Here is a 142,824-nt window from a genome sequence, read left to right as displayed (position 1 = left end):
CAGAGGGCCTCACAAGTTGTTGAGGCTGGCTGTGAACTGTGATCCTCCTGTCTCAGCTTCTCAAGTTCTGGGATTACAAGCATATGCCACCAGGCCTGGCTGACCTTGGGCTTTTTAGAGACACAAAATAGGAAATCACTTCATGTGGATGGTCTCTTTCATCAGTTATACTTAGAATTCTGTGTCCCTTGTCAAAACACATAAAGAAGTAAACTCTTCTTAAAATGTGCAGTTTCACAAAATTTTACCCAAGAACTTAAATTTCTTTGTTCAATTAGAGACTGAAGCTTCTGTGGTCATTGCTTCCAGTGTTGCACTAGGTACTAGGAAACTTACATCTAAATATGGCAATGATAATAGTTAACTACATGAAGGCTAAAATTTTGACACTCTTATTTGCCCCTCCTACTAGGTCTCAGGAAAAATGAGTTCTATCCTAACTGTCTTTCCTCCTCTCTGAACCTCGGCTTCTATACTTGTACCTTAAATTAAGTTAGAGCTAATTCAAGATAAGTTTCAGGACAGTCTATGAATCCCCCAGAAACTTGGGAGTTTGTTTCATGGCATAGGAATTAGAGTTGTCTCTGGATTCTACAAAGGGGTCACACAAAACCCAGAGTAAGCCAGGCATGGTGACACATACCTGCAATCCCAGTACTTGGGAGACTGAGACAGAAGGGTTTCAGGTTCGAAGCCAGCCTCAGCTACTTAGTGAGGGCCCTCGGCAACTTAGTGAGACCCTGTTTCAGAGTAACAAATAAATCAGGGCTGGGAGTGTAGCTCAGAGGTCAAATGCCTCTGAAGTTCAATCCTCAGTACCCAAAACAAAACAAAGCAAAACAGAGCAGCCATATAGTTTAATGAGAAATATGTCTGAAGTGAATTTAAAGGGGTACATAGGTGTGTGCCTCTGAACCTGCTCACAGCGTTAGAGGAAGCACGGGGCGTCAGGCAGTGGGTGAGGACCTGAGCTCTCTTCCTCCTCCCTGGACCAGGATGCTGCTGAGGAGTCCTGTGCGCTCATCTGCCAGGTCTTCCAAATCATCTACGGAGATCAGAGCATCGAGTGTGTAGACCGGGCCGGCTACCACTACACGTCCACCCCTGAGCGGCCGTGGTTGTACAGCCGCAGTGAGTACGGGAACTCGGGCCTCCCTCCTGTGAAACATCCTGGGATGTTAGACCGAGGGTGCCCTAGAACTTGGGGCTCACGAAGGCCTTTAGGAGCCCTGATCCTGAAATTACAGTGTCTTCTTAATGTGTAGGTAGAATAACATGTTGATCTTCATGATGACCCCAAACCTAGATCCACCCAAGATATTCGGGTTGCCAAATTCAGAACAAGCCCCTCACGCTTGAACTTTGTCTTTGGTCGTGGATGTCTCTGCTTTGCAGAAATCTCAGCACTGTTTTACTGAGCTATTCTAACGCACTAGGCCTCTAAGTCAAAGTTAGTATTTCCAGACTGGTCTTTGGGCGCAGCTAAGGTTGGAATGACAACGAGACTAACAAGCATTTATTGAGCACAAAAAGCACAAAAAGCAGCTGGAATTAAGGTTCTCACAGCAACTCACCTGTCCTGTTGGCCGGGCACAGGGTAAGAACACCACAGATGCACAAGAGGTGTTCTCTGAATGGAGGAAAGAGCTCTCGGGCCTGATCGTTCCAGTTTTGCAGATAAGGACATTGAGGCTCAGAACAGTCCGTCAATTGCCAAAAGTCATGAGTGCTGGAGTCAGGATTCAAACCCAGGCCTGTCGGCTCCAAAGCCTCCATTGGCAGCAGCCTCGCTCCTCATGCTGCCTTCAGGGCTTTGGAGTGAATTCCCTCAGCCCGCGCCCCCTGCAGGGTGGTGCCTGTTTCTGAAGACCTTCCCATCCAAGGAAGCTGGGCTTTTGGAGAAGCTGGGATAATTCACCGACTTTCAAAGGAATGACAGGCAAATGAATAAGATCACTTAACAAGCAGTTCAACAAAATCCATTCATTCCACAAATATTTATTGAGCACCTACTTTGTCAGATCCAGTGCCAATCACCAGGACAGACTGGTGGGCAAAGCCAGACATGACCCTGCCTTCACAGAGCTGAGGCTGGCAGTTGTTAAATAATTACACAGCCAGGCATAGTGGCACAGGCCTTCTGTAATCTCAGTACTTGGAAGACTGAGACAGGAGAATCAGAGGCTTAAGCACAGCCTCAGCAAGTCGTGAGATGTGCATCAACCTAGCGAGATCCTGTTTCAAAATAAAAATAGGACTGGGGGTGTGGCTCAGAGATAGAATTTCTCTGTGTTTGATCCCCAGCACACACACACAAAATATTTCTTTTAGCCAGGAGTGGTGTTGTATGCCTGTAATCACAGTACTGAGAGGCTGAGACAGAGGGATTGAAGGTTTGAGACATGCCTAAGCAAATAGTGAGACTCTCATCAGCCTAGCGAGACCCTGTTTCAAAATAAAAATAAAGCCAGGCGTAGTGGTGCACACTTGTAATCCCAGCATTTGGGAGGCTGAAACAGGAGGATCGCAGTTCACAGACAACCTCAGCTACTACTTAGGCCCTTTACAAATAAAGAATAAAAATAAAGAAAAAATAAACAATAAAAATAAAGAATATATAAAATAAAAATAAAGAATAAAAATAGAGCTGAGAGTGTAGCTCAGAGGTAGAATGCCCCTGGGTTCCATCCCCAGTACTGCAAATGAATGAATGAATGAATGAATGAATGAATAAATAAATAAATAAATAAATAAATAATAGGGCTGAGGGTATAGCTCAGAGTAGAATGCTACTGGGTTCACTTCCCAGTAACAACACACACACACACACACACACACACACACACACACTCCCCCAACCTGTTCCCCGTTATCCCCAAGGCCCCCTTGTGGCAGGCAGAGGTGGCAGTGTCCTGATGGTGGGTAAGTTGAGGATCTAGATAAGGGAGGTGAGTTTCCCAAGAGCCACTGAGTGTTGGCCAGGAGCTGGGGATGATGGCCAGGGCTCTGTCACTTCTGACAGTCTTTCTGTGTCCTGGCCCCAGGTGAGAGCTGCCGCACGGATGGGACCTATGCCTACGACGCTGACTTCAGCTGCTGCAGCTCTTTGTGGGTACCACCCTTGTTCTCCCACCCTGCACAAAGTCACTCCCCGGGAGAGGGCAGAGAGAGTGGCCCAGCCTTGATTCCTGTGGAGACGCAGGCAGTGAGATGGGTGGTAAATTGAGCTCGCAGCTCCATGAGCTCTCAGGACCCAGATCCTGAGCATTCCAGGGGACACCAGAGCCCAGGCTCTGTAACACCAGAGTCAGGTGGCTCTCTCTGTCATCCCGCTAATGCCTAAGTAATTTTAGCTTACTTTAGTTTTGGCTATCTGTAATAGAGAACCCTAAAAAAGAGAGCAGGTTAGCCAGGTGTGGTGTCGCACACCTGTAATCTCAGCACTTGGGAGGCTAAAACAGGAGAATTACAGGTTTGAGACCAGCCTTAGCAGTTTAGAGAGATTAGCAATCTAGTGAGACCTTGTTTCAAAACAAAAATTAAAAGATCCAGGAGTGTAGCTCAAAGATAGAACACCCCTGGGTTCTATCCCCAGTACCAAAATAACTGACCAGAGTCCGGGGCCTCGTGGTCCTCAGGGCGCAGGCTTCCCTTCTCCCAGTGCCTCCTCAGCACTTGCTTCTGCCCTCAGCATCACCTCATGGACCAATGTGATGCTGTAGCCCCATCCATCACGGCAGTATGCCAGAGGCCTCTGTAAAGAGTTTTGCTGGATTTCCACCCAGCAACTTCTGCTTACATCTTATTGTTCAGAACTTGGTTACCTCGTCATAATTATCTGCAAGCAAGGCTGAAAAATAAAGGATTTATTTTTTTTTAAGCTAGAGTTGGGCATGTAGTACATGCCTATAATGCACTTGGGAGACTGAGACAGGAGAACTACAGATTCAAGGCCAGCCTTATCAATTTAGCCAGATCCTTAACAACTTAATGAGACCTTGTTTCAAAATTTAAAAAAAAAAATTAAAAAGAGCTGGAGGAGCCGGGTGTGGTGGCACACACTTGTAATCCTAGCATTTGGGAGGATGAGACAGGAGGATCACAGTTTGCAGACAGCTTCAGCTACTTAGTGAGGCCCTCTGCAACTCAGGGAGACCCTGTTTCAAAATAAAGAAGAAAAAAATAGAGCTGGGGGTGTAGTTTGGAGGTAGAATGTCTGTCCCTGGATTCCATCTCTAGTATCACCAAAAAAAAAAGAGCTGAAGGTGTAGCTTGGAGGTAGAATGCCCCCCTGAATTCAGTCCCCAATACCAAAAAAAAAAAGTTCAGTTGGAAACTGCCCAGAGTTCTGTTTAGGTTACCAGCTACCCCAGTTTGCTCTGGAACGTGAGTTTTCCCAGGATACAGGATTTTCATTGGTAAGACTGAAAGCCCTGGGCAAACCCATATTTGTTGGTCACTCCAGTTATGTTACTACTGCAGGCCTTTGGTTAGCAGATAGTAGCCTCTACCAGTGATATATGGCCTACTTTTCTTTTTTTTTTTTTTCCTCTCTTGTCTTTTGTTAATGGCAATAGATTTGCCATCCTAAGCCTATGTACCCTTAGGCTAATCCATAAACAACCTGATTCTGCAGGAGAAAATCATAGTAATGACTAAAATTTATTGAGTTTGCTTTGTGCCAAGAGCTGTTCTATAAAGGGCTTCATTATTTTTTATTAGAAACTACATAGCAACATTACAGCTGCTACTATGTATTTATTGCACATTACCCATGATTCTAAATGCTTTAATGCATTACAAATATTACTTCCTCCAGTTCTACAGTGACACCAGTCTTCATCATCCCACTTTACAGATGGGGAAAACCAAGGAAAAGGGAAATCAAATTTAGCTTTCCAAGGGTGACACAGCCAGTCAGTGGTGGGCCTAGGACATGTCTATGAGCAGGCTGAGATGTGAACACAAGCGTCCGCACCCCGGACCAACCTACACTGCTTCTCCATTGGTAATGAGGCAAGGTGGCTCTGGAACTATTTATTTATTTATTATTTATTCTGGTACTGGGAATTGAACCCAGGGGCTTTCCACCTCCAAGCTATACCCCCAGCCCTATTTTACTTTTTGTTTTGAAATAAGGTTTTGCTAGGTTGCTGAGGCTGTCCTCAAACCTGTGATCCTCCTGTCTCAGCCTCCCAAGTACTAGGATTACAGGCATGTGCCACCATGCCAAGCTCTTCTCTGGAACAATTTAGAGACCCAGAGGCAGGAGCTGAAGGTCGATGTTTTATTAAACAGTAGGTAATGAGTGCCTTCTATGTGCAAGGCACTGTGCTGTGTGCAGGAGACACAACAGGGAAGAAGGCCGTGCCCGGCACACATAGGAACCCAACAAGAAGAAAGCCGAGGCCTGCCCTTGCCAGGCTTCCCACCGAGCCCAGGAGGCAGCGGACGGCTTGGGAGTCAGAAGCAGTAGTGGTGGTGAACACCAAATAGAAGCCCAGGGCTGCAGGAGGCAGCTTCATGTGGGGAGTCAGGGAAGCCTGTCAGAGCTGACGCCACGCAGACCAGGGCCTGGAGGGCGACGCGCTCCAGGAAGACGGAGCAGAGGCACAAGGGTTCTGAACAGGACAAAGTCCGGCAGAGGGCACGAGGGAGCAGGTGGCCAACACACGGTATCTGGGGGCGCGTCTGGAAGGTTCTGTGCATCAGGAGTAAACATGACTTAGTGAATGTATTTCACAGAGCGTCTAAGCCAATTTGGGGGGAATCACAGAAGACCTTCCTGAAATGACAAGCTCAAAAGATGAATGAGACCGGGCATGGTGTCGCACGCCTGTAATCCTAGTACTTGGGAGGCTGACACAGGAGGATCACGGTTCATGGCCAGCCTCAGCAACTTAGTGAGACCCTATTTCCAAATGAAAAATAAAATAAAATGGCCTGGGGGCATTGCTCAGCCATAGAGTGCTCCTGAGCTCAATTCCCAGTAACACACACACACATGCACGCACGCACACACGGTGAAAGTTAGCTTGAGCTCGCCTCCCACCGGTCCAGGGAGAGGAGCTGGAGGGGGGCGAGCAAAAGCACCTTTCCTTCTGTCCCCACAGCAACGGCTCCCAGGACACATTTGAAGCCTGTTACAGTGGCACGTCCACACCTTCCTTCCATGGCTCCCACTGCAGCGGCAGTGACCACAGTGGCCCAGGCCTGGAGCAGCTACAGGATTACATGATCACGGTGAGCCGGGGCAGGCCGTGGGGACGGCACAACACAGGCTGCAGTAAACACAGGTGCATTGCAGAATTGTGCACAAAGTGGACTATCAGCATTAGTCGAGTGCTTGCTGTATATCACACAGTGTGCTAAGCACCTTTCATGCATTATTTCTTTTCATCCTTCCAACAACTCCAAGAGGGAGGTGCCATCAGCACATCCTCACTTGCAGAGGAGGAAGACAAGGGTCAGGGAGCTTGGGGCCTACCTGAGATCAGCGGTGCTCATCCAAGGGGCTAGGATTCGAACTCAGGAAGCTCAGGTCCACGTCCTATTCCTAGATGCAGATCAAGGCAACTGGTGTTCCCCAGGTCGGCCATGGAAGGGATTTTGGAGAAGCATCCTTCTCTCCCAGGCAGGGGTCCGCTGGGTGGTCCCTGGGGTGATCTCGAAGCGTGTCCCTCCACAGTTGCGGAGTAAGCTGGGGCCCCCTGAGATCCAGCAGTTTGCACTGCTGCTGCGGGAGTACCGGCTGGGGCTGCCCATCCAGGATTACTGTGCGGGCCTGCTGAAGCTGTACGGAGACCGGCGCAAGTTCCTCCTGCTCGGTGAGCCCTGGCCTGGCCCTCGCCTGGTCCTGCCATTCCTGATCAGCATCACCTAGGAGAGTTTTCTCCTAATCCTTTGGCCCTGGTGAAAGCCAAGATCCTGGCCCGGCACAGAGGCCCATGCCTGTAATCCCAGTACTTGGGAAGTTGAGACAGGAAAATGGCAGGTCTGCAGCCAGCCTCAGCAACTTATTGAGGCCCTCTGCAACTTAGACTCTGTCTCAAAAATAAAAAAAAAAATCAAATAGAGGGATGGGGTGTAGCTCAGAAGTAGAATGCCCCTGGGTTCAATCCAAAGTCACATACACACACACACACACACGCATACACACACACACACACACACACAATCTTGAGATTATTTAGTAGATAAGGAGACCAAGATACAGAAAATGGAAGGGACTCAGTGAGGGAGGAGACAGCTGACAAGAACAGACCCTGGTGTAGCCACCCATTTTGCCTCCAGAGCAAAGCTGGGAGAGTGAGTCTTCTCATCTTACCCCACAAGGAAACTGAGGTTCAGAGGGATGAGAAACGTGTCCCAGGTCACACAGGATTAGGAATAGGAATAATAAATCTGAGAAGCCAACATGTGCTTGGCAGTTACCACGTGCCAAGCATCGTCTCACTGATGATCCCGGTTTTGGGAAGCAGATATTATTATTTAGTCCCTGTTTTGCTGGTGAGGAAACTGAGGCTCAGAGTAGCAAAGTGTCAAAGTCAAAAGGCTGGTGAGTAGGGTCAGGGGTGAGGGAGGAATGTTTACGGTGTCCGAGTGTGGGAAGCACCTGCTAGTTAAACCTCACTGCCCAGGAGAAGAGGTGCAGAAAGTGCAGCTCGTGAGCTAATGAACAGGAATATGATGATCGCAGTAATAAAATACTGAGCTGACATGCAGTGAGCCTCTGTGTGCTGAGCATCGGCATCCGTCAGCCCTGGCTCAGGGAGTAAAGGAGCCCAGGCAGAGCTGGGATTGGGGGGGTACTAGGAGTGGAACCCAGGGGCGTCTACCTCTGAGCTACACTCATATATATATATATATATATATATATATATATAATATATATGTGTGTGTGTATATATATGTATATATATGTGTGTGTGTGTGTATATATATATATATATATATATATATGTATTTTTTTAAACGGGTCTGGGGGGTGGGACCTAGGAGCATTCGACCTCCGCACTACACCCTCTGCCTTTTTTTTTTTTTTTTTTTTTTTTTGGTGGTACTAGGGTTCCTGGAAACCCTTCTACCTTTGGGTTACACTCCCAGACTTATTTTATTTTTATTTATTTATTTATTTATTTAGTGCTGGTCTAGAGATGGAACCCAGAGGCATTTGGCCTCCGAGCTATACCCCCTGCCCTGTTTTTTATTCTTTATTGTGAAACAGGGACTCACTAAATTGCGGAGGGCCTCACTAAGTAGCTGAGGCTGTCTGCAACCTCTGGTCTCAGCCTCCCGAATGCTGGGATTACAAGCGTGCACCACCAACCCCGGCCAGATTTATTTTTATATTTTTATTTGGAAACAGGGTCTCTTAAGCCAGCACAGCTGGCTTCAAACCTGTGCAATCCTCCTGTCTCCGCCTCCCATGTGAGGGGATTACAAGCGTGCACCACCACGCCCGGCTTATTCTTTATTTTTGAAACAGGGTCTCACTAAGTAGCTGAGGCTGTCTGCGAACCACGATCCTCCAGTCTCAGCCTCCCGAATGCTGGGATTACAAGCATGCGCCACCACGCCCGGCTCCTGTTTTTTATACTTTATTTGGAAACAGGGTATCACTAAGTTACGGAGCACCTCACTAAGTAGCTGAGGCTGGCTACGAATTTGCAAGGCCCTCCTGTCTCAGCCTCCCAAGCGCGGGGATTACAAGTGTGCGCCACCACGCCCTGCTGGGAGCCGGGGTTTAAACCCAGATCTCTAGCGAGGGCGATTCCCCTGCGGGAGGAAGGGGCTGGGCCGGAGAATCACGGTGCCCGCGCCTGCAGGGATGCGGCCCTTCATCCCGGACCAGGACGTCGGCTACTTCGAGGGCTTCCTGGAGGGCGTGGGCATCCGCGAGGGCGGCATCCTCACCGACAGCTTTGGCCGCATCAAGCGCAGCATGAGCTCGACCTCGGCGTCCGCGGTGCGCAGCTACGACGGCGCGGCCCAGCGGCCCGAGGCGCAGGCCTTCCACCGGCTGCTGGCCGACATCACGCACGACATCGAGGCGCTGGCCCCTGACGACGAGGACGACGACGAGGCCCGGGGCGGGGCCGAGGCGGCCGAGGACAACTACCTGTAGCCTGTGCCCGAGCAGAGTCAGGGGGCGGCCCCGCAGTCCGCCCCGGAGTCGCCCTCACCGCCGCCCGTAACACCCCATCCCCGGGAGCCCCAGGCACACCCCGGCCAGAGGTCTCCACCTTCCGGGTTCTGGGGGTTGGGGGACCCTGGACCCTACAGTACCTAAAATGTCCTGCAGGGGTGGGCGAAGTCGAGCCGAGAGCCCCAGGCAGTGGGGAGAGCCCGGCAGATGCCCTCCGCCCGCCTGAGGGTGGGCAGCAGCGAGCCCACTTTGTCAGATTCGTTCTGAAGTCTTGGCCCAGGATCCCCTTTCCTTCTCGGGACCCCGCAGCTTTCTGGAGCCTGAAAGAGATGGGAAGTGGCTCCACCTGCTGGCAGACCGAGAAAGGAATTTTCAGTTTAATTCCCAGCACCAAAAAAAAAAAAAAAAAAGTAAAGAAAAAGGATTTTCAGAGCCCAAAGACCTCTGATCGTCCTATTCTACAGATTGGAAAACTGAGATTCAAGGAAGTGGGGCAGTGAGGGGGACTTCTGCTTCTCCTTAGGTCTGGCCTCCCTCTCCTCGTCTCTCCAATCATCTAATGCCCACCCATCTCACAGGCTGGTCAGGGGGATGAAGAAAGGTCAAGGTTTGCTGCTGGCCTAGCACAGTGTGGGTGCTGGATAAATGCGGTTCCCTTCCGCTTAGAACACTCTCCGACTCGGTTTACCTTTCTTGCCTGGGAGGATGGGCTGGGAGCTGAGATGGGGTGAGACGTTAAGAAAGCTGTCAGCACCAGGCTTGATGGCACACGCTTATAATCCCAGCATTTGGGAGGCTGAAACAGGAGGATCACAGTTAGCGGACAGACTCAGCTACTTAGTGAGGCCCTTTGCAACTCAGTGAAACCCTGTTTAAAAATAAGGAATGAATAGGACTGGGAGTGTAGCTAGGAGGTAGGATGCCCCTGGGTTCCATCCTCAGTACTGAAAGAAAGAAGGAAAGAAAGAAAGAAGGAAAGAACGAAAGAAAGAAAGAAAGAAAAGAAGGAAAGAAAGAAAAGAAGGAAAGAAAGAAAAGAGAAGCCTGTCGGGACTCAGGCTGGTGGTGTACCCTCGTGATCCCAGTACTCAGGAGGCTGAGACAGGAGGATCCGGGTTCACAGCCAGCCTCACCTACTTAGTGAGGCCCTCTGCAACTTAGTGAGACCCTGGGTGAATGCCCTGGGTTCAGTCCCCAGTACCATCAAAAAGAAAAGAAGAAGCCTGTCAGGGAACTGACAGTCAATTGGACTCGTCCTGCAGTGCTCCTGCAGCCTGACTCTGTGCCCACACTCAAATGAAAAATACCCAAGCCTCTGCAGAGAGCCATCCTGGGAACTGGGGAAGTCAAAGATGTCTGAAGGCAGGGCCAGAGAGCTGGACAAATCACTCCCCCACTCTCCCTCCCCTCCTCACCATAAGCACCCACCCCCACACATTAAAACATGTCCCTGGACATAGAATACACAATGCTCTGAGTGTGTGTTTGCACGACATACGTGGTATTGCATAAGGACCTCATTCTGTTGCTTTCTTTTTTACTCCATAATGTTTTTAAGATCTACCCACGTTGCTGTAGGAAAATCTAGCTTATTGCATCCAACTGCTGCAAAATATTCCAAGCTGAGCATTCACTCTGTGTGTTTGGGGTTGGGGGAGACTAGAGACTGAACCAGGAGTGTTCTACCTCTGAGCTACAGCTACAGCCCTTTTCTTTTCTTTTTTTTTTTTTTTTTTTTTGTGGTACTGGGGTTCCTGGAAGCCCTTCTTCCTCCGGGCTACACTCCCAGACCTATTTTATATTTTTGAAACAGGGTCTCTTACGCCAGCACGGCTGGCTTCAAACCTGCACGATCCTCCTGTCTCTGCCTCCCAAGCACGGGGATTACAAGCGTGCGCCACCACGCCCGGCGCTCCAGCCCTTTTCATTTTTTATTTTGAAATAGGGTTTTACAGGCCGGGTATGGTGGCATATGCTTGTATTTCCAGTACTAGGAAGGCTGAGACAAGAGGATCACAGGTTCAAAGCCAGCTTCAGGAATTTAGTGAGGCTTTCAACAACTACTTAGTGAGACCCTGTTTCCAAATGAGTAATAAAAATCAGGCTGAGGGTGTAGCCTGAAGGTACAATCCTTTGGTTTCAATTCTCAGTACAAAAAAAGAAAAAAAAAAGAAAAAGAAGAAGAAGTAGGGTCTCACTAAGTTGCTGACCTTGAACCTTCAATCCTCCTGCCTCAGCCTCCTGCACACTGAAATGACAGATGTGTGTCACCAAACCCAGCTGCATCTGCTTGTACATCTACTTGTTTCCCAGTGATAGATACACAGGTTACTTCCAACTCCCTCCTACCACACACACACACACACACACACACACACACACACACAAACACCATGATGAACAGCTTTGCACTTGACCCTTATAGCCCTATGTGAAATTTTCTTTGGGCTCTATACCTGAGTGAAATTACTAGGTCACCAGGCATTTGCATTTTAACATGACTAAAAGCTTCCAGATTGGCTGCTGTAGCATGTAAATGATACAGATTCCTTACATCTTCATAAGCTTTTACACTAACTTTAAATTCTCCCCTATCAGTGTGGGTATAATTAGGTGACATCTCCCAGTTGTTTTAACTTGGATTTCCCTACTGATCTTGGGATTTAGAACCTCCTCCTACACTTACTGGGCCTTTTGGCTTCCCCTTCTGTGAACTGCTTATTCATATCTTTTGCTCATTATCTACTGGGTTTCCTGTGTTTTTCTTATTGACAAGAGTAGCTTAAAATTTTTAGGTACCAGTCCCTTATTGGATACTTATGTTCCAAATCTCTTCTCCCAATATGTTGCCCACCTGTTACGTTTATCTTTGACATTGGTTTTCAAACTTTAGTTTGCATCCGAGTCTCCTGGAAGCTTGCTGAAGCAGAGCCCTGGTGTACGCTGCAATCCCAGCACTTGGGAGGCCTGTGGATGGCAGCTCTGAGGACGACCTCATTAACAGCGAGACTCCCAGCAACTTAGTGAGTCCCAAATCCAAACAAAAATTGAAAGAGGCTGGGGGTGTAGCTCAGAGGTAGAATGCTCCTGAGTTCAGTCCCCTGTACCACGCACACACAAAACAAAACAACACACTGAACCTCACCCCAGGGTTTCTACTCATTAGAGGAAGGGTTTGGCCTGGCAATCTGCATTTCTAGTAAGAACCCAAGTGATGCTGATGGTCCAGGGGCCATACTTTGAGAACAACTAGTCTATGGTGGCTTCTGTTGAATGAATTTATTCTACAGCATAAATTCTTTCCTTTCAACATAAAATCTTTTTATTCTTGTTTTGAGAAAGAGTGAACTGGCATTCAAGGAGGAAGTGAACGAGCCAGGTTCACACAGTGAGCTGCAGTTTGGACGAACCCCAGAGCGCGCGCTCCAGCCTGCCCCCTGTCCGGTTCCCCCAGCCTTTGGGATGTAGTGATCGTGGGCTGAGGCACTGGTACCTGTGGCTCTAGGGAACCTTCTTGAGTCAGGCAGCCATAGTGGAGGAAGTTGACTGGACAGAGCAGAACTAGAGAAAGGCCTGGGTCTTTGCAAGAGAATCAGATTTAGAAATTGCCCACGAGGGCTGCTGAGAGGCACTTGGGCGGTTCTTGCACCACAGTTCTGTGGGTGAGGCAATTTCCCTCACACCCCAAGAAAGTCCCCACCCACCCTGGAGCCTTACCAAAGCCCTGTAACCCTTGGTTCCAGAGTTCCTGAGGATGCTGGCTGGGGCGCCCCATACTGGCCATACTTCCTCCTGTACTATCCAGAAACCCTGCCAGGGTCATTTCCTATCATGGTTCAGTTCCTGGCATTGCACGAGGGGAAAACCCTCGAGGGGTAGGACAACTGGTTCCCAAAAACCTCAGGGGTGCAAGTGTGAAACTTCCCCATCGGCTGGATCCCCTGGGGACAGTTCTGATGCAAGGACAAGGGTGAGGTTAGTGAAATCATCTCCAGCTGCCTCTAGATGGAAGCTCCTCCCCTGAGAGGGCTGTGACTACCTGCTCCCTCCAGAGACTGCCAGCCGGGATCCCCGCCTGTGTGTAGGGAGGAGCAGCCTGCAGACCTGTAGAGGGCGCCAGTTCTGTGCCAGGCTTTGTGCTAGACACTAGATGGAATGCAGTAGCAGTCCTGCCCGGGGAGGGGTGGGGGGGCCACAGGGTGGTGGAGAAGACAGGGCCAAATACATAGCACAAAGTTCTCAACTGTAAAGGCAAAGAGTGAGATGCCAGCTCGTTCAGAAGAAAGCTCTGAAGAGGAGGTGATTTATGAGCAAGACCTCCAAGGACCAACGAGATCTGGGAGAAGTGGGCAATGGCAAGGAGAGCCCCTCCAGGTGGGGACGCAGCATGGTGGAGGCAGGTGTGCTCTGAGGCTGGTAACCAGGTAGGACTGGTGCAGGGAACAGACTGAACGGTTTTGAATCCCAGTGCTGACATCTGCTGGGCAGGTGATCTTGGGTAAGTCCCTGGGTCTTGGTTTTATCCTCTAGCATCACCCTCATACATCTCATAGAATGTGGGGTGAGCAAGATAATCCATGTAAAAGCATGCATCATATGTGCTCAGGGCATGCAGCCATGATGATTGCTGGAGGAGCACGGGGCTTGCAGGACGGAGGACAGGTGGGCCCTCGGGGTTTGCAGGAGAGGATAGCAGGGCAGTGGGCAGGCTGGAGAGGCCCTGGAAGGGCAGGCGAGGGAGTGTAGGCGGTGCAGAGCGCCCTGATGGGCTTGCATTTTGTCCAAGTGAGTGCAGCTTCTGGGCAGGAAGGTGGGTGGGAGAGCAGAGCAGTCTGGGAGCCGGGGACCGGGGCAGGGCTGGACCGAGAACAGGTGAGCGAGCGATGCTGAGGGCTGACTCAGATGACTCAGAGGAAGGAAGAGGAGAGGGCAGGCTCACAGGGGCAGGAGGGGAAGAGGACCGCTCGGCATTTCCACCCTGGCCTCTTGGAGTTTACGTTCTAGGAGTTTATGTTCCTGTTAATTAATGCTACTTGGAGCCTGGAGATGCAGCAACCACCCAATCAGACCTGAATGCCCAGGGACTGACAGCCTGGGGGTGGGCTCTCCCGCTCCCAACTGTCTACCGTTGGGCACTTGAGAAGAAGGGCGAAGGGTCAAACAGCCAGGCCAGCCTGTCTTGCCTGCTTCCTGCATGGGGAGTCCATAGTCTTCTGGGGTAACCACTCCCCTCCAGTGTGAAACCTAACAACTGCCCCTTTGTCCTCTCCTTCCTGCCTCCCCACCCCCATCCTCTCTCCGTCCAGGTACTAGCATGATTTTCTGGGGCTCTGAATGACACCAGGCTCCCTCAGACCTCGGGCATCCCTGCAGCCAGTGCAGATAATGAAGCACCATGCAGAACCGTTTCTGTCTAAAAGCCACCTGTTCACCCCAAAAATGTTTCTAAACCTTATCATGTAGACAAGGAGACAGTGCCTTTGATGTATAAAGAGGCTCTACAGTGGGTCATGGTAGTACATGCCTGTAATCCCGGAATTTAGAAGGCTAAGACAGGAGGATTGCAGGTTTGAGGGCAGCCTCAGCAAATAGTGAGACTCTCATCAACCTACTGAGACCCTGTTTCAAAACAAAAAATAAAATTGGGCTGGGGGGCCGGGCGTGGTGGCGCACGCTTGTAATCCCCGCGCTTGGGAGGCAGAGACAGGAGGATCGCGCAGGTTCAAAGCCAGCCGCGCGCGCTGGCTTAGGAGACCCTGTTTCCAAATAAAAAAAAGTATAAAAAACAGGTCTGGGAGTGTAGCCCGGAGGTAGAAGGGCTTCCAGGAACCCCAGTACCACCAAAAAAAAAATGGGGCTGGGGGGATATAGCTTGGAGGCAGAATGCTCCTGGGTTCAATCCCCAATACACACACACACACACACACACACACACACAGCCCTACAAATAAAGATATGCCCAATCAAAAAATAGGCAGATTTTTTCTACAGACAGTTGACAGAAAATACAAGTGACTCTGAAACAATGACAAGATATTCAACCTCAGTCATAAGAAGAAAAATACAAATTAATAGTTGGGCCTGGTGCTGACATTTGCAATCCCAGGATTTGGGAAACTGAGACAGGAGGATTGCAGGTGGAGTAATTTACTGAGGCACTGTTTCAAAATTTAAAAAATAAAATTTTTTTTTGCAGGTCTGGGGATGGGACCTAGGGACATTTGACCTCCAAGCTATACCCCTGCCTTATTTTGTGTTCTTTATTTTGAAACAGGGTCTCACTGAATTGCAAATGGCCTCACTAAGTAGCTGAGGCTGTCCGCGAACCATGATCCTCCAGTCTCCGCCTCCCAAATGCTAGGATTACAAGTGTGTGCCACCACACTCAACTAAAAAACATTTTTTTAAAAAATTCCAAGAGTCAGGCATGGTAGTACACGCTTGTAATCCCAGCATTTTGGGAGGCTGAGACAGGAGGATCGCGGTTCGAGGACATCCTCAGCTACCATGAAGCCCTTTATAACCCAGTTGCCGGAGCCAGCCGGCAAAAGTACGGGTTCTGAAGAGAGGAGTGAGGATGAAAAGAATTTTATTCAATGACTTTTATTCATAGAATACTTCATTCTCTCATGGAAGGATCGGCAGTACACTCCCGGGTCGATATCTCTACTGACCGATCCTGGTTTTATCGCTCTCGTCCTATTTATACCGCTCCCGGTCAACCAACCCTCGTGACATCACCACCTACGCGCGTAACGGTCAAACCAATCAAGCCTGTGCCGTCACCACCTGTGCGCTTAACGGTCAAACCAATCAATTCCACCTGAGCTTCTCTCAGACGTTGAACTTTCCATGACCCCAAACCTTATTGGCTCTGGGCAAAGGACAGTCAGAAGTGTTCTTAAAGGGGAAAACCTTATTGGCTCCCCACACCCAGTGAGACCCTGTTTCAAAATAAAAAATAGGGTTGGGGTGTAGCTCAGAGGTAGAATGCCCCTGGGTTCCATTCCCAGTACCGCAAAAACAAAAACAAAATCATGGGCCCTTTAGAGCATCTCCACTGCCAGGAATTTATCCTATATTTATACCCACACAAGTGGATGTGAATGTGCAAAAGGAAATCAGCAGCTTTGTCTCTAATAATAAGAAATTAGAAATCAAATACTCAGCTGGGTGTGTTGGCGCACGCATTTGGGAGGCTGAGACCAGAGGATCGCGCTTCTCAGACAGCCTCAGCTACTTAGTGAGGCCCTCCGCAACTCAGTGAGACCCTGTTTCAAAATAAAGAAATAAAGCAGGGGTGTAGCTCTGGGGTTGAATGTCCCTGGGTTCCATCCCCAGACCTGGAAGAAAAAAAAAAAGTAATCAAATACTCAGTGACAGGGAAGATAAATCATGGTTTATGCAGACAACATAGTTCAGAGGTAGAATGCCCCTGGATTCAAGCCCTAGTACCACCATATTAAAAAAAAATGTCCCTGGGCTTAATCCTACCTAGTACCACCACCAGTAACAACAACAATAACAAATGCATTATAGTTAAAAAAGAAAAAAAAAAAACACTTAGTCAATTCCCTCCCTGATTCCAACATTCATTTTCTCTTCAGTGACAAGCACTCATTTCTTGTGGGCCGGGTAGCTTCCAGAACATTCTCCATGCATTTACATACCTATATAGGCTATACCAAGCCAGGGGTTGTTTTTTAGACATATATATCCTGGGCTTGCTCTCTGTTAATTCAGGCACATCACTCCAGTCTTAGGTGCTGAGTAGGATGTGCTTTCAAGACTCGGGGCCGGGAGGAGAGTGGGGCCGATCACACAGAGCCAGCCAGGAGATGCCGCCGCCCTGCCCTCCTCCTGTCCAGGCCTGAGCACAGGGCTTGGATGTGTCCACCACCATTGGGGGGCATGGGCACGCCCAGATCCTTTTTCTTGAAGAGCGCTGTAGGCAGGTCTGGCTCTGCCCCTCCCAAGAGGACCAGTTTGGCTCCAGTGCACTGGCCCCAGGAGGAAGTCCTAACAGCACTTCCTCTTTTCTGGGCCTCAGGAGACACTGGGGGGAGGGGAGGGTGTGGTGACCATCCCCCAGCTTAGCTGGAGGTGGTTGCACAGCTGGAGGCAGCAAAACAACATCAGGGTTCCCCCAGCATCCCCATCCCCTCCTAGTCCCACCCTGCCCCTGGGCAGGAGGCCAGCTCTAGGTCAGGGCCCCAGGAGGCCCTCTTCAGTGCACCCCTCAGCCCTTCAGTGCACCTCTTCAGTCCCTCCCTCAGCATCCCTCCCTCCTGCATCCTGCTGAGTGAGAGGCTCCACTCAGCATCCCTCCCTCCTGGCTCTACAGCAATGGGTTTCCCTGGTGCCCAGCCTCTTCCACGCTGGATCTGAGTTATTGGCTTCAGCGTCTGTCTCCCTAATTGGATTGTCCGTTTTTGTGTCCCCAGGCTGTGGCAGAAATGCACATGGTACAAAAATAGCACATAAATCATAATAGAATTAAAATGAAGAGTTTGGGTCCCAGCACTAGTGTCCACTGGCTTTTTATAAAGCTTGAGCTTCAGTTTCTTCATCTGTAAAAAGAACACGCAGACCACCTGCAAGGAACGTACAGAGTAGAGACAGGCAACCAACGGGTTAAACATGTGCCTGGTGGAAACAAGTTCCCCAGACAAAAATGAGGCAGAGTGGGGGCTCGGGAAGGTTGAAAGACGGAGAGACTTTCTGTCAAGCGGGGTCAAGTGGTGGGCTGTTGCAAGTTCCCCAAGGCTGGTCTTTTGGCTTTGGGGTTTCTGCGTGCCCCTCTTGGAGGAGGAGAGCAGCGACGGGCTGCTTGGAAGGAGGTAGCTGTGAAATGAACTGGCTGTTTTGCAAATAAAAGGGGAAATACTCAAACCGGGAAGTAATGAGTGCTGCTCTCTCCCCCACCTCCCAGCTGGTTTTGAATATAGAATCAACAGGAATCCCAAGGAATTTACAACAGGAAATGCAAATGCTAGGAAAATCTCTGGTCCCCTGCAAAGTGAAGCCTGCATTGTTTCCTGGCTCTGCCCTCCCTCTAGGACTGAGCCTCCAGTCCCCCCTCCTGGGCTCTCCTGTGCAACACCCCCTCCACACACACTTGCTGCATTTTAGGGTCACAGGCACGCACCAGGAGCACGCCCACTGGGCTCGAATCCCAGCTGTGTCACGTTCTGGCGGTGTGGCCTGAGCCAAGTGTCTTTGCCTCTGTGAGCCATCTATTGACAACCATCCCTCCAAATGATGGATAAAGGAAATAATGCGAAAGGAGCCAACCATATGGCTTGGTGAGGCTACTGCTGTTATTCTACCTAGCAGGTAGAGGAATCAGGCAGAGGACCTGCCCGAAGTCCAGCCAATGGGAGGCAGTGAGTCCAGCCTCCATCACTCCTCCATCCCTGGCCCCAGGACCAAGTGTACAACAGATGCCTTTCTTAACTTTTCATCGAAAAAATGCTACCCAGACTCAATTCTGTCTTGTTCTTGAAGTATCTGATTTGGGTTTTGTTTCTTTCAAAGGACTTTTCTTTTGCCAGGCATAGTGGTGCACATCTATAATCTAAGTACTTAGGAGTCTGAGACAGGAGGATCACAGGTTCGAGGCCAACCTCAGCAACTTAGCAAGGCCCTAAGCAACTTAAGGAAACCCTGTTTCAAAATAAAATAGGAGTTCCAGCCAAGATGGTGGCGGCAACAGTTGGCAGTGGCCAAATAGGACGTGCATTCCTCTGAGAAAACTTGGACAACAGATTTTGTTTAATATCTGATTAGGACAACATACAGAGACATTTCCAGTCATGACTTCCTATCTAAAATATAAGAGAGTGGAAAATGGTGGGAATTAGAGGCAAGATGGCAGCATGGTGTCACCGCTGCAAGAAAAGTGATTTTTGGAAGAACATCCCAGAAGAGATCAGAAAGTAGACAGCTCCTGCTGCACATGCGCAGGAATTCTTAACAACATACTATGTAAGAAAACAGATGAGTGGACTACAAAACTGTGGGATATGTACACAATGGAATTTTACTCAGCCATAAAGGAGAACAAAATTGTGTCATTTACAGGGATATGTATGGAATTGGAAAACAGTCTGCCAAGTGAGATTAGTTAGTCAAAACAAAAAGAAATTGGACGCTCTTCCTATTATGCAGAAGCAAAGGAGAAAATAGGTCATAGGAGAAACTCTAGATGAAGAAGGAGGAACTCTAGATGAGCAAATAAGGCACCTGACTGAGGGGGTTGGGGAGGAAAACTCCCTAAGGTACATGGTGGACATTAACAAGCATATCAAAGCCAATCACTAAGCCAAACATGGGGAGGAGGGCGGAGGGAGGGCGTGGGGTGGGACCTGGGGAAGGGCTAAATGGGTCATGTGTGCATGGACCTCTACCATTTTGTACTGCATTAAGATGAATGACTACGGCCGGGCGTGGTGGCGCACGCTTGTAAAACCCTGCGCTTGGAAGGCGGAGACAGGAGGATCGCGCTGGCTTAAGAGACCCTATTTCCAAATAAAAATATTTTTAAAAAATAGGTGTCTGGGAGTGTAACCCGAAGGTAGAAGGGTTACCAGGAACCCCAGTACCACCAAAGCCAGCCTCAGTTACTTAGTGAGGCTCTCAGCAACTTAGTGAGACCCTGTTTTCAAATAAAATATAAAATAGGTCTGGGAGTATAGCCCAGAGGTAGAAGGGTTCCATCCCCAGTACCACCAAAATAAAATAAATAAATAAAGTGGTTCACAGAGCAAGAGCACAGAAACTAAATCGAATAGTTTCCCTCCCTGGAAGAAGCCACTGGGACTATTTTTAATGTGTGTTCTTGCTGACTTGTCCCAGGCATTGCCAGTAAATTCCCATGTGTTTGTTCTCTTATTCTACATAAGCAGTAAAATACAATATAAGCCATTGTGCACCTTGCTTTTTTTTTTCACCATTTACCCACATGTCTTGCACCTGTTAATAAATAGGGAACTTCCTTGTTTTGTTTTGTTTTTCTTTTCAGAACTGGGGATTGAACCCAGAGTATTCTATATCCAAGCTACACTCCCAGCCTATTTTTTATTCTTTATTTTGAAACAGGGTCTCACTAAGTTTTGGAGGGCCTCAGTAAGTAGCTGAGGCCGGCTGCGATCCTCCTGTCTCAGCCTCCCAAATGCTGGGATTACAAGCGTGTGCCACCACACCTGGCTTTCCTTATTTTCTTAAAAAGTGTTTTGATTAAAATATAATTTGCAGACCATTCACTTGTTTAAGTTTTACAGTGCAGTAGCTTTTGGTACATTCATAGAGTTATGCAACCATCACCATAATGAATTTAGGATATTTTCACATCTCCCTCAGGAAGAAAGAAAACCACTCTGTGCTCATTTGCAGTCCAGCTCAAGGCAACCATGAATCTCCTTTCTGTTTCTACAGATTTGGCCATTCTGGACATTTTATATAAATGGAATCATACAGCCAGGCATGGTGGCACACACCTGTAATCCTAGTACTGAGAGGTCAAGATAGGAGGATCTTGTTTGAGGACAGCCACCACGCCTAACCTGACAAAGTTTTTAATTTTGATAAAGTTTAATATCTCTTTTCTTTTTGTGTGAGTAGTGTGTATATACTGAGGATTGAACCCAGGGGCATTCTACTTCTTAGATACACCCTCAGCCCTTTAATTTTTTATTTATTTATTTATTTATTTTTTTTTTTTTTTTTTTTTTTTTTTTGTGGTACTGGGGTTTCTGGAAACCCTTCTACCTCTGGGCTACACTCCCAGACCTTTTTTTTTTTAATATATTTTTATTTGGAAACAGGGTCTCTTAAACCAGTGAGGCTAGCTTTGAACCTGTCTCTGCCTCCCAAGCGTGCACCACAACACTCGGCTAATTTTTTTTATAATTTTATTATTTTTATTGGTTGTTTTTAAACAAGGTTTTACAGCTGGGCATGCTGGCACACGCTGTAATCCCAGCATTTGGGAGGCTGAGACAGGAGGATAGGGTTTCGCAGACAGCCTCAGCTATTTAGGTCCTTCGCAACTCAGTGAGACCCAGTTTCAAAATATAGAATAAAAAAATAAGGCTGGGGGTATAGCTCAGAGATAGAATGCCCCTGAGTTCCATCCCCAGTACTGCCAAAAAAAACAAGGTCTCACTAGGTTGCAGAGAGGCCGGTCTGTAACCTGCAATCCTCCTGTCTCAGCCTCCCAGGTACTGAGATTATAGGTGGGGTGATCATATCTCTTTTCTTTTATTATTTATACCACATCTGAGAAGGCTTTGCCTAATCCAAGGTCACAAAGATTTACTGCTACATTTTCTTTTAATAGTTTTGTAGCTCATGCGCTTAGCTCTGTAATTCATTTCCAGTTGTTTTTTGTGTGAGGTAGGGGTCCAACTTCGTTCCTTTGCATGTGAATATTCAGCTATTCCTGCACCACTTATTGAAAAGAACAATTCTTTCCCCTCATTGAGCTGTCTTGACTTTTGTTGTTGAAAATTAACTAACCATAAACCTGAGGGGTTACTTCTCTTCATTCCATCCCATTGACCAAGTTGATCAGAATCTCACTACTCACTGGGGCTGTCTTCGAATCTGCAATCCTCTTGTCTCAGCCTCCCAAGTACTACTGTCCTTTTGCCAAGACCACAATGTTTTGATTACTGTAGCTCTGCAGTAAGTTTTGAAATTGAGAAGTGAGTCATCCAAATAGTCTTTTTTAAGACTATTTAAGATGTTCTAGGTTTCTTGCATTTCCATATGAATTTTAGGATTGATATGTTTATTTCTGCACATACACCATAAAACCAACTGTTTTATTTTTCCTATAAATGAAACCCAGGGGCATTCTACCTCCAAGCTACACCCCAGGCCTATACTTTATTTTGAAACAGGGTCTCACTGAGTTGCACAGGTCCTCACTAAGTAGCTGAGGCTGTCCTCGAACCACGATCCTCCTGTCTCAGCCTCCTAAATGTTGGAATGACAAGCGTGCAACACCACACCCAGCCCACCAACTGAGTGTTGATAGGAATTGTGTTCATCAATTTGGGGAATACTGTCATCTTAAAAACCTTAAATTTGCTGGGTGTGGTGGCGCACGCTTGTAATCCCCGCGCTTGGGAGGCAGAGACAGGAAGATCACGCAGGTTCAAAGCCAGCCACGTGCTGGCTTAGGAGACCCTGTTTCCAAATAAAAAGGTAAAAATAGGTCTGGGAGTGTAGCCCGGAGGTAGAAGGGCTTCCAGGAACCCCAGTACCACCAAAAAAAAAAAAACAAAAAACAAAAAAAAACCCTTAAGTTTTCACCGGGCGTGGTGGCACATGCTTGTAATCCCCGTGCTTGGGGCTTGGGAAGCTGAGACAGGAGGATCGCACGGGTTCGAAGCCAGCCTCAGTTACTTAGTGAGGCTTTCAGCAACTTAGTGAGACCCTGTTTCCAAATAAAATATTAAAAAAAAGGAAGGTCTGGGAGTATAGCTAAAGTTAGAAAGCCTCTGGATTCCACCCCCAGTACCACCACCAAAAAAAAAAAAAAAAAACCTTAAGTTTTCTAATTCCTGAATATGGAACATCTATCTGTCCTTTCCCATGGTTTTATTTATTTAGTTAGTTTGTTAGTTACTTTTTTGTGGTACTGGGGATGGAACCCAGGGAGATTCTAACTCTGAGCTCTACCCCCAGCCCTATTGGTATTCTTTATTTTGGACCAGGGTCTCACTGAGTTGCAAAGGGCCTCACTAAGTAGCAGAGGCTGGCTGAAAACCATGATCCTCCTGTCTCAGCCTCCCAAATGCCGGGATTATAAGCGTGCACCACCATGCCAGGCTGAGATGATATTATTTAGAGTATAAATTTCTTTTTTTTTTTCTTTTGGTGGTACTGGGGGTGGAACCCAGAGGCTTTCTACCTCCGGGCTATACTCCCAGACCTTTTTTTATATTTTATTTGGAAACAGGGTCTCACTAAATTGCTGAGAGCCTCACTAAGTAGCTGAGGCTGGCTTCGAACCTGTGTGATCCTCCTGTCTCAGCCTCCCAGGCGCGGGGATTACAAGCGTGCGCCACCACGCCCGGCTAGAGTATAAGTTTCTGACAAGGATATTTTGTGATTTTCAGAGTATATTGCACTTCTTTTGTTAAAATTATTCCTGAGCCAGGGAGTGAAGGGCCTCACTAAGTAGTAGCTAAGACTGTCCTCGAACTGGGATCATCCCGTCTCATCCTCCCAAATGCCGGCATTACAAGAATGCGCCACCACGCCCCGTTTGTATTAACATTTTTTCCAGTCCCCATATTATGGGCATTTTATCAGGTACAGTCTTTTCCTATTAAAAGCGATGCTGCAGTGCAAAAGTACTCTCCTTGCACACACCATGAGTTCCCTTCAGCATTCTGACCTTTTCTTTCTCCAGGCTCTTGGAATTGTTAGTTGTTACCACTCTGGCCCAAAGCAACCATCGTCTTATCCTCCTGGGCTCCCTGTTGCACCCTTGCCCTGCAATCCACTCTCCACCACCCAGCAGCCAGATCGATCCTGTTAAAACATACACCCGTTTGGCAAAGAGGCACACCTTGTAATCCCAGCACTTAGAAGGCTGAGACCAAAGATTTAAGGCCAGCCTTGGCACTTAGTGAGACCCTGTTTGAAGATTTTTTTAATTTTTTTTTTTTTTTTTTTGGTGGTACTGGGGGTGGAACCCAGAGGCTTTCTACCTCCAGGCTATATTCCCAGACCTTTTTTATATTTTATTTGGAAACAGGGTCTCACTAAGTTGCTGAGAGCCTCACTAAGCAGCTGAGGCTGGCTTCGAACCTGTGCGATCCTCCTGTCTCAGCCTCCCAGGCGCGGGGATTACAAGCATGCGCTACCACGCTCGGCTTCAGTTACATTTTAACATTGCCAGCAAGACTTTCAAGACCTTGCCAGTCTGGCCCCACTACCTCCATCACTTCCTCCTCACCACTCCCTGCACCTGCTGCAGCCAGCCACACCAAGCCCTCACAGGCCTGTAAGCATACTAGCTGCTGTTGCCTTTGTTATTATGGCTCCTTCTGCTTAGAGCACTTCACTAGATAATCACAAGACTCATTTCCCCAATTCATCAGGTCTTGATGGCATGCCAGCCCCAAAGAGAGGCCTTCTCCGACCACCCTGTCTCACGGCACACACCTCCTAGCCCCACCTCCTGCCTCCTGCCTTTGTTTTATTATAACCCCTATTACCCTAGACATAAGATGCATTCTAGTATCTGTTTATTGCTCATCATCCCCTCCAGAATCTAAGTGTGTGTGTGTGTGTGTGTGTGTGTGTGTGTGTGTGTGTGTGCATGCACGTACACACATGCGTATGCTACTAGGGATTGAACCCAGGGCATTCTACAGGTCTCTGAGCTAAACCTCTATTTTATTTTGAAACAGGGACTCCTAAATTGCTGAAGGCCTTGCTAAGTTGCTGGGGCTGTCCACGAACCTGTGATCCTCCTCTCTCAGCCTCCCTAATACTAGAATTGCAAGCATGCACCACCATGCCCAGCACCAGAATATAAATTCTGAGACTACAAGGAACTGTTTTTGTTCATCCCTGTATCCTCAGCATCAGAAACAGAGTGTGGCTCAAAAATATTTGTTGGATGAGGAGATGATCATGTCAATTTTCTGATGGCTTTTTATGGATCTTAGAATAAAACCCACACTCCTCAGAGAGACCTGCGAGGTTCTGAGTGACCTGACCACCATCCTGGGCCTCACTTGGGCTTCTACCAGCCACACTGGGGTTCTTTAGACATGCAGGGCACCTCCTGCCTTGACACTTTATCAACACTGCACAGAAAGCTACCCCAGAACTTCACAGCTTCAACAGTAAGAAGGGGCTCTCCCATCGGTTTCTGCGTGCCAGGAGTCCGGGGCAGCTCATCAGGTGGTGTGGCCGAGGTCTCTCACCGAGGTCTCTTGGCTGCAGTCAAGATGTCGGCTGAGGCTGGAGGTGCTGTTTCCCAGGCGGTACACGTAGGGCTACGGGGCTAGTTGTTGGAAGGAGCCCTCCTGCTTTGCCATGTGGGCCTTGCAAAAACTGAGCACCCTCGCAGCAGGCCAGCCAGCCCCTCCTGGAATGACCCAAGCCAGCCAGCCGAAAGCCACAGGGACCTACCTCGGGAGTCGTCCTCCGTCCTTTTCTCAGTACCTAATTGGGGACGCAGATGAGCTCTGTTCAGAGCCGGAGGGACTGACTGCTCAAGGTTGTGATACGAAGGCACTGCCTGCAGCGCAGCCCGATGCCAGCTCCTGCTGCTCCTTTGCCCTGATTCTTTGCTTTGCCGGTCCCTGCTCAGCCTTCCGGTGTCCGCTCCAAAGCTGCCTCCTCTTTCTCCCCCTATTAATGTCTCTCAAAGCCCCTCTATAGCTTTTATGACAGTTCTAACCTGTCCTTGTTTGTTCCACGCCCTGCATAAAACTAGAAACCCAGAGGCCAGGGCTGGTAGCTACCTTATTCGCTGTTGTTTCCCTAATGCGCAACCAGCACCAGCACTTAGTAGGTGCTCAATAAATGTTTGTCAACTAAGAAAATCACTTAAAACATTAAATGGCATGCTCATGGTTACACATCTAGAGATGGAAGGGGCACTAGAATCTGGGCCTCGTTCCTCCTGGTCCAAAAGGGCCTCGTGTCCTAGGACCCACTCAGTCACCAGACTTCAGTCCCAGCCTCTCTCCAGGGTTCCTTGTAGCCCACAGCCAAAGGGGTCCTTTACCTGCAGGGAAATACCTTCTTTTTAAAACCATATATTCAGCCAGGCATGGTGGCACACATCTGTAATCCCGGTACTTGGGAGGCTGAGGTAGGAGCATCTCAGGTTCAAGGACAGCCTCAGCAAGTAGTGAGACTCTTATCAACCCAGCAAGACCCTGTTTCAAAATAAAAATAAAAATAGAGCTGGGAGTGTAGCTTAGAGGCAGAATGTCCCTGAGTTCAATCCCAGTACAAAACAACAACAATTTTATCTTTGGACCAGGTTAGAGCTGGGGGTGTAGCTCATAGGTAGAATGCTCCTGGGTTCAATCCTCAGTGCCACAGCAAATAAACAAACAAACAGGGCTGGGGTATAGCTCAGAGGTAGAATGCCCCTGAGTTTAATTCCCAGCATCAAAGACACACACACAAGGAAAAATTACAATATTAAATATTAGTAAGGATGTGGAACAACTGAAAATCATATACCCACTTTGAAAGCCAACTTAGCAGTTTATTCTGAAGCATATACTTATTTTATGAGCCAGCAATATCAACCCGAAGCATCTACTCAAGGCAAATAAAAGCAAGTCCACACAAACATGTGTACATGGGTGTTTATGGTGGCTTGTGTATATAGCACATAACTAAAGACAACTCAATGCCCATCAACAAGTAAATGAACAAACAATGGTACATCTACATTATGAAATAGTATTCAGCAATAAAAAGGAACAAGCCACTAGAAAATGAAGCAATATAAAAAATCCCAGAAGTAATGTGTGAGTAAAAGAAGATAAACATAAAGCCGGCTTTATGACGCACACTTGTAATCTCAGCGTTTGGGAGGCTGAGACAGGAGGATCACGGTTCGCGGACAGTCTCAGCTACTTAGTGAGGCCCTTTGTAACTCAGTGAGACCCTCCTTCAAAAAATAAAGAATAGCCGGGCATGGTGGCGCACGCTTGTAATCCCCGAGTTTGGGAGGCAGAGACAGGAGGATCGCGCAGGTTCAAAGCCAGCCTCAGCTGGCTTAAGAGACCCTGTTTCCAAATTTTAAAAAAAATGTAAAAATAGGTCTGGGAGTGTAGCCCAGAGGTGGAAGGGCTTCCAGGAACCCCAGTACCACCAAAATAAAATAAAATAAAATAAAATAAAATAAAGAATAGCCGGGCGTGGTGGCGCACACTTGTAATCCCCGTGCTTGGGAGGCGAAGTCAGGAGGATCACACAGTTTCGAAGCCAGCTGCGCTGGTTTAAGAGACCATGTTTCCAAATAAAAAAGTATAAAAATAGGTCTGGGAGTGTAGCCCGGAGGTAGAAGGGTTTCCAGGAACCCCAGTACCACCAAATATCCAAATATATATATATACACATATATAATATATATACACATATATAATATATATACATATATAATATATATATATATGGCTCAGAGGTAGAATACCCCTAGGTTCCATCCCCAGTAATCTCAGGGATTACAAGCATGTGCCACCATGCCCTGCTGAATATTTATTATGGTGCATTTTATTTATAAAAATTATGCCACAATAAAGCTGATAGGAACTTTGAGAGCATGTACAAGTATTTTTATTGCAGCTTTTTAATTTTATTTTGCAGTACAGGGGGTGGAACCCAGAGGCTATACCCCAACCCGATTTTTTTTGTGTGTGGTACTAGGGATTGAACCCAGGGGCATTCTACCTCTGAGCTACACCCCCAGCCCTATTTTTATTCTTTATTTGGAAACAGGGTCACCCTAAGTTGTGGAAGACTTCACTTAGTAGCTGAGTCTGGCGGAAAACCTGTGATCCTCCAGTCTCAGCCTCCCAAGATTACAAGTGTGCGCCGCCACGCCCAGCATTATTTTAATAGCAAAAAGCACTGGGAAACTGTCGGTGAATGAGGGAATGTTTCAGCTCTCTGTGGTCCTTTGCCAAGGGAATGACAACTTTTGAAAAGAGATGGAGATGATGCTGATGACAGGCCTCTGGTGTCCCTTGGCCTTTCCCAGCCCTGCCTTCTCTTCCGGGGGCTCTAGTGGCTGGAGCCTGGGGAGGCCAGAAGTGCTGGAGAATGAAATGGCTCCACTGCACCCTCCTCCAGCGTCTGGGACCAGTGGGTGTGTAAGTGCCCCGCCCCTCTCTCGGTGGGATAACTGACGCAGGCTGGCCCTGTTGCCTGCAGGGTCCCCGGCAGGATGGAGCTCCAGCTGCCTGCAGGGGCATCCCGCTCAACAATGCGTCCTTCTTAAGCCTCCTTCCCTTCACTGGCCTCATTCGCCCACTCCCAGCCCAGTGCGTTTTGCAATTCCTAAAGAAACTACTTCTGCTTGGGTCCACACCCAGGGGCTGTGTCTGGGGAACTCAGGCCAGGGCATGAGCTAAGGTCTGGTAGAGACGGACATGGTGGGAGAGGAGCGGGGCAGTGGCTGTTCTGCAAGCACCTGACCTTCTTGGAAGAGGTCTTCACACAGTTCCCACACAGGTCCGCTAGGGGATGTGCATGAGGACTCCACCAGCATTGTTTACATTGGTGCAAAGATGTGCATAGTCTAGGCGTCCCTGTCTAGGAGATGAAAACTCAAATGTGGAGGATGTGAACAGTGACCACAGGCCTGCTACCTCCAGCAAAGTGACTAGAGACCAAGGATAGTGATGGAGGGGAAAAGTACAGTGAATAAGTATCACTGGAATAAATGCAGCACACGATAGAAACATTGTCTATTTTTAATAAAAGGACATACATAAATTGGGCGTGGTGGTGCACACCAGTAATCCCAGTACCTGGGAGGCTGAGACAGGAGGCTCGCAGGTTCAAAAACAGCCTCAGAAGCTTAGTGAGACCCTTCCCCCCCACACACACACACACAAACCAAACCAAAACAAAAACAGGGCTGGGTGTGTAGGTCAGAGGTAGAATGTCCCTGAGTTCAAACCCTAGTACCACAAAGAGGGGCACACGTGTTTAAGCTCACGCTCTGACACAGTGTCATGGTTCTATCCCCTCAGGGAGCACTGGCCACATATGGAAACATTTTTGGTTTTCACAACTGGGGACGGTGGTTGTTACCGGCATCTAGTGAGTGGAGCCCAGGAATGCTGTTAAGCATCCTACCATGACCAGCACAGTTCATCTTAACAATGAATTACGTGGACCAAATGTTCACGGCGCTGAGTTAGAGAAACCCTGCACGCCAGCCCCGTAATAGTGCTCAGCACGGTACTGCTGAACACAGGCGCACATTTGTGGACTAACTGGGAGTAGTGGTAACAGAGATGCAGTGGTATGCCTGTACATTTTGGAGGTGTGTGCCACTTAATTTAGCATTATGGAAAGCCGGGCGTGGTGGTACACGCTTGTAATCCCAGCATTCGAGAGGCTGAGACAGGAGGATTGTGGTTCGAGGACAGCCTCGGCTACTTAGTGAGGCCCTTTGCAACTCAGTGAGAACCTGTTTCAAAATAAAGAATAAAAAATAGGGCTGGGAGTGTAGCTCAGAGGTGGAATGCCCCTGGGTTCCATCCCCAGTACCACAAGAAAAAAAAAAAAGAATTTCAGATGATGGCCCCGACTTTTCCAGAAGCTGATGTGCCCATGGCTTGGTGCTGGGCATATTCCATCCACCTGGAGCCTGGGTCACTCCTCCCCCCACTCCACCCCCATCCCCACGTGCCCCTTCAATTTAGGAAGTCCTCTGAGTTGTCCCAAAGCTGGCCAGGAATGAGCCGGGGAGGTTCCTGCGGGCAAGGAACTTTGAAAGGCATTGAATAGTGGTGTGTGTGTGTGTGTGTGTGTGTGTGTGTGTGTGTGTGTGTGTGTGTGTGAGAGAGAGAGAGAGAGAGGGGGGGGGCTGCCAGCCACAGAACTGCAGACTTGGGCACTGCATGGGAGAGGGACCGGGCAGAGATTGGACCGCCTGGAGATGAGTCAGAAAGCTTGGGGTGAGCAGGGGTGCGGGCAGACTCCTATGAGAGTACTGAGAAAGCGTAGGACCCTTGGTGCAGGGTTAGAGTCCTTGAAGAGAGAGGTGGAGTTTGAATCCCAAAGGGCAGGGTTGGAAATTTTGGATGGATGGCATAGTGCTTCTAATCGCAGTACTTGGGAGGCTGAGACAGGAGGATTGCAGGTTCGCAGCCAGCCTCAGCAACTGAGTTAGATCCTGTTTCAAAATAAAATAATTATATTCTTTTATTTATCTGGAGGTGTAGGGTGGGGGTTGAATGCCCCTGGGTTCCATCCCCAGTACCACACACAAAATAAAATAAAATAAAATAAAATAAATCTTGGAGATTGGGATCCTTAGGACAGGAGAACGGGAGGGAATTAGCCAGGCGCCATACTAGAATTCTGGATTAGGGTTACCAGTCTTGAGGAGAGGGTTAGAAACCCCTTTATTTATTTATTTTTTGGGGGGTGTCTGGGGATGGAACCCAGGAGCATTCGGCCTCCAAGCTATACCCCTGCACTATTTTTTTTATTATTATTCTTTATGTGAAACAGGGTCTCACTAAGTTAGTGAGCTCTCACTAAGTTACGGCGGCCTCACTAGCTGAGGCTGGCTGCGAACCGCGATCCTCGGGTCTCAACCGCCGGAATGCTGGGATTAGAAAAGCGCGCGCCAAGCCGGTCGTGGTGGCGCACACTTGTAATCCCTGCGCTTGGGAGGCTGAGACAGGAGGATCGCGCAGGTTCGAAGCCAGCCTCAGCTACTCAGTGAGGCTCTCAGCAATTTAGTGAGACCCTGTTTCCAAATAAAATATAAAATAGGTCTGGGAGTATAGCCCTGAGGTAGAAAGCCTCTGAATTCCATCCCCAGTACCACCAAAGAAAGGAAAGAAAGAAAGAAAGAGAGGGAAAGAGAGAGAGAGAGAAAGAAAGAAAGAGGAAGGAAGGAAGGAAGGAAGGAAAGCGTGCGCCACCACGCCCGGCTTAGAGCTCCTTTAAAGAGAGGCTTGGGACACTCCGGTTGGCTGGATTTGAACCCTTGGTTACAAATGCTTCGGGTGTGAGAGGAGACTCCTCTGGGGACAGGGTTAGGATGGTAGGGGGAGGACAACTGGATCTGGGGTTCTTGGACCCGCAGGATAGAACCCCTGAGCACCTGGACGGGACTCGGGATGCCTTAGGGAGAGTTGTCCGTGTTGGGAGGAGGAGGGAGGGAGTTATGGCTCCGATCCTTAATTGATGAGTTAAATCTTTGGGGGCAGACTTTTCGTCATAAGGGTCGGGATTAGGGTCTTTGGGGTAAGATCAGAAGCCTCTGGTGGTTGGGATTAAAAAGAAATTCTTCGGAAGTGGCTTTAGGACACTGGAGCGGACGGCCGAGGCGGAGTTAGAATCCGAGGGGCGGGGTCGGACACCTTGGGGCGGGGTCTGGTTTGCTTCGTAGGGGAGAGGCTCGGGCCCCCAGAGGGCCCGTGGGCGCCGCCGGGCTCGGGCTCCAGCTGGGTGCGCAGCGGCCCAGGCGGCGTGCGAGTGCGTGGGGCCGCGACAGCTCCGCGCGCAGAGCCCGGGAGTCCTGCCGCAGCCCTCGAGCGCAGCCCGGCCTCGGTCCCCGGCGCATCTTCCTCCAGGCCCGCGAGCCGGGCCCCGGAGCCGCAGAGCTGGGGGCGCGCTCGAGCTGCGAGGATCCGGGCTGCCCGCGGGACCCCGAGCGGGCGGCCAGGTGAGCGGGCGGCCAGGTGAGCGGGCGGCCAGGTGAGCGGGCGCGGGAGGGCGGCCAGGTGAGCGGGCGCCCAGGTGAGCGGGCGCCCAGGTGAGCGGGCGCCCAGGTGAGCGGGCGCCCAGGTGAGCGGGCGGCCAGGTGAGCGGGCGCGGGAGGGCGGCCGGGCGGCGCGGCGCTCCGCCGTGACTTCCCGCCGGACCCGCCACCTCCCTGGGCTGTCCAGGTTCCCCTTCTGCAAAAGCGAGCGAGAGGGAGGCCGGGAGGGGGCCTTAGGCTCCCCGGGGGGTGGGCGGTTAGGCATGTCGGCGAGCGGCTGGGGAAGGGGCAGCTGGCGGCGGCGAATCGCACCCCAGGCTGCAGCTGGCCGCCTGCTCCTCCACCTGGGCCAGCCCTGCGGACCGACGAGGACCACAGTGTCCGCCTGGCTTTGCTTTTCTGAGACCTGGGTTGGGCAAGTCCCCGGCGTCCCTCCCTGAATTTGCTTCCTCATCTGCAAACCCGGGCCGCTCTAAGTCTCCCGGGCCTCTGCGAGCGCGAGTGGGTGAGTGTGGCGGGGAGAGACTCCTGGGAGCAAGTCTGTGGGACCCTGGGCAGGGGATCTGGATTTTCTGGGCCTCTATTCTACAGCTGTAGGATGAGGATGATGATAATAATACTAGTAGGCCGAGTGAGCACCCCTTATCCGAAATTCTTGAGACCAGAAGTGTTTTAGATTTCAGATATTTTTAATTTTTGAATGTTGCCAAAACACAATGTCTTAAGGGTGAGACCCAAGTCTAAACACAAAATTCACGTGTGTTTCATATATACCTATCCACAGCAGGGAGATAAGCGGTACAATATTTTTAGTGCACCCAGGTTTTTAAATATTATTTATTTATTTATTTATTTATTTATTTATTTTTGTGGTACTGAGGATGGAACCCAGGGGCAGTCTACCTCTGAGCTACACCTCCCAGCCCTACTTTCTTTCTTTCCTTCTTTCCTTCTTTCTTTCTTTCTTTCTCTTTTTTGAAACAGTCTCACTAAATTTCGGAGGGCCTCACTAAGTAGCTGAGGCTGGCTTCGATCCTCCCGTCTCAGCCTTCCAAGTACTAGGATTACAAACGTGTGCCACCATGCCCGGCTGTACAGTTAGGTTTTGACCAAGGTGGACTTTTCCACTTGTGATCTCAGGTCAGTGCTCAGAAAGCTTTGGATTGAGCCAGGCTGATGGTGCTCACCTGTAATCCCAGTACTTGGGAGGCTGATACAGGAGGATCACAGGTTCAAGACCAGCCTCAGCAGCTTGGCTCGGCCAGGTTTCAAAATAAAAAAGGATGGGAATGAAGATCAAAAGTAGAATGCTCCTGTGTTCAATTCCCAGTACCAAAAAAATAAAGATACTAAACATAAAGTGTAAGCCTGCCTACCTTCTTTCCTTCTTAGTACTGTCTCCCTCCCCAGAGGCAACCACTGTCAAAGATTATAGTCCTTCCAGTCTATTATCAGTTTATTGCACATGTATGTGTGCATAAGCAGCACATCAACTTGCTTTCTGTGTTTTAAAGATCTGCAGCACCTCCTAGTCCATGAGAGAGGCATTCCATGACCCCCAGAGATGCCGGAAGCTGTGGATAATGCTGAGCCTTATCTTTACATTATTTTGGCTGCTCTTTGACATATCCACTTTACCAGCATCACTACTCTTGTGTTTGGGGCTGTTACTTGAACACAAGTACGGTGACATCATCACAGGGGGTCTGATCATCAAGACTGAATGATTACCACGTGAGTAGTTTTACAGCAGAGATACACTGGACAAAGGGTGGTCAGTGTCTCTCACGGGACGGAGGGAGTGACCGTGTGAGCTCTCATCATGCTGCTCAGAAGTGCACACAATTTAAAATTTACGAGCTATTTCTGGAATCTTTTATTTACTATTTTCACATCGTTACCAGGCATGATGGTGTGTGCCTGTAATCCCATTACTGAGGAGACTGAGACAGGAGACAAGAGACAGGTTTGAGGACAGCCTCTGCAAGTAGTGAGACTCATCAACCTAGTGAGATGCCATCTCAAAATAAGAATAGAACAGGATGTGAGGGCGATCTGGCTGAGACATCTGTCACCCCATTGATCGCCAGGGTTGATTCATTGGCTGACCTGGCTGGCTAGGCGGTGTCCCCTTCCTCCCTCACCGCTCCACGCGCGTCCCTCCCGAAGCTGCGTGCTGCGCTGGGTCAAAGAGGACGACCTTCCCGAATAGAGGAGGACCGGTCTTCGGTCAAGGGCATGCGCATAGCTGCGCTCCCCGGCTGGAACCTCCAAACAAGCTCTCGAGGTCCATTTGTAGGAGAACGTAGGGTGGTCAAGCTTCCAGGACTCCAGACGCATGCAAATGAGGCGCTGCCCGTGGCAGCCTGCCTTTCTTTAAAAAATAAGACTAAGAAAGAAAGAAAGAAAATAAGAATAAAATAGAGCTGGGGGTGACGCTCAGAGGTAGAACATCCTTAGGTTGAATCCCCAGCACCAAAATAAATAAACAAATAAATGCCGGGCATGGTGGCCCACGTTTGTAACCCAGTACTTGGGAGGCTGAGACAGGAGGGTTGTAGGTTTGCAGCCAGCCTCAGGTACTTAGTGAGGCCCTCTGCAACTTAGTGAGACCCTGTTTCAAAACAAAGAATAAAAAATATGGAGGAGCGGCTCAGAGGTAGAATGTCCTTGGATTTAATTCCCAGTACTGCAGATAAATAAATAAATAAATAAATAAATAAATAAATAAATAAATAAATCGTGCTGAGGGTGTAGTTCGGAGGTAGAATGTCCCTGGGTTTGATCCCCGGTACCTCTCTATATATTCACGTCCCAACTGACTACGGGTAATTGGAGATGGAGAAAGCAAAACTATAGATAACGGGGACCACTGTATATGAGTACTATCTATCTAGTACTATCCTGCAATTTTCTTTTCCCCTTCTTCTTGTCAGGATCTAACTTGTCATGACCTCTCCAAAACAGAGGTCTAATTCATTCCTCTACTTGCTGTGGCGTGTCCCAGCAGGTGAGCACCTAGGTTGTTCCCCCCGCTCATCATTCCCCTATCGGTGGGCATTCTGGTTGCTCCCAGGTATTCACTACAACAAACAACATTACTGTGGATGTCCTAAATGTCATTTAATTGTTTACCTTAAAAAGGTTAATTTTACAAATTTATGTGAATTTCATCTCAATTTAAAACTTTTTTTTTTATGGTGGTGGTACTGGGGTTCCTGGAAGCCCTTCTACCCGGTGCTATATTTTATATTCTTTTATGCACTTTTTATTAACATAAAGCAATATAGTTTTTATCCTACTTATGTACTTAACATCACATTATAAGCATTTTTCCACATCTTTAAAATGTCCTTGAATTTTTAATGGCTGCAAAATATTCTATTTAGACACATCATAATTTTTTTCAACTTTTTAAGGCTAGCACTCTTAGATAGTTCGCAATTTTAAAAAGTTTTATTTATTTATTTATTTTTTTAATTTATTTATTTATTTTTATTTATTTATTTATTTTTATTTTTTTTAAATTTTATTTTATTGGTGCACTGTATTCATACATCATAGTGGGATACAAACTTTTGTAGACATACATGCACACATCGCCCAGTCAGCCCCCACCCGATCCCCACCCCATTCTCTCCCCATCCCTCCCTCCCATGCTTGGCTTAGTGGTTGACATCAAGTATTATAGCAATTTATCCAAAATTAAAAATGATAATCTCACATAACAGTTTCATTTGTCTGATACCAAGCTTTTGATGTCTTAAAGATAACATTTCAATATTTCTTTTTGCTTTCTTTCTTACCAGAGAATATTTTTTTCTTTTTTTTAGGTGAAACTATCATATATTTATTTTTCAGAAAAAAATCTATCCTGATATGGAATATGGACTCTAGATACCCAAAACAATCTCGAAGCAAAAACAAAGCTAGAAGATGTATATTTTCTGATTTCAAACCATATAAAGCTACAATAATTGAAACAGTGTAGTACTGTTCTAAAGGCAGATATATAGACCATTGGAGTTAAATACAAGCCTAGAGCTAACTTCTTCCCTATATTGTCAAGTTATTTTTGACAAGGTTTCCACGAACATTTGGTGGTGGAAATAATAATCTTTTAACTAAATATTGTTGAAAAATAATAATTACATGGAAAAGAATAAAATTGGACCCTTACCTAATCCCACATACAAGTATTAACTCAAACTAGATAAAAGACCTAAATATAAATCTTAAGACTATAAACTTTTAGGAGAAAATCTGGGTCATAAAACCTCACAACATTGAAATTTGCAGTGATTTCTTGGATATGATTTCAATGGCACAGGCAACAGAAGAATATACAAACTCCCTAAAATATAATAGAAAATATTGTATATCCAAAGACAATGTAAACAGAGTTAAAAGTTACTAATAGAATTGGATAAAATATTTCCAAATGCTATATCTGAAGGTATATTAATATTCCAACTAGAAATCCTGAAAATTAACAACAATAAAGGCAAACAATACAATTTAGAGATAGGTAAAAGACTAACATAAATAATGAATCTCCACAGATAACCAATCTTAGTTGTCTGTTGGATGGAAACTCTTGTTTCTCTGGTTCTGGTGAGTGTTACCTATTTCTTCTTTGTAGTTAATCTCTTTGAGTATTTTCTCTAGCGCTGGTTTTGAAGACATAAATTCCTTCAGTTTCTGTTTGTCATGGAAGCTTCTTATTTCTCCATCTAATTTGATAGAAAGTTTTGCTGGATAGGAAATTTTTGGCTGGAAGTTGTTTTCTTTCAGAGTTTGGAATATGTTACTCCAAGCCCTTCTGGCTCTCATGACTTGGTTTGGGAAGTCTGGAGTGATTCTAATTGGTTTGCCTCTGAATGTCACTTGGCCCTTTGTTTTTGTTGCCTTTAAGATTCTCTGCTTGGCTTCCACATTGGTCATTTTGACAATTATATGGCGTGGGGATCCTCTTCTCCGATCCTGTCTAAAGGGAGTTCTATAAGTTTCCTGGACCTGTGTATCAACCTCTTGCTCTATGTTTGGAAAATTTTCTGCTATTACTTCCTTGAAGAGATTGTTGATCCCTTTGGTATCACTTTCTTTTCCCTCCTCTATTCCAATTATTCTTAGGTTAGCTCTCTTAAGATGGGCCCATATTTCTTCAATGTCAGATTCCTGCTGTTGGATATCTTTTTCTAGATTAGAAACTATGCATTCAATTTTGGATTGCTCATCTTCTAAGAGCGAGATTCTGTTCTCCATGTGGTCTAATCGGTTGTTTGTGCTTTGAATTGAGGCCTTTACTTCATTAATTGCATCCTTTATCTCTTTTTGGCTCTCTCTGAGTTCTTTTCGAAGCACCTCTATTATTTCTACAGTTATTTTCCTGATTTGATCTTCTAGAAATCTCTGATTTTCTGTTTTATCAGGTTCTGATGTTGTGGGGTTGTGCACATTCATTACTCCAGTGTTATTCCTCTTTCCCATGATTTCGGAGGTTTGTGCCTTCTCTGGGTTCTTCCCTTGGGTCACTATGGCTTCACTTAAGGTGCTCTGGATCTCGAGTCTGTATTATCTCAGACCCTACTACTCCTTTACTGGGTTGTATCACAGAGTCTCCGACCCAGGGAGTCGATAGAGGCTGCTTTAAACTATGGGGGGTGCCAGGTTGCACGTTCTCCTATGGTGTGATATCTCTGCCACCACCACTCCCTCACTGGGTCAAGTCCCAGGAGGCACAATACTGGGATTTCTCCTCTGTGGCCCGCAATTTGACTCACTGTTCTTGAGTACGTAGATGTAGCTGTACTGGACTCGGTGAATTCACTGCTGCTGCCGCCGCCGGTGGCAATATGGCGCCTCTGCCACGCCCTCGGCCATGAGGCTGGCGTATTTTTTCTTCTCTGGTTTTGATTTCCACTCTGAATCCCTGCAGCGTGTGCTGAGCTCAGCCACTGGGAGCTTTAAATGCTGTCTGCGCCGAAAGATCCCACCTGGCTGTTCCGCATCGGCTCACCTCGGCTTGCTGTAGCCGTCCGCTGAGTTCGCCGCTGCCGCCGGCAGTATGGCGCTGCTGCCGCGTCCTCGGGCGCGTGTGTCTCCTCTGTGGCCCTGAGCTCTGTTCTCAGTCCGCTTACTCTCTGGAGCCTGGTGGTTTTTTTGTTTTTCTGGTGATGGTGTTTTCTGGCTATGAAAGGCGCTCTTTTTGTGGTAATGGAGATTGGTTGTTAGCGGGACTCTTAAGCCCCGCTTTTCTCGGTCGCCATCTTCCCGGAAGTCCTAAAAAGTTTTAAATTGAGGCCAGACGTGGTGGCGCACGCTTGTAATCCCCGCGCTTAGGAGGCAGAGACAGGAGGATCGCACAGGTTCGAAGCCAGCGCGCGCTGGCTTAGGAGACACTGTTTCCCAATAAAAATGTAAAAATAGGTCTGGGAGTGTAGCCCGGAGGTAGAAGGGCTTCCAGGAACCCCAGTGCCACCAAAAAATAAATAAATAAATAAATAAATAAATAAATAAATAAATAAATAAATAAATAAAAACAGTTGCTGGGCGTGGTGGCACACACTTGTAATCTCCGCGCTTGGGAGGCAGAGACAGGAGGATTATGCAGGTTCGAAGCCAGCGCGCGTGCTGGCTTAGGAGACCCTGTTTCCCAATAAAAATGTAAAAATAGGTCTGGGAGTGTAGCCCGGAGGTAGAAGGGCTTCCAGGAACCCCAGTGCCACCAAAAATTTAAAAAAAAAAGTTTTAAATTGAGATGAAATTCACATAAATTTGTAAAATTAACCTTTTTAAGGTAAACAATTAAATGACATTTAGGACATCCACAGTATTGTATGACCACTACCTCTGGCAGTTGCAGAACATTTCAATACTCTGAAAATGTTACTACCATTAATACTCTCTTGAATGGTTATTCCCACTACTCCGCCTCCAGCCCTGGTGGCCCCATTCTGCTGTTTGTCTCTGGATTCATTTATGCTGGCTATTTTATTCCATCATGTGACCTCGTGTCACATGGCTGACACAGGCTCCTTTCACTTAAGACAGTGTCTCCCAGGTCCATCCACATGGCACAGTGTCTGCTTCCTTCCTGTGGGTGGGTCGTGGCCGGGCGGCCGCAGCCTGTTTATCCCTTTTGCATCCAAGGAGGCTGCAGGGTCTCCCTTTCTCTCTCTCTTTCTTTCTTTCTTTCTTTCTTTCTTTCTTTCTTTCTTTCTTTCTTTTTTTGTGGTACTGGGGGTGGAACCCAGAGGCTTTCTACCTCCGGGCTATACTCCCAGAGCTTTTTTATATGTTATTTGGAAACAGGGTCTCACTAAGTTGCTGAGAGCCTCACTAAGTAGCTGAGGCTGGCTTCGAACCTGTGCGATCCTCCTGTCTGAGCCTCCCAAGTGCGGGGAATACAAGCGTGCGCCACCACGCCTGGCAGGGTCTCCCTTTCAGCCATTGTCTGTAGTACCACAGAGGACAGCTGTTTGTTTGCACGGCTCTTCTCAGTTACTTGTCCCTAGGAGCGGAATTGCTGGGTTACAAGATCATTCTATGTTCCATTTTCTGAGGAGCTGACAAACTCCATCCCTTTACATTCCTACCAGCAATGCTCTAGTTTTCCCCAATTATCACTAACACTTGCTACTTTCTATACCATCATTATTAAGATTTTTTATTGCCATCTCAGTGAATGTACAAAACATGACTTGTTTTAGGGGGTGCTAGGGAATGAACCCAGGGACGTTCTACCTCTGAGCTACAGGTACCTTCAGCCCTATTTTTATTTTTTATTTGGAAACAGCATCTCGCTGAGTTGCTGACACTGGCCTCAGATCCGCGGTCCTCCTATCTCAGCCTCCCAGTACTGGGATTATAGGCGTGTGCCACCATGCCCTGCCACATGAACTTTGGTTATGTGTGTGGTGCTGGGATGGAATCCAGGGCCTCATACATGTTAGGTAAATGTTTTACCATTGAGTGACACTCCCACGCTAGAAAGCACGAACCCTAATCTAGTCCCAGTCACTCTACTCTTGGGGAGTGGGAGGGCCCCCCACCATGGGGAAAAGAGGGCCTGCACCCAGGCCAAGCCTGGACTGCACGCTTCCAACCAGTAGCATTGTTGTTGCTGTTTTGTTTTGGTGTGTGTGCAGTACTGGGGCTCGAACCCAGGGACGTTCTTTCTCTGAGCTACACCCACAGCCCTATATTTTATTTATATTTATTTATTTGTTTGTTTGTTTATTTTTAGATACTGGGGATTGAACCTAGGGACATTCTACCTCTGAGCTATACCTCCCATCCAGTTTTCAAATTTTTATTTTGAAATAGGATCTCACTAGGTTGATGAGAATCTCACTACTTGCTGAAGCTGTTTCCAAATCTGTAATCCTCCTGTCTCAGCCTCCCAAGTACAAGGATTACAGGTGTGTGCCCACAACGACTTTTTATTTTAATTTTTATTTTGAAAGAGGGTCTCACTAGGCTGATGAGAGACTCCTTGCCGACACTGTCCTCAAAACTTTGATCCTCCTGTCTCAACCTCCCAAGCATACACCACCCACCCGGCTGCCACTTGCATTTTGAAACCCACTCTCCAATCATGACACAGCTTCTATGTTTCATGGAAAAGGAATGTCCAGCCCAGAGATGCTGAACGACTTTCCCAAAGTCACAGCACGCTCTCTCAGCCCCCGTCATTCCAAGCAAACCCGCAAAGCCAGACATGGTGGTGACCCACGTTTATAATTCCAATACTTGGGAGGCTAAGACAGGAGGATCATAGGCTTGAGGCCAGCCTCAACAACTTAGCAAGACCCTGACCATGTAGCTCAGAGGTAGAATGCCCTTGGATTCAGTCCTTATACAAAAAAAAAAAAAAAAATTCTTACCTGCCTAAGCTCCAACCAGCACCCTGCATCCTGGGGCCCGGGAAATACAGGTACATCCATGAGTACAGGACTCTCCCCTCCTCCCTGCTGGAGAAACAAGCGCAGCAGTGTCCGCCAGGCCTCAGGCAAGCCGTGGGGCATTGCGCAGACCTCTTCACCCTGAGTGTGCAGTTTCCTTCTCTGATAAACAGAAATAAGATGTGTACTCTGGTGCCTTTTTAACCTTGGAGGTGACCAGGGAGGCGTCAGGAAGCTCTGAGAATGAGGGTGCTGACTGCGGACCCCCGTGAGCCCCACTGCCATGTTGCAGGTGGGGACGTGTCCCGATGGAAAGCCCAGCTGCATTACGATCAAAATAACAGAGTTCAGTGTGTCCGCAAAGGCATCGTCAGGGCCTGGGACATGGCCACACACCCTGAACCATCTTATGACTACCAGACTGCTGTCATCCTCACGTACCTGCTCCTATATGCCACTCACGGAGTCTCCGATAACAGAGGAGCCACGAGCAGCCACAGGGCGCACGCCTGTAACCCCAGTGCTTGGGAGGCTGAGACCGGAGGATCAGGGTTCGCGGACAGCCTCAGCTTCTTAGTGAGGCCTCTGCAACTTAGTGAGACCCTGTTTCAAAATAAAGAATAAAAAATAGGGCAGGGGGTATAGCTAGGAGGTCAAATGCCCCTGGGTTCCATCCCTATACCAGCTAAATAAATAAGTAAATAAATAAATAAATAAATAAATAAAAAAAATAGGGCTGGGGAGGGGGGTGTAGCTCAGAGGTAGAATGTCCCAGGTTCCAGCCTCTAGTACAGAAGAAGAAGAAGAAGAAGAAGAAGAAGAAGAAGAAGAAGGAGGAGGAGGAGGAGGAGGAGGAGGAGGAGGAGGAGGAGGAGGAGGAGGAGAGAAAAATAAAAGCGAGGGAGCTGGGACATCTGTGCCTGTCAGCCATTGGTCAGAGGCATGACAATTTGCTAGCACCTAGAGTCAGCCAAGTTGATTGGGCAGAGCAGGTACCAATAACCACAGAGACATCTCTCAGGCACAGAAACACACCTGCTGGTAGTTGGATGTCCAGCCAGAATATTCCAAAAGGAGCGACAGGGGCAGGGCATTGACAACATTTTAAAGTCTCATTTAGCTGGGCGTGGTGGCGCATGCTTGTAATCCCCGCGCTTAGGAGGCGGAGACAGGAGGATCGCACTGGTTCGGAGCCAGCCTTGCTGGCTTAAGAGACCCTGTTTCCAAAAAAAAAAAAAAAAAATTATATATATATATGTCTGGGAGTGTAGCCCGGAGGTAGAAGGGCTTCCAGGAACCCCAGTACCACCAAAAAAAAAAGTCTCATTTAAGCTGGGCACGGTGGTGTACACCTGTAATCCCAGTACGTGAGAGGCTGAAACAGAAGGATCACAGGTTCAAAGCCAGCCTCAGCAACTTAGTGAGACTCTCAGCAACTTATTAAGACCCTGTTTCAAAAAAAAAAAAATAAAATATGGCTAGGGATTTAGATCATATATAGAAGGCCTGTGGGTAAAACACCCAGTTCCACAATAAAATAAAATAAAAAATTAAAAAGGCTGGGGCTGTAGCTCAGAGGTAGAATGTCCCGGTGTTCAATTTCCAGTACTACAAAACAAAACAAAACTTCATTTATTTGTAAGAGACGGAGGATTTGAACACAGATTGTGTGTGTGTGTGTGTGTGTGTGTGTGTGTGTTGCTGAGAATTGAACCCAGAGGCATTTTACCTCTGCCCTACACCCCCAGATCAATTTTATTTCTTATTTGGAAACAGGATCTCGCTAAGTTGATGAGAGTCTCACTACTTGCTGAGGCTGTCCTCGAACCTGCGATCTTCCTGTCTCAGCCTCCCAAGTAGTAGGATTACAAGCATATGCCACCACATCTGGCTTCCTATTTTATTTACTTATTTATTTATTTTGTGGTATTGGGGATGGAACCCAGGGACATTCTACCTCTGAGCGACACCCCAGCCCTATTTTTTTTCTTTCTAATTTCGAAACAGAGTCTCACTCAGTTGCAAAGGGCCTCGCTTAGTAGCTGAGGCTGTCTTCTGCAAACTGCGATCCTCAGGTCTCAGCCTCCCAGTATTACTTTATTTTGAAACAGGCTTTCATTAAGTTGCACAGGGTCTCACTAAGTAACCGAGGCTGGCTGTGAACCTGCAATCCTCCTGTCTCAGCCTCCCAAGTACTGGGATTACAGGCGTGCGCCACACACCCAGCTCAGACCCAAAACTGTATGACTTAAAACTGTCCTCCCCTCTCCTACCTACCATTTTTTTCTTTCTTTCTATCTTTCTTTCTTTCTTTTTTTTTTGCAACTGGAGATTGAACCTACAGGCATTCTACCTTCGAGCTTCACCCCCAGCCCTATTTTATTTTATTCTGAAAGAGGATCTCGTTGGATTGATGAGAACCTCACTACTTGCTGAGGCTGTTCTTGAACCTGCAGTCCTCTGGTCTCATCTTCCCAAGTACTGGAATTACAAATGTGTGCCACCACACCCAGCTTAAAATAACCTTAACCTTAAAATAAGTCATTCTGTGGAGGTTCACAGTGGCCCTGGGATTGTGGAATTTGTTAAATGACTCAAGAGTTTAAAGGGTTCTCTTCTAAGGGTTGGCTAAACATGAACTTAGGTCGTATGAACAAGTCACGGGCCCATGAGCATCTCAGAGCAGACTGTCTGGCTGAGCCAAGTAAGTGACAGAGGGCCCTGCGTCCTTCTGTGTGTCCTTCTGTCACTCGCCTTCTTGTGAGCCAGGGTCCTACCCTCTCTGTCTCTGGGGCTGCCCGTGTGTGGTGCAGGTGTGGGTCTCCCAGCGACCTTCCTGTCCACAAGATCGAGGTTCTGAACTCTATCAGAAAGAAGCTGAGACTCCGTATAGGGCGCAGACAAGGATCCAGAGGTGACCCCCAAACACCTACCAGGGACAACAGTCACGTGAGGATAAGGACGGCTCATTTAGAATACAGGGAACCAGAGAAAAGAGAGAAGCAGGGTTCTGCACCCCAGAAACTACTCAAGAAGCTGGTCCCTGTTTGGGGAAGACTTTCCTCCCCACCCCCACTGCTGAGCTGTTCTGAGAGAGAAAGTTCCTGTAACTGGACAATCTTGAGCCGCAGAGCCCTGGCGGTCACCTTCCTGGGCTTCCTGTTGGGCTTCCTCATTTCCTCCTTCCGCTTCACCCCCTGTGGCCTTGGGGGCAGACCCCCCCGCAGATAATGAGAGGCAGGGAGGCTGAGAGCTGTCCCCCCGCCACTGACCAGCTGAGAGGCTCTCTCTCTCCCCGGCCTTCATTGCCCCATCTGAAAAATGGGTTCATAACTCTTGTCTTCTGAGTGCAATCAAATATGGTGAGGTTGCCGGGCGTGGTGGCGCACACTTGTAATCTCAGTACTAGGGAGGCTGAGACAGGAGGATCGCACAGGTTTGAAGCCAGCCTCAGCTATTTAGTGAGGCACTCCTCAGCTTCGTGTGAACCTGTTCCCAAATAAAGTACAAAATAGGTCTGGGAGTATAGCCTGGAGGTAGAAAGCCCCTGGTTCCACCCCAAGTACCACAAAAATAATAATAATAATCAAATATGGTGAGGTCTGTAGAGAAGAGACTGCAAGACAGTCACCCCATAATGAATACCAAAGGCCTGCTATATGCCAGGCGCTCTTCATGAATGACTTTGGTGCCGTCAGTTTAGTGGGGTCCACGTTCTATCATTCTCACCTACTCTATGGGTCTAGTATCAGCTTAATTCCTCTTCTAAAAACCTGCTATAGAGCCGGGCATGGCAATCCCAGCATGGGGAGGCCGAGACCAGAGGATCCCGGTTCACGGCCAGCCTCAGCTACTTAGTGATGCCCTTTGCAACTCAACGAGACCCTGTTTCAAAATAAAGAATAAAAAGCCGGGCATGGTGGCGCACGCTCGTAATCCCAGCATCAGGGAGGCTGAGACGGGAGGATCGCGGTTCACGGACAGCCTCAGCTACTTAGGCCCTCCGCAACTTAGTGAGACCCTGTTTCCAAATAAAGAACAAAAAATAAAGAATAATAAATAGGACTAGGGGTCCACCTCAGAGGTGGAATGCTCCTGGGTTCCATCCCCATTACAAAAAAATTAATTAATTAATTAAAAAATTAAAACCCTGCTATGGGAGAAGCCTTTGCTGGTAGCCATTTATGCTTGAGTATGAGTGACAATCCCTGGTGAGAGTTTCTTTTATACTCGACATTACTCTTTGATGCTTAAGGGTGTAAAAGTCCGACTCAAACTGGCTCCAGCAGAAGAGAGAGATTATTGAAAAGCCCAGAACATTTCAGCTCCAGGTAGGCTGGATCCAAGCCTGGGAACCTGTATTTCTCTGTTTGGGGCTCTGTCTTGCCACTCCAAGTCTTTTTCCAGGCAAAGGCCATAGGCTGCCTCCCCTTGACCAGGGTTGAGTCACATGCCTATTTCAGATTCTTTTTCTGCAAGTTGGATTGTCCAGACTCCGTCACAGACCCACACCTACAACAGGTGAAGTTGACTCCAATCCCCTGCACCCCAGTCCATGAATTAAGACTGGGGTAAAAGTGGTCCCCAAAAGAACATTAGAAAGCTGCTGTTAGAAGAAATGTAAGCAGATGCCATGCAGAAAAAAAAACAAAAACCAAAACCACAGCTGTCCCTTCCAGAAAACTTTTTTTTTTTTTTCCTGTACTGGGGATGGAACCCAGGGGCATCCTACCTCTGAGCTACACCCCCAGCCTTATTTGTCATTCTTTATTTTGAAACAAGATCTCACTGAGTTACAAAGGACCTCACTAAGTAGCTGAGGACTGTCCGTGAACCGCGATCCTCCTGTCTCAGCCTCCCAAATGCTGGGATTACAAGCATGCGCCACCACGCCTGGCTCTCCAAAAAAACTTCTTATCCAACTTCTCATTTCACATTTGGAGAAACTGAGGCCCAGAAAGAACTTTGTCTAAAGTCACACTGCAAGCTTTTGGCAGGTAAGGGACAGATGCGAGGCTTCCCACCCCCAGCCTTCGCAGGCCTCTACTTGAGCATAGAAACTCCCAGCCAGCTGTCTCTGGCCCACTCCACTCAGCCAGGTCCCGGCCTCTGCCCCTTGAATTGACTCAGAGAGTGCAGGAGAGGCCTTGCAGCCGGCAGAGTGACTGTGGTACACACCAGGGCAGGCAAGCTGGTTGTTCTTGTCCCCACCCCCACCCTGGCCCCCAGCACTGCAGGAACTGAGGAGACCAGGAGCAGGTTTCAGGTTCCAGGAGTGGGCAGTAGCCTGAGGAAGTGTCTTAGCCAGGGGTCAGCAGTCCTGAGCCAGTGTGGGGCCGGCAGCTACTTCTGCTCCTGGAGCCTGGTTTCAAACCACATTTGTAAAGAAACATGTATATGGATTTTAAAAAGCATTTCACATCCCTTCTTGCGCAGGACATCAAGCCAAGCTCGAGGAGCAAGTGCCTCCTGTTTTATAGGAAGAAAATGAGGCTCAGAAAGAAGTTATTTGTCCGAAGTCTCATAGCCAACTGGTGGCAGAACCAGGACCAAAACCTGCGTATTACAACTCCCAAGTTCAGTCTTCATGAGACGTGGATGGGTCTCAGATTTTAGCATGCCTAAGAATTTCTTGCAGAATTGTTACACCCCCACTCGCTCCTGGAGAGTCTGATTCATTCAGCCCAGTATATGGCCCAGGAATAGGCAGAGATCAGTGAAGACTATTTGGGAGCAAGTTTCAGAAATCCAACTCAAATCTACATAGGCAAGATGTGCATGGGGTGCACACTTGTAATCACAGTATTTGGGAGTGAGACAGAAGGATCACAGGTTCAGGGCTAGCCTCAGCAATTTATTGAGATGCTGGGCAACTTAGTGAAAATCTGTTTCAAAAATAAAAACTTGAAGCCAGGTGTGGTGGTGCATGTGTGTAATTCCAGCATTTGGGAGGCTGAGACAGGAAAATCGTGGTTCACATACAGCCTCAGCTACTTAATGAGGCCCTCTGTAACTCAGTGAGACCCTATTTCAAAATAAAAAGAATAAAAAATAGGGCTGTGGGTGTAGCTTGGAGGTAGAATGCCTCTGGGTTCCATCCCCAGTACCACAAAAAAAATTAAAAATAGCCGGGCGTGGTGGCGCATGCTTGTAATCCCCGTGCCTGAGAGGCGGAGACAGGAGGATCGCGCAGGTTCGAAGCCAGCCGCGCACGCTGGCTTAGGAGACCCTGTTTCCAAATAAAAATATAAAATAGGTCTGGGAGTGTAGCCCGGAGGCAGAAGGGCTTCCAGGAACCCCAGTATCACCAAAAAATAAAAATAAAAAAATAAAAAACAAATGAAAACTTGAAAAAGGGCTGGAGAGTCTAGCTTGGAGGTAGAATGCCCCTGGGTTCAATCTCCAGTACCCAATAAAAAAATTGGCTTAGGAAAAATGAGAATTTATTTCCTCATGAAGCAGAAAAATCTGGGGTTTATACGCTTCAGGAGTAGCTGTCTCTGTAATGGTTGAGAGGTCGATGTGGGTTCTTGTTCTTAGCTAGTTTAGAAAAACATAACCAGAACTATACTCTGCAAGCTTAAGCAATTTTTATTATTACAAAGGTAGAAAGAAGGGACAGAACCATCCCAGCACTGCATCAGAGGGATGCAGTGGAGTGCCTTGAAAGTAAGACACTGAAGTTTTTGAACACAGAGCTGTTTTTATAAGGACTCGTTATCTCCTTCCTCCCATCCTGCTTGGCCAATAGTCTTTTTACCTTCCCCAACCCAGTGCTAGCACAGACCCACCCATCATCTCCATGGTTAGATTTATGGCCACAGTTGTTACTTAGGTAACAAGGTCAGGGGTTACATGGTATATGCCTGCTTTGGAGAAGGCCTGTACCATCCACCGGTGTCCTTGGGGAGCTTTTAGCCTTTTTCTATCTCTATCTGTAGAAGTTATTTACTCTGTTGAAAACTTTTTTTTTTTTTTTTTTTTTTTTTTTGGTGGTACTGGGGTTCCTGGAAGCCCTTCTACCTCCGGGCTACACTCCCAGACCTATTTTTACATTTTTATTTGGAAACAGGGTCTCCTAAGCCAGCACGTGCGGCTGGCTTTGAACCTGCGCGATACTCCTATCTCTGCCTCCCAAGCGCGGATATTACAAGCGTGCGCCCGGCCTATGTTGAAAACTTTAAAGTATGGAGGCTTTGGGCTATAACTCTTTTGTGTTCTTGGTAATTAATATAGGGTTCTCTTAACTTTAAACTACTGTGAGAATTTAATGTTTATTGTTTTCACATTCCATGTTTAGCTGGGCTAACAGCTAACTTTTAGCTGATTGAGGTCAATATTGACTGCAGCTCTTGGCTAACAGCTTAGAGGCAGAGAAAAGGATTTTACTGTTTCGCCTAAGTATGAAAGCAGCTGCTTCTTCTCCTCCTCCTCCTCCTCCTCCTCCTCCTCCTCCTCCTCCTCCTCCTCCCTTGATACTGGGGATCAGCCTTATTTTTTATTCTTTATTTTGAAACAGGGTCTCACTGAGTTGCAAAGGGCCTCACTAAGTAGCAGAGGCTGACTGAGAATTACAATCCTCCTGTCTCAGACTTCCAAATGCTGGGATTACAAGCATGCACCATCATGCCTGGCTGAAAGCTTATTCTTATTAGCAATTAATACAGCTCTTATCAGCAGTCAGTACAGGCTCAATCCCCATCAGTCTACAGGCACTCAGTGTGTCTTCAGGAATCACTTGTCTCCATCTCTCAGCTCTTTTTTTCTCAGTAGTAGTTTCACTCTAAAGCAGCCCACCCTTCATGGAAGTCAAGATGATTCGCGAGCTCCAAACACCTATATCTCAACAACCTTTAGAGACACTGCTTTTTTTTTTGCTTTTTTATTTTTTTATTTTTTTTATTTTTTCAGTACTGGAGCTGGAATCCAGGGGCATTCTACCTCTGAGCTACACCCTCAGCCCTATTTCTATTTTTTATTTTGAAACAGGGTCTCATTAAGATTTTGAGGGTCTGACTAAGTTGCCAAGACTGGCCTTTAATCTATGATCCTACTGTGTCAGCCTCCCAAGTACTTGGGTTACAAGCATGCACCATAACACCTAGCTTTTTATCACCTTAAAATCAGCTTCTTGTGCAGAATGGGATTTATGGTAATTTCCTGTTTTATTTTTATAGTGTGTGTGTGTGTTACTGAGGACTGAACTCAGGGGTATTCTGTCTCTGAGCTATACTCCCAGCCTTTTTTTTGTGTGTGTGGTGGTGGTAGGGATTGAACCCAATAGCATTCTACCTCCGAGCTATACTCTCAGCCCGATTTTTTATTTTTTATTTTGAAACAGGGTCTCACCAAGTTGCAGAGAGCCTCACTAGGTAGCTGAGGCTGGCCACAAACCAGGATCCTCCTGACACAGCCTCCCAAGTACTGGGATTACAAGAGTGTGCCACCACACCCGGCTTCCCAGCCCTACTTTTATGTTTTATTTTGAATCAGGGTTTCACTGAGTTGTGAGGGCCTTACTAAGTAGCTGAGACTAGCTGTGAACCTTTGATCCTTCTGTCTCTGCCTCCCGATTCCTGGGATTACAAGCATAATCTACCACACCTGGCTGAATTCCCTATTTTAAACTGTCAGCTCTCCAGTGCTGCAGTATCCCTAGGCCAGTGGGCCACAGGAACTACAAAAGGTGTTTGCTTTGTGATCAGGGCAGTGCTACATTTGCTAGGAAACAGAAATGATTATGGTTAAAGTTTCTATAGTGGCTCCAGGCATGGTTGTGCACACTTGTAATCCCAACATTCGGGAGGCTGAGACAGGAGGAGCACGGTTCGTGGACAACCTCAGCTACTCAGGCCCTCTGCAACTTAGTGAGACCCTGTTTCAAAAATTAAGAATAAAAAATAGGGCAGATGGGGTAGCTTGGAGGCCGAATGCCCCTGGGTTCCATCCCTAGACCCCCCCCCCAAAAATGTTTCTATAGTGGCTACTATGTGCCAGCACTTTCACCATTTATCAACCCACCATCCTACGTTGGTAGAAACCCCACCCTTCTTCCTCAGAAGTGGCCTTGAGCTATGCATGAACAGAAGCCCAGCCTAGAGATGCATCCCTCAGGACCCTGTGGCCATCATGAATATGCAAATCAGCATGTAAATTAATTACACTCACCAGGGGCTAATCCAAATAGGGCTGGAATCCTGGTGTTCACAGCTGCAGATCAGTGGGTAATCTGAGGAGTGGAGGGACCCGCTCCATCTCACCCAGCAGCGTTCTTCCTAGAGCATTCTAATGTTGATCAGAATATATAAAATGTAATGTAATTTTATGCCATGTAAAACCATACAAGATGCTGCTTAATTTCCCAAATTGTAAGCATATTTGTTATAAATCAAAGAGAGAGAAAGAGAGTAGTTTCAATTTTAAATGCAGGCAAGTACATGATAAAACAGTGATTAATTGTGATAATTTTTCAAATTAATGATCCAGTGTGCTAGCAGTCTAAATGTGTTTTTTACTCCATCCCCAAAAGGAAGCAGAAACTACTAGTATCTTGAAGTGGCGAATCATTCCCACACCCACCAGAACAGGTGACTCCTGGTCAATAAAAGGACTCTTTTTCTAAAGTAACTTTCTTAAAGCTAGGAACTTGGGATATTTTTTTCTTTCTTAAATCACAAACACATGTTTATTTTAACAAGAGAAGTATAACTGAAATCCAACTGCTTTAGAAGAAATTCACAATTGCTCAGAGACAGGAAAATGAGCATTCCCTTGTGCCCATTTAGAGGAAAAAAAGGAAGCAGTTCTGCCATTTTTACAATTCAGTTTTGACTGTTATCGGGTAAACTCCCCTCACCCCATATTGGGGATTGAACCCAGGGGTGCTTTACCACTGGGCTACATACATTACCGGCCTTTTTTTTTTTTTTTTTCCTTGTGGTACTGGGGATGGAACCCAGGGGCATTCTACCTCCGAGCTAAACCCCCAGCCCTATTTTTTATTTTTTTATTTTTTATTTTTTGGTGGTACTGGGGGTAGAACCCAGAGGCTTTCTACCTCCGGGATATACTCCCAGACCTTTTTTATATATTATTTGGAAACAGGGTCTCACTAAGTTGCTGAAAGCCTCACTAAGTAGCTGAGGCTGGCCTCGAACCTGTCGATCCTCCTGTCTCAGCCTCCCAAGTACTGGGATTTCAGGGATATGCCACTACACCCAGCTTCTTTAAGCATTTTTAACCCGTGTTTGGTGGTGCACACCTGTAATTCTAGTACTTGAGAGACTGAAACAAGATTACAGGTTTGAGGCCAGCCTCAGCAACTTAGCAAGACCCTCTGCACATTAGTGAGACCCTGATTCAAAATAAAAAAAAATAAAATAGGGCTGGGAGTGTGGCTCAGAGGTAGAATGGCCCTGGGTTCAATTTCCAGTACCAAAAAAATATTTTTTAATTAATATAGCAGCAAAGGCCATACTTTACCCTGTAGCCAGTGGGATGATTTTTTTTCTATAGTTATCAAGATAATTTTATTTCACTTATATCCTCCATCCTACTGGATTATTTTTAAGCAAATGTGACATAATATTATTTTGTTTTTATTTTTTATATTTTTTATTGGTGCATTGTAGTCCTACATTACAATAGAATACAAGACTTGTGAGGATATACAGGCACACATCATCCAATTAGCCTTTATCCAATCCCCATCCTATTTCCTCCCCCTCCCTCGATCCCATGCTTGATTGTTGACTAACTTTCATACATTTGTTTACGTACATCATGAGTTTTAAAGAGATTCCATCCTCCCCCATCCCATCCCCTCTGATTGGTCACCTTAATTGCTCCTCCATAGGGCCCTTTCTTCAACTAGATCTCCTCCTATTACCTATTTCTTCCTAGTTTTTGCATATTAGGGAAAGCATCTGCTTTTTTATTTTCTGTGATATTTCTCTGTGTATGCCGCATTGCAAGTTCCAATCCCACTCTTGACGGCCCCGGCACTGGCCTGGCCACCCGGCAGACTCTGATGCTGGCCTCGCTGGCTCCAGCACTGGCCTTGCCTCATGGCAGGCCCTGATCCCGGCCTCACTGGCCCCGGCACCAGCCTCACCCCTCCACAGGCTACAATCCTGGCCTTGCTGGCCCCGGCACTGGCCTAACCCCTCGGAATTTTCCGATCCTGGCCTCAGAGGCCCCAGCACCGGCCTTGCCTCACGGCAGGCTCTGATCCTAGCCTCTCTGGTTCTGGATCCGGCCTAACCCGTCGGCAGGCTCTGATCCCAGCCTCTCTGGTTCCGGCTCCGGCCTAACCCATCTGCAGGCTCCAGTCCCAGCCTCGGAGGCCCCAGCACCGGCCTAGCCTCATGGCAGGCTCCCAGTGGAATGATTTAAAGTGAAAACTGAACCCCATAATATTCTTACCAAAAACTTGCCATTGTTTTCCACCATACTTAAAATAAAATCCAGATTCCTCACTGGTCCTAAAAGATGTGGTGGCCTTGTTGCCCACCACCCTTGTCCCTGTGCTGGAGCTGTCACCATGCTGTCCTGCTGCCGGGCCTGCTCCTGAGCACATCTCGGCCTCAGGGCCTTTGTAACTGCTGTTCCTATGGCTGGAACACTGTTCACTCGAGTGTTATATGACTGGCTCTTTTGTGCCATTCAAACCCTGGGTCCACTATCACAGCCTAAGAGAAGCCTTCTCAACTACCCTGTCTGAAGGGACCCCACCGAGTTGTTTCCTGTAGCATCCTGCTTCAGGACCCTCTCCCTCTTCACTAACTATCCTATTATTTTACCTGTTCACACATGAACTTGCCTGTTTTGTTCATGGTTGAGAAAAGTACTCAATACTATAATGCACCAATAAAAGCATATTTTAAAAATGTCATAAGCAAGAAAGAAAGAAAGAAAGAAAGAAAGAAGGAAAGAAAGAAACTCAATAAGCTAGGTATAGTGGCACACATCTATAATCTCAGTACGTGGGAGGCTGAGACAGAAGGATCGCAGGTTTGCAGTCAGCCTCAGCTACTTAGTGAGACCCTGTTTCAAAATAAAAAATACAAAATAGGGCTAGGAGCTGGGTGTGGTGACGCACACTTGTAATCCCAGTACTAGGGAGGCTGAGACAGGAGGATCACAGGTTCTTGGCCAGCCTCAGCTACTTTGTGAGGCCCTGTGCAACTTAGTGAGACCCTGTTTCAAAATAAAAAATAAAAAAAATAGGTCTGGGGGTGAGCTTGGAGGTAGAATGCTCCTGGCTTTATCTTCCAATACAAAAAAAGAAAAGAAAAAAGAAGTACTCAATGTTTAATTGAGTAAATGAATGAATGAATGGCCAAATTAGTCAGCAAGAGAAGTAAGGGAGAAGAGAGGGGGAAGGTGAAAGAAGGTGAAGGAAGAAAGAGTTCTAAACCAATTATAAAATGGTGCCAGGAATATGGTGCCTTGACTACTGTTCAGTAGATTATTAGAGCCACATGACCCGGCCTCATCTTCGTGATTTATTCCATAGTGACTAGTTTTATTCTGCTGGTAGCTCTCAGCCTGGGGCTGTGCCTACAGGCTTTCCCAGCCTTCCAACACCTGCCAGTAGGATTTATTATTACCCACATCTTGCCCATGGGAAACTGAGGCCAGTGGAGGGCCAGGAAGAGTGGTAGGTAAGGCGCCCACCTCCCGCGCCCCACTCTGCTCCAAGGTTTCACCTGTGACATTCCACTGTCCTCCCCGTCTACCCTCTGGATAAACTCCTTATCACACTGGGCCTGGTAGCCAGGCCTGGGGCTCTGGTCCAGCGTGCCAAGCATGCGTAGACATGGGGACGCGCCAAAGAGTCTGGGACGAGTGAGCTCAGGTCGGCTGCCAGGGGCATCAAAATGGGGAAGAGAAGGAAGACCATGTGGTGTGACTCCGGACACCCTGGGCCCCTTCCTTTCTGTCTGCCTCAGGATGGGATGCATGAAGTCCAAGCAAATCCGGGATAGAGGCAAGGTCTCTAAAACCGAACTGCACACCAACCCGCACAGCCCTGTGTACGTGCCAGACCCCACGTCCTCCATCAAGCCGGTGAGTAGAGGCGGAGCCTGCATCCCGAGGTTCTGCGGGTGCTGCCTGCCATCGCCCTGGCCTCCTTCTACCCAAGGCCGGACAGGGCGTGCTTAGGACAGGGTGGCACTGCCCAGCCACCAGCAGCACCCTCCCTCCCAGGGTATCTTCCCAGGACGTGCCCCGGCAAGAGGGTGGCTTCCCAGGTCAGTGCGAGCGCCATCCACCAGATGGAATGAGCGTCACAGGCCCCAGCCTGGGCTGGCGAAAGCCAACCTAGGAGTCATTCATGACAGGACAGGTAATAGCAGTTGTGGGAACAGCAGAAAGAATGCCGTTACAGTGGATGCGGCAGCCCACCCACTCCTCAACTGTAGTGCTTGGGAAGCTAAGACAGGAGGAGCACAGGTTGCGGCTGTCAGCAACTTTGTGAGACCCTGTTTCCAAATTAAAAAAAAAAAAAAAAAAAAATGGCCAGCCGTGGTGGCGTACGCTTGTAATCCCCGCGCTTGGGAGGCAGAGACAGGAGGATCGCGCAGGTTCGAAGCCAGCCACGCTAGCTTAAGAGACCTGTTTCCAAATAAAAATATATTTAAGCCGGGCGTGGTGGCGCACGCTTGTAATCCCAGCATTTGGGAGGCTGAGACTGGAGGATCGTGGTTCGCGGACAGCCTCAGCTACTTAGTGAGGCCCTCTGCAACTCAGTGAGACCCGGTTTCAAAATAAAGAATAAAAAATTGGGCAGGGGGTGTACCTCGGAGGTCAAATGCCTCTGGGTTCCATCCCCAGACCCGCAAAAAAAATATATATATAATATATATTTATATATATTTATATGTATATAAATATATATAAATATATATAAATATATATTTATATTTATATATTATATATATTTATATAATATATATATATTTATATAATATATATATATTTAAAAAATAGGTCTGGGAGTGTAGCCTGGAGGTAGAAGGGTTTCCAGGAACCCTTTATATATATAATATATATATTTATATTTATATATATTATATATATTTATATATAATATATATAAATATATATTTATATTTATATATATTATATATATTTATATATAATATATATAAATATATATTTATATTTATATATATATATTTAAAAAATAGGTCTGGGAGTGTAGCCTGGAGGTAGAAGGGTTTCCAGGAACCCCAGTACCACACACAAAAAAAGTAAAGGCTGGGGATGTAGCATGGAGATAGGATGCCCCGGAGTTCAACCCCAGTACCACAAAGGAGAGCACCATTACAATCTCGGAATCGTGACAGTAATCGGGGGAGTCAGAGCTGGAGACGAGGCTCAGTGATAGAGGGGTTTGTCTGCCATGCCTGAGGCCGTGCATTCAACCCCCAGTGCTGCAAATAAATAAGTAAATAAATAAATAAATAAATAAAGCCAGCGTAACAGCAACAGCAGCAGCAGGATCAAAGGCAAGAGTAGGAAATGGGAGAGGCAGTAATTCTAGCAGCACTACCCTAAGCACTTTTCAAGGTATTCGATGCTCAGTCCTTACAGTAGTCCTATTATAGGTAACAATTTGTATTCTGTCCATTTTATAGACGAGGCACAGAGGTTAAATGACTTTCCTAAGGCCACGTAGTCAGCAAGGGGAGTAGCCAAGATTCAAATCTGGGCAGTGCAGGGTCCTAAGCACCGACGTCAGAGCAAGAGACCGAGGCAGGAGCAAATGCTGGTGCTGGCACAGTAGTCCCATGGTGGCCACGCTGTTGAGACCAGCATTGGCGGTGGTGGCCGCCATGGTAGGGACCACTAGCAATGGTGACTGTGATCATCATGATCGTGAGAGCAGTAACTGTAGTAGTAGTGACAGTAAGAATATTAGTACCAGACAGATGAGGTGCACACCTGTAATCTCAGTGCTTGGGAGGCTGAGACAGGAGGACCACAGGTTCAAGGACAACCTCAGCAACTTAGCAAGATTCTCAGCAACCTAGCAAGACCCTGCTTCAAAATGAAAAATAAAAGAGGCTGGAGGTGTAGCTTGGAGGTAGAACACCCCTGGGTTCAATTCCCAGTACAAAAACAAACAAACAAACAAACAAACAAACATAAAACTAATAACATTTACTGTCCTCATCGCAGAGTAACAGGTATAATAATTCAATTGTTCCTGTTCTTCGATGCCTATGTTCCAAGCACAGTGGTAAAGTGTTTCTCTATCATAATTATTACCAAAAGCTGGGAAGCAGAAATTATGCCACTTTAGAGCCAGGGAGACCAAGGCTCAGAAAGATTAAATGGGCCAAGAGAGTGGTGCATGCCTGCAGGCCCAGTACTTAGGAAGATCACAGGTTCAAGGACAGCCTCAGCCACTTAGCAAGACTCCATTTTTTTTCTTTTTTCTTTTTTCTTTCTTGCAGTACTGGGGATTATGATACGGAAACACTTTACCACTGTACTTGGAACATAGTAGGCATTGAAAGAACAGGCACAATTGAATTATTATACATGTTACTGCTGCGATGAGGACAGTAACCAGGGGCATTCTACCTCTGAGCTACACCTCCAGCCATATTTTTTTATTCTTTATTTTAAAACAGGGTCTAGCCGGGCGTGGTGGCGCACGCTTGTAATCCCTGAGCTTGGGAGGCAGAGACAGGAGGATCGCGCAGGTTCGAAGCCAGCCACGTGCGCTGGCTTAGGAGACCCTGTTTCCAAATAAAAAAAAAATGTAAAAAAAAATAGGTCTGGGAGTGTAGCCCGGAGGTAGAAGGGCTTCCAGGAACCCCAGTACCACCAAAAAAAAAAAAAAAAAAAAAAAACAGGGTCTCACTGAGTTGTGAAGGGCCTAAGTAGCTGAGGCTGTCCTCAAACCTTGATCCTCCTGTCTCAGCCTCCCAAATGCTAGGATTATAAGTGTGCACCACCCAGCCCTGCAGGACTCTGTTTCAAAATAAAAAATGAAATAGGGCTGGGAGTGTTGCTTGGAGGTAGAACACCCCTGGGTTCAATCCCCAGTTACACACACACACACACACACACACACACACACACACAGGTTAAATGGTCCCAGGGTCACACAGTTGGGAAACCACAAGTTTTCTGACCTCCCAAATTGAAGATGTCTCCGCTCGGTGCCCTTCGTCCTCAGTGGCCTTCCATCCTGTAGCTTGGCCATAGCCTGATGCTTCCCAAAGAGGGACGCACTTCTAGTGTTGCCCTCACAAGGCCCTTCTTCATGTTGAAAGAAGGCTTGCTATTCCATACCCCCTACTTCCTGGTTTCAGACTTACCCGTTAGCTTGCCCCAAACACAGCCTCTGCCCTATCACAGTTTACAGAGAATGAAGTCAAGGTCTCACCCAACTCACCCATCACTGCCTTCTCCAAGCACCAGGCCTCAGACAGGACTCACTCTGGAAAAGAGAGAATAATGGGATAGTTATGGCTCTAACCTTGACCTCTGTCAACAGAGCCTGAGGTCATACACACTTCTCTCATCAGTGACGTCCTGAGCTCACTGCAGACCGGGCCCTGCCGCTCCCAGGCCGCCATTCTCCTAACCCGTGAGCACCAGGGCCCATTCTGTGGCGAGAGCTCCAGGTTCTCAGGTCCCCAGAGGCCCTCTGGCTTGTCACCTACAGGAGGCAAAGGGCGTCCCCAGCCAGTTTCTGACTGTCCTTTCTGAGCACCAGATTTAAGGGCTGCAGTTGTTCTGCTCCAGGGCACTGGCTTGGAGTAAGTTAGTCCAGTGCTGCTCAGAGAAAGGGCTCCCAAGTCCAACCAGTTTGACAAACAGTGGGTGGAACTGGCTCCTTCCCTGCAGGACTCCAGAGTCTGTGAATCTTTATAATGGACTCAGTGAATCTTCCAAAAATCATGCATTTCTCAGTGTTTCCTAATCATGTCTCTCTTTAACTAAATGTTTAGTGATGTGTTTGACACACAAATACACTCTCCTTGAAAAATAAAGAATCACCAATTACAGTTAAAGCTACAGTGTCCACTGACCAGTGCTTCTCTCTCCAGAAGGGTCAGTCCCCAAAGGAACCAAGTGTTTCCGGTTTGATGAGGACCCTGGCAAACCTTTTCCACAAATTGACACTCATGCCTATCTACTATGTGTCTGCAGAAGAGATTGAGGATGTGTGTACATCCTTTATACACACCTATCATATGGTCATTTGTGGACTTTTTTCACTCAGCAATTAACTTTTATTTTGGGGGGACTGAGGATGGAACCCAGGGTCATTCTACCTCCGAGCTTCACCATCGCCAGCCCTATTTTTTCTGTGGGTCTGGGGATGGAACCCAGAGGCATTTAACCTCCAAGCTACACCCCCTGCCCTATTTTTTATTCTTTATTTTGAAACAGGCTCTCACTAAGTTGCAAAGGGCCTCACTAAGTAGCTGAAGCTGTCTCTGAACCATGATCTTCTGGTCTCGGGCTCCTGAATGCTGGGATTACAAGCGTGCGCCACCACGTCCAGCATCCCAGCCCTATTTTTTTTTTTTTTTAGTTTTTATTTGGAAACAGGGTTTCACTGAGTTTCACAGGGCCTCACTAAGTAGTAGATGAGGCTGGCCACAAACCTCAATCCTCCTGTCTCAGCCTCCCAAATGCAGGGATTACAAATGTGCACTACCACGCCCAGCTAATAATGTAGCTTTGAGGTCGGATTATCTTGACTTTTCTCTTCTAATAGATCCTTAGAGCATCATGGTATAGGTGTCGGATCCCTTTTGACTGGATACTTAGATTGTTTCATAAACTAACAGAGACTCTTCATAAAGAATGTGGGTGGACTGAGACAGGAGGATTGTAGGTTCAAGGACAGCCTCAGCAAGTAGTGAGACTCTCATGAACCTAGCAAGACCCTTTTTCAAATAAAAACAAAATAGGGCTGGGGGGTGTAGTTCAGTGGTAAACTGCCCTTGAGTTCAATTCCCAGTACCACACACACACATACAAACAAACAAATACCTTGGAAAACACTGATCTGGACGTCCTTGCCTGCTGCATGTGGAGGGAGGAGCCCATCCAGCATCCTCCATTGAGTCCAAGGTCGAAGGCAGAGGCCACAGCTCGAGAACCTGTATCCTTGTGCTGCCTCTCACACAAATACCAGCCCTCGCTGGGCCGCCTCCCTCCCGCAATGTACAGGGCTGGGGTAAGATGCTCTGGGGAATCCTTTTCAAACAGGGCTCCTGTGGCTCCTTGTGCACCTCCGATTCATTTCCCTTTCCCATTTCTTTTCTTCAGGGGCCTAACAGCAACAATGGCTACCCACCGGGGCTTGCAGAGGGTGAGTATCTGACAAGTTGGTGTGCCAGGGAGAGGGTTAGGGAAGTTCTCAGTCAGCACTTGAGGCAAAAACCCCCAAAGAGTCAGCTGGGCGTGGTGCATGCTGGTAACCCCAGTACTAGAGAGGCCGAGACAGGAGAATCACAGGTTCAAGGTCAGCCTCCTCAATTTAGAGAGACTGTCTCAAAATAAAAAAGGCTGAAGCTGGGCATGGTGCATGCTTGTAATCCCAGTACTTGGGAGGCTGAGACAGGAGGATCACAGGCTTGAGGATATCCTCAGCAACTTTGTGAGACCCTCTGCAATTTAGTGAGACACTGTTTCAAAATAAAAAATAAAATAGGACTGGGAGTGTAGCTCAGCGGTAGAATGCCCCTGAGTTCAATCCCCAGTACCAAAATGATAATAAATACAATAACTATAATCATTATAATGGCTGGATGTGGAACTCAGTGGCAGAGTACTCCTGGGTTCAATCCCCAGGACCACTCCCCCCACCACACAAATCAGAGTCAAAACTTGCTCTTGAATATAAGTTTCTCTGGGAGAACAAAACCCTGTTAGCTTTAGATTCTGGAACCAGGCCCAGCACGGTCAGATAGCATCTTGCCTGCTTATACTACAAGACAGATGCGTGGGTGGGTCTAGAGCTGGGCGCCAGGTGCTGCCCACCCAGGCGGGGGTGTGCTCAGATGGAGCCTCACCAGGTCTCTTTCCTGGCAGGCTCTGAGGACCTCATCGTGGTTGCCCTGTATGATTACGAGGGCATTCACCACGAAGATCTCAGCTTCCAGAAGGGGGACCAGCTGGTGGTCCTGGAGGAGTGAGTGCCCGTCCAGTCCCCTTAAGACACACTCGCCCCGACTCCCCATCGTGCTCTTTTGTGGTTTAGTAAAGAACCCAGGAAGCTGTCTTAGGAGTAGGCGGCTGACAGAGCCTGACTCTAGAGGAGGACGAAGCCTCTGCAAAAGGGACTGTGCTCTCGCCACAGTGCTCATCCGAGAGGCTGCTCTCCCAGGCCGTCCAGGGCGCAGGGGCTCGGCTGCAGGCCTCCCTGTGGGCCAGGCCGTGTCCAGGGGACTTTGCATCCAGGAATCTTTGGGTGTCCCTGTTTGTCACCTCTAGCTCAGCCCCAGCTGAACCACCGAGTCTCTGTGGGCACAGGCCCTGCCTGGGTCAGGCCAAAGCCACGAGTCCAGGGAAGAGAGGCCAGGCCAGACACTGTGAATTCAGGGACAGACCCTCCATGCTCAGTGGGGACTGTGTCAAGGTCGCTACCCCAGTCTTGGGGCGCTTGCTAGGGGACACGATGGGCTTGGCCCTATCCCTCTCCCTACTGATTTCCTGTGGGAACGGGGATCTCTAGGCCAAGATGGGGACTGCGGAAACTGGAGAATGGTCCCTCTGCCCCTGACCCCTCCCCCTCCCATCCCTCAGGTCTGGAGAATGGTGGAGAGCACGATCTCTGGCCACTCAGAGGGAGGGCTACATCCCGAGCAACTACGTGGCCCGTGTGGACTCTCTAGAGACGGAAGAGTGAGTACTCTATTCTGGCCACCCAGATGGGAGCATGAGCAAAGCCAGCATGTTCCCACCTCAGGGCCTTTGCACATGCTGTCTCCTTGCCTGGCACAGCTTCCCCAAGGCTCTTGGCTGGACTGGCTCCTTCTTGTTCCTTTCGGTCTCAGGGAAGAATCAGTTTACAAAGGCCAAAATTAATGTAGTAGAACTAAATTACATAATGTATATGAAACTTAACATAATGCCTAGTATATTGCTATTAATAGTGATAGGTTGCCGGGTGTGGTAGCGCACGCTTGTAATCTCAGCATTCAGGAGGCTGAGACAGGAGGATCGCCATTTATGAACAGCCTCAGCTACTTAGTGAGGCCCTTTGAAACTCAGTGGGAAACTTTCAAAATAATTAAAAAATCAGAGCTGGGCAAGGTGGTACATGTTTGTAATCCCAGCATTTAGGAGGCTGAGACAGAAGCATTGCACAGGTTCAGCTACTTAGTGAGGCCTTTTGCAACTCAGTGAGACCCTTTTTCAAAATAAAGAATAAAAAACAGGGCTGGGAGTATAGCTCAGAGGTAGAATGCCCCTGGGTTCCATCTTCAGTACCACAAAAAAAAAAAAAAGAAAAAAAGAAAAAAGTGATTGCTACTGTTATTGAACTCTTCTAGATAGTGACTATTAATTCTACATAAGTTGCATCTGCTTTATAGCATTCCTTTTTTTCTTTTAAAAGTGTTATCATAGCCAGGCGTGGTGGTGCACGCTTGTAATCCCAACACTTGAAAGGCTGAGACAGGAGGATCACACAGGTTCGAAGCCAGCCTCAGCTACTTAGTGAGGCACTCAGCAACTTAGTGAGACCCTGTTTCCAAATAAAATATTAAAAAATAGGTCTGGGAGTGTAGCCCGGAAGTAGAAAAGTCCCTGGGTTCCACCCCCAGTACCACAAAAAAATAAATAAAAATAAATAATTATAGACCAGAGGTGATGGCCCATGCCTGTAATCCTAGTACTTGGGAGGCTGAAACAAGAGAATCGCAAGTTTGAGGACAGCCTCGGCAGCTTGGTGAGGCCCTCCCTAACTTAGTGAGGCCGTTTCAAACTAAAAAATAAAATAGGGCTGGGATGTAGCTCAGAGGTAGAATGCCCCTGGGTTCCATCCCCAGTACCATATACACACACATACACACACACACACACACACACACACACACACACACACACACACACACACACACACACACGATGTGAAAACAGATGTTTTGCCAGACTGAAGCCTACACAATTTGGGGAAAAGATTTTTTCCACTATTGTCTACCTTTACTGTTTAAATTTCTTTATAATAAAGTTAGCGTGTTTCACTATTGTCTACTTCTACTGTTTAAATTCCTGTATAATAAAGTGTGTGAAGCCAAATGTGGTGGCGCACGCTTGTAATCACAGCATTCAGGAGGTCGAGACAGAAGGATCGCGGTTCTCGGACAGCCTCAGCTACTTAGTGAGGCCCTTTGCAACTCAGTGAAACCCTCTCGAGCTACACCCCCAACCCTATTTTACTTTTTGTTTTGAAACAGGGTCTCCCCAGGTTGAGGAGGGCCTCACAAGGTTGCTGAGGTTTGCCCTGGGTGAGTGGGCCAGGCTGCAGCCCAGCTCACCGGGTCCCCATTCATCTGTCTACCAGGTGGTTCTTTAAGGGCATCAGCCGGAAGGGTGCGGAGCGCCACCTGCTGGCTCCGGGCAACGTTCTGGGCTCTTTTATGATTCGGGACAGTGAGACCACAAAAGGTGAGTCCAGCCTTCCTCTTGTCCAGGCCCCCACACCATCCCTCCCTCGGAAATTGCTCTGGAAAGGGCTGAACACCTCGAGCAAGTGGCCATGGCTGCTAGGCGGTCCCTTTGCCTCCCTGAGCAGGGAAGGGTGAGGCTCTGTTCCTGGCTTGGCCCTTCTCGGTTTCTGGAGTTGCAGGCTTAGTGGCAAGAAGATAGTCCACACAGTGGGGCCTCGTGAGCAAATAGCAAACGTCCTGCTGAAACTTGATCTTCACCTGCTTTTTGTTTGTTTGCTTTTGTTATTTATTTATTTATGTATGGTTTTGGTGCTGAAGATTGAACCCAGCATTTGCTTTACCACTGAGCTACACCTCCAGCATTTGTGTGTGTGTGTGTGTGTGTGTGTGTGTTTTCTAGGGATGGAACCCAGGGGCATTCTACCTCTGAGCTTCATCCCCAGCTCTATTTTTTATTCTTTACTTTGGTCCCCACTAAGTAGCTGAGGCTGTCAAGCAAACCTCGATTCTCCTGTCTCAGCCTCCCAAATGCTGGGATTACAAGTGTGCGCCACCACGCTCGGCTAATTGTTTGTTTCTTTTTTTTTTTTTTTTTTTTTTTTTTTTTGAGACTGAGTCTTGCTCAGTTGCCTGGGCTGAAGCAGAAGGATTAAGTCTAAGCCAGCCTGGGCAACTTAGCAAGACACTGTCAATTTGTGTTTTCTGTGGGTAAAATCTGAAATCACAAGAATTCTATTGGTGTTTATTTCCTTGGGAAAATTTGCCTCTGTCGATGCCACTTGAGTGACTTAATGACGTCGGGCACTTTTCTTGCCTCCTGTCACTCACTCAGTGAAATGCCACTCTCAAGGAGCTGTTTCTGTGCCTAACCTGCATTTCATGTCTAGAAGTCGCCAAATCCTTGTCTTGGGGCCACCTTGACAGCTCTTCAGCCCCTGGTTCCCAGCTCCCAACTTCCTGCTGGTGACTCCGACCTTCTGGCCCAGCCCCACAGGACCTGGGTGATTAAATTGGGCCACATGGATAGCCCAGGATAATTGCCCCAACTTTGGATCCAGAACTTAAAACTCTCTATGCAAAGTAATATATTTCAAGTTGACGAGATTCAGGTCTGAACATCTTGAGGGAACATTATTCAGCCTCTTGTTCACATTTTAGTAATTGGCTTGAACTTTCTGTTGTTCGTCTTTTCATTTGTGTGTGTGTGTGTGTGTGTGTGTGTGTGTGTGTGTATATATATATATTTTTTTTTTTTGCAGTACTGGGGATTGAACCCAGGTTATTCTGCCTTCAACCTACACCCCCAGCCCTATTTTTTTTATTTTTTATTTTGAAACAGGGTCGCAATAAGTAACAGAGGGCCTCCCTAAGTGGCTGAGGCTGGACGTGAACCTGCGATCCTCCTGCCTCAGCTTCCCAAGTACTGAGATTACAAGTGTGCACCACCATGCCCGGGCTAGTCTGAAAAAAAAGTATCATGGTATCTTAGCTTTCTGTTTGACAGATAATACAGGTGATGATGACAACCAGCATTTATTAAGTGTCCCAAATACTTTACAAGCATTACTTCTTTTGATCATCAAACATTGTGATGAGGCAGGGAGTCCCGATTGTTCCGGTTTACAGATGAGGAAACTGAGGCACGGGGGCAATGTAATCACTTGCCCGGGTCTCACAGCTCGGCACGGCAGAGTCAGGACAAGAATTCAGGCAGCTTGATGCCACAGACCACTCTTCCTCCACCCGTCTCAGTCAACATTCTCGCTACTCTAGTCCAAAGCAACTGACCGTGCAGCTTAGAGGAAGGAAGGTTTATTTGCTCAGTCTTTTGGAGACCCCGGGTTCAATCCATGCGAGGCCAGGTTCTCAGCGAGCACAGAGCGCCCCTCCTGCATGGTGGAGGTGGAGCAGAGATCACAAGCAAGTGAGGGGGTTCAGAGACACAGCCAACCCCTCGGGCCACACCCCTAGGGACCACCTTCTCTAGCCCCACCCCAGGCTACTGATGAGCTAAACGTCCCTCGAGCTCCACGGGGAACATTCTATATCAACTCCTTCCCCGCCCCATGCCCAGATGGTGGCAGCAATGGCTTCACGGAGGTGTCGGGTGCTGGCACAAAGTGGCAGGCCTCCGAGTTGCCATCCTTAGGGATGTCTCTCTGGCTGTTGAAGGGAGCTACTCTTTGTCGGTGCGAGACTATGAGCCCGAGCAAGGGGACACAGTGAAACATTACAAGATCCGGACCCTGGACCGCGGGGGCTTCTACATCTCCCCGAGGAGCACCTTCAGCAGCCTGCAGGAGCTGGTCGCCTACTACAAGAGTGAGTCCTGCCCTGGGGCTACACCCTGCCCATCTGAATCCAGCGTCCACGCCTAACTGCTACGTAGTACTGCCCGGGCAGGGACACTAACACTATGCCGTGGTTTTATTCTTCAGCACCTTTGCTTTATTTTTATGGTTTGTTTTGCTTTGCAGCATTAGCGATGGAACTCCAGGCCTTGAGCAGGCTAAGCAAGTGCTCTACCTCTGAGCTAAGCCCGGCCCCCTCCTGCCCACCAAGAAGGGCCATCTCCTAAAACCCCAGTCTCGAGCACACTGTGGCCCCTGGGGCCTGCAGAGCTCCTTCTGACCCTCCCTGCACAAATAGTTGTTTTGGAGTCTTCTGAAGTCTCGGGCGAGAGGGTAGGGGTGGTTAAAATGTAGAGATGGTGTCCCATCATTCTTTGCTCCTTGGAAATGTCTCTGGCCATGGCCAGCAGGTGGAACTTTGGCCAGATGTAGGGGATCATATGGGAGGCATCTGGGAGAAACTCTGGCTGGCTCGGGGCTCCTTGCTCTCAACTGACTGGGGTCTCTTTTCTAGAGGGGAAGGATGGCTTATGCCAGAAGCTGTCAGTGCCCTGTGTGTCCCCCAAACCCCAGAAGCCATGGGAAAAAGATGCCTGGGAGATCCCCAGGGAGTCCCTCAAGCTGGAGAAAAAACTTGGAGCTGGGCAATTTGGAGAAGTCTGGATGGGTAAGAACCAGGGGCAGATGAGGGAGGCAGGGAGGGCAAGGAGGCCCTGGGCTTCCAGAAACCCCCAAAAGCCAAGCAGGAGCGCTCCTTGGGCTGACAAGGGCATTTGAATAAAACCATAAAGGGAGAAATCCTCTGATAGCAAGCCAAATTATCCTGCTGTCCAAACACTGATTTGCTTTTTTTTTTTTTTTTTTGGTAGTACTGGGGTTCCTGGAAGCCCTTCCACCTCCGGGCTACACTCCCAGACCTATTTTTATATTTTTTTAAAATTTGGAAACAGGGTCTCTTAAGCCAGTGGCGGCTGGCTTCGAACCTGCGCGATCCTCCTGTCTCCGCCTCCCAAGCGTGGGGATTACAAGCGTGCGCCACCACGCCCAGCCTGATTTGCTTTTGAAGCCAGGCCCCGGGGCCACAGCTTCCTTCAGGAAGCAGGAGCTCTGGCTGAGTGATGCCCACCCTCCCTCAGGCGGAGCTGAAGCAGTCTCCCTCTCTGGTTTGGGATGACAAGAATCAATAGTGGGGAAGTGCAGCTTGGAGAGCTCCAGGTGAGTTCAGTGCCAGCAACCAAGGACAAGCTCTTCCAAGCATCTGTCATGTGCCCAGAAACATGCTGGACATTGTGGGACACCAGAAAGGCACGTTCCACCCCTGCCATCCCGGCTCCAGTGACGAGCACACCGGCGCCTGCTGTGTGTGGCTGCCGGGGGACGGGGGCCTGGCGCAGCCCACTGTGTCCATCCTCCACCATGTCCCCTGGGGTGCAGAGTCCACAGAGGTACACACGGGTCTGCTGGGTGAAGTGAGCTGAAAACTCATGTGTTCCAACTCTACTTATTGTGTGTCTGCGATGTGCCAGGCACTGAATGAAAGAATGAGGCAGAAAGAAAATATGGAGGAGAATGTAAGACAGATCTGAGTGGTGAGACTGGACAAGCAAAAGTATTTTATAAAAAGCCCAGACCTGCCGGGTGTGGTGGCGCACGCTTGTCATCCCCGCGCTTGGGAGGCTGAGACAGGATCGCGCAGGTTCGAAGCCAGCCTCAGCTGGCTTAAGAGACCCTGTTTCCAAATAAAATATAAAATAGGTCTGAGAGTGTAGCCCAGAGGTAGAAGGGTTCTAGCCCCAGTACCACCAAAAAAAAAAAAAGTCCAGACTTTTACTCCAGAGACTGACTACACATCTGGATCAGAGCCTCATGGAAGCCCAGGTGCAGATGGAGACCAGAGCAGTTATGAGAGGAGAGAGATTCACGGGGCGCAGCAGGGTGGGGTGGGGTGAGGGAACAGTAGATGCCAAGTCCCTGAGGTGGGCTGGGGTTGGGCCCTTTAAGGGACTGAGTGCCAGGCATCGTGAATGGCAAGAGGGAGTTGCTGGTTGGTGAGCTGGGAGAGGTGGGCGTGGCCAGATCACCAGGGCCTGTGGGGCACAGTGAGTTTGGCATTGATTTCAAGAGCAGTGTTAAGGTTAGGGGGTGTGTGTGTGTGTGTGTGTGTGTGTGTGTGTGTGTCAGCGTTAGTGATGTTTTCAAGGTATTTTTAAATCTTGCAACAGCCCTTCAAAGGGAGTGCTTATCATTTCCACTTTGCAGATGAAGACATCATGGCTCAGAGAAGTTAAGGTCTGAGATGGGCTGGGCAGAGAGGATGCCGGTCTGCCGCTGGCCTCCTAGGGCCATGGGAGAAGGCCAGTGGGTTCTAATCACCTTCCCTGGTCCCTGTCCCCCAGCCACTTACAACAAGCACACCAAAGTGGCCGTGAAGACCATGAAGCCCGGGAGCATGTCGGTGGACGCCTTCCTGGCAGAGGCCAACCTCATGAAAACGCTGCAGCACGACAAGCTGGTGAAGCTGTACGCGGTGGTCACCCAGGAGCCCATCTTCATCGTCACTGAGTTCATGGCCAAAGGTAGGCGGGTGACAACTGGCCAGCGTGGACTCCAAGGTCACACACTGACATGGTTCTTGCCCGTGAGACAGCCCCAGATGGGGCAGGAGCTCCTCCAGCAAGTGCTCGGCGGGCACCGAGAGTCCAGCCTGGTGGTTCATGGGTGAAATCTTGAGAAAGGGCACCAGGAGAGGGAGGTGCCCAAATTCCCTGGGTGATGGGAGAAGAGGCACACGGGTTCCTGATGGGTTCACTATGGGCCTCAGAGGCCAGGGCTGACTCTTCCTCTCCTTGGCCTGGGAAAGACAGCAGGAGAAATCAGCTACAGGCAGCCTCCACCCTTTCCCGGGGATTTTTTATTTTACTTTATTTTATTTTACTGCTGTTTCACAACTATTTTCAGTCCCTGCTCATTTTTTGGTTTTGCTTTTTAATTTTTTATTGGTGCACTGTAGTCGTACATCTTAATGCACACATCACCCAGTTAGCCCTTAACCAATTACCACCCCAATCCCTCTCCTCTCCCTTCTTCTCATGATTGGCTTAGTGATTTCTTTCTTTCTTTCTTTCTTTCTTTCTTTCTTTCTTTCTTTCTTTCTTTCTTTCTTTCTTTTTTTTTGTGGGTCTGGGGATGGAACCCAGGGGCATTCAACCTCCAACCTATACCCCCTGCCCTATTTTTTATTCTTTATTTTGAAACAAGGTCTCACTGAGTTGCAGAGGGCCTCACTAAGTAAGTGAGGCTGTCTGCGAACTGCAATCCTCCAGTCTCGGCCTCCTGAATGCTGGGATTACAAGCGTGCCCACCACGCCTGGCTCAGTGATTGATTTTGATATGTTTGTGAATGTACATCATGTACATTAGGGAATTTCCATATATAGTTTCTCCTTCTTCATCTAGAGTTCATCCTATGAGTTCATCCTATGACCCATTTTCTCCCTCGCTTCCACACATTAGGGAGAGCATCCAATTTCTTATTTTATGCAAATCCATCACTATGGCCAGGTATGGTGGCATGAAGCCATTGTCCCAGCTAATCAGCAGGCTAAGTCAGGAGGATCAGCTGAGCTCAGGGCTTTGAGACAAGCTTGGCAACATAGCAAGATTGGTGTCTCTCTCTCTCTCTCTCTCTCTCTCTCTCTCTCTCTCTTTCACACACACACACACACACGTACACACACACACACACGTACACACACGGATCCACTAATATGAAAAGTTAACTACACACTAAAGTAGTAAGAGTAGTAAATGTCCCTTCTTGCTCCCCCCACAGGAAGCCTGCTGGACTTTCTGAAAACTGGAGAAGGCAGCAAGCAGCCCTTGCCAAGGCTCATAGACTTCTCAGCCCAGGTGAGAGCCTGATGGCCAGGGTGGCACAGGGAGGAACTCAGCTGCAGAGTCAACACTAGCTATTGACCACATGCTACAATAACAGTAATAAAAGATGATGTTGGCCGGGCGTGGTGGCGCACACTTGTAATCCCAGTGCTTGGGAGGCTGAGACAGGAGGATCGCACAGGTTCGAAGCCAGCCCCAGCTACTTAGTGAGGCTCTCAGCAACTTAATGAGACCCTGTTTCCAAATAAAATATAAAATAGGTCTGGGAGTGTAGCCTGGAGGTAGAAAGCCCCTGGGTTCCATCCTCAGTACCACAAAAAAAGATGATGTTTATTGCATGTTCAATATAAAAATATATTTTCCATAGTTGTCCCTCAGTATGCACAGAGACTGGCTCCAGGGCCCCCTAGAAACTCAAAACCACAGATGCTCAAGTCCCTTATATAAAATTGTGAAGTGTTTGCATATAATCTCTTTACATCCTTTGTATATTTTTTAATATTTATTTATTTATTTATTTATTTTATTTTTGGTGGTACTGGGGGTGGAACCCAGAGGCTTCCTACCTCCGGGCTGTACTCCCAGACCTATTTTATATTTTATTTGGAAACAGGGTCTCACTAAGTTGTTGAGGCCTCACTAAGTAGCTGAGGCTGGCTTTGAACCTGCGCGATCCTCCTGTCTCAGCCTCCCAAGCTATGGGATTACAAGCGTGCGCCACCACGCCCGGCTTCTTTGAATATTTTAAATAATCTCTAGATGATTTGAAATATCTAACCCAATGTAAAAACACTATGTAAATATTTGCTATGCTGTATTGCTTGGGGAATAATGGCAAGAAACAAGTTTGTACAAGTCCTCTAGAGATGCAATTTTCTTTTAGAAATTTTGTTGTGGTGGGAGGGCTGGGGTTGGAACCCCGGGGTATTCTACCTCTAAACACTACTTCATCCCTTTTTTTTTTTTGGTGGTGGTGGTGGTGGTACTGGGGCTTTCTACCTTCGGGCTATACTCCCAGACCTATTTTATATTGTATTTGGAAACAGGGTCTCACTAAGTTGCCGAGAGCCTCACTAAGTAGCTGAGACTGGCTTCGAACCTGTGCGATCCTCCTGTCTCAGTCTCCCAAGCGCGGAGATTACAAGCATGTGTCACCACGCCTGGCTATTTTTTTTTTAACTTGGAAACAAGGTCTCACTATGCTGCTGAGATCCTCACAAAGTTGCTGAAGCTGGTTTCAAATCTGCAATCCACCTGTCTCAACCTCCCAAGTATTGAAATTACAGCGTGCACCACCACACCAGCTTCCGTTTAGAATATTTTTGATCTGCAGTTGGTAAAATCTGAGTGCAGAACTGCAGATATGGAGGGCTGGCTGCTCTACACATGCACAAACTCACCTAGTCCTTGAACCAGCTTTATGGAGTGGGGTTTTGTTAGCCATTCTTATGTAACAGGGTTTGGATGTGGCTGGCTGGTGAACCACGTGGTAAAGTGCAGCCATAGGGATGCAGGGATGTATCCTGGGCAATGCTCATCCCAGGCTGGAATGTCTGAGATGACATCCATCCTCCAGAATCTCTCCATGTGGCCTCTCAGCAGAGTTTGCTTGCTTAGTTGTTTGTTTTGGTACTGTGGATTAAACCCAAGGTCATTTTATCTCAGAACTATGCTCCAGCCCTATTTTATTTTATTATTATTATTATTTTTTTGTGGGTCTGGGGATGGAACCCAGGGGCATTCAACCTCCAAGCTCCACCCCCTGCCCTATTTTTTATTCTTTATTTTGAAACCGGTCTCACTGAGTTGCAGAGGGCCTCACTAAGTAGCTGAGGCTGTCCGCGAACCGCGATCCTCCTGTCTCAGCCTCCCAAATGCTGGGATTACAAGCGTGCGCCACCACACCCGGCTCCCTATTTTATTTTTTATTTTTTAATTTTAAACAGGATCTCACAGCCATGCATGGTGACACTTGTAATCCCAGCACTTGGGAGGCTGAGACAGGAGGATTATAGGTTCAAAGCCAGCCTCAGCAACATAGCGAAAACTCTCAGAAACTTAGTGAGCCCCTGTTTCCAAGTAAAAAAATAAAATTGGGCTGGGAGCATAGTGTCAAGGTAAAATGCCTCTAGGTACACTCCCCAGTATAAAAACAAAGAATAAAAAATAAGGCTGGGAGTGTAGCTCAGGGGGTAGAATATCCTGAGTGTTCCCCCCTAATAACACAAAGGAAAAAAACAAAAAAGGTCTCATTAAGCTGAGGCTGACCTTGAACCTGCCATCCCTCTGTGTCAGCCTGACAAGTACAGACATGCACCACCATGCCCGGCTGACCAGAGCTTCTTTAAGCTGCAGCATGCAGCAGCTAGGCTCTGAGGGAGGCTTCCCAGGGACCACACCCTCCTGGCCAGCGCCTGTTGAACCTGTGTTTGTAACATACTTGCTCACAAGCCGCTGGCCAAAGCAACGCAAGGTGAAGCCCAGGGTCAGTGTGGCAGGGAACACACAGGAGCACGGGTCCCAGCAGGCAGCTCCTCGCTGAAAGAGAAATGTCATCCTGTTTTACAGGATAGGACATTGAGGCAGAGAGAAGTTAAGAACAGAGGAGGAAACGGAGGCCCAGCGAGGTTAAGTAGTCCAGGTGGCTGTACTAATAATGGGGACAAAGTGGGAAATGTCGTTGTCCCCATAGACTTCGCTATCCAGGTGGGATGATGAATATTAAACAGCTGAATCTCATGGAGAACCGTCACCTGAGCGGCTCTGGCTCTGAGTCAGAAGTGCACAGTGTCCAGCAAAGAAAACGGCACACGTGAATCACAGAAACAGATCTTAAAACCTGATTTTGGAGGCCAAGGGTGTAGCTTAATGGTAGAGAGCTTGCGTACCACATGTAAGGTCCTAAATTCAGTCCCCAGCACTGCAAAACACATTTCCTTCTGGTCTTCCCTCTGCCCCTGGAGCTTCTCACCTCCAGCTGTTATTGGCTTGTGCCCTGTCTCGTGCTCTCCTGTCCCAGACAGGGGTGCTGTGCAGCGGGCCAGGAGCGATCAGCAAAGCCTTCCCAGAGGAAGCAGCCTCTAGACTAAGCTCTGAGGGATCAGCAGAAGTTCTGCAGATGAGAGGAGTGGGGAAGCTCAGAGGGAAACAAAAAAGCTGAGCCTGGTCCTCTGGGCCTCCAGCGTGACAGGGATGAAAGGGGTGTGTTTGCAGCCTGGTGGGAGCTGCGAGAGATGTGCAGCTGGGCCTCCAGGAGAGGTCCAGGGCAGAGCTCATTTATCTATGCCAATCCCAGGGGCCGGGCCACTGACAAAGCCTAACAAAAGGCTGTACTTTCAGAGCCTGGAATGGCAAAGGCAGATGGAAACCAAGGCCTGGATCTTCACTCCAATAGGCGCCGTCCTCTGGGAGACAACAGTCTGGCCTGCTCCTAAATTATAGCCATCAAAGTATTGGAAACCTTGCTGTTAGGGTACTGGACTGTGGCAAGAGCTAGTCTTCCATTTTGCAAATGGGAAAACAAACCAAAGGAGAAAAGAGAGGTTCTGGGCCTTGGAAAACCCAAAGGAAGGAGCCTACATAGGGACCTGGTTTTTACCTCCAATCCTGGAGAGGCAGACTGGCACATCAGGAGGCTGCCCCGGGCCCATCACCAACTGGCTGTCGACCTAGGAACTGCTCAAGTCTCAGTCTCTTCATTTGTCTAAGAAGGGAATTGATACACAACAGTTGTGTCAAGTTTAATGATGTTTTAGCTACAACTCCACTACTGAAGTTTTACACACTAGGTAAATGTATATAAGTCAAGAAAGAAGCAGGGTATAGTGGCACATGTCTATAATCCCTTCTTGGGAGATTGAGACAGGAGGATCATAGGTTCAAGGCCAGCTTTGCCAACTAAGTGAGACCCTGTTTCAAATAAATAAGGGCTACTCCGAGGTAGAATGCTCCTAAGTTCAATCCCCAGTATCAAAAGGAAGGAAGGAAAGAAAAGAGGGAGGGGAGAAAAGAAAAGAGAAAGAGCTGCTTTAGTTGACAGGCTCCTTTCTTGGGTCCCTCCCCACCCCACGTAGCCCGGGGACATCGGTGGGATTGAATTTGAAGAACTCTGGGCTGGAATATCCATTCTAGTCAGTTCAGCTCAGATTCTGTGATTCTCTGATGCTCTTGGAAGCAAGCCCAAGTCCGCTGCCTGACCTCATGGCAATCTGCTTGGTGGTCATGAAATCTCAATAGCCATCATGCCCCAGTTCTTAGGCCCGCCCTGGGCCCATTAACCTGTCCATTATTCATCCTTTGACAGTCCTTGAGAAGCAGCCCTCTCTAAGCATATGAGCTTGGGGTTTTGCGTTGATTCTAGCTCTGCCTGTTTAGCTTTGAGCAAAGTACTTTACCTGAGTACCATTCTCTCTCACTGAGAACTGACAGCTGCCACTTACACAAATAGTATGTGGTAGACACTGTTCTAAACTCTTGATGTAGGCCTAGAGGAGTAACTTCACACAACCTCCTGGAGACAATTGCTATCGTTTCTCCACTTTACAGAAGAGAAAAGTGAGACACAAACAGTGACTGAAGGGATTGGCTTGAGATCCCGAAGCTCAGGGCTCAAGTTGAGCTAGTCCCATTCTAGAGCCAGTTGGCCATTTTCTTCCCCCACCTCCGGAGCAGGGTTAGTCTTCCCTGCTGCACCCAGCTCATATGAAAACCAATAGAATACAAACTTCATCCAGTTTTTTAAAATGATGAGTACCAGCAATTTTGCCTGCTCCATAAAAATACTAGGCAAAAAGGTGGGATGGCCAGGAGCGACGCCACACACTTGTAATCCCAATACTTGGAGGCTGAGATGGAGGATCGCAAATTCAAAGCCAGCCTCAGCTACTTAGTGAGGCTCTTCACAAATTAGTGAGACCCTGTTTGAAAATAAAGAATAAAAAAAATAGGACTGAGAGTGCAACTCAGAGGTAGAATGCCCCTGGGATCATCCCCAATACCACACATAAATAAACTAACAAACTAATTAATAGAGCCAGCCGTGGCGGCACATGCTTGTACTCCAAGAACTTGGGAGGCTGAGACTGGAGGATCACAGATTTGCAGCCAGTCTCAGCTACTTAGTTAGGCCATCTTCAACTTAGGGAGACCCTGTTAAAATAAAAAATTAAAAATGGGGCTGGGGTGTATTTCAGAGATAGGATGCCCCTGGGTTCAATCCCTAGTACTGAGGGGGAAAAAAAGTAGATAAGCTGCAATATCTGCCATTAGACTAATACCTTTTGCGTTTGACTACATATTTCCCACATTCCCCAAGCCAAGATCCTGTCTCACCCCACTCCCCACAACCCCTACTTGAAAGAAAATCAGAAAGTATTTAAGTTTTCAAGTCTGGACCTAAATTCTCAGTGCCTTGGGCGCCCTCTGCTGTCAACTCCCTGCAAGTGCTCCACCCATTCACCTCAGACCTTGAGCCTGCTGGCGGTTTAGACCTTCTAAATTATCAAATTGCCACCTCCCTGATAATCTGATCAGAATGCCTTCAGCTGCAGTCCTTCAGAGCTCCGGAACTCCGGGGTATTTAGAAGAAATATGGGCACTACAGCAGGATTCTGCAGCCTGGATTCGAGGCTGACATTCAGATTTTTCCAAACATGTGATCTGGAGCAACGTCTCCTCTGTAAAAACAGAGATCATGATGACTCCTGCCTGGAAGGGCTCAGAGACCAGTTTATAAGCTGTAGATGCCGTTTTCTGGGTACCTGAGGGCTAATATTAAATCTCTTTTATCCAAACTCTTGTAAGTAAAAGTGTCTCTAAGGCTCAACTGTGTATCTTTCTATCAGAGGCTTCCCAGACTGCCCTGTGAATAACAGTCTTCCCTGTGGTCCATTATTCACTGGGAAGCCACAGTGACCTTAAAGTGTGCATCAGATCACGCCACACTGCTGCTTGAGGTCTCATAAATAAGTCCAAACTCTGCTCCTAGCCTGCCGGTGGCTAGTGGCCACTGGCCTCTCTTTCAGCTTCAACTATCTGCATCTTCTACTCCGCCACCTTGGCCTCTGCGGTTCTACGGATGCCCAAGCTCACTCCCACCTCCAGGCCTTGCACCCGGTGTTCTCTGTGCCCAGAACACTCTTATTTGATACACTTATCATTGTAACCATCATTCTGATCTTTGTTGAAATGTCGCCTCTTCGAGCTTCCCTGGGCCCCTCCTCAGGCCCTCTCCTCTTCCTGTCCTGTTCCCCCACCTTACCTTTTCTCTGTGGTACTTATAACCATCCTCGGGGCCTTTACGTGACTCACCACCTGTTCAAGGAATGTGCCCGACACCCCAAAAGACACTTGGTCAGTTTTTGTTGAATAAGTGAATTTCCTCTATTAGGGCTTGTGGATGAAAACATCACAAAAGATGGAGCCAAATATGGCACAAGCCTCAGTTGTCCCCAGGAAGAGGGTGAGGGTGAGAGCTTTGCACAGCGTCTGGTGTGTACGTAGATCCTAGGGGAAATAATCCCAGTGCTTTTCCTTAAAGACATTTCAAAGTGCTCTCTGAAAGTCTGGGGGCTCTAGACAAACCCTCCACACGGAGGCAGGCCTTTAGGATCCCCCAAACTGGATGGGTACACAGAGAGATGCCGGTGTGAACCCAGAACCCTCCAAACAAAAAAGGGGGACCGGTGCAGATGTTTTTCAGTTTGCTCCCACGTGGTGCTTTGGGTGGGAACCTCTTGGGCTGGGCCAGGCCTGAGGGTGAGGTGTCTCTGTTTGGGATGCAGATTGCAGAAGGCATGGCCTTTATTGAGCAAAGGAACTACATTCATCGGGACCTCCGCGCCGCCAACATCTTGGTCTCCTCATCTCTGGTGTGTAAGATTGCCGACTTTGGCCTGGCACGCGTCATCGAGGACAATGAGTACACAGCTCGAGAAGGTGGGGGACGCAGCCCAGCAGGCCCAGTGCACATTTGAATGGGTTGTGAGTGCTGAGAGCAGAATTACCGGAAAAGTGATTGGTAAAATGCAAAGGCCCGTCCCAGCTTACCTCTGCATTACTAAGCTTGGTGGAGTCTTCCTGCAAGGTGTCCTGCACTTGAGTTCACCCGGTGACTTTAAGGTGGAAACCTCAGACCACACTGATAATTCTAGACTTAGCAAGGCAAGTACATACTGAAATTAAGGGTAAGAGCCAGGTGTGGTGGCCCACACTTGTAATCCCTGCATTTGGGAGGCTGAGATGGGAGAATCATGGTTCGCGGACAGTTTTAGCTACTTTAGTGAGGCCCTCCACAACTTAGTGAGACCCTGTTTCAAAATAAAGAATAAAAATTAGGCTGGAGGTGTAGCTGGGAGATAGAATGTCCCTGAGTTCCATCTCTAGCACCAAAAAAAAAAAAAAAGGGCTAGAGATGTACCTTCGTGGTACAACAGTTGCCAAGCATGTGGGAGGCCATGGATTCCATCTGAGTACTGCAAAAAAGCAAAACAAAACACAGCTGAAGCTCATACATTAAAGTTCATAGCAACATTACTCATAAAAGCCAAAAAATGGAAACAACCTTAATAACTGTCCATCAACTGACAAACAAACAAAACGTGGCCTATTTATATAATATTATATGAGTTACCCATAACATAAAATGAAGTAGAGTCGCTGGGCGTGGTGGTGCACACTTGTAATCCCCATGCTTGGGAGGCTGAGACAGGAGGACCGCACAGGTTCAAAGCCAGCCTCAGCTACTTAGTGAGACCCTGTTTCCAAATAAAGTATAAAATAGGTCTGGGAGTAAAGCTCGGAGATAGAAAAGCTCCTGGGTTCCACCCCAGTCCCACACACACACCAAAAAAGTATTAGATCCATATTGCACATTTTCCTTTATATAAAATGCCCAAAATAGGCACAGTGAATTAGTGGTTGCCTAGGGCATGGGTGAGGAGTTGGGGAGAAATAAAGAGTGAATACTAAGAGATTTAAAGGGGGTAATAAAAATATTCTAAAAGTCCCAACTTTGTGAGTATTCTAAAAGTCGTTAAATTGTACATTTTAAATGCAGGAATTTTATGGTCTGTAAATGGTTTCTCAATAAAGCTATTAAATAAAAAACAGGCAAAATTGATTTCTAGAGACAGAGTCAGAGTAGTGGCTCCCTGGAACAGGGTGGGAGCAGGAAGGAGCCTTCTGAAACCCTGACAATATTTTACATCTTGATCTGATGGTGATCACAAAGGCAGAGATGTAGATAAAGACGCAGCAACATGTACATTAAAGAGTCGTACACTTTACATTAATTTTACTACAACTCAATTACAAAAAGTTTAAACCGAGGGTACTAAAAGAATTAGGAAAACTCTAGATTCAAAGGAAGGAGAAACAGATGCACAGAGGGGTGTGTGTGTTTGTGTGTGTGCTTGTGTGTTACTAGGGATTGAACCCAGAGGTGCGCCATCACTAAGCCACAGGCCCAGTCTTTTTAAGTTTTAAGATTTTGAGACAGGGTCTTGCTAAGTTGCCCAGGCTTGCTTCAGATTTGTGATCTTCTTGCCTCAGCCTCCTAAGTATCTGGAATTACAGACATGTGCTACTGCACCCAGTGATGCAGAGCATCTTTAACACTAAACTACGTAGTCAGTCATAAAGCAGAACTCGCCAAATTCCAAAGAACATACATTTGAATGAAGAAGATTCCCCAACTTACAATGGTTTAACTCATGATTTTTTTTCAACTTTACCAAGGTACAAAAGCAACAGGCATTCAATATAAACTATACTTTGGATTTTGAATTTCAATCTGCCCTCCAGACTCGTCATGTACTCTGTGATGTCGTCTTGCAAAGTCGGTGGCAGCAAGCTGCAGCTTTAAGTTAGCCACTGACCACGAGGGGAAATACTCCCTACTCTACGGCAGCTGACATCCTGCCTGTAAACTAGGATGGTCAGTAGTTTAGGTGGATCCAATGGATTTTCTATCTGTGGTCATTCAAACTCAGCGATAGTTTAAATAGGATGTAACCCCAGCACTAACCAAGGAGCATCCGTGTGTCCTATAGACCATGTCTGCCAACCATCATATAACTAAGACAAGTTAATTAAAAACAAAGGCTAACTAAAACCATCCTCGGCCAGGTAGAAGGAAGTGAGGAGTAGGGAGGAGATACAGCCCTCTGGTGCAAACCTCAAAGCTCATAGCCAAAGTCCTTGCTTCCCACAGAGCAAGATGAGGAGATCAAGATGTCCTGGACTCGAGGACCTGTGAAGTCCTCTGTTCCCAGGGATCCTGTGGCCTCTAGATCTCCTATCTTCTGAGCTATAGTTCACTTGAGTCAACAAGGCAGCCTCCTCTCCACTGCAGCCATCTGTCCTCAGGATGGATGTGCCTTGCCTCCACGGCGAGGCCATGTTGTAGAAAGAATGCTTCTGCAGGGCCTGGTTCCCTCACCGTAGCAGGGGCCCAGCCCTGACTGCTCCTCAGACTCTCCTTGACTCTGCTTTGTCCAATCCTGCAGGGGCCAAGTTCCCCATCAAGTGGACAGCTCCTGAAGCCATCAACTTTGGCTCCTTCACCATCAAGTCAGACGTCTGGTCTTTTGGTATTCTGCTGATGGAGATCGTCACCTATGGCCGTATCCCTTATCCGGGTAAGGGGAATCAGCTTGGGGCTGCTTCCAGAACCCAACCAGGTAGCAAGTACATCTCATCAATGTGTCCACTAAGCTGACTTCCTCAAACTCCCTCGGGCTTTCTTGGCCATTCTTTCTCTCTCTCCCCTCCCCATATCCAAGAAGCCACAGGTTCTGTTCATTCAACTCAAAACAAATACCAAGTCTACTCACTTCTAACCCACAGCCGTACCAGCCTCGTGCAGCCATACTCGTACACGTGGCTGAGTGTGGATCTCCCTTCTCTCCCACTGGCTATTCTCTGTCTGCAGCCAAAAGATTTTTTCTAAACTACTAATCAGCCAGGCATAGTGGCGCACGTTTATAATCCCAGCATTTGGGAGGCTGAGACAGGAGGATCGCAGTTCGCAGACAGCCTCAGCTACTTAGTGAGACCCTTTGCTATTCAGTGAGACTCTGTTTCAAAATAAAGAATAAAAAACAGGGCTGGGGGTGTAGTTCAGAGGTAGAATGTCCCTGGGTTCCATCCCCAATACCGCAAAATAAATAAATAAATAAATAAATAAATAAAATAAACTACTAATCAGATTTTGTCCCCTCTCCATTTCTAATTCTTTAATGATCTCCCATTATAATTAGGACAAAAATTCTAGATACCTCATATGGCCTGCAGGTTCCACATGACCTAACCCCGACCACTTTCTCCAGCTTTCTGCTACCCCTACCCAGTCATCCACAGCACCTTACATCTCCCCTGAGATTTCCTTTAATGGTGCTCTATGCTGTTTTATGGATGGCATTCATCACAATTGATAACTATATATCTGTTTAATATTTTCCCCCGCGGACTCCAAGTACCACAAAGTCAGAAATCATGTCCGTATTTCTTACTGGTGATGGCAGTGCCCACCTCTGTGCTTGACATATAGTAGGTTCTTTTTTTTGGTGGTACTGGAGGGGTAGAACCCAGGGGCTTTTCTACCTCCGGGCTATACTCCCAGACCTATTTTATACTTTATTTGGAAACAGGGTCTCACTAAGTTGCTGAGAGCCTCACTAAGTAGCTGAGGCTGGCTCCGATCCTCCTGTCTCAGCCTCGCAATATAGTGGGTTCTTAGTAATTACTTGTTGAGTGGATGAATTATCCCCATGCCTATAGGTGGTGTCCTACACTGGCACTACAAAGAGTGCTTAGCATGCAGGTTACTCAGGACAGCCTGGCATTGGTTATGGAGCAGTGGAAATTCAAGAGTTATTTTAGCCCTGTTGTTTGAAGTAAAGAGTAGACATTCAAGTAAAGATGTTTAAGGAAACACTTGAATACATGAGTTTGGAGCTCAAGACTGGTAATATAAAATTGGGAATCATGGACATTTATCGATTGTTCTTATGCATAACTAATATACACTTAAGCTTAACAATGTTAAGTATTATTAAGCTTAAGTATTATTAAGGGTAATGTATTCTAGAATCCTGTATCTATTCAGATGCATTAGGATGCAAGTAACAAAAGTAACAGGCTAGGAGTGGCTGAAGCCACAGGCCAGGGATCACTCCCTCTCATAACAAGTCTTGCATGGCTGGTCATTTCAGCAGCTAAAGAGATCAGGATGCTGGGTAAGTTTCTCTGTGATACCTTCCCCACATGGTTAGAGTTGCTATAATTTCAAGTATTCCATCATCTTACAGGCAAGGGAGGAAGAAAGGACCCTCCAAAGCCTCTCTTTTATCAAGGGAGAAAAAGTTTTCCCTGAAATCTTCCTGCAGACTTCACCCTCAGCTTCCCTGGACCTAGCCTCAAGGAAACATCTGGAGTTTGCAGTGGGGAGGGCTGAATTCACTCAGTGAGACAGGGAGTGATGGCTGTTACAGGGAGTTGGGGCACCGTCCGCCAACTCTGGGCTTCCATTTTGCTCCCTTAATTCCATGGTTCCTTCCCAGGGATGTCAAACCCAGAGGTGATCCGGGCACTGGAACATGGGTACCGGATGCCTCGACCTGAGCTCTGCCCTGAAGAGCTCTACAACATCATGACCCGATGCTGGAAGAACCGCCCAGAGGAGCGGCCCACCTTCGAATACATCCAGAGTGTGCTGGATGACTTCTACACAGCCACCGAGAGCCAGTACCAACAGCAGCCTTGATGGCCGGGACCAGGAGCTCAGGAGATGCCTGTGAGGTGGCTCTCGCACCATCAGCCAGGGCCCACTCACCTTTCCTGTTCCCGGACACCCACCTCGCTCCAGCCACAGTTCACTCCTCTGTCGAGTGGGCAGCTTGGACTGGATGATCTCTTTTGGACTCTACCAATCCATAAGATACCATTTCTCAGGAGACTCCAAGTTGTTATTTCTGTTGCCTGGGATAGTTGAATTCCAGTGAGAGCTGTGGTTTATATAGGAAATGTTTAAAATAATAAAATAAATAATTAAATAAAAGATAAACATGCCAAGGACTTTATCAGAAGATCTGCTCTCTTGTCCTTCCAGTTCCCTATTTGCCTTCTTGTTGTACAACAAATCAGAAATGTGGAAGGGCCTTTTCAGAAACCAGAAGTGTGAAGAAAAGTGAGATTCAATGATCAAACTTTTCTAACTGCCCAAAAATAGTTGGCAGATATATTCATTTTCTATGGCTGCTGTAACAGATTATCACAAATGTCGTGACTTTATATGTATTTATTTATTTTTGTGGTGCTAGGGATTGGACCCAGGGGCATTTTACCTCTGAGCTACACCCCCAGGCCTACTTTATTTTTTATTTTGAAGGAGGGTCTCACTGCATTGCTGACAGCCTCACTAAGTTGCTGAGGCTGGCTTCCCACCTGCGATCCTTCTGTCTCAGCCTCCCAAGTACGGGGATTACAAGTATGTGCCACCACGCCTCATATAACTTTAAACAACACAAATATGTTATCTTTAGTTCCAGAAGTCAGAAGTCTGGAATGGGTTGGCAAGGCTGCGTCCTTTCTGGGATCTCTAGGGGAAATTTTGCTTCCTTTCCTTTTCCAGCTTCTAGAGGCCACTACCCTCCTTGTCTCATCCCTTCTATCCCTGTCTCCAAACTCCCCACATCACTCCACCTCTCTCTCTCATTCTGCATCTCCTATTCCCATCTCTAACTTGCAAGGATCCCTGTCATTACACTCGACTCACCGAAATGATCCAGAATAATTTTTTCAATCTCAAGATCCTTAATCACATTTGCAAAGTCCCTTTTGCCATGCAAGGTAACATTCTCATCATTTCTGGGTAATGGGACCTAAACATCTTTGAGGGGCCATTATTCTGCCTATCACACTGGTATCTGGATGCTGAATGGGTTTTGCCTCCCAGGAGCTGAGTCAGCCATGATTCTAGGAATCATTTCCTTTGACCTAGGACCCTGACTCCCCCGCCAGGCCACACTGCCATGATTTCCCATGGCCAAGCAGCTATCATGATTGGTAAGACAGAATTCATTCAAGCTGCAGGGATCCTGGGACCTGGAGATGTGGCTGCTGAGAGGTACCTGCAGTACCTTGCTTGAGCAGATCTCAGTGTAGAGAAGGGACACCTGATAGGAAGCAGAAGAGATGAGAAAGCGACAGGTCCTGCCTAGATGTCTCAGCAGAGTTTCTGGAAAGTTAGCTTTTTTTTTTTTTTTTTTTTTTTTTGGTGCTGGGAATTGGACCCAGAAACATTCTACCTCCAAGTTATACTCCCAGCCTAGCCCTTTTCTGTTTTTTATTTTGAAACAGGGTCTTGCAATTTAGCAAGAGGCTGGCTCAGACCTATGATCCTCCTGTCTCAGCCTCTCAGGTAATGAGATTACAAGTGTGTGCCACCATGCCTGGCTAGCAGTTAGCGTTTGTCATAGAGAGAAAGATAAGAAGTAGATAATAGAATGAGATACAGTGACATTTTGTATGTGTGTGTGGTACTGGAGACTGAACCTGGGGGCATTTACCTCCGAGCTATACCCCCAGCTCTATACTTATTTGTTGCGTTTGTTTTTTGTGGTACTGGGGATAGAGCCCAGGGGCATTCTAACCTCCAAGCTATACCCCCAGTCCTATTTTTTATTCTTTATTTTGAAACAGGGTCTCACTAAGTTGTGGAGGCCTCACTAAGTAGCTGAGGCTGGCAGGGAACCAGCGATGCTTCTGTCTCAGCCCCACAGAAGCCAGGATTACACCACGCCCGGCTCATTTGTTTTTCTTTTTCTCTCTTTTTCTTTCTTTCTTCCTTTCTTTTGTTCTTTCTTTCTTTTATTTTTTTGAAACAGGGTCTCACTAGGTTAATGAAAGGTTCACTACTTGCTTGAACCTGTGATCATCCCATCTCAGCATTCCAAGTACTGGGATTACAGGCATGTACCACCATGCCCAGCATAACGACACTTTTCTGTATTATTCCATCCCTAAAAAGTCTGTATCAAAGCACCCTGGTTATGGTTGGATCTGAAATGTCCCTCAGTGTTCAGAGGTGAGGCTTTGGGATGTTATTAGAGCATTATAAATCTAAATTCATGAATGGACTAAACCATGGCTGTGGGAGGTGATGGAAATTTTGGGAAGTGGGCCTAGTTGGAGGGAAGGTCACTGGGGGCGCGCCCTTCATATAAAGATATAAAACAATAGCACAACCTACCTAGTTGGTCATTTCATTTATCTCTCCCAGGATCTTGTGGTGGGGACTTGCCCTCATGATTTGGAGTATGTCAGATTATTATCCAGTAATCCATGGGAGGAGTGGACACCCCTGCCCCATTGATGTTGAGCTTGGTCAGGAGACTTGCTTGGGCCAATAGGATGTTAGTAGATGTGATACAAACACTTGTAATCCCCGCGCTTGGGAGGCTGACACAGGAGGATCGCACAGGTTCGAAGCCAGCCTCAGCTACTTAGTGAGGCTCTCAGCAACTTAATGAGACCCTATTTCCAAATAAAATATAAAAAATAGGTCTGGAAGTATAGTCCGGAGGTAGAAAGCCTCTGGGTTCCACCCCCATTAACACCAAAAAAAAAAAAAAAAAAAAAAATTTTTACTTACATCCATACGTGTGTGTGTGTGTGTGTGTGTGTGTGTGTGTGTGTTTCTGGGAATTGAACCTAGAGTCATTCTACCTCCAAGCTACACCCCCCAGCCCTATTTTTTATTCTTTGGGATTACAAGCGTGCGTCACCACGCTAGGCTTGTAAGTAAGTAAATAATAAATAAATAAATAAATAAATAAATAAATAAATAAATAAATTAGGGCTGGAGGTGTAGGGTGGGGATAGAATGCCCTTGAATTGCATCCTTAGCACCACAATAAACAAACAAACAAATAAAGCCTGGAGGTTTATCTCAGAGGTAAAAAGCCCCTGGGTTCAATTGCCAGTGCCAAAAAACAAAACATGACAAAAACCTGGTATAGGCTCTTTGACCCTTATTTTTCCATTTCTTCTCCTACCCTGCTGCTTAGGATGAGCATGTGAAGCCTGGAGCTCCAGCTGCCACTTTAGACCTTGAGGAAGATTAATAAACTCCAAGATGACAAAGCTGGAGGGAGCCTAGATCTCAGGGCAGTTCAGGGCACGGCCACCACATCTGCCTGGTCTGTCCCCACATTCTCCCAATGCTCATATTCCTTGAGTGGGTGGGGCTTTGGGCTACCATTTTCTATACCACTGTGCCTAAGGGCTTCTTTTCATTTTTTACCTAAAACTGCAAGAGGCCTCAGCTGCCTTGTTCTCAGAAGGGTGGAAATGCCAGGGGATTAACACCCTGGAGAACAGCCCTCAATGAGTGACTCCCAGCACTGGTTCCCTCCCCCAGGTGGTGGAACTCTGACCTCTGTGTCTTGCATCATTCACCAGAGTTTTCTCACAGGATTGTGCGATGTGTGCATGAGGCTGGCTGCAGACCTTCCATCCTCCAGTCTCAGCCTCCCAAGTACTGCGATCACACCTGGAATCCTTCTGTCTCAGCCTCTGAAGTACTGTAATTACAGGCGTGCACCTCCATGCCCAGCTCAGCATTATTATTCTTTTAACAATGTTTTAAAACAGTCTGAAAAGATAGCACTGGTAGTATACCCAGTTTACAGGGTTGGTTGGTTGGTTTGTTTTTGGTGTGGCACTGGGGATTGAACCCAGGGGCATTCTACGTATCATCCCATTTTATCTTTTTTTTTTTTTAATTAGAAAATGAGCCCAGGGGCATATATCTCTGAGCTTCACCCCCAGCCCTATTTTATTTTTATTTTTAAATTTTTAAATATTTATTTATTCATTTATTTGCGGGTCTGAGGATGGAACCCAGAGGCATTTGACCTCCGAGCTATACCCCCTGCCCCATCTTTTTATTCTTTATTTTGAAACACAGCCTCACTAAGTAGCTGAGGCTGTCCATGAACCGCGATCCTCTGGTCTCAGTCTCCCAAATGCTGGAATTACAAGTGTGTGCCACCATGCACAGCTTTTATTTTCATTTTGAAACAGGGTCTCACTACTTGCTGAGGCTGTCATCAAGCCAGTGATTCTCCGGTTTTAGCCTCTCAAATACTGGGATTACAAGCATGTGCCACCAAACCCAGCTATTTTTTTTTTTAATTTTGAAACAATGTTTCACTAAATTAGCAATGCTGGCCTCCAACCTTCCATCCTCCTGTCTCAGCCTCTCAAATACTAGGATTACAGGCTTGTGCTGCCAGCCCTGCTAAGGTCTCTCCCAATCTTAAACCTAGTCAAGTATAGTAAAGCTGGGCGCATGCTTGTAATCCCAATACTTGGGAGGCTGAGACAAAAAGGTCGCAGGTGCGCAGCCAGTGTCAGCTACTTAGTGAGACCCTCTGCAACTTAGTGAGACTGTTTTAAAAATAAAGAATTAAAAACTGGGCCAGAGTGAGCACACAGGAGGATCACAAAGGTTCAAAAACAGCCTCAGCTACATAGTGAGGCTCTCAGCAATTTAGTGAGACCCTGTTTCCAAATAAAATATAAACTAGGTCTGAGAGTATAGAGTGGAGGTAGAAAGCCTCTGGGTTCCACCCCCAGTACCAAAAAAAAAAAAAAAAAAAGGGCCGGGGTGTAGTACCACAAAGAAAAAAAAAAAAAGAAAAAAAAAGAGTATAGTGAAGCGCTCATTCAAAGATGTCTTCCTCTCCTAAATTTGTTGCTTTTCATTTGCTTGTTTGTTTTCTTTTTTGGTGGTACTGTGGGTGGAACCCAGAGGCTTTCTACCTCTGGGCTATACTCCCAGACCATTTATTTATTTATTTATTTTTGCGGGTCTGGGGCTGGAACCCAGGGGCATTTGACCTCTGAGCTACAACCGCTGACCAATTTTATATTTTTTATTTTGAAACAGGGTCTCACTGAATTGCGAAGGGCCTCACTAAGTAGCTGAGGCTGTCCGCAAACTGCGATCCTCCAGTCTCAGCCTCCTGAACGCTGGGATTACAAGCGTGCTCCAGCACACCTGGCTCCTATTTTATATTTTATTTGGAGACAGGGTCTCACTAAGTTGCTGAGAGCCTAAGTAGCGAGGCTGGCTTCGAACCTGTGAGATCCTCCTGTTTCCGCCTCCTAAGTGCAGGGATTACAAGCGTGCGCCACCACACCCATCTTGTTAGTTTATTTATTAATAAATAATGTAGCCGGGCGTGTTGGCGGCGCAGGCTTGTAATCCCCGTGCTTGGGAGGCGGAGACAGGAGGATCGCACAGGTTCGAAGCCAGCCTTGCTGGCTTAAGAGCCCCTGTTTCCAAATAAAATATAAAATAGGTCTGGGAGTGTAGCCTGGAGGTAGAAGGGTTCTATCCCCAGTACCACCAAAAAGAAATTAAATAAATAAATAAATAAATAAATATTTGGAACACCTACCATATGCCTTGAAGGAGTGTACATAATTATATCATATAATGACTTTTTTTTTTGTTGCGGTCCTGAGGATGGAACCCAGGAACATTGTACTTCAGAGCTACACCTCCAGTCCTATTTTTTATTCTTTATTTTGAAACAGGGTCTCACTGAGTTGCAGAGGGCCTCACTAAGTAGCTGAGGCTGTCCTTGAACCAGGATCCTCCAGTCTCAGCCTCCCAAATGCTAGGATTAAAAGCGTGTGCCACCACGCCTGGTTTACAATGACAATTATTTTTAAACACATCCTATGTAATATTATGTGCTTAAATCTTCATCATGAGCCTATGAGGAAGGCAATTCAATAATCCCTTCCGTTTTATTAGATGACAGGCACAGCAAGCTAAAAAGAGGAGCCTACCTTCATAGGATTTTTAGTCTATTAGAGAGGATACAAGTTAGTCAAATTACGTAGCTAAATACATAATTACAAATTATTTTCAGGGTAAGGCGGCTGTTGGAGCCCAGGTGCCAACCTCCCCCTTATCGAGGCCTCAGGTAACCCTAGCAACGAGTCTTTCTGCCAATAGTAAAGATGGCGCCCGGAGAGCAAGCGAATTTTCACACACTCCATTACCCACAATACAGTGAGAGTAGGGGAGGCGCTGTCTCTGCCAGGAGCTAATATGGCTCCAATAGTTACGCCATCCTCTCTCATCCCCGAATCAGGGACCTGACTGTTCAGACCAGGCTATCGAGCAGGAGTTTGGTCTCCTTTGTCTTTCCGCTGACCGTGACTACAAACGCGACTGAAGCTGGGAGACCGCTCCGCGGAGTTAAAGTCCGTAACCGAGAAAGCACCACTTCCGCTGACGTCATCACGCCGACACGTGGATCCAAGATGGCGGCGGCGATGGTGAGTGAAGGAGACTCCGGCAGCCGGAGCTGGAGCGGGGCCCTCTCGGTATCCTAGGACCTTCTGGAGTCCCAGGGCTGCTCCCGAGCCACCTCCAGAACCCCTGCTCAGTTTGCCCCCGACTGAGCCTCCCTTCCTCAGAGACCCTCTCGCGGGCCTGGGCTCCGCACCCAGCTTGTCAAGGCCCGGAGTGTTAGGGGAGGCTCCGTTTCGGAAGAAGACCTCCCTTACTGCCTCCGCGGTTCCCATTCCTACTTTGGTCCCCGCCCCCTGTGGCCCCATTTCCTAATTTCACCTCCTAGCCCTGGCCCCGCCAAAGAATCCCCCCTTATCTCCACCCTCGCTCCTCCCCGGCACTTTCCTACCCTGCTCTCCCCACCTCCTGACCTGTGCTCCTTGGCGACCTCGCCTCTCAGCAGCCTCCTAGCCCAAGCCCTGTCCTCACCTCCACGCAGCCCCCATCAGCCACCCCTCCTGACTGCCGCTACCCCAAGGCATACTTCCCTACCCCATCCCCACCTTTGTCCCCGGACCCTTGCCTAACAAGATGTAGTCTCCTGTCTTTCCTTAGTCCACTCCTTGCCTCTCTCCTAGGGCTGTGTGTGTGTGTGTGTGTGTGTGTGTGTGTGTGTGTGTGTGTCTGTCTGTCTGTCTGTCTGTCTGTCACTGGGGATTGAATCCAGAGGCATTCTACCTCTGAGCTACACTTCTAGCCCGATTTTTTTTTTTTTTTCTTATTTGGAAATAGGGCCTCACTAAATTGCGGAGGGACTCGCTAAATTGCCGAGGCTGACTTGGAACCTGCGATGCTCCTGTCTCAGTCTCCCAAGTACTGGGATTAAAAGCGGGCACTACCATGCTTTTATCCCCACTGGTTCTCAAACTTTACTATGCATAAGAATCGCAGTTTGGGTGTGGGGAGACAAGATGTAATGTCCTGAGCCCCACTTCCAAAGAGTCTAATTCCATAGGGCTGGACAGTGGCCAGAAATAAACACTTTTATAAGCACTCCAGTGATGATGGTGGAGGTAGTCCATGAACTGCATTTTGTGTGTGTGTCGGCAGGAGGGGGTTACTGGGAATTAAACTCAGGGGCATTCTACCTCTGAGCTACACCCCCAGCCCTTTTTTATTTTTTGTTTCAAAACGGGTTCTCTCTAGGTTACTGAGAGTCTTGGCTAAGTTGTTGAAGCTGTCCTTGAACCTGTGATCCTCCTGTCTCAGCCCCCCCCAAGTATTGGTATTACAGATGTGCACCACCATGCCTAGCTGTGTACTGCATTTTGAAAAACACAATTCTACCTGGCTGCCCCGTCTCCCCTACTTCCCATTCCCCTACAGGGATATACAGCTCCTTAGGGATAAAGGCTCATTATGATGAAACGCCATAGGATGAAGTCTGTGTGGATGAAGGTTTAGGGGGTTAGTCAGAAATGCTGCCTTCTGATATAGAACCCTGGAAGTAAATCTTTGAAGGACTGGCCTTTCTTCCAAAGTTCAGCTCATGATCGGATGCCCAGAGTCCAGAACTAAAGTTGAAGTGACTTAGTTCAGAGTGGTCTCCTGGGTTTTACTGCCCATTATGTCCTCAGCAGATAATTTCATCCTGGGAGTGAATAGCAGAAGACCCAGAGAAGGAAATGTAGCATTTAACTTTAGCAAGGGAAGCTCCTTGCTTTAATTCTTTGGTGTTGGTTTTCTCCAAACAGCATTAGATTATTGGCTGATAAATGGTTTTCCTCCTCTTAGCTGGTAACTTTTTTGTTTGTGTGTGTATTGTTATTGAATGATGGATTCCTGGTGTGGAACCTTAGAAGTTGGGTAAAAGATTTCACACTCTGGCTAAGGATGTAGCTTGCTGATAGAGTGCTTACCTTACATATGCAAGACCTTGAGTTGCGGTCTCCAGACTAAAAACAATTTTTTAAAATCTTTACCTGTTTTCCACAGTCTCAGACTTCATTCTGAATCATAAGTGGGGAAAATTTCAAAAGTGATACATTAAAGCCTTTTTTCCTGATACCAAGAATATATAACAGGAAGTCATACCCTCTCACCATAGGGGACACATTTAATAAAGTGGCATTTATAGCATTTCACTGGGAAATGCCTGCCTTGTTTAGAGATTTTTAAGAGGTTATAAGTTAACAGTACACATTTCTGGTACACATTTATTTAATCAGCAAATATATGAGTGTTTATTCTGTCCAGGAACTGGGAGTGTAGTTGTGAATTTGAGGGTCAAGGTCCCTTACCCCCATGGAGCTTTTCTAGTCTGAGCAGACAGGCAGTAAACAAAGACATGAATAAGTAAAGTCAATATAGCTGAGTGCCGGAAAGACAGGTGAAGTGACCATGATGGGCGTGACTGGCGACCGACTGCTTGGGATTGAGTGTTCAGAGACAAGGATGAGTTGAGACTTTATTGACATGGAAGAACCAACTTCCTTGACAAGAGGAGTGTTCCAGGCAAAGGGAATGGCAGGTGTGAAGGCTTAGAGGAGAACTTGGCATGTCTGAGGAACGCAGACAGCAGAGGGCTGAAGCATGTGAGAAGTGGGGATAGGAGAGGTGAAACAAGATGAAATTGGAGGCATGAGCAGCTGTTTCTAGAAGCATGCGTGTAATGGGGGCAGGTTTGTAGTTTATGTGTGGCATTTTGAAATTGGTTGTTCTATTAGTCTGTTTTCACTTTCCATCCCCCCCAGGGCAGTACATAAAGGGAGCCAGCTTGTTTTAATGCTGCAGACAGGCTGTGGAAATGAGTTTGGATTTTATCCCGTGCACAGAAAGCACAGTGATTTAGTGTGTACTGTACTACTTCAGAGGAGCGTACTGTGGTTCCATGTTGAAGACAGTAACCGGGTTCAAGAAGTGGAGTATGTGCTGTGTCAGCGATCCACATGGGCCAGTTTAAAGGGTGCATTGGAGAAACTGCATGTTTGGTGCAATAGTGAAAAGGCACAGGAGCAAGTTTACAGGGGGTATTTGTGTAACAGGCCAAGTGGAGTCACAGGTGTGAGTTTGGTCTTTGTCAAGCACACTTTATTACACGGAAGCCAGTATGATCCTCACATCCTCCTACACATACGCTATTTCACAACCATTGGGGGTGGGGGGGTGGTCCTAATTTGGGGTGTTTGGGTTCTTGAAGCAAGTCACACAACCAAAGAGGAACTAAGTTAGTAGATTTGGTGGCCATAGGAACAGGCTGGGTTCTGGTTTGTTCTTTTATTTTGAAATTTAGGGTTGTGGATACAAATTTCAAGGGCTTTTCCCTCCTCTTAGCTTGGTGAATGGCCCTTCCTCTCCAAAGGTTGGGATGCTACCTCACAGGTCTGGGCGGCATAATGGATGTTTCCAGAACCTATAGGGCAAGACTTTTCCCACCATAGAAGCCAATGTAAACTGAAATTCCTTATTTTCTTGCCTTTCTCCTGTCCTGGATTTAAACTACCCTATAAAGTTATAGGCTATGGAGTTGATCTGGCTGGGTTGAATTGAGATGCATACTCATATCTCACTCTCTTTTCTTTCTTTCTTTCTTTTTTTTTTTTTTTTTTTTTGTGGGTCTGGGGATGGAACCCAGGGGCATTCAACCACCGAGCTACACCCCCTGCCCTATTTTTTATTCTTTAATCTGAAACAGGGTCTCACTAAGTTGCAGAGGGCCTCACTAAGTAGCTGAGGCTGTCCATGAACTGATATCCTCCAGTCTCAGCCTCCCAAATGCTGGAATTACAAGCATGCGCAACCAAGCCCGGCTTTTTTTTTTTTTTTTTTTTTTTAATGGTACTGGCGATTGAACCAGGAGCATTCTCCTACAGGCTACTCCCCCAGCCCTATTTTTTATTCTTTATTTTATTTTAATTTTTTTGTTGTTTTATGTTGATTGATTGATTGATTGATTGATTGTAGTACTGGGGGTGGAACCCAGAGGCTCTTCTACCTCAAGGCTATACTCCCAGACCTATTTTATTTGGAAACAAGGTCTCATCAAGTTGCTGAGAGCCTCACTAAGTAGCTGAGGTTGGCTTCAAACCTGTGCGATCCTCCTGTCTCTGCCTCCCAAGTGATGGGATTATAAGCGTGCGCCAGCTTTATATCTCACTCTTTATGGAAAACTGCCTAGAAATATTTTGTTAGAACTTGGAAAATGTTCATGGAGTACATTTGTAAGCATTTCTTTAGTCTAGAAACTTCTTATGTACTTCTCATGTATATCTTCATTCATACTTTTAATTTTTATTATAGTTATTTTTACTTATTTGGAAACGAATCTCACTAATTTACAGAGGCCTTGCTAAGTTGCTAAGGCTGGCTGCAAACCTGTGATCCTTTTGTCTCATCCTCCCAAGTACAAGGATTATAGGCATGCACAACGATATCTAGCTTATAGTTTTAACTTTTATGGATATAATTTAATACCATAAAATTAGCTCTTTTAAGTTTATAATTCAGTGGTTTTACCATATTCAGAAGGTTGGGCAACTGTCCCCACTGTTTTAATTCCAGATCATTTTCATGACTATTTCATAATTTTCATTTTCATTTTATAATACATCAGAACATTAAAAAGAAACATTAACAGTCACTCCAACTTCTTCCTTTCTGCAGCCCCGGCAACCACTAATTTATTTTTTGTCTATATGATATGTCTTTTCTGGACATATCATATAAAGGGAATTTATAATATGTGGTCTTATATGTCTTTTTTTTTTTTTTTTGAGATGATTTTACTAAGTTGACAAGGGTGGCCTTGGACTTGCAGTCCTGCCACAGACACTCAAGTACTTGGATTACGGGTATGCACCACTGTGCCTGCCTGTTCCCACTCTGTGTATAGTGCTGCTGTGAACATTTGTGTACAAGTTCATGTATGTGCCTCTGTGTAAATTTTTGCGTGATCACATTTTTAGGTTTCTTGAGAATGTACCTGGAAGGGCTGGAAGAGCTCACTTGGGTTTATTTCAGTCTAGAGGTTCTTTTGAGAGTATTTGGGAGGCTGAGGCAGGAGAAACCCAAGTTGAGATCAGCCTGGGCAACTTAGCAAGCCATCTCAAAATGAAATTTTAAAAGGGCTAAGGAGAGTTGGGGGTGGTGGCACACGCTTGTAATCCCAGCACTTGGGAGGCTGAGACAGGAGGATCACACAGCTACTTAGGCTCTCAGCAACTTAGTGAGACCCTGTTTCCAAATAAAGTGTAAAATAAGTCTGGGAGTATAGCTCGGAGGTAGAAAGCCTCTGGATTCTACCCCCTAGTACCACAAAATAAAAGGGCTAATGAAGCTGAGTTTGATGGGGCACACATAAGGCTGAAATAGGAGGACTGCAGGTTTGCGGCCAGCCTCAGGTACTTAGTAAGTAAGCCTTCTGCAACTTAGTAAGACCCTATGTCAAAATAAAGAATAAAAAATAGGGTTGGGGGTTAATCTCAGAGTTAGAATGTTCCTGGGTTCAATCCCCAGCACCACAAAAATAAAAGCTAGAGGGTTAAGGATGTATCTCAATGGTTAGAATACTTGCCTAGCATGCATTAACAAAGTCCTGAGTTTGACTCCTGGTACTACAAAACAAAACTTCTTTTGCGCTTATGGAAGCAGTGCTAGCAAAACCCCCCAGCCCTTGTCAGAAGCACAGAACAGTCTTCAGTGGTATAGTCTGGTACTAATCGTTAGAGCAGTTGGATGTCGGAGAGTCCTGAAACAGGAGGCAGGAGGCCTGCCTGGTCCCGTGTGGAAAGTTGCTGTCTCCTCTAGACCTTATATATGGGGAGAAGCACTGGAGCAGGAATCAGTGACCTGGTCTTGGCCTCAATACTGTCAGATTCAGTGTGTGCCCTGGACAAATACCCTTGGCTTTTCTTGGGCTGGTAAAATTAAGATTCGGAGCCGGGAGTGGTGGCACACACCTAATACCAGTGTTTGGGAAGCGGAAACAGGAGGATCATAGGTTGGAGGACAATCTTAGCAAGCAGCGAGACTCTCATCCACCTAGCAAGACCCTGTTTCAAAATAAAAATAAAATAGGTCTGGAGGTAGAATACCCCTGATTCAATCCCTAGTACCAAAAAAAAAATATTTGGACTTTGTCCAGACCCCCCCCCCTCCTTGCCATGATTGTAGTCTCTGTGATATTTCCAGGCTGTTGTCTGTGTTGCTTGTGGTGTCTGTCTGATCTCTCCGGTTGCCCCACCTGGCATGTAGTCTGCAGGAGCCACTGCATGCTTGGAGCTGAGGTGCCGAAACTAGGCTTGGTTAGGAGTCCCTTTAAAGCAGTGCCCTTAATCCCTCCCAGGAAGTACAAAGGGGGCAGAGACAACATTGCTTTCTGTTAGTTTCTCTTTTACAACTTAGACACAAGTTCCCCCTTTGATGTTGGCATTAAAGAAACAGGTTGCAGAATATTGGAGAAGGCTGGGTTAAGAAACAGGTTGCAGAATATTGGAGAAGGCTGGGTTTTGATCTTGGCAGTGGCAGGAAGGTGAGAAGGAACCAGGATACATGGGGCCATCTAGCCACAGAGGATGGTAGACCCACCTAGCTCCAGATGTGCTTTGATCCCAAAACCATTGGCAACAGCAGTGCTTCCCAGCTGGGATTGGGATGGGGATGCCCAGGACTTCTTGCTTCTGCCTCATTCCTCTCCATGCTTCCTTCTGTGCCACCCTAACACTATTTATCACCTATGCCTGATGCTTAAACTGACGGAGCTCCCGTAGTTGGAAATTCTAGTCTTCGGCCTAAGAATCTGGGCTAGAATCCTAGTTCTGATATTCTGATTACTTATGTGACTTTGGCCAAACTGTTTGCCTCTTTAAGCCTGTCGCTTTGTTTTTTTTCTTATTCTTTTTTATGGCAGTAAAAATGTACATAAAATTTACTGTTTTATCCATTTGGGGATGTATAGTTAAGGACATTAAGTACATTTTTTTCATCATCTCGTACTGAATCAGTTTCCTCATTTCTGAAGCTGGGGTGATACTGTGCTTAAAAGGATTGTTGAGATGACTAAATGAATAGGAGATAAAAGTGCCTAGCACAAAGAGGGTGCCCTGTGACTTTGGTCTAAGGTTTGGAACGTGGAGGTGCCCTAAGCCTGTTGCTGAGGCCCGCTGGGAGCGGTCACAGAAACCCGAGGGGAGAGAGCAAAGGCAGTGCATTTCTGCATGTTCCAGCCCCACGGTTTAAGTCTTACAGCCTATTCCCTGTGAGGGTGGTTTCACCTGGAGTTCCACAGCCTCTGGGGTCTCTACCCAGTTTTTGAGTCTCTTTATGTGCCTTCTCAATGGCTCTTCTGTATCTATAGACCCTGAAATAAAGGCTGCCTTTTCAGAGTCCCCATTGGTTAATTGGTTCTGGTTATTTTTTGTTTTCTTTTTCTCTATGAGTTCTTTATCTCCATAGGGCTGCTTGGTGAGTGGTGTTTAGCTGTTATCAGCCACTAATAACATGTTATTCATGTGTGTTTAAATTCTTAGGGAGTTTTGACTGAGTGGGTAATTGATTTCAGTTAATTGTTGGTAAACTGTGCCCCAAAGTCTTTTTTATTTCTCTTTCCCTTTTCTTCTCTTTCTCCCTCTCTACCTCCCCCCTTTGTCTTTTTGCTTAATGTAGGAACACTTACTGTTGTGGTCTTAAAATAGTGACTGTGCCTTTTTTTTCTTTTCTCGGACCTGGAGGTTGAGCCCAGAGGCATTCTACCTCAAGCTACACCCTAGGCCTATTTTATTTTTTTATTTTGAAATAGGATCTCCCGCCGGGCGTGGTGGCGCACGCTTGTAATCCCCGCGCTTGGGAGGCGAAGACAGGAGGATCGCGCAGGTTTGAAGCCAGCCGCGCGCGCTGGCTTAGGAGACCCTGTTTCCAAATAAAAATGTAAAAATAGGTCTGGGAGTGTAGCCCGGAGGTAGAAGGGCTTCCAGGAACCCCAGTACCACCAAAAAAAAAAAAAAAAAAAAAAAGAAATAGGATCTCCCTAAGTTGCTGAAGTTGGTCTTAAACACACAATCCCATCTCAGCCTCTCAAGTACTAGGATTATAAGGCGTGTTTGAGAAAGACAAGGAAGAATCTAGCCCCCCTATGGGGGGCTACTTTTGCAGCAGAGACGGCATGGCAGGAACAGGAACGCTGTTCAAGTTGGCCAGACAGTGTGGCTAATGATGCTATTTGTGGAAGAGGAGGTTGTAAGACAGAAGGCTCCAGAAAAAAAGATTAACTTCTGGTCACAGAGAAATGTGAGTGAATGAAATAATTTTCAGCTCTCGAGGGAAACTTCTTATTTTCTTTGTTCATACCTTTAAAACTGGATGAGGGTGAGTGTACTTTTTTGTCTAGCAGCCCTTCCTGGGGATGCTGTGTGGGAGAGACTTTTTTTTTTTTGGTGGTACTGGGGTTCCTGGAAACCCTTCTACATCCGGGCTACACTCCCAGCCCTATTTTTTTATTTTTATTTGGAAACAGGGTCTCTTAAGCCAGCACAGCTGGCTTTGAACCTGCGCCATCCTCCTGTCTCCGCTTCCCAAGCACTGGGATTACAAGCGTGGGCCACCACACCCGGCTGGGAGAGACTTTCAGATTATTGAACCCCCAAGAATAAGACAGGGAGGGAAGGGCCTTGATTCTTGTGTCTCTCTAGCTTTATAATTTTCCAGGTCACTCCTACCTTTGCCAGGATAAAGTGCTAGATCACCATGCAAAGTAGAATAGTGAAACTAATCCCCATTACCCATCATCCATCTTCAACAATTATCATTATCTATAATTATCATTATCTACAACTATCATATTAAATTGAAGATGGATGATGGGCAATGGGGATTAGTTACACTATTTTCTTTCTTTTTTTCTTTCTTTCTTTCTTTCTTTTTTTTTGAGGATAGAACCTAGGGGCCAACTAGTTTCTTCCTTTCTTTCTTTCTTTTTTTCTTTTTCTTTTTTTTTTTTTTTTTTTTTTTTTTTTTGGTGGTGCTGGGGATTGAACCCAGAGGCATTCTACCTCTGAGCTACACCTCTAGCCTGATTTTTTTATTCTTTATTTTGAAGCAGGATCTCACTAAGTTGTGAAGGGCCCTCACTAAGTAGCCGAGGCTCTCTGCAAACCATGATCCTCCTGTCTCAGCCTCCCAAATACTGGGATTACAAGCATGCGCCACCATACCAGGCTCCCAACTAGTTTCTTCTAAACCTTCACCTAGATATTTTTTTTCCCTTCACGCTTACTAAGGTATTATTTAATACCATACAATGTGCTATAATAATATGTCATTGTGATGGTTGCATAGATCTATACAGTTACTAAAGTTCATTGAACTGACAGCAAGTTAGTGATAGCTTGAAGCAGAATGCCCCTGGGCTCAGTCCTCAGCACTGCGGGAGGGGAGGGACTTACACATTGGTTTATTTTCAGACCTTTATTGACTTAGGTAACTCAAACTAAGAGCAAGATTAAAAGACAAACTAAAAGAGCTTTTCTCTTGGGTAAATGCCTAGAGTTGGAAATGCTGACTAGTGTGGTTAAGTTTATGTTTAATTTTTCAAAATACTGCAAAACCTTCCAAAGTGACTATACCATTTACATTCTTACCAATAGTATGTACACTATCATACCCTGCCAGCCCTTTTCTTTTCTTTCTTCTTCTTCTTTTTTTTTTTTGTATGTGTGGTACTAGGGATTGAAACAAGAGGCATTCTACCTTTGAGCTAAACCCCCAGCCTGATTTTATTTATTTGGAAACACCGTCTCACTAAGTTGCGGAGGGCAACTGAATTGTCAAGGCTGGCTTTGAACCTGTGATCCTCCTTTCTCAGCCTCCCAAGTACTAGGATTACAAGCACACCCAGCTTTTGGAAGTCTTTTTTTTTTTTTTTTTTTTTTTGTAGTATTGGGTATGAAACCCAGGCATTCTACCTCCAAGCTACATCATCAGCCTTATTTATTTTATTATTCTTTATTTTGAAACGGCCTCACTAAGTAACTGAGGCTGCCTGCAAACCACGATCCTCCTGTCTCAGCCTCCCAAATGCTGGGATTACAAGTGTGCACCACCATGCCCAGTTCACACATTCTGCGTTTTAGCAAGGTTGCCAGGTCATGTGCCCACACAGTAAAGTTCGAGAAGCACCAATTTATACTACACCAGGGGGAAGACGTACCAATATATATTTATACACCAGTATGTACTGCCAAAAGCTCACAGTTGCCACCAGGTCATTGCACCTCAGTCCTGGAATGCTTCTCCCTCCTCCTCTTTTTCCCTCAAGCCTTGGGGTAGACGTGAATTTTTACATTCATGTCCCTTCCCCTAACCCCCAAGACTATGTTGCTCTTAGACTCTTAATCTGCAGGTAGCATCTGGGACCAAGTGTTACGATTGTTTCTCTCCCCCAGCTGGCTGCAAGCTCCTTGTGAGCATGTTTGTGAGGTTGGCCACATAGTAGTGCCTGACACATAGTAGGTGGTTAGTAAACAGTTGGCTTGAGCTTTGGGCTCAGACTGCCTAGGTACAAATCCTGGCTTAGCGTTTTGTGCCTCCCCAAGCCTCAGTTTTCTCTTCCGTGAAATGGGAATAATAATGAGTCCCTGCCTCATAGGATTGTTAAGATTGAGTTACTACATGAAAAGAACCTAAAACGGTGTCTGGCACACAGCCATCATTCAGTAACAGTAACATATTCTCGATTCACAACTCACCTACTGCCAAAGAGCAGGCCTCAGCCGGATGTGGTGGCGCACGCTTGTAATCCCAGCATTTGGGAGACTGAGACGGGAAGATCCTGGTTTATGACCAGCCTCAGCTACTTAGCAAAGCCCTCTGCAACTCAGTGTGACCCTGTTTCAAAAAAAAAAAAAAGAACAAAAAATAGGGCTTGGGTGTAGCTCGAAGGTAGAATGCACCTGGGTCCCGTCCCCAGTAATGCTAAAATATATATAAATAAATAAGCATACCTGTTTCTCTACATTCTGGCTGGGTGATGTGGGTAAATTATTTCATCCCTAGGTCTCAGGTTATCTGGCAATTTTCTGCAAAATGGTGAAAAATTTATAGATAGTTGTGAGAATGGGATGAATCTGTGCGTAAAGGGCTTGGTACTCGCAGCAGCTAGATAAATGGTAAGTAGACCTTACCAGCATTTGCCACCGTGCCCTGTACTTCGTAGGTGGACTCTGGCCTCTTTTGCTTTTGGTTTATCTTCCCCCTAGGGTATTGTTCTCAGTGTTGTGTCTCGTCTGTTCTGTGTGTGGACTTGCTCTGTTGGTTTGAGGCTTTGGAAAAAAAGCGCATTAGAATCTTTCAGAATTTGCTTTTCATTCCTCTGCAGCCTGAGCCCTCAGGGAACCCTTGAGTTCCCCAGGCAATGTCTCTCCTCAAAAGAAGATAGAACTGAAGTTACTTCTTAGATTTAATTGGCTTGATAACTAAAGGATTGTGGTCCTGTGCCCCAGCTTCAAATCGCTTATCAGATAAAGCTAAAAGGTCTGGTATCAGGCTTCTTAGGAGGGGAAATTCTGAACACATGCTTTGGCCAGGAAGCAGCAGTGATCATAATGCCCTACATAGAAGGGTAGCAGCTCTTCAGCCCAACTTACATGACTCCATTTCACTAGATGAGGACACAGAGCTGCCCAGAGCTGCATAACAGAGCTGGGTCAACTCCCGTCCCTATTTTAGTTTCCCAAACGCAGTACTTTCCTCAGTGCATGACAGCTGCCTCCCAAGTATTGATTGTCAGGATATAGTGTATTTGTGTGTATGTGTTTTGCTGGGAACTGAACCCAGGAGTCTTCTGCCTCTACGCTATGCCCCCAGCCCTATTTTACTTTGAAATAGCATCTCACTAAGTAGCAGAGGGCTTTTCTAAGCTTCTGAGACTGGGTCCAAACCTGTGATTCTCCTGTCTCAGCTTCCCAAATCCTAGGATTACAGATGTGCACCACCACACACAGATCAGGATGTAGTTTTAGACATGGCCAAAGTGGGGCTGGGTTGTTGCTCAGAAGCCTCAGGTTCAGACCCCAGTGCCACACAAAAAAGCCATAACTAAACATGAGAAGTGCTGTAGTGGGGCCTCAGTACAGACTTAAGTATTTCTCAGACAACTTGAACAGCGGTAAGTGTGAGAATTTATCTGGGTGTTCAGTGATGCTTTCATCCTCCTACCTTTGGTGTCAGAGATGTTTACTAAGTGCCTTGAAAAGTAAAGAGAGAAGAAAATAATTTGCCCTGTGGGATCTGAAAGGTTCTTGAAGAAGAAGCATGTCATCTGGGTAGGTAAGACTTGAACCAGTCAAGGTTGAGATTAGAAACAAACTAAGCCAGTGTCTCGCCAAAGGCAGGAAACCCTGAAGGGCTTAGGAAAGGTGGGAGTGGCTGGAGAGCCATTTTAAGGTGTCCCTGCATACCAAACTAGGGTTACTTGAATTGTGTGCAGCATAACCATATGTTCTTTTGCCTTATTTATATATCTGTCCTAGATCATAACATATAATTCTATAAGAAAAATTAGGAAATATAGATGCACACACATTAAAAAGTTGCATCACTCCATTTAAATAGTGTGGTAGTGCCAGCTGTGGTGGTACATGCCTATAATTCCAATACTTGGGAGGCTGAGACTAAAGGATCCATGATTTGAGGACAGCCTCAGCAACCTCTTGAGGCCCTCTGCATCTTAGATACTGTTCCAAAAAGGGGTGGGGGGCTGGGAGGTTAGGGGTGGAATGCCTCTGGGTTCAATCCTCAACATCACACAATAAATAAGTAAATAAAGAAAGCTGTGGTGAGCACCCTTTCATGTACATTTTGGCATAATTGCTATATTGCTACGTATTTTTTTTCTTTATACTTCCAAACTAACCGAGCCTTTTCTTTTTTTTATTTTTTATTTTTTGGTGGTACTGGGGTTCCTGGAAACCCTTCTACCTTTGGGCTACACTCCCAGACCTATTTTATATATTTTTTTGGAAACAGAGTCTCTTAAACCAGTGAGGCTGACTTCGAACCAGCGCGATTCTCCTGTCTCCGCCTCCCAAGCGTGGGGATGACAAGCGTGTGCCACCACACCCGGCAGCCCTTTCTATTTTTTATTTTGAAACAGGGTCTTGCTAAGTTGCTGAGGGTCTCACTAAATTGCTGAGGCTGGCGATATTAGACAATATGAGGTCAAAAAGGAGCACAGCTTGCCAGGCGTGGTGGTGCACGCCTATAATCCTTGTATTTGGGAGGCTGAGACAGGAGGATCGCACAGGTTCAAAGCCAGCCTCAGCTACTTAGTGAGGCTCTCAGCAACTTAGTGAGACCCTGTTTCCAAATAAAGTATAAAAATAGGTCTGGGAATATAGCCTGGAGGTAGAAAAGCCCCTGGGTTCCACCCCCAGTACCACCAAAAAAAAAAAAAAAAGAGCATAGCTTAGCAGCAGGAAAAGATTTTCTTCTGGAATAAGACCTGGGAGAAGGCAGCTGACTGGGAGAGAGAGTCCACAGAGCCCGGAGCCCCTTCCATACAGACTAGGGCTTTTCATGGGGCGTTAGGAAGAAGGGAGGGCAGATGAGGCAGTGTGTATTTCTCCAATTGGTGGTTTAACAGTGGGCTAGGGCCAGGGAGATGGTTAGGGGCATTTTTCTGCCTTTTCAGAAGTTCTGTGTTCTCAGCCTCCTCAGGCCAGTCCTCACAGTGTCTACAGACAATCCTTCTGTTTTAGCTCTCCCGGTACTGGGATTATAGGCATATGCACCACACCCAACTTTCTCTTTTTTATTTTTATTTTATTTTATTTTGTGTGTGTGGTACTGGGGATGGAATCCAGGGGCCTTCTGCCTCTAGGCTATATACCCCAGGCCTTTTTTATTTGAAAGCAGGGTCTAACTAAGTTGCTGAGGCTAGCCTCAAACTTGCGATCAGCCTCCCAAGTACTGAGATTACAAGCTTTGCCACCACGCCTGGCCTTCTTTCTCTTTCTTAAAGGAGACAATATTTATTTGGACTCAGTGTTTTAGAGGTTCAGTCCATGGTCAGCTGGCTCAAAGGCAGAAATATCATGGCAGCAGGGTGTGGTCGCAGAAGGCTGCCCAGCAGCCTAGAAGCAGAGTGCTATATATTTTTTAACATGTCCAGAAGTAGAATTGCAGAGTCTAACAGCATGCACCTTGGGAGGGGCTTTTTGCTAGGTTATCCCTGAAGTGTTCATGTTTGTAATCCCTCCAGCCCTCTGAGAATAACGCCACAGTTTTATTTCAGTATCTAATACTGGCAGTCTCTCAGGGTGCAGCCATTAGTTCCAATTTTAAGCTGAATTTTCAAATTGCTTTTGGTTGCCAATTTATATAAACTGGACATGGTGGCGCACGCTTGTAATCCTAGCATTTGGGAGGCTGAGACCGGAGGATCGCGGTTCGCGGACAGTCTCAACTACTTAGTGAAGCCCTCTGCAACTCAGTGAGACCTGGTTTCAAAATAAAGAATATAGCCAGGCGTGGTGGCGCACGCTTGTAATCCCCGCGCTTAGGAGGCGGAAACAGGAGGATCGCACTGGTTTGAAGCCAGCCTTGCTGGCTTAAGAAGCCCTATTTCCAAATAAAAATATAAAATAGGTCTGGGAGTGTAGCCCGGAGGTAGGGTTTCCAGGAACCCTAGTACCACCAAAAAAATAAAAAATAAATAAAAATAGGGCTGGGGGTATAGCTCAGAGGTAGAATGCCCTTGGGTTCCATCCCCAGAACTGCAAAAAGAGAAAGAAAAAAAAAAACAATTTATGTATTTGAAGATTCTAGCATATTCTTTGCTACTCCTCTTTTTGATCCTTCCTCTAGGATAAATTGATTTGTGATTTGTCGATAGTAACTTTGTGTGAGGATTGTGTAGGCATGGTGGTACATACTAGTAATCTCAGTACTTGGTGGGCTGAGACGGGAGGATCACAGGTTTGAGGACAGTCTCAACAACCTAGTGAGGCACTGTTTCAAAATAAAAATTAAATAGGGCTGGGGTATAGTTCAGAGGTAGAAAGCCCTGGGTTCAATCCCCGGTACCGGGTTCAATCCCTGGTACCACAAGAGAAAAATATTCAGAGCTCTAAGCAACCTACGGATGGCGGTGTATACAAGTAGCATAGGACTTGTCTTCCTTCTATTTTGGTTAACTAGAATTCAGGTGCAGAGGGGAGTGTGAGGATAAAGAAGGCAGCTTTTGTTTCTCACTTGACGCGCTCACATTCTAACCACTGACCAGCATGTGTTCACCAAGGTCCAAGAGGGAGGACTGGACTCTTTGGATGGCTGGTCGGTGGAGGGAATCCTCTGACAAGAAGTCAGATGCCGGAACCAACTTTCAGTCAGTAGGCTATCTATTACTGTAGAAAGAACAAGTCTGTTGTATTCAAGGCAATCCCAGGCACTGAAACCCTTCCCTTTGTGGATAGCAGGGTGTCTCTGGAGGGATTTTCAAGAACTATGGTAGCTGTCTCTAGGGAGCTGGAGGGAGGGAGATGTATTTTTCCTGGTATACCTATTTGTACTGTTTGAATTATTTACTGTCTTGGTTTTATTTTTTCAAAAAAATCTAAGGCTAGAGCCGGGCATGGTGGCACATGCTTGTAATCCCCGCGCTTGGGAGGCTAAGACAGGAGGATCACACAGGTTCGAAGCCAGCCTCAGCTACTTAGTGAGGCTCTCAGCAACTTAGTGAGACCCTGTTTCAAAATAAAGTATAAAAAAATAGGTCTGGGAGTATAGCCCAGAGGTAGAAAGCCTCTGGGTTCCACTCCCAGTACCACCAAAAAAAAAAAAAAAAAAAAAATCTAAGGCTCTAAGATGTTAACATACATTAGTGGTAAATGAGTTAAGAGTATATGGGAACTCCCTTTTTGCAACTTTTCTGTAAATCTGAATATATTTGAAAACAATTTTTTTTTTTTTAGATAGGAAAAGGACAGAAGGAAGAATTCTGTCTATGTGGAATCCTGCTCCATGAGGCAATTGCTCTGTCTTCTAACCTTGTCTTTTTTTTTTTTTTTTTTTTTTTTTTTTTTGGCGGTACTGGGGATGGAACCCAGGGGCATTCTACCTCCAAGCTACGCCCAGCCCTATTTTTTATTCTTTATTTTGAAACAGGGGCTCATTGAGTTGTAAAGGGCTTCCCTCACTAAGTAGCTGAGACTGTTGGGATTAGAAGCGTGCAGTGCCATGCCCGACTTTTGTGTGTTTGTGTGTGGTACTGGGGATTGAGGCCAGTGACATCTTCTGAGCTACGCCCCTAGCCCTCTTTTTTTATTCTTTATTTTGAAACAAAGTCTCACTAAGTTGCTAGAGGGCCTCACTAAGAAGGTGAGGCTGGCTGTGAACCTGTGATCCTCCTGTCTCAACTTCCCAGGTACTGGGATGATAAGCATGCACCACCCTTGCCATTTCTTTTAAAGATTCTCCTGCACTGCTAATTCTTAGCCATTGTTGTTCATTTTTATTGGAATCAAACTTATTTCAAAATGATCATCAGTTGGTACTTTGTTCACAACAAGTGAGGAGAAAAACATTCTGTGAATATATTGCTTTTAAGACTTTGACCAAGCTATATGCTTACACAAAGTGCACCAAACTTAGAATTTTAAACTTTCTCTGGTTGGTGTGTGTGTGTGTGTGTGTGTGTGTGTGTGTGTGTGTGTGTGTGTGTGTGTGTTTTCACTGTGGCACTGGGGATTGAACCCAGGGGCATTCTACCTTCAAGTGTACCACCAGCCCTGTTTTTCTGTTTTTGAGATGGGGCTCTGCTGTGTTGCCCAGGTAGGCCTTGAACTCCTGAGCTCAAGTGGTCCTCCTCCCTTAGTCTCCTGAGTAACTGTGACCACAGGCATACACCACTGCTCCCAGCTGGGACCTTAGATAAAATAGTCAGTGAAGACTTCACCAAGGAAGCAATATTTGGAGAGGCCTAATGAAGTAAGGGATGAGTGAGCCGTGCACTTATCTGTGGGTAAGGCATTCTTGCAACAGGGACAGTAGGCATCGAGGGCTGGGGAAGGGCCACTGTCCAGAGAGCAAGAGACCACGTGACTGGAGCTGAGTGAGGTGGAGTTCAGAGAAGGTCAGGAAAACACTGACAACACTGGAGCTTCCTGACAGGAGGCCAGTTGCTATCCAGAGAAATGGGAATTCATGGAAATTGTGGAGCTTTTTTTTCCTGCAAGCTATAGTGAAGAGTGATCTATCATGAATGGTTACAAGATTAGTGAGCCAGCCATGTGTGATCCTGTAATCCCAGGACTTAGGAGGCTGAGGCAGGAGGCGTGCAGTTTCAAGGCCCAAGGCCAACCTCAGCAACTTAGTGCAGCCCTGTTTTGAAATAAGAAAAGCCAGGTGTAGTAGCACATGCCTGTAATCCCAGTATTAGGAGGATTGCAGATTTGCGGCCAGCCTCAGCAACTTAGGCCCTTCGCAACTTAATTAAGACCCTGTTTCAAACTAAAGAATAAAAACAGGGCCGGGCGTGGTGGCGCACGCTTGTAATCCCAGTGCTTGGGAGGCTGAGACAGAAGGCGCGCGCAGGTTTGGAGCCAGCCTCAGCTACTTAGGCTCTCAGCAACTCAGTGAGACCCTGTTTCCAGGTAAAGTATAAAATAGGTCTGGGAGTATAGCCTGGAGGTAGAAAAGCCCCTGGGTTCCACCCCCAGAACCACAAAAAATATATATAAAGAAATAAAAATATGGCTGGGGGTGTGGCTCAGAGATAGAATGCCTGTAGGTTTAATCCTCAGTACCACAAAATAAATAGATGATACACCATATAGATAGGTAGGTAGGTAGGTGGATAGATAGATGGATAGAGGTCTGGAGATACAGGAGAATACCCCTGGGTTCAATTCCTATTAAATAAAACAAAACAACAAAACAGTGATGCAGAAGTAGGGAGTTGGACTCCTGTGTGAGTCTGGCCCAAATGATAACTGACTGACCCATTTGGGCCATTTCTGAAAGTGTGGAGTCGTTGCCTTTTAGCTCTCTTGGGACTTTCTTTGTTGTTGGGTTTTGGTTTTGGTTTCGGTACTGGGGATAGAACCCAGGAACATTCTGAGCTACACTCAGCCCTATTTTTTATTTATTTTGACCAAGGGTCTCACTGAGTTGCAAGGGCCTCACTAAGTAGCTGAGACTGTCCTCGAACCATGATCCTCCCATCTCAGCCTCCCAAATGCTGGGATTACTAGCATGAATCACCACACCCAGCTTCTTTGTTGCTTTTGTTTTAAGAGACAAGGCCTTACTATGTTACCTTCAACTTCTGGGCTCAAGCAGTCCTGCCTTAGCCTCCCAGGAAGTTGGAACTGCAGGCATGTGCCATCATGCCCAGCTTTGGGGAAGTGACATTTGCAAGGGCTCAGGCTTCACGGGACAGCAGGTGACACTGGGTCAGTGGAAGCAGATATGACAGTGTGACTTGATCTGCCGTGAAGGAAGTTCACTTCCTTCTCCATTCTAACTGTGGCCTCTCTTCTTTCGAGCAGGTTTGGTTGCCGTGGTCCCTGCTACTGCTACTCCTCTCTCTCACGTATAAGATAAATGCTTTCTATGTCCCTGGGGTTGCACCCATCAACTTCCACCAGAATGACCCCGTAGAAATCAAGGTGAGTGGTTCCTGCATTGTTGGAGCCTCGGCTGGGCAACCGAGATGCGGGAACATCGTGAGCTGTTCATATCCATCCTGTGGTTGCACAGAGCAGAGACCAGTGCCAGTTACGGAAGGAGAGCTCGCTGCGTGCTCCATGGCTGGGCACCTGTGGCTCCAGGAACTCTGCCTTACCTCTCCATCTCTAACTCTGCGCCTCCTTCTCTGCACATCTCCTGTGTGAGTGTGGGCTCCCTCTGTGCCTCTCTTAACTCCTTCTCCTCCTCTTGCTCTTAAGCGTCCTCCCGCCCCCTCCTGTGTGCGTGTCCACCTCTGTCTCTTTCTCGCTCTGCTTCCTCCTCTGTAGCATCTCTGCCTCACTCTTCTGCGCGCTCTCCTCACAGTTACCCGCTTTCTCTGTGTAACTCATAGCGTCTCTGCATATTATCCATCTACTGTGCATCTCTCTTCCTTGACAGTCAGGTTTGTCACTTCCAGAAACAAAAATTAAAATGACATTTAGTGAGAGTTGTTTACATGCCAGGCATTCGTTCAAGATGCCCCCAAGAACCCTCTGAGACAAATTCTATATGTTTTGCAGATTTTCTGTATATTTTACAGATAAGGAAACCAGAGAAGTGAATCAATTTCCCCAAGGTCACATGGTGAAGAACACATAGTGTTGATTCCAAGCCTCCTCCTAAAAAAGGGAGTAGAACTCAGAGGTTCCTGAGGATTTCTCATTTGGAGTATTTCCTTAGGAAAGATGCCCAGTGTGAAATTGTCATATCAAAAGATAGTAACATAAGCCAGGCGTGGTGGTGCACGCTTGTAATCCCAGCGCTTGGGAGGCTGAGACAGGAGGATCATGCAGGTTCGAAACCAGCCTCAGCTACTGAGTGAGGCTCTCAGCAACTTAGTGAGACCCTGTTTATAAATAAAATACAAAATATGTCTGGGAGTGTAGTCTGGAGGTAGAAAGCCCAAGTACCACACACACACACACACACACACAAAAGATAGTAACATGCTCAAGAATCTTGACTTTAGTTGTGAGTGTGTGTGTGTGTGTGTGTGTGTGTGTGTGTGTGTGTGTGTGTGTACTGGGGTTCCTGGAAACCCTTCTACCTCCGGTCTACACTCCCAGACTAATTTTTATATTTTTTTATTTGGAAACAGGGTCTCTTAAGCCAGCATGGCTGGCTTTGAACCTGCGCGATCCTCCTGTCTCCGCCTCCCAAGCGCGGGGATTACAAGTGTGCGCCACCACGCCCAGCTAGTTGTGATTTTAAACTAAATCTGTAGTATGGGCTAAAACTACTCAAAAGTAAGCTGGGCGTGGTGGCGCATACTTGTAATCCCAGCATTTGGGAGGCCGGGACAGGAGGATCGCGGTTTGTGGACAGCCTCAGCTACTTAGTGACGCCCTCTGCATCTTAGTGACACCCTGTTTCAAAATAAAAATAGGGCTGGGGGTGTAGCTCGGAGGTAGAATGTCCCTGAGTTCCATTCCCAGTACCACAAAAAAAAAAATTAATTAAAACTACTTAAAAGTTAAATAATCCAGAATTGTGGATAGTACAACATAGAGCATGCTATAGTGTAGTCTGCTTGCAGGTACTTAAGATGTGCAGGTGCTGGGAAGATTCTTGAAACACTTACCTTGCTTTCTGCTGGCGAGGAATAATAGCCTCTCTTCTCCCACCAGGCTGTGAAACTCACCAGCTCCCGAACCCAGCTGCCTTATGAATACTACTCATTGCCCTTCTGCCAGCCCACTAAAATAACCTATAAAGCGGAGAATCTGGGTAAGTTCTTGTACTGCTTAGCCTGTCCCACAGGGAACCCAGCACGATTTTTATGATGGCACTTAGCCCTCATCTAGCACTTATTTAATTACTGTTGCACATAAGTTTATTCTGTTAGCTTATTCAGTCCTTTTAACAGCCTCCCTGTGGGGGGAGTTGCCATTTTTATTCCCATTTTGCAGATGCAGTGCTGTTAGTTAATGGCTTAGCTGGGCTTTGAATCCATCTGTCATTTTCAGATTTGCAGCACTTGGCTTCTACTCAGACTAGTTGTCTTGATTTCGCGATATCCCCTTCTCTCTAGTGGCTGCTGTCACCTGCTCAGCCTTTAATTGAAAGAGTGAGTGATTACCTCTGCTGCAAAGAAAGCAGAGAGATATTACCATGCTTGCTAAGCTTTGTAAGACGCACTTCAAATAATGTGTGAAGCACCCAGTGCCGTATCGGGCACAAGTGTCCCATAAATAGTAGCTAGTTGCTGGGTATGGTGGCGCACACTTAAAATGTTGTAAGCATTCGTGTGCTTTACCACAATACGGTTGAGGTAGATTCTCTTAAGGATTAAGTGAGCCGCACAAGGCTTGGTTACTTGCCCTAGGTCACTTTCCTAGTAGTGATTAGTAGCCTCTCAGGCAGAAACGTGGGAGCCCTGGCTCCAGCATGCCTTCCCTCAAGCACCACTCTCTGTTCACTGTCCTGTCTGACTCTTACAGCAGTAAATCTACCAGCAGAATACAGCTGCCTTCATTCTGTAGTGGCGGGACAGCAGCTTCCAGGATTTGCTCAGGGTCACATGCCCCATAGGTAGAGAAATTGAGATTTTATTTATTTATTTATTTATTTTGGTGGTACTGGGGGTGGAACCCAGGGGCTTTCTACCTCCAGGCTATACTCCCAGACCTATTTTTATACTTTATTTGGAAACAGGGTCTCACTAAATTGCTGAGAGCCTCAGCTTCAATCTAAAGTAGCTGAGGCTGGCTTTGAACTTGTGCGATCCTCCTGTCTCAGCCTCTCGAGCACTGGGATTACAAGTGTGTGCCGCCACACCTGGCTGAAATTGAGATTTTTAACGCAGGGTTTTAGACTAAAGCCAGAGTTCTTTCTGTTGTCCAGATGCCTTCTCCAGAAAGGCTTACGGTGCTGTGTGAGAGCTGTGCTTGTGACTGTCACATTGATGGCAGGTCACACCATGGTCTATGCGTTGAAGTACTTGTGGAGGATACGCTAGAGTGTAGCAGCAAGTGCTCCTAGAGGGTCCACATCGTGACTGGCGCATTGTTAAACACTTTAGCCAGGCAGGGTAGTGCACACTTACTTACCCCAGTTACTTGGGAGACTGATGGGAGGATCACTTGAGCCCACAAGTTCAAGACCAGTCTGGGAAACATAGCAAGACCCTGCTTTAAAAAAAAAAAAACAAAAAAGGAATGCTTCTACAGTATTAGAAATGAGCCATTCCAGGCCAGTATGTCCTCTTTCTTGGTTTGTTTGTTTGTTTGTTTGTTTGTTTGTTTGTTTGTTTCGGGTCTTGGGGTGGAACCCAGGGGCATTTGACCTCCGAGGCACACCCCCTCCCCTATTTTTTATTCTTTTATTTTGAAACCGGGTCTCACTGAGTTGCAGAGGGCCTCACTAAACAGCTGAGGCTGTCCGCAAACCATGATCCTCAGGTCTCAGCCTCCCGAATGCTGGGATTACAAGTGTGCACCACCATGCCCAGGTTTTGGTTTAAATTTAATTCTGAATATCAAGAAGTGGTACTGCCTTACTTGGCCTGCGATCTGTTCCTTTCTGCAGTTCTTCCTCTCCTCAGGCCAGCTCCTTGTTTTCCTGCAAAGCAGCAGGCAGTAGGACAGAGTGTAGGGAAAGAGCCCAGTAGTGTAGCCCCACCACAGCCCCTGATGTCCTGGGCAAGCCACTGCCCCCCCTCCTTGGCTTGTAAAATGCCATTCCAGCAGTGGCCATGTAGATGCCCTACTGGTGCCGTTATCTCCAGTTCCTCCCTGGGCTTTGCAGGCTTATCTGCACTCCTTGGCCTCTAGAAAGAGCAGAAGGAGAGGCCTTCCTCACTGCCCCCTCCTGAGTGGTACATCCGAGCTCTAGGTATTGCTTACTAGGGCTGCCACCTCGCGTGACTGAGTGCTGCCACTCCAGTGCTACAGCTCATGGCCTTGCCATTTACTGCTTACAACTAGCAACTCCTAGCCATCATCTCTGCCCTGGTCTCTCCTCTAAACATTTTATATATATATATTTTCTCCTAACCTGTGGTACTGGGGATGGAGCCCAGGGGCATTCTGCCTCTGAGCTATACCCCCAGCCCTGTTTTTATTTTTTATTTTGAAACAGGGTGTCACTGAGTTGCAAAGGGCATTACTAAGTAGCTAAGGCTGTCCTCAGACTGCAGTCCTCCTGTCTCAGCCTCCTGAATGCTGGGATTATAAGCCTGCACCACCACTCCTGGCTGAACCTTAAATCTTGATAATCTCACTGCCTATTTGACATATCCAAACTGAAAATACCTTCTATCTGAGTTTGCTGTGTTTTCCTGTTTTGCCACTTATAACCTAATCATAGAAACCTGAGTCTCCCATGTACCTCTCCTCTCTCGTCTCTTGTATCCGTCAGCAGTAGGCCCCCAAGCTTCAGCTCCAGCCGACCCAAACGCCCACTTCATGTCCCGATGCTATTGCCCCCAGCCGGCTCCTCACACCTGTTTTCTGCACATAGCAACCAGAATGATCTTTCTGTAATCAGATTCAGTTAACATCTCCATCTCTCCCACTCCAGTCAGGAGCCCCTCCTTGACTTTTGTTGCTTTCTAGATAAAGATCAAACACTGTGTGGTTCACAGGCCCCTGGAATCTGGCTCTAGCCCTTTCTCACCCGTCTCTCCAGTTTACCCTAGTTGTTCCCAGCTCTTGTGCCATCTTCCTGTAGTCCGGGAGCCTGTCACACATACTTTTCCTTCTGTTAGACCATTCTTCCCCCATCTCTGTGGCTAGCTGACTCTCTTCTGTCAGAATCACTTCAGGCACCACTTCCTCAGGGAAGCTTTCCTTGACCCACTCCCTTGCCTAGAGCAGTTATTCAGTATATTCTCCTTTTGCTGATTATTTAATCACAGTCTGTCTTCCCGCTAGTCTATAAGCTCCATGAGTATGTCTGTACACTATTGTGTCCTCAAAGCCTGGCATGTAGCCAATACCCAGAGCGTGTTGTGAATGCATGAGTAAATGGCTACGTGACAAGGTAGACAGCCGCGTCAGGCGAATCCACACTGGTAGGCAGTGTTAGACCGTATGGAGGCATCCGTCCTCCCTTTGGCTACAGACAGTCTCCTTCAGCTTGCCTGTTTCACATCATCACAGTAGGGTTGTTGAGCAGCTCAGAATGAAAGCACAGTTGGGTTTAGTTGACACTCACTGCTCAGTGCCTGTTAGCGTGGCATCTGGCAGCAGGTTACTCTGAGGCAACAATAGAAAGGTGCTCAAGAGGCATACAAGCCGGGCGTGGTGGCTCACGCTTGTAATCCCCGCGCTTGGGAGGCGGAGACAGGAGGATCGCGCAGGTTCGAAGCCAGCCGCCCACGCTGGCTTAGGAGACCCTGTTTCCAAATATAAAAAATGTAAAAAGAGGTCTGGGAGTGTAGCCCGGAGGTAGAAGGGCTTCCAGGAACCCCAGTACCACCAAAAAAAAAAAAAAAAGGCATACAAGTTCATTAAGTAAGATGTTTTGGTAAAAATCTCAGGCGCTGGACTTACTGCACTTCCTTCCCCACCTGAACCAGGATCTGAAGACACAAAAATAAATAGGAAATAGTGTCTCTATTCAAAGAGCTCTTAGGTAGGGAAACCTCAGCTACTTAGGCCCTCTGCAACTTAGTGAGACCCTGTTTCAAAATAAAGAATAAAAAATAGGGCAAGGGGTGTAGCTCGGTAGGTCAAATGTCCCTGGGTTTCATCCCCAGACCCTCAAAAAAATAGGTGCACAGGTGATGCTGTGCCTGGATTTGGATTAAGTCCTTCATCTCTCACTGACGTAACTCATTTTACAGACAAGAAAATGAGGCTCACTGCAGCTAAGTGACTTACCATGATGGCTGTGCCAGTGAGTGGCAGAGGCAGGGTACAGTCCCGGGCGGCCTGTAGGCGGAGGCCTTGCTTCAGCACTCAACGCTTCCTCTGCACAGGGGAAGCCAGGAGGAGTATCAGGCTCTGCTGATGGGGTCAGGAAGGGCTCCTCAGACAGGGTGGAAGGGAAGTGGAGCTTGAAGCCCAGAGCATGGAGCAGAGAATGGCATTCCGGGCAGAGAAGCCACCTGAGGCCCAGAGGTATGAAAGGATGTGGCACACAGCTCTGAGGGGCCAGAGGTGCTAGAGTTCAGAGGAGGAGGGAAGGGTGACAGGCATGTTAGATGGCTAAGTTGGGCACAGGCTTGGGGCTAAGTGTCGACTGCCAGGATGATGCATGTCCGATGTCCTTGGAAGCCCCTTTTCCCCACTATCCCACATCTCTTTGACTCCGTTGTCTCAGCAACCTCAGTGCTGAAGCTCTGAGCTTGATCTGTCTCTCTTATGGCAGGAGAGGTGCTGAGAGGGGACCGGATTGTCAACACCCCTTTCCAGGTTCTCATGAACAGCGAGAAAAAGTGTGAAGTTCTGTGCAGCCAGTCCAATAAGCCAGTGACCTTGACAGTAGAGCAGAGCCGGCTTGTGGCCGAGCGTATCACAGAAGACTACTATGTCCACCTGTAAGTTGTCCTCTGCTCCCTGCCAGTCTGGCAATGACTTAGGGGAGGGCACTGATGGGAGCGGCAGTCCAGAGGGACTGAGCGGGCCTTGGGTTTCCAGCATTGCTGACAACCTGCCTGTGGCCACCCGGCTGGAGCTCTACTCCAACCGCGACAGTGATGACAAGAAGAAAGAAAAGGATGTGCAGTTTGAACATGGCTACCGGCTCGGCTTTATGGATGTCAACAAGGTAGAGTGTCTTTGGCATTCTCAAAGAGCTGGGGAGCCACACCTCACAATTACAAGTACTGGGTCTGCAGAGAAGGGGGAAACACTCGGGTCTAGGCTTATGACTCAACGTTGGGGCAGAGCCAAGGCAGGTTTTCTCCCAGTACCCATGGTGGTGGTCTCAGAAATTTTCATCCTTGGACAAGGTGCTACCAGGGGCTGAAGGCAGTCACTAAAATGTTAGGATTATGTTTTTATAAGATTTAAATAAACAAAATCCAGAACCTCATCAGTGTAGAGGACCACATGTTGATCAAGAGCAGGCAGCCCCCTGGGTGTTTTTGTTTTTGTTTTTTTGTACTGGGGATGGAACCCAGGGGCATTCTACCTCCAAGCTACACCCTCAGCCCTATTTTTTATTCTTTACCTTTTTTTTTTTTTTTTGAAGATTTAAAGAAGTTTATTAGAAAGATAGAAATACAGAAAATAGAAATACAGCTCCATACCAGACTGGCATGGAGGGGTGACTCAAAATGAATACACCCTATTCTTTACTTTTAAACAGGGTCTCACTGAGTTGCAGAGGGCCTCACTAGCTGAGGCTGTCCGCAACCGCGATCCTACTGTTTCAGCCTCCTGAATGCTGGGATTGCAAGCGCGCGCCACCACGCCCGGCTTAGCCCTCTGGGTTTAAATTTTGCCCCCACAACTTTGTAGTTGTTTTAGTAGCCTTGAGCCTGTTTTCTGGATCTGCTAATATATAGTGATGCCCACCTCACAGCCCCTGGAAATAAGCTGATGGAATAATTATAACCATGTCCTCTTTATACATCTTTTTCGTTTTCTAAACTGAACACATGCTACTTAGGGAATAAGGACAAAAACTTTTCTCTTGAAGCCCAGTCCCTGTCCTCAAAGGACTTTTATCCTAATTGGGAGAGACCTAGAAATGCGAAGTGCTGGGTCTTGGGCCCAGGTGCCCTACACCAGCCAGGGACTGTGTTGTGTATTGAGGGTGTCACTGAGGAGGTCGGCCTTGGAAAATTGTCTTGAGCTGAATGGAGGTGGAGATGTCATCCTAGTTGGAGTGAGAACCATGTAGAGATGCAGGATCAGGGCTGTGTGAGGCAGAGAGGGCTTGAGGAGGGCATTTTAACTGACATATTTAGGAGATGATGATGCTTAGCTATCTTAAAGTCAGATGTTAGAAGGCCTTGGATGTCAGGCTAAGGAAATTCTGAAGGGTTTCTGAGCTGAATGATAAACACGAGTTGTTTTGCTGTCTTTGTTGCTCTGTTTTAGATCTACCTGCACAATCACCTCTCATTCATCCTTTACTACCACCGGGAGGACATGGAAGAGGACCAGGAGCACACATACCGCGTCGTCCGCTTCGAGGTGATTCCCCAGAGCATCAGGCTGGAGGGTGAGTGGGGAGGTCTGACCAGAGGGGCAGGGCTGGCGGGCCTGGGCATCCACACCCAGAGTCTTCTCACACTTCCACTCCTGGCCTGGGTAGTAGGCCCAGTTATGTCATGTGGGCCTGGCTGTGGAAAAGTCACTGTATTCCCAATAGAGAAGGTGGGAATCAAGGGAGAGGTTGACATCCTGTGTCATGGGGTAACCGTATCAGCTTACCACCATCCAACAATCCCAGGAGGTAGGTGGTGGTTACAGATGAGGAGCCAGAGGCTCAGAGAGGTTGGCGGCTTGATCAAGGGCAAACAGCAAATTAAGGCTCTGTTGATCATTTTCATAAGAACCAGGCAGCTCCCCCTGGGTTGAAGAACAAGGGGCATAGGTATAGGCAAAGATGTTGGCCAGCAGATACCTTCTTTCTCTCCTTGTGTGCATTATTGGCACAGGCTCAAGTTGCCTAGAGTCAACAGTTGTGTGGGAGTTTGGAGCCCAGCCCAGTCCTAATGGGACTCATAGGACCTGGTCCAGCTTTACCTCCCCTGTTGGCCCTCACTCACCACGGCATGTTCTTTATTTTTTTATTTTTTCAGCGTGTTTTTTAGTTAAGTGGCAGGCCTGCCCTTTGTGCACAGCACTGATTTTCTGGCTTTTTTTTTTTTTTTAAAGTTGTGGAACGTGGCTTTTAAACAAAGTCATGCTGGGCATGGTGGTACACTTCTATAATCCCAATACTTAGGAGGCTGAGTCACAAGGATTGCAGGTTCAAGGCCAATCTCAGCAAGTTAATGAGACCCTCAGAAACTTGGCAAGAGCCTGTTTCAAAATAAATAGGGCAACCGGGCATGGTGGCACAAACTTGTAATCCCAGTACTTGGGAGGCTGAGACAGGAGGATCATGGTTCACAGCCAGCCTCAGCGACTTAGTGAGGCCCTCTACAACTTAGTGAGAGCCTGTTTCAAAATAAAGAATAAAAAATAGGGCTGTGGGTGAAGCTTGGAGGTAGAGTGCCCCTGGGTTTCATCCCCAGAACTGCAAAAATAAAAAAATAGAACTGGAGATGTAGCTCAAGAGTAGAATGCCTCTGGGTTTAATCTCCAGTACCAAAACAAAAACAAAGTCAAAGCCTCATAAAACAGGTCCTATACTAGAAGAGCACCGTGCCACCTCTCCTGTGAGTATCACGAACAGTTTTACATTTCTGTACGTGATTATTTTGAGGCCCACTCCCACAGTGGCTCATGGAGATTAGAGCCTGCCCCTTTTCTCACCGTTTTGTCTCTAGCACTTGGCACAGTGCGTGGTCCATGGCTGGTGCTCACATGTTTGTTTGACTAAGTGAAGGCATGGCGACAGAGTGAACAGATGAGTAGATGAAGGGAGAAAGCATCCAGCTGGTTGAATTGCTGAACTGATGGGGGTGGATCAAGTGAATGAGCAGATATGATAGCGTGAGACACTGTTGTGTGCCGAAAGCATTTGCCTGGCTGAATGAGTGAGTGGACATTTGAATTAAGTGCAGGAGATAGCAGAGCATGGTGGCACACTTGTAATCCCAGCATTTGGGAGGCTGAGACTGAAGGATCGTGGTTCACGGACAGCCTCAGCTACTTAGTGAGGCCCTCTGCAACTCAGTGAGACCCTGTTTCAAAAATAATAAAAAAAATGAGACAGGGGGTAATAGCTTGGAGGTTGAATGCCCCTGGGTTCCAACCCCAGGCACCCCCCAAAAAAAAAAAAGTACAGGAGATAGATTGCCTATAGGAGGAGCTTAGTCTCAGCCCCCTCCCTCCCCATGCACTGGCCTCTCTGCAGCCTCAAAGACCCTTTGGAAGGTCAGGGATCTGGGGATATGATTTTAAAGGCCACTGTTGTGTGCTATGCTCCCAGCCTCTGCTCAGACCCTTGAGGCCTCAGTCCCAGCAGTGGGCAGCCTCGAGGTACCCCCAGAACAGCCGCCATGGGAACAGAATGAGTCTCTTTCTCACAGACCTCAAAGCAGATGACAAGGGTTCCTGCACCCTGCCTGAGGGTACCAACTCCTCGCCCCAAGAAATTGACCCCACCAAGGAGAATCAGCTGTACTTCACCTACTCTGTGCACTGGGAGGTGAGAAGGGCAGGAGCTCATGGGCAGGGAGGAAGTTGGGGCTGGGCAGGATTCACGAATGGGAGGCCTGATTCTGCTTCCTCCCACCCGCCAGGAAAGTGACATCAAGTGGGCCTCTCGCTGGGACACCTACCTCACCATGAGTGACGTGCAGATCCACTGGTTTTCTATCATTAACTCCGTCGTGGTGGTCTTCTTCCTTTCAGGTGCGAGCTCTGTGGGTTGCCGGGTGGAAATGGCAGAGCCAGTTGAGGGACCGAAGCGTCATGTCACTTAGAGGGATTTTTTGAGTGTTCTCAGGGCCAAGCACAGGTCTGAAAGATGAGAGGTAAACAGGGTTTGGTCTCTGCTGGAAGCTCACCAGAGGAAGGCAGTTACATCTGTTCATGCACATCTTTAGTGAGTCCTTCAGCAATACTTTGTTCATTGCGTGCCAGCCTCTGTGCGGCAGTAGTGTTGAACAAGACAGCCAGTGAGAGCAGCGTTCCAGGTAGTGACAGGTGCTCCATGAAGCAGATCAGGAGAGTGGCGAGATAAACAGTTAAGGGAAAGGTGAAGGCTACTTTGGGACAACCTCTCAAAACAAGGGGGAGAGAAACAAACCCAGAGAGGGGCTATCCCAGCGAGGAGCGTGGCCTGCGGTGAGCCAGTCTGGGCCAGAGACCAAATGCCAGGAGGGTGGAGGACAGGTTGGGTGAGGCTGATCATTGCAGCACCATGAAAAGCAGAGACTCTGCTCGCTACTATTTATTGAACATTTACCGAGGGACCAGCTGCTGTCCTAAGCACTTTGCAAACATCCCATTCCTTCAGCCCTGTGAGCAAAGTCTGAAAGCCTTAAGTGAGCTCGACATGCAGCCCATTCCCTTAACCACTACTGCTGCCTGCAGAAGTAGAAAGGACAAATGGAGGGGGGTCCGAACTGTTTGGGGCACTGAACTATTTAGGTGAAGATAACCAGGATGAGTCTGAATGTGTAGGAGGCCAGGGCAGATGGGCATTCCTGGCCTGAGTAAAGGCGTGGAGGTGGGAGGGGCGAGCTGTGAACTGTAACTAAGAGCAACAAACAGCCAGGCGTGGTAGTGTACTCCTGTAATCTGAGCACTTGGGAGACCGAGACAAGGAGAACGCAGGTTTAAGACCAGCCTCAGCAGTTTAGTGAGACCCTGTTTTAAAATAAAAGGGGCAGGGAGTGTAGCTCAGAGGTAGAATGTCCCTGGGTGCAATTCCCAGTACCAAAAGGCGGGGCAGGGGGGGGGGGATACTCTCCTTAGGGGGCTGAGACAGAAGCTTCTCAGGCTTGAGGCCAGCCTTAAGAATTTAGCAATGCGGGGCATGGTGGCACATGCTTGTAATCCCAGCATTTGGAAGGCTGAGGCTGGAGGATCACGTTTCACAGACAGCTTCAGCTACTTAGTGAGGCCCTCCACAACTCAGTGAGACCCAGTTTCAAAATAGGGCAGGGGTGTAGCTCAGAGGTCAAGTGACCCTGGGTTCCATCCCCAGACCCTAAAAAAAAAAAAAAAGAACTTAGCAAGATTCTCAGTAACTTAGCAAGACTCTGTTTCAAAATTAATAATAATGATGAGGATGATAATAATAGTAATAATAATAAAGATAAAGTTGCAGTGTAGCTCAGAGGTAGATGAACTCTGGGTTCAATCCCCAATACCAAAACAAATAAAATAAAAGCTGTGTCTTGTGGCTGTCTCCACTCATCCTAGCCCTTTTCTGTACACGCCCCACTTGGCTGGAGTGGAGCTCTGCCTAGGGAAGGAGTGCAGGTGGCCACATGTGTCCAGGGTCTACTGCAGGAGGGCACTGAGCATGGATGACTGTTAGCAGTGCTCAGGACTCCTCCCCACCCTGTCTGTTTCAGGCATCCTGAGCATGATTATTATTCGGACTCTACGGAAGGACATCGCCAACTATAACAAGGAGGATGACATTGTACGAGGTCTTGGCTGGGGAGGGATGGAATGGGAATAGGAGACAGGGCAGTCTAATGGCTCTCGACCTGCCAAACCCCGGGGTGTGTGTGTGTGGGGGATATCATTCATAGAGTAAACCTCAAAAATATTGGAAAGGAGCCAGACACAGTGGCTCACACATGATCCCAGTACTTGGGGAGGATTGCCAGTTAGAGGCTTGCCTCAGCAACTTAGCAAGAACCCTGTTTCAAAAATAAAAAGGGAGCCAGGCGTGGTGGCGCATGCTCGTAATCCCAGCATTCGGGAGGCTGAGACCAAGGATTGTGGTTTGTGGACAGCCTCAGCTCCTTAGTGAGGCCCTCCACAACTTAGTGAGGCCCTGTTTCAAAAATAATGAAAAAGTAGGGCTAGGGGTGTAGTTTGGGGTTAGGATGTCCCTGGATTCCATCCCCAGACCTGCAAAAAATTAAAAAATAAAAAAATAAATTAAATTAAAAGGGTTGAGGTGTATCTTGGGAATAGAATGATCCTGTCTTCAATTCCCAGTACTAAAAACAAAAACAAAGGCAAAAGCCTGTAAAATAGACAACTTGCTTTGTCATAGTAATTTTTCTAGAGTTTTCCTAAGGAAAGAACCAAAACCACAAAGGCTTGTTCTAGAAACGTTTTTTGCAGCTTTGAAATATAATTTTGAAAAAGTATTTATTGACATGAGGAAATGCTCATAATTAAACATCAATTGAATTTTTTTAAACCGCATAGTGTGATCCCATTTTATTTTATTTGGTATTGGGGATTGAACCCAGTGTATCTGAGGTATACCCCCAACCCTTCTTATTTTTTATTTTGAAACAGGGTTTTGCTAGGTTGTCGAGAGTTTCACTATGTTTCTGAGGTTGATGTAGCATTACTTAATATCAGTCATTGGTTTTTTTGTTTTGTTTTTGCAGCACTGGGGATGAAACCCAGGGGCTTTCTACCCCCCCACCCCCCAGCTACACTTCCAGCCCTATGTCTCATTCTTTATTTTGAAACAGTGTCTCAACTGAGTTGCAAAGAGCCTCATTAAGTAGCTGATGCTGTCTGCACCTGCTATCCTCCTTTCTCAGCCTCCCAAATGCTGGGATTACAAGCATGTGCCACCATGCCCAGCTCAATCATTAGTTTATTTATATATGTCTTTTTTGTTTGTGTGTGGTACTGGAGTTCCTGGAAACCCTTCTACCTCCAGGCTACTCTTCCAGACACCTATTTTTTATATTTTTATTTGGAAACAGGGTCTCTTAAGCCAGCAAGGCTGACTTCAAACCTTCAAACCTGAGCAATCCTCCTATCTGCGCCTCCCAAGCACAGAGATTACAAGCGTCCACCACCACGCCCGGCTTATATATGTCTTTTTTTTTTTTTTTTTTTTTGCGGTACTGAGGATGGAACCCAGGGGCATTCTGTCTCCAAGCGACACCACCCCCAGCCCTATTTTTTATTCTTTTTTTGTGTGTGGTACTAGGTGGAACCCAGAGGCTTTCTTCCTCCAGGCTATACTCCCAGACCTGTTTTGTATTTTATTTGGAAACAGGGTCTCACTAAGTTGCTGAGAGCCTCACTAAATTGCTGAGGCTGGCTTCAAAGCTGTGCGATCCTCCTGTCTTGAAACAGAGTCTCACTGAGTTGCAAAGGGACTCACTAAGTAGATGAGGTTGGCTTCTAACCTATGCGATCCTCCTGTCTCAGCCTCCCAAATGCTGGGATTATAAGCATTTGCCACCACACCGGCTTTATATGTCTTTATATTAATTTTTCTTACAGTATTGCTTTTTGTTCATTTGAGTTTATGACCTCTACCAAAATGATTTTTTACCTATTTATTTATTATTTTTATTTATTTATTTATTTATTTATTTATTTTTGGTGGTACTGGAGGTGGAACCCAGAGGCTTTCTACCTCCGGGCTATACTCCCAGACCTTTTTTATATTTTATTTAGAAACAGGGTCTCACTAAGTTGCTGAGAGCCTCACTTAGTAGCTGAGGCTGGCTTTGAACCTGTGCGCTCCTCCTGTCTCAGCTTCCCAAGCGCGGGGATTACAAGCGTGAGCCACCACGCCCAGCTCCTTTTTTACCTTTTTTACACAAATAAATACATATTTATAATCGGGAAATTTGTTTCTAAATCTTACCATGCAAGAACTACTAAATTACCATTTTGGTATTTTGGTATATTATAATGTTTACATTATTTTCCACACATTAGGTTGTAGGATTGAGATTTTCTTTCATACAGTTAGAGGCACTGTGTGTGTGGCCTACTTTCCCCATGTGACTGTTCTCTAAGAAGAAGTTCTCATCTCTTACACTCCTGTGTCAGAGGAAAGCTGGTTAACACTTGAGGGACCTTCATCTCGGGTCTAAGGGCCTTGGTCCTTGGGTGTAGTCCCTGTAGGTGCTGTCCCCAAGCTTGCAAACCTGCCTCACTCTCTGGCCCTTTGCTGCAGGAAGACACCATGGAAGAATCTGGGTGGAAGCTGGTACATGGTGACGTCTTCAGGCCACCCCAGTATCCCATGATCCTCAGCTCCCTGCTGGGATCAGGCATTCAGCTCTTCTGTATGATCCTTATCGTCATATGTGAGTGAACCCATGGGCTGGGTGTGGGGCCCAGAGGAGCATAGGATTGATCCTGAGGTACAGCCACCTCTTCTGTGCCTCAAGGTAGAGGATGGGCTTCCCTTCCTAGAGAAGAGGCCAAGCACTCAGCACAAAGCAGGCATGTCAGCATCTCTGTGCCAGACACCCATTCATCCCAACAACATCCTAGGCTTTGGGGATGATGATTCTTCTCACATCTTTGTCGCATGGTTTACAGAGCCTGCCATGTCCACCCTGTCTATGAAGCCTCATATCAGTGCTATGAGGCTGGCCTCCTTTTGCAGTCAAGTTAAGTGATGCACCCAGGATTAAGACTAACTCCAGAGCCGGGCGTGGTGGCAAACGCTTGTAATCCCAGCATTCGGGAGGCTGAGACCTGGAGGATCGCGGTTCGCGGACAGCCTCAGCTACTTAGTGAGGCCCTCTGCAACTCAGTGAGACCCGGTTTCAAAATAAAGAATAAAAAATAGGGCAGGGGGTGTAGCCCGGAGGTCAAATGCCCCTGGGTTCCATCCCCAGACCCGCAAAAAAAAAAAAAAGACTAACTCCAGTTCGTTTTCTTTAACAAAGACAAAGCATTGATGTATAGTAGTCAGTCCACTAAATTTATATCTCAGACTCATGCCTCCAAGCTTTATGACCTTATACAAGCCACCTAGCCATTTTAAGCTTCAGTTTCCTTGTATGAGCACTAGAGAATCTAGCTGGGCATGATGGTGCACGCTTGTAATCCCAGTACTTGGGAGGCTAAGACAGGAGGATTGTACATTTGAAGCCAACCTCAGCTACTTAATGAGGCTCTCAGCACCTTAGTGAGACCTTGTTTCCAAATAAAATATAAAATATGCCTGGAAGTGTAACCCAGAGGTAGAAAGGCCCTGGGTTCCATCACTAATGCCACAAAAAAAGGGGGGTGGTCTAATCACCCTACAGAATTGAGAAGATGTTTTCAGTAAGCTGGTATTCCTCATCCCAGTGCTTGGCTCCTTGTATGTGCTCTGTGGACTGGAAGCCACAGTTAAGTTTCAGCCAACCAAAGCCCAATAGCAGCGACACCCCTGTGAGCCCGAGAAAAGACCCAGTCTGCACCTATAGAGGGGAAGGGACTGCCATTGAGAAGGCCAAGGGGGAAGGGAGCCTCATCTATCCCATCAGCCCAGGGCAGGAACTGGCAGTCAGCCGCCCTGACTGTCCTCCCTCCCTCTGCAGTTGTGGCCATGCTTGGGATGCTGTCACCCTCCAGCCGTGGAGCTCTCATGACGACAGCCTGCTTCCTCTTCATGTTTATGGGGTAGGTGTGTGTGAGCAGACTCCTGGGGGCTGGCACAAGCCTCTTCACACTACTAATAGGTCTTCTTGGTGTGCACCCCTGTCCTTTTCCCACAGGGTATTTGGTGGGTTTTCTGCTGGCCGTCTGTACCGTACTCTAAAGGGCCATCGGTGGAAGAAAGGAGCTTTCTGTGTAAGTGTCCTAAGCCCCCTGGCAGTCTTTGGTGGGCGCTGAGCTGCTCATTCCTGGGCTTCTCAGGAAGGATTTTAAGCAGACTGGTGGGATCTTGAGGCCCAAGGCCAAGCAGCAGCGTAAGGGAGCAGGAGGGGCTGAAGCCCAAGGGTTAGCAGTTCTGGGACCTTGCCTACAGGCTCACAACCAGAACCAGGTCCTAGTTGCTTCATCTAGAAAGTAAGGATTTGAAATTTGAAGAAAGTGATGATTCTTAGCCTTCATTGTCAAATGGCTCAAGCAAGAAAAGAAACAAGGATTTAGAATGACAAGCTTTCAGTTAGGTGTGGTGGTACATACTTATAATACCGGCATTCGGGAGGCTGAGATTGGCAGATCGCAGTTCGTGGACAGCCTCAGCTACTTAGTGAGGCCCTCTGCAACTTAGTGAGACCCTGTTTCAAAATAAAGAATACAAAAATAGGCAGGGGATGTAGCTCGGAGGTCGAGTACCCCTGGGTTCCAGACCCAGAACAGAAGTGTTGAGGGAGAACACCCTGCCCAGCAGAGTAGAAAGAATTGCCTGCCAGGTAAAGGGGGCCAGGCCCACATGACTGCCAGCCTTTTTTCCGGGCTTGGTGCCTTTATTTCTCTCCAGTGAGAATGGTGCCTGCCCTTTCCTGTCCTTCTGGGAATAAGGAAAGATTTGACAACAGAAGAGACCATAGAGATTGGAAGGGTTCTGGGGTTCAGCTTTTCTTCCTAGGGAGCTCTGAGCCCCTTCTCCTGGTGTCTTAACTTGGGGTATGAATAGAAAACATACCAGAATAGAAAACAACGCAGGTGAGGGACTCCCTGCTACACTAAGCCATGACGAGGAGTGCATTGGAAGGGGAATTGACATTTGAGCTGGTCCTTGAAGAGGAGGGTTTTAGATGGAAGGAAGCAGCCAGCAGAGGGGCCTCAGATTCTGGAATTGCCCGGACCTGGCCTGGGTCTGTTCTTTGCTTGATGGGCAATTATGAGCAGTGGTCTGAACCTGTTTTTCTCTCTCTGCAATGGGGAGAGTTGCACCTATTTCTCAGGGCTGTGAAGATGAAGGAGACTGTGCATGTAAGGCTCTTGGTATGGCACTAGCACTCAGAAAGTGAAGGCCTCAAGGTGTGCTATGGTTGATGACCTATGAAAGGCCCAGGGACAGAAATGTGCAGGAGCAGTGGCCACTGGTTGGGAATGACATCTTTGGTGCCATCAATGAAACCCGCAACCAGGTTACAGAGGTCTGTGGTCATTGTGGTAAGTGACTGCCTGGATGCCCAGGCAGCCACAGTGGTCTCTGGCCTGGTGATTCCAGTATAAGTCTGGGGATTTGGTTCTTTGTGCCTAGACCCCAACCCAAGAAATTCCAACTGACTAAAACACTGGTAGTTCAAGATCCTTGAGTCACACTGCCTGAACTATATAAACTGTGTGTATGTGGGCCGGGGGATATTTAACATCACTGGTGTCCTCACCTCAAAAGGAATGATGCTAGCCCTTCCCCATTAAACCTGTAGTGAGGATTAGGTGAGGTGACGCATCTAGAATCCAGCAGTTTCTGGGCGTGGTGGCGCACACTTGTAATCCCAGTACTTGGGAGGCTGAAACAGGAGGATCGCAGGTTCGCGGCCAGCCTCAGCTACTTAGTGAGGCCCTCTGCAACTTAGTGAGATCCTGCTTCAAAATAAAGAATAAAATATTGGGCTGGTTTGGAGCCCAGCGGTAGAATGGCCCTGTGCTCAATCCCTAATAACACACACACACACACACACACACACACATGTGCGTGCACGCGCAGAACCAGTATTTATCATCTCTAAGACTTAAAGCTATCATTCTAGGTGGTTTGGGATGGAATCTAGACATACATGTTTTGTAAAAGTTTTATTTCTTCACTTACTCAGCATGTATTGAGTAGCTGCTGTGGTCTAAGCAATGGGAGCACATCAGAGAGCATGGTGGACTCACTCCTCCCAAGGAACTTACTGTCTCTGGGGGAGAGGCAGACATTGATCAGGTAGCAGAAATATATATATAGGCGCTCCTTGACCAACAATGGGATTACATCCTGATAACCCATCGGAAGTTCACAATATTCTGAATTAAAGTGAAGTTAATGCACTTAACCTACCAAACATCATAGTATGGTTCCTACTGAATGCATAAACAATCTTTTATTTATTTACTTACTTACTTTTTGGTGCTGGAGATGGAACCCAGGGACAGTCTACCTCCGAGCTACACCCCCAGCCCTATTTTTTATTCTTTATTTTGAAACAGGGTCTCACTGAGTTGCAAAGGGCCTCACTAAGTAGTAGCTGAGGCTGTCCGCAAACTGCGATCCTCCTGTCTCAGCCTCCCAGATGCTGGGATTACAAGTGTGTGCCACTATGCTTGGCACGCATATCATTTTTATACCATTATAAAATCCAAAAATCCTAAGTGGAACCTTCCCAAGTTGGGAATCCTCTGTAATCACTAACTGGGATAAAAGCAAGGAAGGAACAGTTTCAGGGATCTGATAGGGCATAGCACTGAGGCCTGCCTCATCAGAGGTCAGAGGAAGCTTTCAAGAAGGAACGATGTTTGCACTGAGTTCTCAAGGGCAAGGAGGGGCTGAAGCCTCTAGCCAGGGAGCCCCACTTGGGAATGGCTAGGCGCTCCCTGGACATAGCTCTCATCTGACCACTCTTGTTCCCAGACGGCGACACTGTACCCTGGCGTGGTTTTCGGCATATGCTTCATACTGAATTGCTTTATCTGGGGAAAGCACTCTTCGGGAGCGGTAAGTGCCCTCCTTCCACCCTCCTAGCCTCTCCCCAGCAAGGGGCCAGTGGTGCTTCGCATGTTCCCTTTTCTTTTTTTAATCCCCAAAGTTCTCTGAGGGCTGGGGTTTCCCCAGCACTGCCCGTCTGCCCATGTCTTGGCCCTGGCCTCTCTGGGCTTTCAAACAGCTGGCCAACGCTCACTTCTCTAAAGAGAGGTTTTCATAATCCAAGGGTCACATCATGGGAGAGCTGCCTGTATGAATATGTTAAGTCAGTATCCCAAAACAGGGCTCTCCTCCTTGGTGTTCTACAACTGGTGGTCTGCAATTGGAGGCAGAAAGGACAGGGAGGGGCAGCTGGTCCTAGCCTCAGAGGGGGATCCTGCCAGGCCAGACTGTCATGTCGTCAGGGCCCAGTTAAACTCAGTGACCTCAGTTCAGCTCAGTGGAGGGCAGGGCCAGGTGGGTGTGGTCAGTTGGCTGGGCTGTAGTGAAGGCAGGGAAAGCGCTTGCCACCCCATCCTTAGCAAGTAGAGCCGCCTGCTTTCTCCTTGAAGATTCCCGTTAGAGTTCCTACCCAACTGAGATTCGAGTCTAGGCAGTGAGGGCATTGGCTCTTCCCAGCAGCCCAGGAAGCTGCTCTCAGGAATCAGTCATGCTTGACCCTCACTTCCCCTTCTCTACCTGTATTCCCATCTCGTCAACATTTTCCTTGTATCACCAGTTGTGCGCTGTTTTTTGGTACTGGGAATTGAACCCAGAGGCATTCTACCTCCAAGCTAAACCCAAAGCCTGATTTTATTTCTTATTTGGAAACACGGTCTCACTAGGGTGCTTAGAGCCTAAGTTCCCAAGGCCGGCTTTGAAGCTCCAATCCTCCTGTCTCAGCCTCCCAAGTATTGGAACTACAAGTGTGTGTCCCATGCCCAGCTTCAGTTCTGCATTATAAACACTCATTGTAGAAAATTTGGCAAGTACAAAAAAGTTAAAGAAATTTTAAAAATAGCTTAAAATCCAACCACTCAGAAATACATACTATGTAGGGGTGTGTGTGTGTGTGTGTGTGTGTGTGTGTGTGTGTGTGGTATTGGGGATTTAATCCATAGGCATATTACCTCTGAACTACACCCCAAACCTATTTATTTTTTTATTTTGAAACAGGGTTTCACTGAATTGCTGAGGCTAGGTTTAAACCCGTGATCCCCCTGTCTCAGCCTCTTTTTTTTTTTTTTTTTTTGAACTGGGAATGAAACCCAGGAGCATTATTCTTTATTTTGAAACAAGGCCTCACTAAGTAACTGAAGCTGTCCACAAACCACAATCTTCCTGTCACAGCCTCCCAAATGTTGGGATTACAAGTGTATGCCACCACACCCAGCTCCTTTTTTCCTTTTGTATTATTATTATCATTATTATTATTTGTGTGCATGTATGTGTGTGTTTACAGATATGTGCCACCATGCCTGGCTTTTCCTTTTTGATAGATATATTTTCTATCATTTATAATATTTAAAAAGCCAAGCCAGACATGATGGCACACACTTGTAATCTCAGTACTTGGGAGGCTGAGACAGGAGGATCACATAGGTTCGAAGCCAGCCTCAATTACTTAGTGAGGCTCTCAGCAACTTACTGAGACCCTGTTTCCAAATAAAATAAAAATAGCCGGGTGTGGTGGTGCATGCTTGTAATCCCTGCGCTTGGGAGGCGGAGACAGGAGGATCGCGCAGGTTCGAAGCCAGCCGCACTGGCATAAAAGACCCTGTTTCAAAAATATAAAATAGGTCTGGGAGTAGCCGGAGGTAAGAGGGCTTCCAGGAACCCCAGTACCACCAAAAAAATAAAAATAAAAAAATATAAAAATAGGTCTGCGAGCCAGGTGTGGTTGTGCCGCTTGTAATCCCAGCATTCGGGAGGCTGAGACAGGAGGATTGTGGTTCGCAGCCAGCCTCAGCTACTTAGTGAGGCCCTCTGTAACTCAGTGAGACCCTGAGTTGCAAAATAAGGAATAAAGAATAAAAAATAGGTCTGGGGGTATAGCTCGGAGGTAAAATGCCCCCTGGGTTTCACCCCCAGTACCTCAAAAAAAAAAAATAAGGTCTGTGGGTGAGCCCGGAGGTAGAAAGCCCCTGGGTTTCATTCCCCCTATACCACACACACACAAAAAAAAATTTTAAAAGCCAGGCATGGAGGCTCATGCTTGTAATCCCAGTACTTGGGAAGCTGAGACAGGAGGATCACAGGTTCGAGGACAACCTCAGCAAGTAGTGACACTCATTTTTTTTTTTTTAATAATTTATTCTTTTTCAGGTCTGGGAGTGAAACCCAGAGGCATATGACCTCAGAGCTATATCCCTTGCCCAATTTTTTATTTTTTATTTTGAAACAGGGTCTCACTGAGTTGCAGAGGGCCTCACTAAGTAGCTGAGGCTGTCCACAAACTGCAATCCTCCGGTCTCAGCCTCTCAAATGCTGGGATTTCAAGCATGCACCACCACACCTGGTGAGTAGTAACACTCTTATTAACCTATCAAGACCCTGTTTAAAAATAAAAATAAGAGCCGGGCGTGGTGGCGTACGCTTGTAATCCCAGCACTTGGGAGGCTGAGACAGCAGGATCACACAGGTTCAAAGCCAGCCTCAGCTACTTAGTGAGGCTCTCAGCAACTTAGTGAGACCCTGTTTCCAAATAAAATATTAAAAAATAGGTCTGGGAGTATAGCCTGGAGGTAGAAGAGCCTCTGAGTTCCACCCCCAGTACCACAAAAAAATAAAAATAAAAAAAATAAAAATAAGAGCCTGGCGTGGTGGCGCATGCTTGTAATCCCAGCATTTGGGAGGCTGAGACTAGAGGATCGTGGTTCGTGGACAGCCTCAGCTACTTAGTGAGGCCCTCTGCAACTTAGTGAGACCCTGTCTCAAAGAATTAAAAAAATAGGGCAGGGGGTGTAGCTTGGAGGTCAGATTCCCCTGGGTTCCATCCCCAGACCCGCAAAATAATTAAATATAAGGAGTCAGGCGTGGTGGCACACACTTGTAATTCAGCACTTGGGAGGCTGAGATAAGAGGATTGTTATTCATAGACAACCTCAGCAGCTTAGTTAGGCCTTTTGCAACTCAGTGAGACCCTATTTCAAAATAAAGAATAAAAAATAGGGCTGAGGGTGTCACTCAGAGATAGAATTCCCCTGTGTTCCATCCCCAGTACCGCAAAAAATAAAAATAAGCCGGGCCTAGTGGCACACACTTGTAATCCCAGCATTTGGGAGGCTGAGACAGGAGGATCACATAGGTTCAAAGCCAGCCTCAGCTACTTAGTGAGGCCCTTTACAACTCAGTGAGACCCTGTTTCAAAATAAAGAATAATCAGGCATGGTGGCGCATGCTTGTAATCCCCGCGCTTGGGAGGCAGAGACAGGAGGATCACGTAGGTTCGAAGCCAGCCTAACTGGCTTAAGAGACCCTATTTCCAAATAAAAAACATAAGAATAGGTCTGGGAGTGTAGCCCAGAGGTAGAAGGGTTCCATTTCCAGTACAACCAAAAAAATAAAAATAAAGAATGAATAATTAAAAAATAAAGAAAGCCGGGCGTGGTGGCACACACTTGTAACCCCCACGCTTGGGAGGTGGAGACAGGAGGATCACGCAGGATCGAAGCCAGCCTCACTGGCTTAAGAGACCCTGTTTCCAAATAAAAATATTTTAAAAAAAAATAGATCTGGAGGCGTAGCCCAGAGGTAGAAGGGTTTCCAGGAACCCCAGTACCACCAAAAGAAAAAAGAAAAAAAAAATAGGGCTATGGGTGTCATTTTGAGGTAGAATGCCCCTGGATTCCATCTCCAGTGCCACTTGAATGAATGAATGAATGAATGAATGAATGAATGAATGAGTAGATGGATGGGCCAGGGGTGGTGGCTTATGCTTGTAATCCCAGCATTTGGGAGGCTGAAGCAGGAGGATTACGGTTCATGGATAGCCTCTGCCTTTATCTCTGACTGGCGCATATTGAAATTATTTTTGACAAAGAAGCCAAGAATCCACAGAAGCTTTTGTGGCTGAGACAGGAGGATCACAGGTTTGTGTTCAGCTTGAGCCACTTAGTGAGGCCCTCTGCAACTTAGACCTTGTTTCCAAATAAAAATAAAATAGGGCCGGGTGTAGCTCGGAGGCAGAATGCCCTTGGGTTTAACCTCTAGCATCACACAAAACATATATTGTGGTGTTTTCCTTTAACCATATTGGAGTACTCTGTGTAGTTGTATTCCTTTTTCTCCTCATTTCTCTTTACAGATAGTAGACCATTTGTAACTTCCACTCTGTCCCCTTTGTGTTCTTAGTCCCTTCCTTTCTTGTTTTCCCCACTTCTTCCCTGGATAAGCTCCTGAGATACTAAGATACCTTCTTCACCAGGAACCAAATACCCCATTTTCCCTCTGCTTCCCCCCAGGAAATTCTTAGCCCTCAGAGGCCTGGGGTCCTGAAGAGGGGTGGGCGTCTGCACCTTCTCCACTGGTGGCCCCACTGTGTATGTGGCTTCTCGAGCTCAGCAGGCTGCCCTCCCTCATATTGACCAGCCCTGAACGTGGGCTTCACGGTCCTGACTGTGCTCTGTCCACAGGTCCCCTTCCCCACCATGGTGGCTCTGCTGTGCATGTGGTTTGGGATCTCCCTGCCCCTTGTCTACTTGGGCTACTACTTTGGCTTCCGTAAGCAGCCATATGACAACCCTGTGCGCACCAACCAGATTCCCCGGCAGATCCCTGAACAGCGGTGGTACATGAACCGATTTGTGGGGTGAGTCTTGCAGAGGGGCAGGGGCCTTCCATGGAGGGCAAGACTATCATTCCCCTGAGCCATGCACTTGGGAGGGCCCCACAGGCAGCCGTGACTCCTGCTCCTGCAGTTGCTGTAGCTGCTCAGTAGCCTTGATGAAGCCCAATTTTCCTTCACGGTAAGAAGGACCAGGTTTCAGTCAGATTTGGGTGTCGGCCTAGGAGCCAGGACACAGAAGGGGAGAGGTAAAGGGTGTGGTGAGACAGATTAGAACCATCTCTTGGACCTTGGGCCAATCACCTACCTCTCTGTACCTCCGTTTCCCATCTGTGAACTGGGGAGAGTGGTGCTTACTCTGTCTGCCTTTCAAGAGCTGTGACACCACAGCATGGAGAAGACAGAGCCACCCCACGTAGATGCTCCCCATGCCAGCTCAGGAGGGAGCCTGGGCTTCCTGATGGCTGGGTCTCAGCGGTTTTAACTCTCATGCTCTGCTGCAGCATCCTCATGGCTGGGATCCTACCCTTTGGCGCCATGTTCATCGAGCTGTTCTTCATCTTCAGTGTGAGTATGGGTGCCTGTCCCCACCCCTCTGAACCTTATCCCACCAACCTGGCCTCTCCTCCACTCAGCTTGTCTGCCTCTTATTGCCCGTGAGGTCACAGGCAGGTTGTGTAACCTCTTGAAACCCCTTTACCTTGAAATCAGGTAACAGACCTGCCTATCAGGACAGTTCTGAAAGTTACAGGAGAGAGGTCATGGGGCCCAGTTCTCATGTATAAAAAAAAGGCTAAGTAGCTGGGCGTGGTGGCGCACGCTCGTAATCCCTGTGCTTGGGAGGCTGAGACAGGAGGATCGCACAGATTTGAAGCCAGCCTCAGCTACTTAGTGAGGCTCGCAGCAACTTAGTGAGACCCTATTTCCAAATAAAGTATAAAATAGGTCTGGGAGTATGACCCGGAGGTAGAGAGCCTCTGGGTTCCACCCTCAGTACCACCAAAAAAAAAAAAAAGGCTCAGCACATGAACCTGCTTTAGTGATGTTCAGTCGTCTACCACCATAATTAATATCATTGTTGCATCTGCCTCTGTTTCTGGGTCCCTTCCCACAAAGATGGGAATACCTGGCAATATTACCCAAAACTTCAGGCAGCTGGGGGAATGATCCCCAGTTGTCGGGGTCATTGTGGTCCATAAAGGCATTTGGTATTCAAGAAATGCTGCTGCTATGAAGATGATCGCTCATGCCCATGGGTGCCAAGATGAAAGTTGACCCAGTGGGCGCCCAGCCTGGACAGTGCTGTGCCCCAAGTGCTGACAGTAGCAGTATTGACAAGTATCTGCTCTCCAGAGCAGTGGCCCAGCCCCTCCCTGGCTTCCCTTAACCTACCTTGGCCTCCTCAGCTATGTGGCTGCCATATCATTTTGATTATTTCTTACATGCTGCCAGGTTCGGGCTGGGACTCACTAAGAGCGAGGTCAGCCACAACTCGGCCCTTCCATAAGAGCACTGTGGCTCATTCCCTGCTTCAGGGAGGCATGGCCAGCCAGAGCCACAGCCAGGCCTACAGGGCCTGCTGGTGTTGGGTGGTGAGGCCGTTCCTGCTCTGCTGACACATGTCAGTGCCGGGGAGGGACAGCTGAGCACATGCAGGCCAGCTGAAGGCCCCTCTGGTTTGTCCACAGGCAATCTGGGAGAATCAGTTCTATTACCTCTTTGGCTTCCTGTTCCTCGTTTTCATCATCCTGGTGGTGTCCTGTTCACAAATCAGCATTGTCATGGTGTACTTCCAGCTGTGTGCAGAGGTGAGGGGGATGGGACCAAAAAGAGGGGGCTGGAGGAGATTGGATCTAGAGTTGAATAGCCCGGCGAGGATGTGCCAGGAGGTGGAATCTGGGCTTTCCATGCGTCCCTGCCTCAGGTTGTAAGTATTGGGCCAGTATGTTGCTTCCTTCCCCACATCTGTTCCTCAGCTGTACACTGGTGTTAATGTCTGCCTCGCCATGTAGTTGAGTGGGCTAGTCGCCACAGTTTGATGAAGGAGAGTAGGCTTGTCAGTACTGAGTCCTCTCCAGTGGTAGCTTCTCTAATCAACTTGTACAGATTGAAGACCTGGCCTCCCTTTGGAGACTGGCTCTTCCATTAACAGCTCTGTATCTTAAGTAAGTGCCTTTCATTTCTCCTCAGTATGATAGGGCCTCTAGAAATTTAACTTGGAGGGCTGCTCCATGTACTAAATGAGCTGGTTCATACATAAGACTTAAACTGAGGCAAAGACAGGAGGATCTAAGGTTCAAGGCCAGTCTCAGAAACTTAGCAAGACCTTGTTTCAAAATAAAATATATTTTTAGCTGGGCCTGGTGGTGCACTCTTGTAATCCCAGTACCTGGGAGGCTGAGACTGGAGGATCCGGGTTCCCGGCCAACCTCAGCTGCTTAGTGAGGCCCTCTGCAACTTAGTGAGACCCTGTGTCAAAATAAAGAATAAAAAATAGGGCTGGAGGTGTAGCTCAGAGGTAGAATGCCCCTGGTTTCAATCCTCAGCAACACACACGTGCGCACGTGCACACACACATATATATATTTATCTATATACATATATATACATATATATGTGTGTGTGTGTATATATATATGCGCCTAGGGGGAAGGTCAGGCATGGTGGCCTATAATTCCTGTATTTAAGAAACTAAGATAAGAGGATGGAAGGTTTGAGGACAGTCAACAAAACATAACAAGATTCTCAGCAGCCTAGTGAGATACTGTTTCAAAAAAAAAATCAAAGAATCAAAAGGGCTAGGGGTATAATTCAGATGTAGAATGCCCCTGGGTTTAATTCCAGTACCCCCAAAAAGAAAATTTTAAAAAAAATGGTGCCTGGCACATGGGAAGCATTTTGCTCAAGAAATGTTCATTGTTATTAGTTTCTTTTTCTGTTGTTGAGTTTTATAAAAATTGATCCTGGCCAGGTGTGGTGGCGCACTCTTGTAATCCTAGTACTTGGGAGGCTTAGACTGGAGGATCACAGGTTCAAAGACAGCCCTAGCAATTTAGAGAGGCTTTAGTGAGACCTTGTTTCCAAATAAATAAAATCAGTGTGGGGATGTACCTCGGAGGTAAAATAATGCCTCTGGTTTTAATTCCCAGTACCCTCTTCAAAAAAAAAATTTTTTTTTGATTGTGTACAGTAAAATTCATCCTTTTAACACCCTGAGTGGTGTAAAATTATAGGCATATGCCTATAATTCCAGTACTTGGGAGGCTGAGACGAGCATCACAGGTTTGTGGACAGCTTCATCAACATAGTCAGACTTTGTTTCAAAACAAAAAATTAAAAGGGCTGGGAATATAGGTGGGAGGTAGAATGCCCCTGAGTTTAATCCACAGTACCACACACACCAAAAAAAATTCACCCTTTTTAATCTACAGTTCTGTAATTTTTAGAAATGTGCACAGTGTGACCACCATCACAATCGCTATAAAACATTTCCATCACCCAAATGTTGACTCTTCTTACCCAGAGTCTTGAGCCCCTCAGTCAGCCCTGGAGTTTGTTAGGAAGAAGCCGTAGAGACAGTCATGACCCTTTTCTGTTTCCTCCTCAGGATTATCGCTGGTGGTGGAGGAATTTCCTAGTCTCCGGAGGATCTGCATTCTACGTCTTGGTCTATGCCATCTTTTATTTTGTTAACAAGGTACCACCCTCCTTGAGGAGATTCCTTAGTCCTCTTCAGGCAGGAAGCTAGGAGGAAACCCCCAGGATCTAAGTCATACTTTCCTACCAAGTGTGAGGAGAACCAGCCAGTCAGAATTGTTCTCTACTCTAGACCACGCCTCTTTCTAGGAATCTGTCTTCTGTGTGTCTGGGAGACAGTCAGCTTTGAGGATAGATGAGTGAGAATACTGCATGCAAAACTCTGAGCTACCCCAAGCAGCACTTATAGGCAATATCACCTGTAATGCTTCTAATAGGAAGTAAGAGAGACTGGTACTGTGGTGTTCACCCCAAGGAACCAGGGGGAAAAGAACAGTCACAGGAAAGGATCAAAGTAGAGAAAAGGAGTTAATGAAAGTAAAAGCAGAAGACGCTCATACAGCCTCTAGAACCCAGATTCAAGGCCTCAGGCAACCTCTGGGGCTTCCTTCGCTTCACTGGGACTGCTCTGTCCCACAGGGTGAGGAGGGATGGGCAAGGGCTTTGCCTGCATTTCTTTTTTTGTTGTTGCACAAGCCCACCCAGGATCCTGGCTCGCCCAGCTCAGGCAGACCCTGAGGAGTAGCATGAGTGATAATGCAAGAGATCTCAACAGTTTTGATAAATTCATGTATGGCACCTAAGCCAGATTGGGCCAGATACTGGTGCACACCTGTAACCCCAGCTGCTTGGGAAGAGGAGCCCAAAGTGTCTTAAGTTCCAGGCCAGCCTGGACAACTTAGTAATACTCTCTCTCAAAATAAAAAACAAAAGGTGGTGCACACTTGTAATCCCAGAATTTGGGAGGCTACTTAGTGAGGCCCTTTGCAACTCAGTGAGACCCTGTTTCAAAATAAAGAATAAAAAATAGTGGTGGAGAGCCGGGCGTGGTGGTGCACGCTTGTAATCCCTGCGCTTGGGAGGCTGAGACAGGAGGATCGCACAGGTTCGAAGCCAGCCTCAGCTACTTAGTGAGGCTCTCAGCAACTTAGTGAGATCCTGTTTCCAAATAAAATATAAAATGGGTCTGGGAGTATAGCCCAGAGGTAGAAAGCCTCTGGGTTCCACCTCAGTACCACAAAAAGCGGGGGGTGGGGGGAGGCATGGTGGCACATACCTATAATTTCAGTACTTAAAATCAAGGTTCAAGGACAGCCTTAGCAAGTAGTGAGACTCTCGGCAACCTAGCAAGACCCTGTTTCAAAATAAAATAGGGCTGGGGGTTTAACTCAGAGGTGAACTGCCTCTGGGTTCAGTCCCTGGTATCAATAAATATATGGATGGATGGATAGGTAGGTAGGTAGGTAGGTAGGGCTTGGGGTATAGGTCAGATGTAGAATGACCCTGGGTTCAATCCCTAGTACCTCGAAAAAATAATAATAATACAAAAATTAAAAGGGCTGGGATATAGCTCAATGGTAGAGTGCCAGTGGGTTCAAACCCCAGTACTGCAAAGAATCAAAAGACTAACCAGATGCGCTGTGAGAGGAGTTAGGGTACTCTGGTGGCCCCTTTACATTCACAGCTAACACTGAAGACTGATCTCACCCATGGTACTTTGGGTACAAAGCCCAAAAGCAAGCAGTCCTCTGCTTGCAGCCAGGGCGTATGTCCAAATAAAGCGGATCCATTACTTGGAACTTGGAATGCCTTCTTCCTAAAATACCAAGTTGAAAAGGACTTCGAGGAGCATATAGTACGATGTTCCACTCGTTTTCGACCTGGTGACCGTGCCCCTACTCTTTAATGATCTCACAGATGATCATCTAACTCAGAGGTCAGCAGACGGCAGTCTCTGCACAGCAGGCCTGTTCCTGAATAAAGTGCTGTCGCAGTGCAGCTGTACTTGCTCATTTGCATATCATCTGTGGCTGTTTCCACACTGAGTGGCAGTTGAACAGTTGAAACAGAGACCATATAGCCTTTAAGACCTTAAAAAAAGTAATTTGGCTCTTGAAGAAAGTGTGCCGACCCTTGCTGCAGCACATCCAGCAACCTAAAAGACTGCATCCCGACGCTCCCATTCTCTTCCCAGACAGCTTCTGTCCTTACGAAGGTCTCCTTGAGTCCCTGCAGTCTGCCCCTCTGTGCCTCCCATTCTCAGACTTTAGTCCTATTCTTAGGATTATCCAGAACAGTCTGCTCGCCCTCCTCCACAACCCATGCCAACCATAGCTCTATGAGTGGCAGATGACCAAACCCCAGGTCAAGCTGGCTTAAACAAAAAGGCCATCTATTGGACAGCTGGACAGCTTAACAAGAGTTCCAGTTTCAGACATCTGAAATATATCTGAAAAGCATCAGGATTCTCTGTCTACACCTTGGCTGTGTATGTTACTTTTTGTTTTTGTGTTAAGTGGGATCTCTCCCCACAGTAAAAAGCTAACCCATGGCAGCACCAGCCTCATTTCAGCTCCTAAACTACAGGATTTCTCCCCTCCCCCCGCACAGCAGTCAGGGGAGACCCTGTTGTCGCTCTAGGGTTGCGTGCCCAGCACGCTCTGTTCACCAGGTCCAGTGGGATAATATATGCTGACAGACTGGCTCGGACCTTGTACTAGGATTGATGGCACCTACAGAACCACAGATTGGCCAGTGTGTTCCTCCAGACACCTGGAGCGGGGTGGACAGTAAAGGATCCCGGGCCACCAAACCAGAGAGCTCATCCAAGCTGCCTCTCTCACCTCCTGCCCCATGCTCATTCTGTCTCAGAACCTCCTCCAGCCCCATGTCTTGCCTCTAAAATGAGGGTGGGGCCCACTTGAACTGAGGCCTTTCCTTCTTGCTCATCCTGTTTTGCTTTGACCACCGCCCTACTCCTCCCTCTCCCTTGCCCCACCTGCAGCCATAAGAACATGTAGAGGAGAGATTGATGTTGGACCTGGAAACGTAGCCTTTGCCCGCTAAGCTTAGGGTCCCAAGCAGTGAAATATTGTCTTTATTTCTTTATTATTTTCTTCTGGGCTCCTGGCATTTTGTGACCATGTACCTGCCCATGAGCAAAAACAGGCCCACTCAGCTATATCTTGATTCCAAATTGGACTCATTTGCTGCAGCAGACACGCAGTATAGATTCCCTAGCTTGTCTGCCAAAGCCTCCAAACTCTGCCCTTGATAAAGGAGTCTGAACTGTCCGACATTAACAAAATGACAGGTATTCTCAGAGAGAGGAATTAGGCAGAGGATGCTCTCTGGTCTTTCAGCTGTAGCTTTGGACACTGTCCAGTGCCTCCCTCCTTACCCCGACTGCTGCGTCAGCCACAGTGAGTGTCGCTGTGCTGTTCTGGGGCTATGGAGGACCAGGAAGGGACCATTCTTACATACCACGTTCTGGCCTGGCCGTCTGAGGTCACGGGTGTCCCAGGCAACACACAGGCCCTGGCACCAGCGCTGGCTGTGGCTGTGACACCCTTGTCAGGTGCAGTTTCACCGTGAGGTTTGTGAGAAGGTGGGAACCCTGGTGCCCCTCGGCTCCTGCACTAAGCATCATGCTTTCTCCTGCTCTCTGCCAGCTGGACATCGTGGAGCTCATCCCCTCTCTCCTCTACTTCGGCTACACCGCCCTCATGGTCCTGTCCTTCTGGCTGCTCACAGGCACCATTGGCTTCTATGCAGCCTACATGTTCGTCCGCAAAATCTATGCCGCTGTGAAGATAGACTGATCAGGGCGGACCGTGGCCAGGCCCGCTCCGTCCGTGGACAGGAAGCCACCCTGCGTGGGGACTGCAGGCGCGCGAAATAAAACGACTCCTGCTCGTTTGGAATGTAACTCCTGGCACAGTGTCCGACCTGGGGCTGCGGGGCTGGGGAGGGCATATCGATAAATCTTGATTTCTCTTCATCATATTCCTATTCTGTGGGGGACGAGGTTTTTTTGTGTGGATTGTTTTTTCTTCAGTGCTAAGAAAGTTCTCTCCAGCAGGAACTCTCTAACCTGTTCGGGTTTATTTTTGGTTTGGGGTTTTTTTCCCCCCTTAGTTTTTTTAAACAACTGGATCTAGAATGGATAAATCCACCGAACTATTGGTTTTGTTCACTGTCTCCACCTCAGTTCCTCAGGGCTGTTGGCCATCCCAGAAGTACTGGAAGAGGCAACGCCAGGGCTGCGGCGAGGGTTCCGAGCCGCGCCACCCAACTTCCACTGATGCCGCAACGCGGCACTTCTAGTCCTGACAGCACCCTCAGTGCCAGCCAGCCTGGGCCGGCCCTCTCCTCTTCTCTCCCCAGCCTCCTCCTAGGCCTGTGCCAGGCTGAGCTTCCAGTCAGCCTCCGAGCCAACTTTTTGCCAGGAGCAGGGGCCAGCCGTGGTGGCTGCAAGGACATGCCCTGGAAGCGTGCTGGTCAGATTCCCTGGGACAGGAGGACTTGCCCTCAGCAGAGCAGCGGAGTCTGTTGAACAAAGAGACCTGCAGTGAACTGTCCTGTGCCAAGAAACCGTGGGCCTGGGGCCAACTATTCCAGAGCCAAGCATCCACGTATCTGTCTTTGGGAAGAGATTGCGAAGGCTGCTCGAGTCCTCACCCTTCAAGATTGCGCCCCAGTCCTTTTCTCAGGGGGTGCTGCTCTTTCCGCAGTATGCTGGCAGCAGGCCTCCCCCACTTCCAGGGCAGAAAAATAGGCCTGGCGAACTCATGTACCCTCTTTGAGGCGGCTGGGCAGAGGCATTTTCTCCCTGATGTCCCCTGGCCTCCGTGTTTCTGCTTAATTCTTTTAGTCAGACCCATCTCTTCCACCTCCCTCCTGAGTTCTTTTTGAAATGCCCAGAAAACTGCTATGAGAGGGAAAAGGGAAGGTGAGTTCCAACTTCCTTCCCAAATTCCCAGGAACAAGCCGTCTCGCCATGTTGGAGGGCGGAGGCTCATGTGGCTGGCTTGGCTCCTCTGCAGCCCCTGCTCTTCCTGGCCCAGCCCACCCTGTGCAAGTCACAGACATTTGCCCATAAAATCGCAGAGGCCAAATCCACCCCGGGATTAGGGTTCAAATAACAGCCACCCACCCTTGCTCCTGTCCTGAGTCTGCACCACAAGCCCAAGCCCAGGGTGCTGGTTAAGAGCTAGGAGCAACCCCAGGCCTCTCCACCCGCGCCAGGCCTGCCAGCACATCAGTCAGGCAGTGGGCCCCTCGGCCTTGCCGCACAGCCACTCCGCAGCACTGGGAGCCCACCAGGAAGCCAGGCTGGGACAAGAGCCAAGGAAGAGAGGACCACATCGGAGTCATGTTCGTCAAATTGTGGCTCTTTGTTTTTCCCTAGGAGATTCTCTTCTGGGGGGGGTGGCTGGGGGGAGTGGACTTCTCAAAGGATTCAAACATTGTCAATTTTTGACTTTTTAAATCATCATTATTTTTAATTAAAAATGCCTGTATGCCTTTTTTTGGTCCAATTGTAAATAAAAATACCATTGTCCTGTTATTGTCTCAGGTCACGTGCAGGGCTTGAGTGTCTGAAGTGTGGGTGAACGGAGCGCACAGGCATTAGTGCGACCCGGCAGTAGGGACACGCTGAAAACACCCAGATTCATTTGGCACGTGGCATTCCAGCTCTCCCCATGCCATTTGTTAAAAAAACAGTCCTTTCCTCATTGAGTAGTTTTAGCATACCTTTTTTTTTTTTTCCGGGTCTGGAGATGGAACCCAGAGGCATTCAACCTCCGAGCTATAACCCCTGCCCAATTTTTTATTCTTTATTTTGAAACCGGGTCTCAATGAGTTGCAGAGGGCCTCACTAAGTAGCTGAGGCTGTCCGTGAACCGCGATCCTCCAGTCTCAGCCTCCCAAATGCTGGGATTATAAGCATGCGCCACCACGCCTGGCTCTCCAACTGTGGGTGTGTGTGTGTGTGTGTGTGTGTGTGTGTGTGTGTGTGTGGCGAGTTATGTGCTTTGTTTTGTTGTTGTGGTTCTTTTGTTTTTTGGTACTAAGGATGGAACCCAGAGCCTCACACACCATGTAGTGTGCCTGCTCTGAGCTTTTTTTTTTTTTTTTTTTTTTTTTTTTGCGTCTGGGGATGGGACTTAGGGGCATTCTACCTCTGAGCTACACCCTCAGCCCTATTTTTTATTTTTTATTTTGAAACAGGGTCTCACTGAGTTGCAAAGGACCTTACTAAGTAGCTGAGGCTGTCCGTGAACCGCGATCCTCCAGTTTCAGCCTCCCGAATGCTGGGATTACAAGTGTGCGCCACCACGCCCGGCTCCATGGGTTGGCTTTTGATTGCCTTTTTCCATCATCATGGATCGTGTTACTTGCCACTTGGTAGACTTGATAATCTTTGATTGGATGCCAGACATTGTGAATTTTATCTTTTTGGGTGTTGGGTATATTTATAATAATATAAATCCTTTTGAGCTTTGTTCTGGGACAGTTCAGTTACTTGAAAATAGTATTTGGTTTTTTTGTGGAATTGGAACCCAGGGACTTCTACCCCAGAGCTACACCCCCAACCTATTTTATATTTTATTTTGAAACAGGGTCTCACTAAGTTGCTGAGAGCCTCACTAAGTAGCTGAGGCTGGCTTCTAACCTGTGTGATCCTCCTGTCTCAGCCTCCCAAGTACGGGGATTACAAGTGTGCGCCATCACACCCAGCCCACTTGGAAATAGTTTAATCCAGCCAGGTGTGGTGGCACATGCTTGTAATCCCAGCATTTGAGAGGCTGAGACAGGAGGATCATAGGTCGAGGACAGCCTCAGCTACTTAGGCCCTTTGCAACTCAGTAAAACCCTGTTTCAAAATAAAGAATAAAAATAGGGCTGGGAGTATAACTCAGAAGTAGAATGCCCCTGGGTTCCATCCCCAGTAGTGGGGGGGGGGGGTACTTTAATCCAGTGGAGTCTTAAAAATAATTTTTTTTTCAAATCCAAATCCAGACCATTCTAGAGCTAATTCTTGGCCACTACTGCGCCAAGACCTTTATGTTACTCTAATACCCCACAATCCTCTGCTCAGTGCCATGGCCAATGGGAATAGACACCACAGCCCCCGTCCCCCAGGTGCACGGCAGGCACTGTCCGCTCTAACTTCCTGGCAGTGCTTTAGCAGGCCTTAGGTGGTTTCCTTACTTTCAGGGCTGATTAGAGTCCTGCTGAGTATTGAGGTGGACCCACTGCAGCTTTCTTTGTGCGGCTCAGGGCTTCCCTTTATTCAGTGCTCTCTTCTCTGACATTTGGTCCTAGGAACTCTATTTATTTAGGGGGGGGGGGTCTTGAGATGGAACCCAGAGGCATTTGACCTCTGAGCTACACCCCTTGCCCAATTTTTTATTCTTTATTTTGAAACCGGGTCTCGCTGAGTTGCAGAGGGCCTCACTGAGTAGCTGTCTGCGAACCACGAGCCTCCGGTCTCAGCCTCCCGAATGCTGGGATTACAAGCGTGCACCACCACGCTCGGCTATTATTATTTTTAACTGAGAATTTAACACAAGGGCATTCTACTGACAAGTCCAGCCCTATTTTAGTTATTTATTTGTTTATTTATTTTTGTGGTACTGGGAATGGAACCCAGGGGCATTCTACCACTGAGCTATACCCCCAGCCCTATTTTTTATTCCTTATTTTTGAAACAGAGTCTCACTGAGTTGCAAAGGGCCTCACTAAGTAGCTGAGGCTGGCCACGAAACACGATCTCCTGTCTCAGCCTCCCAAATGCTGGGATTACAAGGGTGCACCACCACGCCCAGCTTTTATTTTATTTATTTATTTATTTATTTATTTATTTATTTATTTTTTGGTGGTACTAGGTACTAGGGATGGAACCTCCAGACTACACTCCCAGACCTATTTTTTTATATTTTTATTTGGAAACAGGGTCTCTTAAGCCAACACGGCTGGCTTCGAACGTGCGCAATCCTCCTATCTCAGCCTCCCAAGTACTGGGATTACGTGTATGCGTCACCATGCCCAGTTTAGAAGGTCTGAATTATGACTAAACTCCTAGAGATGAGAGATGACAGTCTTAGTCACTACACCATGAGGTGATGTCCACTTCCCCTACCATGCCTGGTTTAAGCAAATAATAGCACCCTGTCCTCCTTGCCGATAATTGATTCAAGAGTGGCTATGTGCTGGGTTTTGTGATACACACCTCTAATCCTAGCACTTGGAAGGTTGATCAAGAAGATAGAAGGTTCAAGGCTGGAGGTATAGCTTGAAGGTAGAATGCCCCCCCACCCGGGTTCAGGCCCCAGTACCATAGAAATAAATTCATAGCCCTACAGCCTGTCTTATCTATGCATATTCATGTAAAGTGTAAAATCTAGCCAGGCATAGTATATGCTTGTACTCCAGTGACTCAGGAGGCTGAAGCAGGAGGGTAGCAAGTTTGAGGCCAGTCTGGGAAAGTTAGCGAGACCCTGTTTCAAAGTAAAAAAAATAAAAAGGGCTGTAAAATTCAGTTGTAAAGTCCCCCCGAGTTCAATCTCTTGCCTCCCTCACACACAATCTATTGTTTAAGGCTGAAGGCATAGCTCAGTTGTAGAATACTTGCCTCACATATGCAAGGCCCTTGGTTCAATCCCCAGCACCATGAAAACAATAAACCAAGCATAGTGGGGCCCACCTGTAATCTCAGTACTTCAGAAGCTGAGACAGGAGGATTGCAGGTTCAAGGACAGCCTCAGCAACCTAGTGAGACAATGTTTCAAAACAAAAATTGTAAAAGGGCGGGTTGTGGTGGGGCATGCTTGTAATCCCAGTATTTGGGAGGCTGCTGAGACAGGAAGATGGCAGTTCGTGGACAGCCTCAGCTATTTAGTGAGGCCCTCCCCCACTTAGTGAGACCCTGTTTCAAAATAAAGAATAAAAAAATAGGGCTGGCATCCCCAGCACTGGGAAAATATATATTTTTTTTTTTTTTTTTTTTTCCAGATTTGGGGATGAAACCCAGGGGCATTTGACCTCCGAGCTACACACCCTGCCGTATTTTTTATTCTTTATTTTGAAACAGGGTCTCACTAAGTTATGGAGTGCATCACTAAGTAGCTGAGGCTGTCTGAGAACCACAATCCTCTGGTCTCAGCCTCCCGAATGCTGGGATTACAAGCATGCGCCACCACGCCCAGCTCTATTTTTTTATTATTATTATTATTTTTTTTTTGGGTACTGGGAATTAAACTCAAGGGCAGTCTATCTCCGAATGACACCCCAGCCCTTTTTTTTTTATTCCTTATTTTGAAAGAGGGTCTCACTAAGTTGCAGAGGGCCTCACTAAGTAGCTGAGGCTCTCTGCAAACAGTGGTCCTCCTGTCTCATCCTCCTAAATGCTGGGATTACAAGTATGCGCCACCACGCCCAGCACATTTGTTATTTAAGTCAGCTAAAGCCAGAGCTTCTGTTAGCACCATCACTGAGCGGCCACCTAGAGAACTGGAGGTGCCTGTTTCGGGCAAGACCCCCGGAAGGGCCTTTTACTCCCGCTAAGGAATTTTATTTCTCCTTGGAACAAGGTGATGGCAGAGGGCGGTGAAGACATGCTCACAGCCGCAGTGCTGGATCCTGGAAAGCAGGCAGCAGCTCTCGCTGGGGCTGCTCCCACTCCCTGCAGAAAAGCCAGCCAGCTCCTAGGGCCAGGACAGGCCCTTGGGTTTGCTGGACTCCCGTCCGCTGTCAGCCCTCCTGTTGAGCAAGGGCAAGCTGATGCCAGGGACTTCCTTGAATTTTTGTGCTGAAACATCGCTCTTGGAGGAAAATATCAAAGTCCCCTGAACTACAATCACGGCAACTGCAGATTGCAAGTAATTGCCATAGTCGGGGGACAGATTTTTCTCAGATTGAAAATATCTCGTCCAAAGTTCTTTCCAGGCCAACAGAACAGGACAGACAAAACTGAGATGAGGTGAGCATGCCACGGGTCCAAGGCTTCTGCCTGTTCCCCACGCTAG

The 142,824-nt window shown here is 47.3% G+C and overlaps 3 protein-coding genes across 5 annotated transcripts in view; all 3 read left to right on the top strand.

The window, feature by feature from the left end:
* CCM2L (CCM2 like scaffold protein) overlaps nt 1-9,127 on the top strand; it is a gene marked incomplete at both ends in the record, with an annotated part of 18,098 nt that extends 8,971 nt beyond the window's left edge. The window contains 5 exons of one of the 2 annotated variants that reach the window (XM_080716655.1): nt 996-1,131; nt 3,045-3,108; nt 6,114-6,243; nt 6,689-6,827; nt 8,829-9,127. In XM_080716655.1, the coding sequence (XP_080572781.1) occupies nt 996-1,131; nt 3,045-3,108; nt 6,114-6,243; nt 6,689-6,827; nt 8,829-9,127 (768 nt within the window). Of the gene's footprint in view, nt 1-995; nt 1,132-3,044; nt 3,109-6,113; nt 6,244-6,688; nt 6,828-8,828 lie in introns of those variants that run through there. The other variant, XM_080716656.1, reaches the window with a different exon arrangement.
* A 44,328-nt stretch (nt 9,128-53,455) lies between these two features.
* Nucleotides 53,456-80,271, top strand: HCK (HCK proto-oncogene, Src family tyrosine kinase; the record flags this gene model as incomplete). Of its 2 annotated transcripts, XM_080716199.1 has the most annotated exons (12): nt 53,456-53,572; nt 58,811-58,853; nt 59,576-59,675; nt 60,290-60,388; nt 62,052-62,155; nt 64,330-64,479; nt 65,023-65,175; nt 66,905-67,084; nt 68,341-68,417; nt 75,188-75,341; nt 77,912-78,043; nt 79,967-80,271. In XM_080716199.1, the coding sequence occupies 12 exons, from the start codon at nt 53,456-53,458 to the stop codon at nt 80,167-80,169; spliced, it is 1,512 nt and encodes a 503-aa protein (XP_080572325.1). In that variant the 3' UTR covers nt 80,170-80,271. The 2 variants fall into 2 exon arrangements, with proteins under 2 accessions (XP_080572325.1, XP_080572326.1); XM_080716200.1 differs by lacking the exon at nt 58,811-58,853 and having other exon boundaries at nt 59,545-59,675.
* Nucleotides 80,272-86,712: 6,441 nt separating this feature from the next.
* TM9SF4 (transmembrane 9 superfamily member 4) lies at nt 86,713-136,611 on the top strand (the record flags this gene model as incomplete). Its single annotated transcript, XM_080716654.1, is given in 19 exon segments — nt 86,713-86,811; nt 86,814-86,875; nt 105,258-105,380; nt 107,070-107,169; nt 111,757-111,925; nt 112,026-112,155; nt 113,436-113,559; nt 115,541-115,659; nt 115,754-115,865; nt 117,539-117,609; nt 120,082-120,214; nt 121,445-121,526; nt 121,622-121,697; nt 124,417-124,500; nt 129,102-129,277; nt 129,757-129,820; nt 130,942-131,061; nt 132,861-132,950; nt 136,462-136,611. Coding segments are annotated over 19 exon segments (2,046 nt in total). The 5' UTR covers nt 86,713-86,750.
* Nucleotides 136,612-142,824: the final 6,213 nt, after the last annotated feature.

The sequence above is a fragment of the Muscardinus avellanarius genome, assembly GCF_963383645.1.
Source record: "Muscardinus avellanarius genome assembly, chromosome: 19".
Classification (NCBI taxonomy): Eukaryota; Metazoa; Chordata; class Mammalia; order Rodentia; family Gliridae; genus Muscardinus; species Muscardinus avellanarius.
The sequence above is the reverse complement of the archived record's forward strand: the minus strand, read 5'-3'. Positions and strand labels throughout refer to the sequence as shown.